The sequence below is a fragment of the Oculina patagonica genome, chromosome 14, assembly GCF_052425735.1.
Source record: "Oculina patagonica isolate OP01 chromosome 14, crgOcupat, whole genome shotgun sequence".
Lineage (NCBI taxonomy): Eukaryota > Metazoa > Cnidaria > Anthozoa > Scleractinia > Oculinidae > Oculina > Oculina patagonica.
The window spans coordinates 18,991,033-19,135,211 of record NC_135771.1 but is presented as its reverse complement, the minus strand read 5'-3'; the positions used below and the strand labels follow the sequence as shown (position 1 = coordinate 19,135,211).

Here is a 144,179-nt window from a genome sequence, read left to right as displayed (position 1 = left end):
GGAACATGGCGGATTGCTTAAAGAGTTTCTTTCAGGGTCGCCAAGATAGTAAATTGCACAAGAGGTTGCAGCTCCTTTCATGCTCCATAAGTAGGATCGCAGCAGATATCCGAAGTGTCAAGGAGATTGATCTGCGCTACTTCTACAACGTTTCACTTAATCTGATCAAGTTTGCGACGTTTGATCCATCCAAACTCGTGAGGTTTGAAATCACTAACCCCACTAACTGTCCAATGACCTGTTATAGCGAGGCCTTAAAATACGACGGACCACATGATACCTTTTCTCAGCAGTTTGAGGTCAGAAAGGAGTCTGAAGATGATCTACAGCTAGAGGCAGTTGCACGTGTGCATCTTGATGGACAAATTCGTGAAGTCGGAGCGTTTCAATCGGTGATCATGCTTCCTCCCTCTAGTGAGGAACAATTTGACAGTTGTTCCATCGGTTCTCTTCCCGTTGCAATCAAAAGAGAACGTACAGACTCGGGAAACCTCCGTGTGGTTCTTTATTCGACAAGCAGAAGGAACATCTCAGAGGCATTAAGTGTGCTTCAAAGAGAACTGGGCGATGACACGGTGGATGGTGCACAGGCAGAGGTTACAGAATCTCGCCTAACGGTTCGTTGCTATGCAGAAGCAGGAAAAGTGGCAAGTCTACGGTTGCTGTACAAGTGGCAGTCAGAAGCAATTTCTGTGGAAAGCAAGGGTTTTGTGGCTATTGCTAATTCATCTGATGGAGGTGCTTCCACATCAGACCTGCAAATGACAGGTGAGTAAATGTCGCTATGTCAAGCACACTTTGCTGAGTAAATTTTAATTGAATAACTTTCACATTTTACGTCTATAACTAATTTTCTGCATAGATTATTATTATTAACCTCATTCAGACTGGGCTTTTTCTTAACTTTCCGGGGACCAAGGGAAAGAGCGGTGGGTGATTGGATTCCCGTCTTCAGCTTTAAGACCGTTTATCCTACAGTCATCAAATTACCACAGAATGATGTAGACAGTTTTTCTTACAACTTCAAATGTTATTGTGACGTAATAACAAATGGCGTCAGCTATCGCTTCATTTGTTTGATAGTATTGGCTGAAATAGTATATAAATCAGACCATCACAATTGAATGTATAACCACGAATCCTTAACAGCTTTGTGTCTATAATGTCAACAATGGCGTCATTTTGACGTTTTTCTCCAAAATGGTAATTTTAGAGTGTTTTAAAATGGGGCCGGAAAATATACAAGAGGTATAAGGTAGTGATCAACGATCCGACGAAGATTAGAAATGTTGGCAGATCGACTCGATCCGACATGGATCGTCACGACCCGTGTTATGACAAGACTCGCCAGAAGTAATTTTGTTACGGAAAAGAAATCAGTGATAACGTTATGGAGGAAGCTAGAAATTCGGGTTGTGAGCAAAACATATTAACTTCATGTCATATTTGGCCGTTTTCCTCTAAATTACCTCCCATCCAGGTTTAAACACACCATTGGAGGATGAACTATCTGCCCTTTCGATTGCAAACAGCCCAACCGCCGAAAATAGGAACTTTGGCATGGATCCTTCAGCACTGGTTGAGACACTGCAGACTCACAACCAGACACAATGTGGGCCAGTTGGTAAGACATTACAGAAGTTGTCTTTACTTAAAATTATCTCGCTAAAAAGAGTAATGAGTAAAGCCCTTACAACACAGTGCAGTGCAGTGCAATGTAGTGCAGAGCAGTGCAGTGTAGTAACGTGTACTCTAATGCAGTGCATACCAGAGATTGACTAGACAGATTCAGAGGGTCGTAGTTAAGTTGAGTGGCCGAAGGTCATGTTGCTACTGAAAATATGACGACGTAGGGTAGAAGAGACCATTATTCAGTACTGCACTTTAAGTACTTGTTCAGAAAATTTCAATTCGCATACTCCTTGGAAAGTTGAATATTAACACGATCTATGTAAAATGTAGACCGCAAACTTACCCAGCCCTAACCAACAAATTAAATTACCTTAACCGTATGAAATAACTCTAACTCTAATAAAAACCAGAGACTAGCCCTATCTGTTAGAATTAGCCATTAACTTAACCCTTAAACTAAAAACTAATTTTCTTAGTAAACAACAGGTTAAAACATTCCTCATTTTTATTCTTATTTTCCATGACCTTTTCACAGAGGTTCACTACCATATGCATCACACTTACATGAAGGGTCATGTTTGTGTGACTGGGGAAAAGACAAGTCTCAACATGGAGATGCCTAACACTGCTCAACGGTGAGTAATTGTTGCTAGATTAGGTCAAACACTACAATGGGACCAAACAATGTGTTAATATGACAAGGACAGCGAGGTTCATGCTCTAGACAGCAATCTTTGTTGTCCCCCGCCATCGGCCAACCCACCGGGTTGGTTTTTAGCATGCGTTGGTAAAAATGCCATAGAATGCTTATGCACATTGTAACGAAAACGTACGATTTGTGATTCAGTGAATTGTAATCGCAACACAATCAGGTTATAATAATATTAACTGGCTCGCAATCAAAAAACAGAATAATTCTTTGGGCGTAGTTGGCCAAAACTGGATCTTTTTCTGATCGCACCAGTAAGGTAAAGAAAGGTAGGGTAAGGAAACTTTATTTAACCAGGGTGGCCCATTCGGCAGCGAGGCTGGTATCCATTGGGGCCCTGGGACAAGTGAGTAAGACGCGTTTTCCTGGGCTTTGCTTCGGCCTGCCGTATAGTTGCTTCGTGTTCTTATTAATTTCTTGCGTTGCTTGCAAAAGACTGCTTAGCTCTATCTTGCTATAAAAAGTTAAATATATATATTTTTCATGGTTTAGATTGCAACAGGCAGAAATATGTGCTCCGTCTCAAAAGAGTATAACACAAGGACCAAGTTCGGGTGCATCAACAGCTTTTGGACAAGAAAAGCTGATGGATAAGCCATTTGACACAGAAGGAACAGAGGATAAAGATTAGAGATGAACAGTCAGCATACACTAGGCGGTTCATCGCTTCCAGGAAAAGTTAATATCCATAAACACCAACTAAACATGTTTCGCTAAACCAAGTGAAAAGTCATTACGTAAAATGAGGAAGCTTCCCGTATTTTGTCCCCTACGTTCCCCTGTTCAATCACCTTCAACTTTATTGAAATATAATCATTACAAATCGTTTTTACATAGAACTAAAGGACCACCCGCAAATACCTTATTCTTACTTATTTTCGCAATTTTCGCGATTTCAAAATAATCGCGCAATTTAGTATGCGCGAAATTTAAGCACGCGAAAATTAATACCACATTATAATTTATATCAAAACAGTAAAAATTTTAAATGTTTGGAACTGCAACTATTTTCGAAGCTATTTATCCTTGAAAATATATTTCCGTCTTGTGTTCGACTGGCGCCCTTCCCCTGATTACTGTTTTCTTCAGCTTGTAAATCGGCCAAAACCTCTTTAGTACAGTCACCAAAGTTTCCGTTTGCCGAGACCCCTTGTAGTTACATTGAACTAGACCTTTGTATATATGTCTCGTAGTTTCTTAGTCTTTGACGACTGAGCCATAAAACACTGACAAATTCGCGAAATTCGGTTCTCGAAATTTCGCGAAATAAAGTACGCGCAAAAATTAGTAAGGATGAGGTAGCAAGAACTAATCGACGGAAGCGAGTGGTATTAACTAATACACTAGTCGTAATAAAAGATTAGGGAATGCGTTCGAGATGCATGGAGATTTATCCTATTTGTTTTAATTGTCACGAAAAAGGGACATGATGTATTGTCACAGAAATTCTCAATATAGAATACTGGATGACTAAAAAATGCCTAATTCCAGCCATAGGAATGTGAAATGCAACTCTGCCATACAGTTGATGTGAAACTGCAAACATTAGACGGCAGACTGATCCTCGCGGCTTAAGCTACTAAAAGTAAAAAAAAATGGATTGACAACGAAGAGGATGAGTGAGAGAGGTAGGCGTTCTTTTAGCTCTTCGCGCAGTTTTTTGGAGGAAAGATTGTGTGACTCAGTGAAGCCAAAAGAACGTCTGTTGATGAGTGTGTGAAATTGACAGGATTTTATCTGTAAGTAGTATAAATTGAAATATTTTTTATTCAAGGAAGAGGTTTAATAAACTGCAAAAAAATTGTAGACTCTGTTGGTAGCAGTTCTTTATACAGTAGAACCCCGGTAACGCGATCTTGGATAACTTGAACACCCCGCTAACTCGAACCATCTGCCATTTCCCTTGGATTTCACCCCCCCCCCCCCACTTTTTTAAAAGTCATTTTTACTCCGTTAACTCGAACACCCCGCTAACTCGGACTAAATTTCGTTTCTCTTGATCAAAATTCGGGTCAAATTTACCCCGATAACTCGAATTCCAGTTCTTGCAACTCACCATGCCGGATGTCTCGTGCACATTGATGAGAGCAACCCCCGGGGGGGGGGGGGTACTCAAAAAAAATTTATACGGGGAGGCTCCGAGTTCTAGCCCCTTACCCTTTTATATACCATTTTGACAGAAATTGTACCCCTTTTAAAAACCTTTAACTGAAAAAAGGTACCCCTTTCATATACCATGGCATAGACTTAAATTAGGACGTTTTCTTGTCATTTTTATGTAGCGCTTAACAGATTAAAATAAATTGCGTCTGTTCAAAATATTTTAATTAACGGCCCTTTAAATAGCCAAATGACATATTTCCATACCCTTTCATATACTTAAACGTGTGAAATCCCTACCCTTTAATATACCTGAAGCCTGAAAAAGGTACCCCTTTCGGGCGGAGCCTCCCCGTATAGGCCATTATAGGGAGTACCTCCCCCGGGGAGAGCAACGGCCATAACACACACTTGACAGCCATTTTCCACTCTTACCATAAGAATGTATGATCGTGTTAGAGATTCTGACGAGATAAGTTTAATTTACACTGCACTGTATACTAGAGGACAGTAATCAGATAACTATTCACCGTTTAACCACACGTATTTTTTTTAAAAAATGAAAGACTGATTTACTCATCAGTGACCGATGTACAAGTACTCAGAAAGTTTGGGAGGAGTGAGACGGGTAGATTGACCTTTTTTTTGCTAAAAAGAACTCCGGGGCGGGTCCGGGGACTTGGGAGTGGAGTAAGGCCTTTCGAGCACGTGCACTAGCCACATTTTGAACAGCCGGGCCATGGACCGTGAAATCATTCTAAAACACCTCGCAAACTCGAGTAGTACAGCATGGAAGCAAGATAACGTGTTTTCGTTGCGTTTCTTTCCCGTATAATTCTTCATATTTTCCGTATTTCTAGCCGCCTGATATATTCGTTATACTCCAATTCCATGCGAGCTATAATAATTAAAACTTCCTGTTTTGACTACGAACAGTGCCACATTCAAATGCAAATGAGTTCTCGTGACTTTTTCCGCTCACGCTTCAGAGCTTGTACATTACTTACATTTAATTCCTAAGTGATAAAATCCACTGTTCTTGGCCTCGTTTGTACTGACTTTTTAACTTAAGGTAAGTGTAGAGCACAAAGTTAACCTTTCTATTATAAAGTTTGTCGATTTTTCAGTTTTTTCATTGAAGTGAATTAATAGTTTTAATTAACATAAGGAATTCCAGTCGAAACTTGCTACATCGGGGCTACATCGTATCTGTTTTTAAGTCTCATTGAAATCTGGATGTTGTTCGCTTGATTTACAATTGGGCATTCCGACTCATGCCCAAATTGTTTTACATCTATATACGTAAGGCTGGTGAGGCTTTTACATCAGTTAAGACTTTCATGATAGGACTAGACTGAACATTTGTTAATTGCAGGAACAACATTTGAGTCAGTAGCCAGAGGCATCACGGAGCTGAACTTCAGAAGTCTTACCATTCAGTGCGTTTGTTGCACAGCGATTTAATTCAAGGTAATTGATATCAAGTATGTAATATTATACCCTATCTAGAATACTCGATCATGATGCTTATTTGTTTCTGTACCAAACCAAGTAAACATATTCAACAGATTCAACCCAATTCAATAATTAAAGTTCCAGTTGGTTGCCTCTCTGTCAGGCGCTAGAATGCTTAATGCTTGCAGTATGTGCACCATGCAGCAGTTAATTTTGCTTCAGTTGTAAGAAAAAAACTTCTCAGATTGAGACACTGCAGTGCTAGATTGTAGAGTAACTTGCATTTCTTTGCAAACATTTATCTGCAAACATTTATCTGTCTGTGACCGGGCTAAGACCTAAGACGTTGGTGTGATATCTGAATGGACTTTTACCGACTTCATACAGTAAAATGTAGATGTAGATGTAAAAAACTGTGAATAGTAATAATTTTAATCTAGCTCACTGAATATAAAGAGTTACAAATTGTGAAGCACCCGCGCGAAAGAAGCCTGAATTACATGCATTAAGGCTATCCATGCAAATATTTTGTCGGTATTTTGGTACTGATAATGCAGTTATGAGCAGTCAGTATAAAACAGTTACACGGACTTCGGACTACGGACTACGCAGGGTCGGCCAGGGTTTTTAGGTATATGGTATACAGGGAGATTTGAAATTGGCTACTGACGTGACGGACTGGGTTTAAAACACGGACTGAGGTATAAAACGCGGGATCCCGGGCGCGGGATACGGACTAAGGACTTGGTATAAAATACGGACTAGGGTATAATATAAAATTCGGCCCAAGGATACAAACGGCTTAAAAACGCGAACTGAAGGTAAAATAACGAGAAGCAAGGCTGTTAGTATAACATGGGAGTTAACGTCGGCAAGAATTACCTACTTATCGCTGGCTCACATGCTATTTATTTTGAATTACCGAATTGTGAACCACCAGCGGTGAATGATCTTTATTTTGAAATCATTATTGTCTTTACATAGTAACGGTATCTACAGATAGTAAATTACTGCTATTATATAAAGTGACTCAATGACTCATTTCTAGCTGTTCTGTGGGAATTAGTTCATGTCTCAATTTCTGAGCTGAATTTTAATATACCTTTCCTCCATCGACATAAGTCAGTGAAATGGATTGGAGCGAATCGAATGCGAAAGCGTGAACATCATGGTTTGACATTGATATGTTTATTGTACCCAGACCACACGGTTAGACCAAGTTAACTTACCGTTAGGGTTTTCAGCTAATTCATTTCACATCTAATCAGTTTTCCCTTTCGGCACAATAGCATTCAACAAATAATCCTAGTGTTCAGCTACCCTGATTTACACTTAGTTTGTTGCGAAAACGTCAGAAAGGTAGCAACAACTCGCAAATTTAGGTAGTAAGATTTCGTTCCACCACTGCTCAACACTTAAGTCCTCCGTAGCTCGGTGGTTAGAACGTCCGACTAGTGTAGGTAAGGTCGTGTTTAAATTCCATCTGTGAGTAACGCTCGAAAGCAAATAATTTAACTACTACTTCTGCTGTAATAAATAATAACCACCACCAAGACAGGGACAATTTAAAATAGAAACATAAAAAAGAAGTCAATTGACCTATCAAATACGCTTTAATGTTTCATCTTTACCAGTGATGCACTTGACAGGAGCCAAGAATATTCATCATATTAATATACACCTATACATCTTCACGTTAATATAGAGCCCAAAAAATGACGTCTTTTGAGATGGAGCTTTACAAACAAGTTTATGCGACAGCCAAACACCTGGGTATAAAAGATGGTGAGGGAGACTCTTGCAGCGAACTCGGCAATGCTTATTATAGGCTTGGTGATATTAAACAAGCCATAGAGTACCACTCGCAACATCTGAACATTGCCAAAGAACTAGGAGACAGAGATGCAGAAGGAGAAGCCTATGGCAATCTTGGCATTGCTTTCCACAGTCTGGGTGATTTTAAAAAGGCCATAGAGTACCACACGCAACATCTTAACATTGCAAAAGAACTAGGAGACAGAGATGCAGAAGGCGTAGCCTATGGCAATCTTGGCAATGCTTTCCAGAGTCTGGGTGATGTTAAAAAGGCAATAGAGTACCATACGCACTATCTTAACATTGCCAAAGAACTGGGAGGCAGGGCTGCAGAAGGAGCCGCCTATTGTAATCTTGGCAATGATTACAGGAGTCTGGGTAGTTTTAAACAAGCTATAGACTACCATACGGAGCATCTAAGCATTGCCCAAAAACTGGGAGACAGGGCTGGAGAAGGGCATGCCTATGGCAATCTTGGCAATGCTTACTGGAGTCTGGGTGAATTTAAACAAGCCATTAAGTACCACACGGAGCATCTTAGCATTGCCAAAAAAATGGGGTGCAGAGCTGAACAAGGAAGTGCCTGTGGTAATCTGGGCAATGCTTACCAAAGCATGGGGGATTTTAAACAAGCCAGAGAGTACTACTCACAGCGTCTCAGCATTGCCAAAGAACTGGGGGACAGGGCTGAAGAAGGACGCGCCTGTGGTAATCTGGGCGTTGTTTCCCGTGCTCTGGGTGGTTTTAAACAAGCCATAGATTACCACACGCAAGATCTTAGCATCGCCAAAGAATTCAGGGACAGGGCTGGAGAAGGACGTGCTAATGGTAATCTTGGCAATGCTTTCCAGAGTCTAGGTGATTTTAAGCAAGCCATAGAGCACCACAAGCGACATCTTAGCATTGCTAAAGAACTGAGGGACAGGGCTGGACAGGGACGTGCCTATGGTAATCTTGGAAATGCTTTCCAGAGTCTGGGTGATTTTAAACAAGCCATTAGCTACCACACGCAAGATCTGAGCATTGCCAAAGAACTGGAAGACAGGAATGCAGAAGGAGCCGCCTATGGTAATCTTGGCAATGCTTACTGGAGTCTGGGTGATTTTAAACAGGCCATGGAGTACAACACGCAGTATCTTAGCATTGCAAAAAAACTGGGGGACAGGGCCGGAGAAGGGCATGCCTATGGCAATCTTGGCAATGCCTACCAGAGCATGGGGGATTTCAAACAAGCCAAAGAGCACTACTCACAACGTCTCAGCATTGCAAAAGAACTGGGAGACAGAGCCGGAGAAGGACGTGCCTATGGTAATCTGGGCGTTGTTTCGCGGGCTCTGGGTGGCTTTAAACAAGCCATGGAGTACCACACACAATGTCTTAGCATTTTCAAAGAACTTGGGGACAGGGCTGGAGAAGGAAATGCCTATGGTAATCTTGGCAGTACTTATTGGAGTCTGGGTGATTTGAAAAAAGCCATAGAGTACCAAACACAACATCTCAGCATTGCGAAAGACCTGGGTGACAGAGCTGGAGAGGGACGGGCCTGTGGCAATCTTGGCAATGATTACCGGAATCTAGGTGATTTTGAACAAGCCCTAGAGTACCACATGCAACATCTTAGCATTGCGAAAGAGCTGGGGGACAGGGCTGGCGAAGGACATGCTTATGGAAATCTTGGCGATGTTTACCAGATGCTGGATAAATGCAATCTTGCCATAGAGTACCACACGCAATATCTAAGCATTGCCAAAGAACTGGGAGATAAGGCTGGAGAAGCAGATGCTTATCGTAATCTAGGCAAAACTTACCGGTGGCTGGGTGATTTTAAACAAGCCATTTGGTACCATACGCAACATCTTCGTATTACTAAAGAACTAGGGAACAGAGCTGGAGAAGGAGATGCCTATGGCAATCTTGGCAATGCTTACCAGAGTCTGGATGATTTCAAACAAGCCATAAAGTACCACACGCAATATCTCAGCATTGCCAAAGAGCTGGGGGACGTGGTTGGAAAAGGACGTGCTTATCATTTCCTGGGTTGTGACTTTGAATTCTCAGGTGCCTTGCATGAGTCTCTTGAATGTTATCGAGCCAGTGTTAAACTGTTCAATGATATGAGAGCTCTTCTTCAATCTGAAGATGTGTGGAAAATAACCTTTCGTAAGACGTGTCAACAAGCCTACGATGCTCTATGGAGAACTTTGGTTAGGCTTGAAAAGAATGATGAGGCTTTGTGTGTTGCTGAGCAAGGACGAGCACAGGCGTTGCTGGATCTCATGAAATTACGATACGACTCTGAATTGCTAGCGTCTGAGCCATTTGATCCTAAAGTAACGATCTCTGGCATATTACATGTTACGTCCACAGTACAAACAGTTTTCATAGCACTTGAAAGTAACATAATTCATTCATGGGTACTCTGCAACGGAACAAATGTTCAGTTTAGACAAAAAGAAGTAGCAGATAAAGATGCCACTACCTTTTTGGAGTGCTTAATGAAAGATGTATTCAAAGAAAATAACATTGCTTCTCGAGTTACCTGTGAAAATCGTTCCTTGGATGAGGTAAGAAAGAAATTGCAGCCCAGTAAAGAATTTGAACAGGAAACCGTAAAGGCATCACACTGCGAAAATAATTCTTTGCGCATCCTTCATGATTGTATTATTGGCCCCATTGCAGACTTGCTTCAGGGTGACGAATTAGTCATTGTACCGGATGGTCCATTGTGCCTGGCTCCTTATGCTGCATTTCTAGATGGCGAATCGAAATATCTAAGTGAATCCGTCAAGATACGCATTGCTCCTTCACTGACAAGTTTAAAACTGATCGCAGATTCTCCTGAGGACTACCACAGAACGAGTGGAGCACTACTTGTGGGAGATCCATGTGTGGAGGAAGTTACCAACGAGCTTGGTGAGCCCATTCTGTCGCCGTTGCCAGATGCGAGAAAGGAAGTAAAGATGATAGGAGGAATGCTTGGTACCAAACCTCTCATTGGGAAGAAAGCAACGAAAGAAGAGGTGTTAAGACGAATCGGTTCAGTTTCCTTGATACACATCGCAGCACATGGTGATATGACATCTGGTGAAATTGCCTTGGCTCCAAATCCTGTAAGGAAATCCAAGATCCCTGAAGAAAGCGATTTTATGTTGAAGATGGCAGATGTGAGAGCTGCTCAGCTACGAGCAAGGCTTGTCGTGCTAAGTTGCTGTCACAGTGCGCAAGGCACGGTTACGCCTGAGGGTGTGGTCGGTATTGCAAGAGCTTTCCTGGGTGCTGGTGCTCGTTCTGTTCTTGTTGCACTCTGGGCAATTGATGACGAGGCCACTATGGAATTTATGAACAATTTCTACCAACATCTACGTTGTGGACATAAAGCCACTGTAGCTCTTAACAGGGCTATGAAATGTCTTCGCGAGTCGGAGAAGTTTGGTGCAGTAAAGTACTGGGCTCCATTTGTGCTCATTGGGGATGACGTCACAATATAATTTGGAGTGAATCAGTAAAGGTAATGTGGGTGGTTCTTTATTAGGTCAGCCGCGCCTTTTTTTTGTTGACATACGGGATTTTCGGTTATTTTTGACGCGGGGCGTGTCTAAACGAAAGTGATCACCATGCGCAATTTAACAGACTTCAATTAACACAACTTGTGGCGATATGAAGATTCCGCTTCAGTACACATTTTTCACAATTTCGATGCCACTAAAAATAGCGGAGGCTGACCGTGGTCCTTTAACTGCGTACAGATTGTTGTTGGTTGTAATAGCTACCTGTAAAGTTAACGTGTTTCGTGACGTGTGAGTTTTAAGCCCTTTGATATTTTCGACAGCGTTTTAGTTGAGTTTGTAACGTACAGAATATAAAAAAATACACAAGTTTAAGTTTACCTGTGTTCGACTACTGTATAGATTGTAATACTGCTCTTGTCCAATCAGAATCAAGGAATTTTGTTGAGTGCACTATAATAAAGGTAAATTTTAAGTTTCACAAGTATATACAATCTCATATGCTGTCTTGTGTTGCAGAAGCTGAGTCATCGCAGACAGAGAAAACTACTCGGCGAGTCGTTAAACAGACATTTACAGATTTTTTAACAGTGTGTATTTTCCCTGTCGCTTGTTTCTGTTTGTAATAAGTAAAAAAACAAAACAAAACAAAAACAAGCAGAATCTATAGTTGTTTACTATCATATCCAGGAGAGAACACTTATCCTAGGACGAAGTTGTAGGAAAAAACTTAAACTTTTTTAGACAAGTACCTATCATAGAAAACATAAATTAAAGTGTGCTCTGCAGACTAGAATTCTTTCAAGTTAACAGTTACAAAATACCGGAGTATCGGTACTTGTTGTAATTCTTTTCATTATCAATGAATGAATAAACGAACGAATGAATAATCAATCAATCAATCAATCAATTAATCAATCAATCAATCAGTCAGTCAGTCAGTCAGTCAGTCAACCAATCAATCATTTACTCATTTATTGTACATCACGACACTGCAAGTTATGCTTATCCAATATTGAGAGACATTCTGAGAGTCAATTTTATTTTTTTCTAAGTACTTACGTAAAAGGCGAGTTGACCACCATTTTGAATTAGACAAACATGACACGAAACACAGTCCATGTATGGAATAAGCCGAAATACAATGCTGCTTTTGCAACTGGTCTAAAATGAGGTAAAGATTTCGGTTGTGTTCAAAAGCGCCAAGACTAATAGTATACCATTCTCACTCATTAATTATGCCGCTCATTGTCCGGCGTGGAAAGATATGGGAAAAGATTGTGGCCGAGGCAATGAGCGACTGGGTGAGAAAGCACTATAGCTGTGCATTACGTCGCCGAAGGGGAGGTAGGAGGGTAGAAAATTCGCCCGGACTTCCCGGCTTGCGTATCTCTTTCGAAATGCCCCAAAACTAAGCCAAGGGCCCGGGGGCTACTCGAAAAAGTTTTGTACGGGGAGGCTCCGCCCCGAGCTCTAACCCCTTACCCTTTTATATACCATTTTGCCAGAAATTGTACCCCTTTTGTATACCTTTTACTGAAAAAAGGTACCCCTTTCGTATACCTGAAAGACATGGCATAGACTTAGAACACGACGTTTTGTTGTCATTTTAATTTAGCGCTTAATAAATTGAAATAATACAGCCATAAATCGCATCTGTTCGAGATTTTCTTAATTAACGGCCCTTTGAAAAACCTTAATGACAGATTTACATACCCTTTCGTATACCTAAACTTGTGAAATCCCTACCCTTTTATATACCAGACGCCTGAAAAAGGTACCCCTTTCGGGCGGAGCCTCCCCGTATAGGCCATTATAGGGAGTACCCCCCCCCCCCACCGGGGCCAAGGGATCTTTAAATACGGAGATTGTGCACCTGGTGATTAAGCATTACCTAACACAACTATCTATAAACAAATGGGGTTATGTAATCCACACACATCTGAATTCAGCGTCATAATTATGAATGAGAATAGGACTGTTAGGGTACGGACATTTATTCATTTTGGTCCAGTGAAAAGGTTAGCCGTATTACAAGGTGTGCCCCCATTTGTGTAATGCAAGAACGTTCTTTCTTGCAAGTTTTTCTAGCCGACAAACACAACCCCAAGCAACGTCCTTTACCGACGGTTGATGAACATCTCTATGTCTAAAATGACGCATGACGGTGTCATGTTGTTGCATGAGATAACTCAAAGAATGTCAGTTCATGTAAACAGAAAGCGCCCCATCTTCTTAAAGCACATTGGAACCCCGCCGCCAGTGAAAACCTTTCTGGCAAAAGTGTCATCCCATGTCAAGTTCTTTTAATACATGTTTTATAAGGTAATCTATTTTTTTTTTATTTTAGCACAACCCGTTGCACTATATCAGCAAAATTACACTTTTATTTCTTTACAATATTGTATTGCAGGGAATTATCTTCTGAGCTAAAAAATAATGTAATATTTCACGGTTGTGATAAATGAAATGTCCCACAATGCAAGTAATAATTAGTCGAGGCATGTTTTATCAAGTACAATTTGGAATAAACAAGTACTTCTGCTTGTACGTTTTTGTAACGACTACAAATAGTCCATTTTACAGTTGCCTGCCAAGTGACCTGGCCTTTGAATGGTAGTGAGGCTGAGGGTGACCTTGCATTGATACAAACCTCCCTGAATTATCATGTAAATGCAAACTAATTAGCATCAAAACAACATGATTTACAAAACAAAAGGAGTGAGGTCTGTATCAAAACAAGGTCACCTCCAGCCTCACTTCCATTCAAAGCCCAGGTCACTAAGCAGACAACTGTAAAATGGTCTATTTCTAGCATTTAAAAACACTGCTACCCTTTGAAAAGTTACTCTTGCTCATTTACTAAGCATGTACCGTATTTTGCGCGAGGCTTTTGTATGGAACGCCAACACTGTCTTATGTTAATTTGTTTCATTATATGAAGTGGTTGTAACATTATATGCACATGTACTGGAATCGAGAGAGCCGAAACGCCGAATTCGGAGAGGTTTTCGTTGGGGAGAGTCCGCTGTACGAAAAGAGTGCAGGCGAAATGCGCCTGCACTCACCTTGCCCAGCGGATGTTTACAACGAACGCCCCATAGCTTGTACTCCTGGTTTCAAGCAATCTCGAGCCCAGAGTGTCTCCCGGCTCCGCGGTCCGTCAGCGGTTGGTCAGCAGTAGGGTCGCCGGTAGACACTCTGGGAAACTGAAATGTATTTCTCTTTTTCTATTGGCCCTCGCAGAACAATAGAAATCAACACGGAAGTCTTAAAATTCTTCCCGGAAGTAAACCAAACCGGAAACCCTGGAAAAACATTTTTTTGTTTTCCATGGTCAAATGTTCAGAAGTATCAGCTTAATTTTGTAAAAATACCTAAGAAATCGTGATATGGTGCTACATATCATATCTTCTCTTTGAACGTAAAAGATACCATGAATAAAAAAAAATTGACTTCCTTATAGCGTCTATACTGAACGGTGATTTAAAACAACAAACCACGGCGTCACCAAGGACAAGGTCGATTGAAAACTCAATTTATAGCTGACTTCCAAATATCGCTAGAACTACTGTTTTCATTCAAATCTCCGTTCCAGTTGAAAAACTGAATATGGCAGACAGTGCACGATTCAAAATAATAACTAATGACGCAGAATTTGAACATTACGCGTTGTTGTTTTGCTGAAGAAAAAGAATTGAACACAAATTATAACACACGTGTGCACGTGCTAAGTCGCCAAAATGCTAATTACGCCTTTTGAATAGCGTTGAACTGTGTGCATGTGGCCTTTAACGTCTTTATTAATATCACCGCCATTCGACGAGGAAAAAATTGTTTGCTCGAAAACATGCAACCTATCCTGAAAAGATGCGCTTTCAGCGAGAAGCCTTTCCAATATACAAAAGTCACCAAACAAAAATATACGAAAGTCGCCAAACATTTTTTTTTTTTTATGAACAGAACAATAGCTTGTCCGTGCGTTGTGCATTATGTAAATTTCTTAGCCGTCTTCTGAAAAACAACAACGGACACACGCACGCAGTCTTCAGAGACGGAATCCTGGAAGGCTAGCAACACCTTTGATTTAAAACAAATATAGCAGAATGCTCAAGAAAGAGACTAAAGGAAATAAAAACACCAGACGCTATTTTGTTAACTCTCTCTTTAGTTAACTGCAGGACGTTATTGTTACTTTTGTTGCTTCAATAAACACGAGTTCAGTCGACACTGTTTTAGAAATAGTTCAACTTTCTCGATTTACTTCCGTTCTGGGAAATTTACTTCCGCTAAGAACAACGAGCATGCGCAAAAAAAACCCGGAAGACCAAGGTTCTTCCTGAAATCGACCTGAAATTGATCTGATCCATTCCAGTTTCCCAGAGTTCATCCCATACCGCTGACCGACTGGATGGACTCTGGGCTCGAGATTGGGTTTCAAGTCTCTCGTTAGATTCGCAGGAGACCGCTGGATACGGAAACGGAGGGCGCGCGCAGGCATGAGAAACAAAATGGCGGAGGAGGTCGGCGGAGGATCGTTGCGGAACGAGCGACGCTCGTTCCGAGCCATTCCTCGGTAAGTGTCGCGCGCGCGTTCACAGAAATAAATCCCGCGCGATTACAAAGGTGATTTTACTCAAGTGGTCTTTCTCGCTTGATTTCAAAGCGATTTTATTTAAGTAACTATAGATGCAAAGAAAAAACGAGCGACTTGGGGCAAGTCTATTTATCAAAGTGACTACACAAAGCCCGCCATTCACATGTTTCAACGCCATCACAGTTTCGTAATCTTCAACCAGTTTTATTTACTAGTTCCCAGTGCTTTCTCTTCATAAGTCACATTTCTCTCTACCCAGGGGGGCACCCAGAGGTATTTGGGAAGGACTTCCAGGGTTTCTCAAGAGATAGCCAGAGTATCAGGCTCTTCTTTTAAAGGGGACGTGAAATGAAATAAAAGGAATATTAGAATAAATAAATAAAAAATGTTTGAGACAGGCCTTCCTCCCTTCTCTTCCCATAGGTCTGATAAGGTTTATGTAAGGGAGTAGCCCCTCCCCCAGAGGAATCCCGTGATGCGATCTGGTGATTCTTCTGAACCACCATATTCCACGCATGGCTTGTAAATTATCACAGACGGTTTGCAAAACCTACTGTGCGTGTTTTTGGCTTCGTGTGTGCTGCTTTTTCTCCAAAGGTTAGTGAATATAACTCAGAGTTAACATTCTTTCTTCTATGGTTCAATCGAATGTTTTGCACCTCTACAAAGGCTAGACCTCCTGTCGAAACTTGCTTTTATTGTAGCTCCGGCTAAGCCCGTTCTCCCGGAGTCGTTTCGCCGTTTCGTTTCGGCTCATGGATTAAAGAACGAGGAATACACCAGTTTTGGTGGCGAGTTGGTTGGTGGCGAGATTCCCTGGTGGCGAGGTGACCGGATACCGTTTCGCACGGACTACGAGTCGATTTGCACGGACAAAAAGTCGATTCATTCGAACTAAGGGTCTATTCGCCCGGACTAAAATTTGGATCCCCCGTGTTCGTTTTTCTAACGCGAATTAACAAATAAGCTTAAACCCAAATCACAAATAAGTATTTGAGCCTCTTTTTGCTTGTTTGTTTGTTTGTCTTGTTTATTTTTTCGTTATATCTCTTTCTATTTTTTTGTCGTTCGCTTATTTCTAGCCTACCTATTATCATGTAGCATTGTACAAGTAACGTAGCCTTATTGCGTATGAGTAGTGTATACACTGTGTATAGCATCAGTGTGTAATCGTAGCTTTAGTCTGTTAAACCATAAGTTTCGTAAATATTGTAAGCATAGTTAATGTTTGTACAAAGTATTACATTGTAAGGAGTATAAACATTGTAATGCAAGTAACATAAGTACTGTATTGTAAGTATTTTGTTGTAAATAGTTTAGGTGTCGTGTTGTAAGTGGCGTAAGTATTGTATTGTACTGTAAGCAGAATAAGCTTTGTATAGTAAGTAATTAGTGAACGTCTGGCTTTGTAAGAACAGTTTTGTGTATGTGTTGCAATAATAATAATAATAAAAAAGTAATTGGCGTGTCACGCGTCTCCTTTCCTGATCTTTCCTCGAATATTCGATCATACTTTTCATACTTAGCGAGTCTCGTGTTCCAGTCGTACACTTGAGAACATGCGATGTTCCTGACTACTAGCATTGGGAAACCAAAAGGAATATTTTATTTATCATGCTTATGCTTATGCTTTCTCAAATACTTTGAGTAATTTGGGGGTATTTAATTTGAATTCGGAAATACAGGTCGCATTCAAATAGGATATTCCAGGCCTTTTTCGAGTTAGCCACATCACAGAGGGCGCATAGATCTGAGAGCGAAGAATGTTTGCGAAATGATCAATGCAAACTTCAATCGTGAAAATTTCAAAAGGATACAACTTCTGTAGGCACACGGTGGCTGTTCTAGAAAACCTGCATCCAGTTTTAATAAAATGGCACTTTAAACTGATCAAGCTACCGTTTCCTTTTACCGTGAATTACTTTTGTATTTTGATCGAACTAAGTGCCTTAAAACTGACCGTATGACAGTGTTAACAAAGAGCGAACCTATTTTTTGAATCCTTTTTCAAAGAAACGCATGGATCATGAATCCTAAAAATCCAGATTTAAATATGATCTGATGTATCCACTCAGAGTGTGGATTCTTCAGATAATTGATCCAAGATTAATCCATTTTTAGATCTAGGTGAAGAAACGCAAATCCTTTTTTGGATACAAGAATCTGGATTTGGATTTTCCCAAAGAAACGCACCCTAAGCTTATGTTGAGACACTGAACATATGTGAACAAGTATTAAAGTACAGATCTAATTATTAGTTACCGACAGTCTAACAAGTTTATACGTGTAACTGGGCGTTTAATGTTTGAGCACCTCTTTCAGTTCTTTGACTACAGAAAGGCACGGCGCCGCACAGTAAACATTGGTCGATCCAGACCTTCAGGTTCGTGGGGGGCCCGATCATCCAGACTCCAAGAATAAGAGAGGGACCGAAAATAATTTTTTCTCAGCCCTACAGGCCTTGGTTTGGCCTGAAAATAAGTTGGGGGCCCAGCCCCCCTGAGCCCTCCCCTAGATCTGCCACTGGTGTCACTGGTAAAAAGATCTTTAGAAAAGCAGTCACTTGTGAAACACACAAGTCGTGTTTGGGTGAGTCACGGAGCTTGTGCGTGTGCTAAATTCCTTCATCACGTCATCTCTTGCTTTAATAAACCAGAAGCCTGGCCGGATAAATTCCTGCTTATGCATGCAAATATTTATTTTGTTCCGAATGTTGAATATAATAAACGTGCAGTATGAAATCTTGATAGCCAATCAGAGTATACTAATGTAAGATACTCTTGTACATTTGACAGTTCCCACAGTACCATGACCTTGAAGACTCCAACTGCAATAGCCATATAGTTAGCATACTGGAAATTTCATCATTCTCAAGATTAATTTTTGTTGGCCAACTTAAACAAACATTTTATGTGCCACTAAAACAGCTGTATGCTAAGCTAAGGTAAGAGTTCAAGTAGTTTCAAAACTGATATGAACAGTGATCATACAATGCAACTGCCCAGAGGAAGTTAGGGGAGGAGGAAGAAGGGAAGGGGGAAGTAGGGATGGCGCAGTGGTGAGAGCACTTGCCTCCCACCGATGTGGCCTGGGTTCGATTCCAACCTGGTGCCGTACATGTATGTGGGTTGAGTTTGTTGTTGGTTCTCGCCTTGCTCCGAGGATTTATCTCCGGGTTCTCCGGTTTTCCTTCCTCCTGAAAAACCAACATTTCCAAATTCCAATTAGACCTGGATAGAGGACTGCATGAAAACCAGCTAGAGCTGATGTGGCTTCCTCACTAAATATATAGCAAATTATTTATTTATTTTACAAAGCACACATAAATGACCACCTTGGGAATTTGAAAAAGTGGCTGTAACTTTAAAAGAACTGCGGTGGTCTTTAATGAGAATGGGGTCTCCTTAGTGACCACGGGCTGAATCAATTCTCCAGCCATAAGTCATCTTGAGATCTTTATCAACCAACATTATTAGGCATTGTTATATATACATGTAGCTGGATTTTTTACCTAACAGCAACCTTCAGTAGACGTATAACCTAAACCCTTTAGCTTGGGCAAACAATTGTTGTTAGCAGTTAAAGTAAACTGTCTTACAATAAAATTTTTGTGTTTCAGTATCATGAGCCAGTTAATGGAACAGCCATCTGGTGCGGCAGTTAAAGTCAAGAGATCTCAAGATGATTTTTATTCCAAAACTGTCATATTGCTTAAGAAGAATGACTGTCAAAGGAGTAAAGACAAAGTATATATTCCAAACACTATTGAAATGGCAAGAATCAAAAAGCCGAATACTGGACAGTATAAAACAAAGGTCCAGTTTTCCAAAGAAATGTCAGAAGAGATGGTGAAGCAGAAACTCCAGGATACTTTTTCCAACTTTAACTTAAATGGAAGGTAAGAAAATTTCCATATGGGGAGAGGGAACATACAATGAACCAGCATTGACAGATCCTATAAATTTTCAGAACAGTAGCAATACTGTTAATTATTTTGTATGTTCTTCTATGTAGGTTTTCTTGTGCAGCTATAAGTCAGGACAGGGTCACCTTTCAGTTTTATGGAACTCCACGTATCTGGGATGGAAAGACAATTAAAGAAAGGTTAAAAGGCAATTCAGTCCTCTATATTGTTATGGAGGATGATCAGGTTTGTCTGAAATGTTCCCATCTAATGTGCTTATGCGACATGTTTTACGTTTTTCACACTGATTTTTTTTTTCATTCATGATTTCTTCTGGAAACCAGTACAGCAATTAATACTGGTAAATATTTTTTGATGTCTAAGCCTCTTTCTAGTCTTCTGCATTTGTAAACCGCATAAAACTAATTCTAAATGGTTTACAGATCTTTACAGAAAATTTATTTTATCACCAGTTCATGATCGCTTGTGTGAAACATTGTCTGACACCCCAACTCTGATGACAAATACCATGCAACGTTTGAAACCTAATTTGAACACATCTTTTTTTAGATGTTTCAATTTCTTGCCTTCTCTTTAAATCAGGCGGCTGTGATCAAAAACTAATTTTTGATTCGAACATTGATCGGCACTTCTTTTTTTGATAATTAGATGAATGCATTCTTGAAATTGACTAACAGATTCAAATTTCAAATAATCAATTCATTAATTTACTCTACGGGGGGTATGCTTCTTCAATGTAATTTCAGTATTTTGGTGATTCATTTCCTCTAACCCAAAACGAATGTTTCTCAAAAAAAATCTGCCATCATAAATATAAGGAATGAAACAATAAAGCCTTGAATATTAGTGATATTTGTCGCATAGTCTAGACATAAAAACTTTAAGGGTATTACCTTTCTGCAAATTTTTGTACCAATTCAGTGGTTTGTTTCGGAGATAAAGCCTTTAACTGTCACAAAAGGGATAATTTTACAGCATTTTTTAATTTTCAAATGTACAAAACTGGCAAACATACGAATTCATATGCAAAACACCAGCAGTGATTTAAAAATCTACAGATTTCACACATCTGGACACAAATGATCCCTTACTGCTTATTAATATGTGCTTTTTATATACTGGCTGGTTGGTTCTATTCCTGTAAAATATTTTTATTGTCTGGTGTATGTTGAGGATCTTACTGCAGTCCTCAGTTAAGTTTCAGGTGTTTTGCCCAGTTACTGGATTAACACAAATAGGATTAAGGCAGTGAAGTAAATCAGTAAATTTCTTTCGCTTTCATTTTAGGAAATCGCCGATCCCAGCATGGCCTCCATATTAAAATTCCAGGTGGGAGCAGAAAAGAGGACATTGACAGTTACCCTGTTAAATAGTGAATGGAGATCATCCACCAATTTTTTTTATTTCTTATTTTCTATTAGTACTGGTAAAGATTTTTAAAAACTTTGCAAATTTCTACTGACCGTGGACCCCCGAGGGGGGGGGGGTACTTCCATAAATTTCGGATAGGGGTGTGCTGCAAAGGTTCTTAAACCGTTACCCTATTTAAGGATAAAGAAAGCGAAAATTGATACCCTTTTTAAGGCCGAAAACCGAAAAATGACACCCTATTCAAGGAGAGGAGAAGCGTTCCGTGACGACCCAAGTAACGGCCAACCGCGCACGGCAAAACACAAATCTTTATAAAATCGCTTTACTAATACTTGAATGGTTAGTTCAGTTTTAAGATCCCTTTTTATTTTTCATTTAGCTGGGCGTTTATTTTAGCTGATAGAATTTAGGTACCCTATCTAAGAATCACATCAGGAACACAATGCCAAAAGGAGCAAAAATGATACCCTATTTAAAGACCAAGAGCCTCAAAAACCATACCCTATCCTGCGGCACATACCTATATAGCCCATATATGGGAGTGCCCCCCCGGGCCGTTGACGGACCGCTGTTCCCAGACACAAGCGCAAGCAAAGAAATTTAAACATTGTCACGTAGCAATTTCGCTCAATAGCCGCTGTAATGTAAAAGAAAATATGAGTGATAAAATTCAATGCTTTCTTTGGCTTCAAAAAGGCGAGTATTCATTAAGAGTTTAGCTTACTACAGGGTATTGAACTTGGTTGTTCTTCAAAAAGTTGATCATCTCATTCGGCAGAATTAACACGTACCGGGTAACCGTTATTTTCTCTATTCAGTCTATTTTGAGTGTGACTCCTTCATTCCTGACTGGTGACGAGATAGAATTCCAATCAAACTTCACCTTACAGGTAAGTCTCGTTTAATGGTTAAATTTTCTTTGCCAAAGGTGTACGGGCACTTTTGGACCTGGGGGGGGGGGGGGGAGGACCTTATTACGCGAAAAAAAAATGAAATGTATTGAAAGCCGAATAAAAAGGCATATATAATGAATAACAAAATCGTGCATTGAAATAGTTGTGTACAAACCTTGCTTGCTTGCTTAAAGAAATTTATACAGTTAAAAAAATGTTGTGTTGCCTATTTAAAGATGTCAATGCACTGTATCCTTTTTTTCAGAAATATTTTGTTTTTCCACTCTAGTTCAGCAAAAATTTAAGTATTTTGGGGGAGCCAATTTACATCATTTTTTCCCCACTTGAAAGTTATACAAAAGGGAATGAAACATTCAGGGGTAAATATATTTTCCTGTGAAAGGAATAGAATGACGTAAAGTATATGAAATAATTAATATATGTGAACTACGGATATGAGAAATAAAGTGAAAAAATGATCCTCGCAGTGAATTGCAATTAAAGAAATTCCAAAGCAAGAAACCAGCACTCAAGACAAACTTTGTTCAGTTTCCTTTAATTTAATGCTATTCTTAGTTATTTGCTGTCATGCAAACTTTTATTCGAGCTCAAATATAAATTCTATAGACGATTCAAGACATCTCAGTTTCGTGCAGTTCTCGCTTAAGAATAGAGACCTTTGTTTTTATTTACAAAGTACGAAAGACTAAGGCTAAAAATAGACGGTAAGCGTTTTGAGAGCTCAATTGATTTTCTGTTCAATGCATTATTCAGTGAGCTTTGCCCAGCATTTATGCTAAATATGTACAGATTGTACCCTGAAATTATTTTCATCATAACTCTTCTATTGCTTCTTATAGATATCCAAACGCCAAAAATTTTGTTAAGGAAAAATTGTGCTCTCTTTTTTTGTTCTCAAGATTTGTTTCTGCAACAAGTTCAGTTTTGTTTATTGTTGGGGCCGTCCCTGTTTTATCTCTCCCCACCCCCTAATGCTCAGCCATTTCTCCCGCCAGTAAGCAGGGTTACCGGCTTAATATGAGTTTAATCAAAGGATAATTAATCGAGGGTTAAATTTGCTTTCAGGAACACCCTGTTATTCCTGGATTAGTTCTCCTTGGAATAAAAAAAATATTTAATTGCAGAATAATCGCTAATCATGACTTATTACAATCAGCTTTTCAAGAGCCTGGCCCAGGTTAACAAGTCAGCTGAGATACCCTGGTAGTATTATCATTCATCTTCTGAGTGCATCACACATCTTTTTTCGTCTTCTTGCTGCTTATTAATATGTGCTTTATATACTGGCTGGTTGGTTCTATTGCTATAAAATATTTTTATTGTCTGGTGTATGTTGAGGATGTTACTGCAGTCCTCAGTTAAGTTTCAGGTGTTTTGCCCAGTTACTGGATAAACACAAATAGGATTATGGCAGTGAAGAACTTATGTGGCACAAAAACAGTAAATTTCTTTTGCTTTCATTTTAGGAAATCGCCGATCCCATCATGGAATCTATATTAGACTTGCCGGAATGCCCGGTGAGAGCAGAAAAGAGGACATTGGGAGTTACCCTGTTAAGTAGTGAATGGAGATCATCAACCAAAGGAGATGTGTCATCCATCAACAGGGAACTAGCAATACAGTTGGCTAAACACCCTAATGTACAAGTTAGTGTCTTTCTCCCTCAATGCAGTGAAGAGGATAAGAACAATGCTGCTAGTCACAAGGTTCAGCTCATTGAAGCAGAGAAAATGCCTGGTGTGGGTCCAGTTGATTGGCTGGTCAATGTACCAGAAAACCATGTCATGGACTGTATTATAGGACATGGAGTGCATCTTGGTCGACAAATACTAATCATAAAAAGACATCGTCATCATTGTACTAAGTGGATTCAGGTTGTTCACACTGCTCCTGAAGAACTTGGAATGTTTAAAGGCATTTTCAAATTTGAGCCAATGCAACAAATAGAGATAGAACTCTGTGAGTTGGCTGATCAAGTTGTGGCAGTTGGACCCAAGCTGGCAGATGCTTACAAGCGTTATCTTCGCTCTGTAAAAAAGCACCAAGATGTTCTAGACATCACCCCAAGCATTTTCACTGAATTCTTGGAGATAAAACAATCCACTGAGGAAAGAAAAACATTTTGTGTTTTAGTAATCGGGAGTGGCGACACTGGAGATTTTTATCCGAAAGGATATGATCTTGCTGCTCACGCAATTGCTGAGTTGGAAGACAAATCCTACCAATTCAGGTTTGTTTGTGCATCAACGGGAAAGGAAAGTAAAACAGCAAAAAAGTTACTTCAGCATGGTATTGCCCGTAATCAACTTATTGTTCCAAGCTTTAATGAAAGCAGGGAAGTACTAGCCAGATTATTCTGTGAGGTGGATCTGGCTATAATGCCATCAAGGACTGAGGGCTTTGGTTTGACAGCACTTGAAGCCTTATCTGCTGGTCTTCCTGTACTTGTGAATAGTAACTCAGGATTTGGAGAAGCTCTAAAGGAAGTGCCTTTTGGCTCAAACTGTGTAGTGGATTCTGAAGATCCTAGAGACTGGGCCAAAGCAATCAGTCTTGTCCGTCAGAAAAAAAGGGAAGTGCGGCTTGGAGAGTCACAGCTCCTTCGTGAAAAGTATTTGGAGAAGTACAGCTGGCAGGAACCTTGCAACATCCTTGTGGAAAAAATGCAGGATCTTGTGATTGGTAAACTTTTCTATTTATTAAAGGGACTGTGTCACGGATTTTAGTCAAATTTAGGCATGGAAAATGACCATCAAATAACCGCTTAAAACAGTGAAGGAACATTTAATTAACACAGCAAATACAAAAGAAGGTACGGATGGCCAAAGTGACGAAGATTGAAACGGATTGCGATATGGGTTTTTAAAATACGTACTGTTGGGCTGAACAGTTTTTAAAGTTAATCTCGTTTGCTTGTAACTTTAAATTATAATACCCAGAAAGAAAGAAATTGGTTGCAATGAAGCTATGGTTTCGTCATTTTAACCCAGAGAAGTATTTTTTTTTTCAAAAGTAAGTTTCATAGCGAGTTTTTGGCAAATCCTAATAAAATAAACTTTACTGTCTTTACTCAGCCGTGACACAGTCCTTTTAAGTAGCTTTCTTTTTTTCACAATTATTGCAATAATAATGAAAGCGAGTTCATTTTGTACATACAACTACATTTTACATGTACATAATTACCGCTTGCCAATCATTCAGTAAAATAGTCCTGTAACAGTTCGGTAAGAATGGATGGCTCAGTTTTCTAACACAAGTTTATAACATTAATTTGAGGGTCCTGAAGAGGGTGAGGGGGAGATATAAATCTCATTCCCCAGCCAAAATTATGCCCAAATCCCATTTCCTTGCTTATTGTGTTCTCAATTTTCCAAATTACAGTCCCAGTTCTATTGTTTATTTGTTTGTGATCCCCAGCCCTAGTGACCCCAATCCCATTTTCCCAGTGAAAATTTGCTCAAATCCCAGTTCCCATCTTACCCCTTCAGGTCCCTCGTATTTGTATATCACTGTAATACATACTAGTTATGCAACGCTTTCGAGTGGTATACTATGGAATATCCCACGAGTCACTTGTATTTTCTCGATATACACACGAGCCTTTAGGCGAGTGTGTATACGAAGAAAATACAAGTGACAAGTGGGATATTCCATAGTATACCACGAGAAAGTGTTGTGTAACTATTTTATACCATGCCATAGAAAATACGCTCACTAAATTTCATCGAGAATAAGATCGCAGCGCACGATGGGAAGGTTGGGTTGAATACCGTCGAATATACAACGGCTTTCCTGTATTCTGATTGGCTGTATTTTCTATGGCATGGTATAAAATGTTGTATTTACACACTCGAGTTAGTTTTGTAAGGCAGAAGAAGGGTAGCTGAAAAAGCTGTTTAGGTTTTAACATTCATTGGAATCCCGATTTTTCGAACCTGCAATGGAAACGGAATTGGTTTAAAAAATCGGGTAGTTCAGAAAAATTGCAGGTAAACACCATACATTGTATGGTTCAAGTTCACCATGAGGTTAAAAAAATTGAGGGTTCAAGAAATCACGATTCCACTGTTGTCATAAAAAGGACAGTTTTGATTGTTTTTCTTATGAAGTAGCTAATGTCAAAAGCTGTCCTTAACAAGATTCGGTAATGTACACCAAAATTACTTGCAAGTTGTAGAGTAATTAATTGTCATTTTCTTCTGGTAGGTGTATCAGAAAGCAGACTACTTCAAGAACGACTTATAGAAGCATCGACTGATCATGATCGTCATGAAGGTAAATTTGTCAATAAACAGTACTTGACAGTTACAGTTGAGTAAAGTTTAACGTGCAAGATCATCCGGTTTTTTTTTCAGCTCTTGTTTCACACCAGATGATATTTCAAAACCGAATACTCTCGCACGCTAAGTGGAGTGATGACGTTAGAAAAGCTTTTTCTAAAGGGGAAGGATTTGATAAATTGTTTAAACACATGTGTAGACGTATCAAACATAATGATCTTGTCACATGGCTGAGCCCATACTATCCCCCTTTATGTTGTCGCTACATAATGCCCAATACTTGGAATGTCATAATTAAAGATCATAAATGCATATTATTTTAAATATTCAACATTGTCTTACCAGCGACTTTCATTCGCATGACTTCAAGAAAATAAGGGAAATACCTTGACAGTTTTTGAGAAATTTCTCTCACCTTTTTGTCACATTTGAGCATGACGTTTGTTTGGTTCAAATAGCGTTTGTTTGCTTTAATGTTACTCCTATCAAGTATTTTTTTTAACGCGCGTTTTGATAGTTGGAAGCGTCATAAAAAGGACAGTTTTGATTGTTTTTCTTATGAAGTGGCTAATGTCAAAAGCTGTCCTTAACAAGATTTGGTAATGTACACCAAAATTACTTGCAAGTTGTAGAGTAATTAATTGTCATTTTCTTCTGGTAGGTGTATCAGAAAGCAGACTACTTCAAGAACGACTTATAGAAGCATCGACTGATCATGATCGTCATGAAGGTAAATTTGTCAATAAACAGTACTTGACAGTTACAGTTGAGTAAAGTTTAACATGCAAGATCATCCGTTTTTTTTCAGCTCTTGTTTCACACCAGATGATATTTCAAAACCGAATACTCTCGCACGCTAAGTGGAGTGATGACGTTAGAAAAGCTTTTTCTAAAGGGGAAGGATTTGATAAATTGTTTAAATACATGTGTAGACATAGCAAACATAATGATCTTGTCACATGGCTGAGCCCATACTATCCCCCTTTATGTTGTCGCTACATAATGCCCAATACTTGGAATGTCATAATTAAAGATCATAAATGCATGTTATTTTAAATATTCAACATTGTCTTACCAGCGACTTTCATTCGCATGACTTCAAGAAAATAAGGGAAATACCTTGGCAATTTTTGAGAAATTTCTCTCACCTTTGTCACATTTGAGCATGACGTTTATTTGGTTCAAATAGCGTTTGTTTGCTTTAATGTTACTCCTATCAAGTATTTTTTTTAACGCGCGTTTTGATAGTTGGAAGCGTCATAAAAAGGACAGTTTTGATTGTTTTTCTTATGAAGTGGCTAATGTCAAAAGCTGTCCTTAACAAGATTCGGTAATGTACACCAAAATTACTTGCAAGTTGTAGAGTAATTAATTGTCATTTTCTTCTGGTAGGTGTATCAGAAAGCAGACTACTTCAAGAACGACTTATAGAAGCATCGACTGATCATGATCGTCATGAAGGTAAATTTGTCAATAAACAGTACTTGACAGTTACAGTTGAGTAAAGTTTAACATGCAAGATCATCCGTTTTTTTTCAGCTCTTGTTTCACACCAGATGATATTTCAAAACCGAATACTCTCGCACGCTAAGTGGAGTGATGACGTTAGAAAAGCTTTTTCTAAAGGGGAAGGATTTGATAAATTGTTTAAATACATGTGTAGACGTAGCAAACATAATGATCTTGTCACATGGCTGAGCCCATACTATCCCCCTTTATGTTGTCGCTACATAATGCCCAATACTTGGAATGTCATAATTAAAGATCATAAATGCATGTTATTTTAAATATTCAACATTGTCTTACCAGTGACTTTCATTCGCATGACTTCAAGAAAATAAGGGAAATACCTTGGCAATTTTTGAGAAATTTCTCTCACCTTTGTCACATTTGAGCATGACGTTTATTTGGTTCAAATAGCGTTTGTTTGCTTTAATGTTACTCCTATCAAGTATTTTTTTTAACGCGCGTTTTGATAGTTGGAAGCGTCATAAAAAGGACAGTTTTGATTGTTTTTCTTATGAAGTGGCTAATGTCAAAAGCTGTCCTTAACAAGATTCGGTAATGTACACCAAAATTACTTGCAAGTTGTAGAGTAATTAATTGTCATTTTCTTCTGGTAGGTGTATCAGAAAGCAGACTACTTCAAGAACGACTTATAGAAGCATCGACTGATCATGATCGTCATGAAGGTAAATTTGTCAATAAACAGTACTTGACAGTTACAGTTGAGTAAAGTTTAACATGCAAGATCATCCGTTTTTTTTCAGCTCTTGTTTCACACCAGATGATATTTCAAAACCGAATACTCTCGCACGCTAAGTGGAGTGATGACGTTAGAAAAGCTTTTTCTAAAGGGGAAGGATTTGATAAATTGTTTAAATACATGTGTAGACATAGCAAACATAATGATCTTGTCACATGGCTGAGCCCATACTATCCCCCTTTATGTTGTCGCTACATAATGCCCAATACTTGGAATGTCATAATTAAAGATCATAAATGCATGTTATTTTAAATATTCAACATTGTCTTACCAGCGACTTTCATTCGCATGACTTCAAGAAAATAAGGGAAATACCTTGGCAATTTTTGAGAAATTTCTCTCACCTTTGTCACATTTGAGCATGACGTTTATTTGGTTCAAATAGCGTTTGTTTGCTTTAATGTTACTCCTATCAAGTATTTTTTTTAACGCGCGTTTTGATAGTTGGAAGCGTTTGGCTTTGCTTTTAGATTTCTTTTTTAGCCCTGCCCCACTTGGTATCCTGTTTGCATGCTAGCTGAGCACGTTAATAAAATCATGCAAAAAACTGCAAAAGTACATGACCGTATAGTTGGACTTGTTGATAGGATCCAAATGCACCAAACCAGTGAAACGTTTGAAACGCTTTTTTAAAAACGTTTCAAATGTTTTTTGGAAAGTTTTAAGCCCCTAATCACCATAAACCAAATGCACGATAGGCATGATGCAGAGATATGTGAACGGAAATTTCCAAGTGATGTCTACCACCTCTGGCCTACGAATCTAAACATGTAACGCTGAATTTGTGATTGCCATTCTTTAATTTTCAAGAAGGGCAAAGTGAAAACCAAATAATAAAGAAGGACAAGTAATGTGCATTTCAGAAAGATAAGAACTATCGGGATATCATATAGTTATCCACATTCCACTAATGTAATTTTTCCAGTGCGTCACCTCCTAATTCCGTGGCCCATGGGAACGATATAAATGGCGATATCGTTTACAACCCGTTTATAATTTTCCCACGGTTGGTGTTTCATTCTGAACACAGAAAAGTAGCTCTTCAAGACAAGCGCTGTCTCGTAATTGTTGACACAGGCCCATTGTCATGTAGAGATGTGATCATGTCTGTCTACTGAATTCGATAGAACTCATCAAATATATAATTTCACTTTGTATCACTCTTTGCTAACTTTCCAGGAGTATATTGCTTATTTGCTTCGTGGTTTTCAGAGCGACTTCTTGTTAACTTGATCTCTGTTTGCGTAACATTTATTCCTGTAGCTAGTTCCCAGTCCCATTCGGTTCTATTGATCGGTCAATCAAACGCAACAGAAAATAGTACAGATCTCGCCAACCGCAACATTAAGCGATTGTTATCGCTTAAAAATAAGGAATGCACGTTATCTGTGAATACATAGCTTACAACAAAAGCCTCAGTGAAAGTTGTTTTTTTTATAGTAGCACAATGAATGTGTTATGTTTCTTTTTAGAACTGCGGGAAGGTGGAATAGAAAGCACAGTAACAACATTATGGGGAAACAAGGGTAGCTTCACACCTGGGTTTGGAATCGTGGATTATTACGGCGGAATGGTGATTGCAGAGGATGTTCACCTTACTTGCCCTTCTTGTGCCATAGGTCAATCGGAAGATCCTGTTGCTATCAAAATAACTTTGGAGAAGCCTTCCACACATTGTGATATGATAGTCAAAACTGGACTCCAAAATGATGTTAAGTTCATCGCACCCATCATCAACTTGCAACCAAACCATCAAGTGTTCGAAAAACCTGTTACACTGACAACCAGGTTAACGATTGACAAAGATTCTTCCTGCAACGATGTTCTAGTTTTGCATGGCTTTCAAACTAAAGATGGAAAGATAGTTTGGGAAGATGTCACTCATAAGTCAAAAATTGATGTAGAAAATGGAACACTTGATGTTGAAATCGACCGATTTTCTAGAATAGCAGTACTGCTGAAATCAGCGTTTATATTAGCCAAAGACATATTAACTAGACTGAACCTTTCAGGATTCAATTATACGTTGTCAGTGCTTTTTAAAGACAACCACCCACATACACCCTTCGGTGAACTTGCCTTAATATTCATGAGCCATGACGTCTACCATGAGAAGTGTTACAGGGAACATCCTTCTTCTGTTTTGATGCAGCTCAAAGGCAACGGTTTTACAGAAATGTGTTCCATAGATAGACCTGAGAGCAATCGCATCTACAACGGTGAAAAACTGAAAGTTTCTCTCCTCCTTGGGCCGGACTACAAGCTAACTGACAGACAGCTAGAAAGCACTGATTGCATTGTTGAATCTGCAATTTGGTGGAGCACTGGGCACATCATTTTAATGTCCCTGGAAGGTAGTGAGGGTGCCAGAATCCTGTGCGGAAAGATACGTGTTGAAGGCCAGCATGAAAATATCCTGGAAAACACCTTCTGCGAATTGGGTGAGAAAAATAATTTGTTTTAGTATTAAGAGTATAAATCTTGCAGAAAGAGATATACTACTACTTCTATAACTACCACTTCCACTAGCACCACCACTACCAGCATCACCACCACTGCCACTACCACTTCCACTGCCACTTCCAATGCCATTACCACTACCACTACTACCACCACTACCACTACCACTACCATTACCACCGCCACCACCACTACCACTACCACTGCCACCACCACTACCACCGCCACCACCACTACCACTGGCACTACCACTACCACTGCCATTACCACTGCCACCACCACTACCACTGCCACTGCCACTAGGACTACCACTGCCACCACCACCATCACTGCCACTGCTACCACCACTACCACTGCCATTACCACTGCCACTGCCACTGCCATTACCACTGCCACCACCACTACCACTGCCACCACCACTACCACTGCCACCACCACTACCACTGCCATTACCACTGCCACCACCACTACCAATACCACCACCACTACCACTGCCATTACCACTGCCACCACCACTACCAATACCACCACCACTACCACTGCCATTACCACTGCCACCACCACTACCAATACCACCACCACTACCACTGCCATTACCACTGCCACCACCACTACCACTACCACTGCCACTGCCACTGCCACTACCACTACCACTACCACTACCACTACCACTACCACTACCACTACCACTACCACTACCACTACCACTACCACTGCCACTAGGACTACCACTGCCACCACCACCACCACTGCCACTGCTACCACCACTACCACTGCCATTACCACTGCCATCACCACTACCACTGCCACTTCCACTGCTATTACCACTACCACTACCACTGCCATTACCACTGCCACCACCACTACCACTGGTACTACATGTACCACTACCACTGCCACTACCAATGCTACTACTGCTACTTCAGCCAATACAACTGCTACTGCTACTGCCATTGCCCCTACAACTACCACAGGGAATTCTAACCAATCAAACTTTCAAATCTCATTTATAAATTAAAGTATTTCTTTTCGAGGTTCTCGTAACACTCAGATATCAAGTTTAATTTCTGGATCTTAACCACCTGCTGAACTCATTTGGTTACTTGTACTGCAGATCGTTGTCGCTTTGTTAAGCAACTGCTAAAAGTAGAGGGTATGATTTTAAACACTTTGCCGGTTGCCCAAAAGCTTGAAGTGCCACAAGAGGCATTAACTGAAGTCATTAAATCATGGCAAAAAGATGAAGAACAACTGAAAATAATTCTCGAACACTGGTCAAACAGAGAGGATGACCGCGACATGGATGATCCCGCCGTGTTGAGAAACACTCTTCAGGAGCTAAGTCCAGAAGGTTAGTCTCTTATCCGGTTTTATCCTATCGCTAGACTATGACCTGATACTTAATCGAAGAGGCCATAGGCTGAGTGGGTTAAAATCAGACGATATTCCACATGATTAAAGAGGGAAACCATTTTATTATTCAATGAGTTGTCAACGAAACGCATGTGGTTATGCAGCGCTTTGCAAGACATTTGAAGAGTCTTGGCAAACGTCATTTATCACAGGATATCTGTTATGTATAACAAGATAACAAGTGCTTCCTGACCATATGTGGGCATCGTGACAACTTGTGGAATATTGTCTTATCTTTCAACAAAATCTTTGGGTACCCACTGCCATACGGATTTTCATTGACCACCCCTCATTTACAACATGTACATGTTTAACAAGATATGCGATATTAATCACTTCAATGAGAGCTGTTCATTACATTAGCTTATTTATACCAAGGTGAAAAGGATTTTGTGTTCAAGGCTGTAACTTTTTGTCAATTACGATAACTTATGAATTACACTTAGTAATACCCCGTTTCAAATGATGCACTGTATATCGATTTTCTCCTGCCAACTGCTCAGTTTTCTGCCAGATATCTGGTTTTTTGATTGACAGAGATTGTATTTCCATCTATAAATATGAATAAAATAATACTGTCGCCATGAACTGTTTATATACATTCACCATATTTTATGTTTTTTAGACTATGAAGTAGATGAAAGGGCGAAAATGCACATCAACCACTTGAGAGAACTAGCGTTGGAAATCCGTGGCTTGAATCATGAGGATCCTCATTTGATGGAATACTTCACCGATCAAATAAGAACTCTTTGCGATTTCATTTTGAAAGATTGTTGCATTGAGATGAATGCAGAAGTCTCTATAGGAAGCTACCCACGTTTTCTTTCCTTTCATCAACGAGTCACCGAAGATGTTGCCATGAAATTGGAAAAAATTTGCTCATCTTCAACGAGATCCATCAGTGAAGATTTTTTCTACATTCTTCCATTCCTCATTCAAGCCATCAAAGAAATCTTCCGTAAGGAAAAGCCTTCAGCTGTGCAAAATGGATTAAAAGGGCTGCCTAAAGAAATGGTTAGCCTACATGAGTGTAATGTTCGAGAGGCTTTTCAAAATAAAGACATCTTCAAGCTTATGTACGAAGTGTGCAGCGTTCTTAAGCATTTGTGTCTCAGCAATTGTAGCAAGCAATCAACCGAAGAGATTGATGTCTGGAGTGAAAGTCTGGGGATTTGGATCATGGCGGATTGCTTAAAGAGTTTCTTCCAGGGCCACCAAGATAGTAAATTGCACAAGAGGTTGCAACTTCTTTCACGATCCATAGGTAGAATCGCAGCAGATATCCGCAGTGTAAAGGAGATTGAACTGCGCTACTTCTACAATGTTTCACTTAATCTGATCAAGTTTGCAACATTTGATCCATCCAAACTCGTGAGGTTTGAAATAACTAACCCCAGTAACTGTCCAGTGACCTACTACAGCGAGCCTTTAAAGTACGACAGACCGCATGATACCTTTTCTCAGCAGTTCGAAATTAGAAAGGAGTCTGACGACGAGCTACGGCTAGAAGCAGTTGCATGTGTGTACCTCGATGGGGAAATTACAGAATCTCACCTAACGGTGCGTTGCTATGCAAAAGCAGGAAAAGCGGTGAGTCTACGGTTGCTGTACAAGTGGAAGTCGGAAGCAATTTCTGTGGAAAGCAAGAGTTTTGTAGCTATTGCTGATTCATCTGGTGGAGGCACTTGCAGATCAGACCTGCTAATGACAGGTAAGTAAAATGTCACTATGTCAAACACATTGCTGAGTAAACTTCTAACAACAAAATAGCAACAGCATTTTGAAGTGTGAATTTTAATGGATAACATAATCATTTGACGTTTCTAAGTAATTTTCTGCGTAGATTGTTCAATCCCTTTCCAGACTGTGTTTTTTACCTTTTGGGACCAGAGAGGAAGGGTGGTAGGCCTCCCCGTCTTCCTACCGTTTATCCTGTGGTCACCAAATTAACACAGAATGTTTTTGTCCACAGTAATCCTAAAATATATAAATTTTATTATGACGTATAACAAATGACATCATTTATCACAGCGACATGTCTAATAAGAATCTTGTTTCCCATTGAAATTTACTTGTAATTACCTAACAATGGCGTCGTTGTGATGTCTTTAATATTGAAATAGCTGCCATAATGGATTTGCCAATTCGAATTTCTTTAACTTTATTTATTTAATGAAATATTAAAATCAAAGTTAGTGGAAGAAGAATATTCCAAGATAGAGAAATATAACAGACACCAATGACTTGGTCACACATTAAGTTCGCCATTTTGGATTTTAGCAATTTGAAATGTTGCTTTATTATGACTTTTTAACTTAAAATCTTATTTGGATCAACATTGCCGTGGCTAGTTTCGAAGCGTTTTTTATTCCGTTCCCCCCCCCGGATATAAGCCCTCCCATTTATAAGCCCACCTAAAACCCCTTACGAAGTTGTATAAGCCCAGGACTTATCTTGACCGGAATTTTACAGTATAATGATAAACTGTTGCTAAATTAGGCGTACATACTAATAAAATCATGAAACAGAAGTAATGTCGATTAACAACCCCAAAAATCATAGCTGTCAAAAACCGGTTGTAAGGATACATCTAAATTGATGGTCACGTGGCACCAGCATCAAAGTGTTGGAAGTAAAATTCTAGTCAAATGCCGAATTTGGTGGTATTAATTTTGATCGTTTTTAAGTTACATATCTTTAAAGTTGGAGTGGTCCTTAAATGCACCGCCCCCCCAAACCCCCCCCCCCCCCCGTGACCCCGGTCTAACCAGGGTTAAGTGCTTATACATCGAAATCTGTTGTAGCAATATCAGCATTGTAATTTTTTGCTCCAGCATTCTTTATCTTGTATCAAGACCTGGCCTGCCAAATCCTCATCAGCCTACAGGTACTCACTAAAATGACAACAGTGAGGCTTATTCTTAAGGCCCGCTGTCCTCGTGTTGTGATACTGAGTAAAACTCTTTACACTGACAAGGTCTCTCCTCACTAGAGTGTTTCAAAATGGGACCAGAAAATATACGAGAGAAAGGCAGCCCCTGCTGGGAGGGTTGTCTAATATTCTCAAATGAGTCAAGTGGGTAACGACGAAGATTATAAATGTTGGCAGGTTGTTCACGACACGTCCTGTGACAAGACTCACCGGGACTCATTTCACTAGAGGAAAAATCGAGTTATAACGTTATGAAGGAAGTTAGAAATGCAGGTTTCTGGACATGGCGGGTTGTGAGCAAAACTTATTAACTTCATGTAATATTTTGCCGTTTCCTCTTACATTACCTCCCATACAGTTTCAAACACACCATTGGAGGCTGAACTAGCTGCCCTTTCCGTTGTAAACAGCCCAGCCGCTGAAAAAAGGAACTTTGGCATGAATCCTTCAGCACTGGTGCAGAGACACAACCAGAAACAATGTGTGCCCGTTGGTAAGGAATTGAAATGTTGTCTTTATCGAAAATTATCTTGCTAAAAAAGAGTAATGAGTAAAGCCCTTACAACACAATACGATTATGGTGCGGCGCGAGGCGCTGTTTCTAAACGAACCCCGTAACTATGGTCTAATAAACAGCCTTGCAAATCAAAATGTATGCCACTAAAGAATTAAAACCACACAGTAAATAATGCCTTCGCGAACCAACTAATTTAACGCTCTTTTGGTTGCGTAGCACTTAGAGATTAACAAGACAGATTGTGGTCGTAGTAAAATTAGTCATCGACCTAACTGTTAAGCTTAAAGCTAATTTTCTCAATAATAGCAGCTTTCAATATTCCTCCTTTTTAGTGCAGAATGCACTATTGTGATGGTTTGGTGGGTTGGCGTTTGCTAAACCCCTAAACCACTAAACCACTAAACCACTAAACCACTAAGCCACTAAACCGCTAACGCGGTGTAAACTTTTAATCACCAATTAATTAATTAATATCAATTAATTAATTATTTCTGTAAAGGGGGGAGGGGATGGAGAGCACCTGACCGTGTGCCCTTGGTAAATCGGGGGAGTCCATTACGATACTTACAATTGAAGAACTCAAGGTATATATTTGTTTCAGAAAGCACTATGCTCTCCTTGTGGTACAATTCTTTCTGGAAAAAATACTTTGTGCTAAACGCATGCGCAGATCAGTCTTCATCACGAACATTGCGTTTTTCTTCTGCAGAAGGATTCGTGTAGACTCCGTGGCCCCAAGTTAAAACCACAAATTAATTGAATTAGACAGTAAGGCGTCATAGCAGATCATGTGAAATATTTCTTGATATGGCAATGCTGTTTTCTTAGAAAAGGTGATCTAGCATCTCATAATTAATTGATAACCTGATAACATCTGTGTTATAATCAATGTCGCCTTCTTTGCAGAAAATAAATCACGTTACCATAAACATCATGTTACATCCGTTTTTGACAAAAACAAAAGTATGTTACATGTTTTTGACAAAAACAAAAGTATCTCGTTTGCTGTTTCAATAACAAACTGAAATTCAAGCTATCGAAAATTAAAATAACAGTGACGTGTTTAGAAATTTTGTATTAAAGCCTAACGTGGTGTGCTTTTCAATGCGGTTGAATTCCTGTAGAATCCGTGGCGTTAATTTAATTAGACTTAAAAGGCATCACAGCGATCTGCGAGAAAAAAACAACAATATCATGTTACATCCGTCACTTCCTTTCCTTTTATTTGTTCTCCATCGGTTGAACTAACCTCCGTTTTATTTTGTAAAACCTCTGCCGCTTTAGTGTTTGAACATGCTTTCGTGACGGTTCCGACATTTCTTGAAAGAAATCTTCACACTACGTGCTTCTCGGCTTCATGCTTGAGTGAGCGTGTGACGTGTTCACAGCGCTTTCGTAAATCGTAATTAGGTATGCAAAAACTTGCACCGGGATTTTCGGCGTGAACACCTGATAACCAGGAAACAAATATCCTAGCTGTACTGCGTTTTAAAAACCCTTTCGAAAAAGATGTTTTTTGATTAGATTTGTTCTTTAGTTTTGAGAATCGTCTTTCGTGCAGTTTAAACCGTAACTTAATTAAATTAAACAAATGTCATCGATGTCGCCGTAAAACAAACAAAAAACAAGAGTTTCATGTTACGGCATTTTCAAGGAAAACAAAAGTATTTTGTTACAAACGAACGAAAGTGTCGTGTTACGTTTGCAAAGATTAACGTAAGGAACACCTAGGAAAGAATACAAGTAGCCTGTGAACAGTTTTTCCGAAAGTAAAGTAAAGCAAATAAACACGAACATATATAAAACATCATACTTTCAATTGTTCCATATTGCATTCTGCACTTACCAAATCATCGAGATTTTTTTCTTATTACATGATTATGATTGTTATAAGTTTCGTTTTAGTTCAAGTTTATGCTTTTTCAATACTGCATGTATTTATAGTCATGCAAATAAAGCTTGTTGTTGTTGTTGGTGTTGTTGAAGCATCTTTAAAAAATAAACTCTCTACCTCGAAGTGAATTTCGTTCCAACTCTGCAATTTCGATTCCATTCCTCCATTCTTAGCTTGTCAGGGTCAAGTAAACAAGCAATTTTTTAGAATTAATCAGGGAAAGATTTGGCACGAAAATAAACATCAAATAAACACTTTGAAATGTTATTTTCGATTTTTTTCTGTGTTCCGTTCTGACAGAGAAACCCTAAATGAAGTTCCTTTTCAGGAAACGCCGTGAAACGCCGTTTGATTCACTAACTGTTATTCGTACTGATGCCAGACTAACCGAACGCCTGGAACAGGCTGTTCTCATGAAGATTTCAAAAAATCTCTTAACTAGGAAGACTGAAGACAGCCTATATATCTGCCAAATCAGTATATGATAGAGAAGGGGGAGGTTATGTGTGGGGCGGGGGGTGGGCAGGAGAAACTACTGGCTTTGCTAAACGTCACAAATTGTGGTAATTGTGTTCTGCGAGCAAACTCCGATTAACGTCGTTAAAAGCAACCTTGCGAGCAGGCGTTTTTCCCGCCGCGGGAAGAAAGAACTCCTGATCACAGGTTACGTTAAAACGCTGTCACCGGGCCCTGGGATCGAGAATGGCTGTCTACCCGGGTGCTGACCAGAAGGATCGCGGCCTCTGGGGACGAGAATGTATCGTTGCATAAAATCGATGCGTACGCAGAAGGCACGCCTCTTCGTTAAACTTATCAGCGGTTCTGCACAGTAACGAAAGTGGACTTCGTGTAGGAGATAGCAGAGTACAAGTCAGTAAAACTAGTGACCCGATTAAACCAAGCCTTAAGGTGGATTTCCACTGTCGCGTTTTTGCTGACGCACGATAACGTACGTAATGCATTATTTTTTCTGATCCACCCTTTTTGACATGTTGAAGTGGCCCATTGTTAGTGTTAGTGGCCCACCCCCAATTTTTCATAGCTCACCCCCTCTGTACTTTATGACAGGTCCCTTAGGTAAAACATTATTGGGATACGGGATATTTTGGGGAAAAATTTACTGGATGCGGGATACTTAGGCAAACAATTAATGGGATGCGGGATAGTCAGACTCCTCTCTAACGGGGCCTCTTTGCTAACGCGACCCATGACTGGTCAATTTTTAACAGTGATGGAGAGTTCTAAGCCCTGTGAATGTAACGAGTATAGGTTATATATGAAATGAACACTCCTTTGGTTGAAACTGACTAGTTTATTCCCACGAAACATTTTAGGAGCGTAGAGCAAGATCATGGAAGTACCAGAAATGGAGGGAGCCCCCTCTCCCCCCCCCCCCCTCATCCGAATTCCCTCACTTTCGTGTTGCTGTTCTCCTTTGGCCGCCCACTACTCCCTCCCCCACCACTGCAAAAAACCGTCAAAACGCCAGAATAATATCGGCTCGAAACTAAAACACTACTGAACAAAGTTAACCGTTAGTTAATCTTGATATTTTTTTATCAATGCAAACAAGAGAGTGAATCCGTCGTTTGCGCGAGCCTTCACCAAAATTATAATCTGAATCTTACGCACATGAGAATCTTTGTCCCACGCTATGTTTGTAGATACGCATTATTTTTATCTTGTAGCTTTTTATAAATATTCGACAAAACACTTGTTCCCAACATGATGTCACGTGTGTTTTCTCAAAATGCCCTCAAAAGCGTGAATCACAGATTGCGTTATTCATTTTCCTTAGAAATTGAAAGACAAGAATAGTTTTTAGGCTGATTTTAGCTTACATTTTCGGCAACTGAGCATATTAGAAAGAAATTATAAAGGCTCACAGGTTCAACATTCATTAACCCTGCATTCATTTTATATTTTTTAAGAAAATAAATGATTGAATATGGGAATGTTTTATTGCATCCTACTCGGTACGCTCGCAGGTCTTTGTTTTCCTAGTTGAAACTGAAATGGTCTTTACGAGTTTAAGTTTAAGGATATCCTTGCAAATTTTGTGCCAGCAATCGCTTTTTCTCCTCCTAGCACTGTGGAATTGTACGATACTCTTTGCTAGCGATTTTATCAATCAAGATGTCTTCCCTCTGAAATTGTTTCATGTTTGGTCGTATTCCCAAAAATAATACTCGTGACAATCACAAGTTTCGCTTTCAACTCCTTTCTCGTCACAAACCTAAATAAACGACCGTCCGCCAATTTTTCCTTCAGAGAAACAGTTCTTTGGTGATTTAACATTTTAAATTAGTCGAGCAAAAAATACGTTTTCAATACTCGGCGCTTTAGTCTCTAAACCAGCAACTAACACTCGGGGATGGAAGGTAAATAATGAATAATGAATAACGGTCTAAAACAGAAAATGAATAAGGAATATTTAAGGTTCAATGCTTGGAATAATGAATAAGTCATTTCCAGTAAAAGAATAATGAATAGTGGATATTCACCGTACTCAAACATTATCTTCTTATCTTCAGGCCAAAGAGAGGGTGGGACACTCAAAACAATTACCTTTAAGTGTTGTATGATGGGCATTTAACATAGTGCAAAACTTCTACCAGAATGCCTAAAATAGCGTGTTTGGGGTTCAAAAAATGAAAATTTTCTCGGGAGAGCATGCCCCCAGACCCCCTACTTTGTTATGTACCGAGCAGCATCAAGTCCATCCCACTAACTTTCTGGTTGCCAAAAATTAAAGCTGACTCACAGTAATCGACACAGTAACAATTACGTCCCACCAATACACTATGTACAGTATTTTTGTTATCATTTTAAACTGCAATTTTGTCTGATATTCGAAATTTAGCGTGATACGTTGTCATTTTTTTTTTTTTTGGGGGGGGGGGTCATAAAAAATTAAGATTACGAAGGGGGGCAGGGTAAAAATATCTGATGACGAAGGAGGGAAAATGCATTTTTCAGGCACTGTCGATCAATTCCACCCCCATCCCAAAATGAACGGTCACTTAATTTAGGCAATAGGGAATAATGAATAACAAGAAAATTCTGAAAATGAATAATGAATAAGTCGTGAAAAATGTGAAGGAATAAAGAATAAGTCAGTTCCAATAATTCCTCTTCCACCCCCGATAACACGAAATAATCTTATATCGAATGAAAGTGATGTATCACATACGTGATTGCTTTTTAGTGCAGAATGCACTATTGTGATGGTTTGGTGGGTTGGCGTTTGCTAAACCCCTAAACCACTAAACCACTAAACCACTAAACCACTAAGCCACTAAACCGCTAACGCGGTGTAAACTTTTAATCACCAATTAATTAATTAATATCAATTAATTAATTATTTCTGTAAAGGGGGGAGGGGATGGAGAGCACCTGACCGTGTGCCCTTGGTAAATCGGGGAGTCCATTACGATACTTACAATTGAAGAACTCAAGGTATATATTTGTTTCAGAAAGCACTATGCTCTCCTTGTGGTACAATTCTTTCTGGAAAAAATACTTTGTGCTAAACGCATGCGCAGATCAGTCTTCATCACGAACATTGCGTTTTTCTTCTGCAGAAGGATTCGTGTAGACTCCGTGGCCCCAAGTTAAAACCACAAATTAATTGAATTAGACAGTAAGGCGTCATAGCAGATCATGTGAAATATTTCTTGATATGGCAATGCTGTTTTCTTAGAAAAGGTGATCTAGCATCTCATAATTAATTGATAACCTGATAACATCTGTGTTATAATCAATGTCGCCTTCTTTGCAGAAAATAAATCACGTTACCATAAACATCATGTTACATCCGTTTTTGACAAAAACAAAAGTATGTTACATGTTTTTGACAAAAACAAAAGTATCTCGTTTGCTGTTTCAATAACAAACTGAAATTCAAGCTATCGAAAATTAAAATAACAGTGACGTGTTTAGAAATTTTGTATTAAAGCCTAACGTGGTGTGCTTTTCAATGCGGTTGAATTCCTGTAGAATCCGTGGCGTTAATTTAATTAGACTTAAAAGGCATCACAGCGATCTGCGAGAAAAAAACAACAATATCATGTTACATCCGTCACTTCCTTTCCTTTTATTTGTTCTCCATCGGTTGAACTAACCTCCGTTTTATTTTGTAAAACCTCTGCCGCTTTAGTGTTTGAACATGCTTTCGTGACGGTTCCGACATTTCTTGAAAGAAATCTTCACACTACGTGCTTCTCGGCTTCATGCTTGAGTGAGCGTGTGACGTGTTCACAGCGCTTTCGTAAATCGTAATTAGGTATGCAAAAACTTGCACCGGGATTTTCGGCGTGAACACCTGATAACCAGGAAACAAATATCCTAGCTGTACTGCGTTTTAAAAACCCTTTCGAAAAAGATGTTTTTTGATTAGATTTGTTCTTTAGTTTTGAGAATCGTCTTTCGTGCAGTTTAAACCGTAACTTAATTAAATTAAACAAATGTCATCGATGTCGCCGTAAAACAAACAAAAAACAAGAGTTTCATGTTACGGCATTTTCAAGGAAAACAAAAGTATTTTGTTACAAACGAACGAAAGTGTCGTGTTACGTTTGCAAAGATTAACGTAAGGAACACCTAGGAAAGAATACAAGTAGCCTGTGAACAGTTTTTCCGAAAGTAAAGTAAAGCAAATAAACACGAACATATATAAAACATCATACTTTCAATTGTTCCATATTGCATTCTGCACTTACCAAATCATCGAGATTTTTATTCTCATTTTTAGTGCAGAATGCACTTTTGTGATGGTTTGCTAGTGCTGTCGTCCGCAAAGCTGCTAACTTGCTAACTCACTAAGGCGCAATGCTGTAAACTTTAACAGTCAATTAATTTATTAATTAATTAATTAAGATCAATTTGTTAATAAGGTTTTGTGAGGGGGGTAGGGAGCACCTTGTAGTACTTTTGTTTCTAGAAAAAAAAATACACGAACATCGCTTGTTTGTGGTAACCCAGTAAACCCCCGATTTATTTAAACTAGTAGCAATCAGAGATCAGGGGAGTGCGTTCGACCTATAGGTAAAATAGACCCAAGGTAGGCAGGCATTGTCAAAAAATGAAATGGTCGGCCTACTAGTAGTATGCCTTATACCAAAGTTAGTTTCTATGCTTATACCTCACTAAACGCGAGGAGGATAAGTGTGAGAAAGATTGTGTGACGAGCCAAAAGAACATAGAATGAATGAAATATTATGTACACAAAAATAATTATTTATTTCACTTGACTTGTTATCGTTTGGCTCTAAACGAGATTTAACTTCCACAAACTTCTGGAAATAGTTTCACTTCGATTTACACAGTAATCCACTTCACGCCTGTAGCATTCAATATACAACGATTTCCCCGTCAAAACATCTAGTGTTTCTAGAAATTACGATATTTCACAAATTCAAAGAAGTGATAAAACAATTTTGGTACGTATTATACCCACTCTCGATGCATGTAATTCTAACAATTTGTATTTTTGTGCAACATATAATTGCAGGAAAACACGCTGGTTTACCTACGAACGGACTCCGTACGAAACTACGCGTTAGCTTACTCGATTTCCACTCTTTTTATGACGTTCAGTGGCTAAGGACAACTCTGCTACCTTGGATGATAACCCTTTAATATTCTCCATGGCATTTTCGGCAAAATTACAATTTTGGCCACGCGTTTTTAGCCCTATTTTCAAGCAAAATAATGTTTCTGAGCTTAGTTTGGGACGACATCTTGTTTTGCATGAAATCGAGGCCATCTGTGGCTACCAGTTTCCCAGCCGAGATTTGCCCCTGCAAAAATTAAGCGGGGGAGGCTAAATGTGTGTCCTTACATCTGCGCGCGCAATGCGGCTCGATTCATTCCGCATAACAGTACACAGGCATACCATCTCAAAGACACAGGACACAAAAACAAAAAATTAAGCTTGCGCTCTCCTTCGTCAAACGCAATTAGACCATGAGACTTTAACACCACTTTCGTAATTAAATATGCAAGTCTACTCCTAACGTCAGTGCTTTTCCCTGTGGTAGAATTCTTTTGGACTCCATAGCGCCAAATTAAAACCACACAGCGCTTCATGTAATATAATTGGCTTTATTCTTAAAAGTAAAACAACTAGAGTACCATCTGTGTCACCCTGAAAAGAAAAAAGTATCATTTTACAGAATTTGCACGAAAAACAAAAGTATCTTGTTACAAACAAACATATCATGTGACGGTTGTAAAGAAAAGCGTATAAATGAAAGAAAAATAAAGCAAATAAACATGAAACATAAATCATCGTACTTTCAATAGATCGGCTCCATTGCATTCTACACTGTTCTTTGAGATTCTGAGTTTCTAATCTTTTCGCAGAGGTTCACTACCCCATGCGTCACACTCACAGGAAGGGCCACGTTTGTGTAACTGCGGAAAACACTAGTCTCAACATGGAGGTTCCTTACACTGCTCAACGGTAAGTACTTGTTGCTAGATAAAGGCGAACACTACAATGGGACCAAACAATGGGTTAACTTGACATGGACAGGAGGGTCACGCTCTAGACAGAAATGTTTGTCGTCTCCGGCCGTCAGCCAACCCACTGGGCAAGAAGGGGTTAGGCTGATCAGTCATGGTGAAAGATGATTAACATTTTGGGCTAACCATGCTCAGAATTTTGTTTTGTTTATCGTTGTTTTACATTCATGAATTGAATACAGTAGAACGCCGGTAACTCAAACTCTGAAGGGAAACGAAACACAGTTCGAGTTAGTGGGGTTTCGAGTTATCGGGGTCGATTGAATATTCAATTTTCCATGTAAATAATTAATAGTTTACCGGTTTTTAGTAAATTTTAACTTCAGTATACAGTACAGTGCAAATTAAATTTATCTCGTCAGAAACTCTTACACGATCATGCATTCTTATGACTATACAGTACACTGTACAGTCAACTCTCGTTAAAGCGGACACGCTCGGGGCGTCGTTTAGTGTCCGTTATAGCGAGAGTCCGTAATAGCGGGAGTCATTTCCAGTCAATCCTTATTCGCCGGGGATCTGGATTTTGTCCGTAATAGCGAGTGTCCGCAATAGCGGGGTGTCCGCAAGGCGAGAGTTGACTGTACTATGAATGTATGTATGTCTCATAAGATCGGGAAATGACTTTCAAATGCGTAATCTGTTGGCGTTGCACTATTAAAATCAAACTACTGAAGTGTTACTTTTAGTGTCTGAATCGGATTACACGAAAAGAAGAGCCAATGAGATGTTTCAACGAGCATCCCTGGAGAGTGGACCAGAATTCGAATTATCGTTATCCGGGTAAACTTTTGATGAAGGGAAACGAAGTTTCGTTCTTGTAAGCGGGGAATTCGAGTTAACCGAGTAAAAATGTCTGAAAAGTGGGTTCAAATTCAAGGGAAATGGGACTTAGTTCGAGTTAGCGGGGGAGTTCGAGTTATTCGAGTTCGAGTTACAGGGGCTCTACTGTATTGCTTTGTAGTTGTTTACTTAACTAAAAGCCAGACACAAAAATTTGTCCACTGTGTGTTCAGGAAGAATTACCACGCTAAGTGGTTTATGCAAAGTAAATTACCAGATTTGTTTAGAAGTTTCTTTATAACCTACAACAAGATTACATTACCGTGTGCTGGTAAAATGACATAACATGCTTTGAAAACGTATAATTTGTGTTTCGGTGAATTGTTATAGCAACATATCCACTTATGTCCAGGATTGAATGCAAGTATTGTTTAATGAGTACTTCATGTTTAACTGTGTTATTTGACATTTCCATATTACTTCATATTTGACAGATTTTGGTGTGTTTTGGTAAACTTTTATTAATGAGGACACTTTGTGATGCCTGTCATGAGGAACGTGCATCTCATTAGCGTTCAATCCTGGACATATCTGTTTTTGTTCGTGTTTGTGAATTTTTTGACTCGCTGCTTTGGTTTTTGATTTAACTGCATTAATGAATATTAAAAACCAGTCTATAAACCATCGGTTACAAATTTGTCCTCGAAACAACTTCCTTTCTTGTTTTTTTTTTTCTGACCATTACTTGTAATGATTTTCCCTTCAATGACTTAAACTATTGGCTGAGTTCTCCCCCGTAGGAATTGTTTGATAAGTTCTTTATAAGTAGATGACAGCTTTGTTCCTTATCCGTACAGTTTCTGATCAGTTTGATGTCCAGTCAACGACCGGTCCGTAAGCCGTCGTAGCAGACCATATCAGTTAGATGTCATCAGCCTACGTCATGTTACGTTGCTACACCCGTACCAAAAAATGCCCAAACTGGTAGTCTGCAAACAGTTTTTATCTTGTCCACAAAATCAAGCAGTTATGACTCGCATAGTTAGTAAAGAGGATCTAGGAAAAGCTGCTTGCAAAGTCTGCTCAGCTCTATCTTGACGTAAAAGCTCTTCCCACGCAAGCGACTACTATTTTAAGCTAAGGTTATTTTGTTTTTTCATAATTTAGGTTGCCACAGGCAGAAACAAGTGTTCCCTTCCAAAATATTATAGCAGAAGGACCAAGTTCGAGTGCATTAACAGCTTCTGAACAAGACGAGCTGATGGACAAGTCATTTGACACAGAAAGAACAGAGGTAAAACACTCGGTAGTGATGTGTTTCAAAAACCTACTTAACAACGTGAGACCTGGACAATTCCAAAGTGAAACACGATATTTAAACCATAACAAAAAGTGGGTTTTGGTTGTAGTATCATTCCCCTTCAGTAGTGAAGGCAATTGGATTGTCTTTCACCAGTCTGCAAACAAAAAATTGCCTCCCAACTTTGCAATAACTAAAACTCGCAGTTGTTTCATTTTCCTAACATAATGCACCTTTTAATGTAAGGGGAGGAGGGTACATTAACAATGTCATTTTTGTTATTGATAGTATTAAATTTACTTTATTTTCAGTCCTTGGAGGACGTCAGTGGCCACAAACAGCCATGTAAGTTTTGTGAAATTTCCCTTGCTATTTGGCTATTTTTTCATCGAAACGAGAAAAAGTGTACGAGTGTGTAGATATTAGAACCCGTCTCTTTGGCCAAGAGCACAAGACAGTGATTCGGTAATTCGAATTAGTTAACCTTGTACTATTTAACGTAAATAACATCATTTTAAAGTCCTGCATGTCATTTTGATGTAACTCTTCTTTTTTTATGCAAGTCTTGGCCTTGCATGGGCAGTTTGTTGATGAGAAAGTATAGGTGCGTCAGAGTTTTTTATTCAGAGAAATTAACCTTCCGCTAAAACCAGTTTTGCAAATATTTAATATTAATTTTAGGGGAGCAGGGATGCTGCAGTGGTGAGAGCGCTAGCCTCCCACCAATGTGACCCGGTTTCGATTCCGGCCCGTTGCCATATGTGGGTTGAGTTTGTTGTTGGTTCTCGTCCTTGCTCCGAGGGTTTTTCTCCGGGTTCTCCGATTTTCCTCCCTCCACAAAAATCAACACTTCTAAATTCCAATTCGATCGGGAATCCGAGGGCCACAGGTTTCTCAAACGCAAAACTGTTACGTGCTACCCTCGTAAAATAAAGACGATTTATTGTGTTCAAATATCGGAGTGGATGTGGTTGTTTTTATTCTTCAGTTGGTTCCCAGAGAGAAGTGCACGACTATGATTTGCCACCAGTTTCACCCGCAAAAGTGGCACGTATAGGTAACATTCCATTTCAGTTGATAATTAACAATTATTTACCGATAGCGTAGTGTACACTGGTGAATATTTACCGAGACGAGGTCGAGTTAAGAACGACTTTCAGCAGATTTCAAATATCCCCCGGCAGAAATCGAAAAATCGATTTCCCTCATTTTTTGCCCACAAATAGCCTTTAGCTAGCCTTGAAATTTGATGTAGTTTTTTTCATCTCAAAGCCCTTTAAATCCGTGAAAAACAAGAAAATGGAATTTCGCCCACAAGATCGCCAAAAATGGCCGAGTACAAAGCTAAAAGTTGGCAACCTAAGTTTTAACTTAGTTCGCGTGCAAAGAAGAACCTGAATTTTTGGATACATTTTCTTGAAAAGCAAGGTATTCAGCTTCTAAAAATAGGTAAGCACTTGAGTTGAGCGTCATTCGAGAATTAATTACAAATTTTGTAAAAATACCTTTATTTACTTATAAGAAAATCTCTAATTTATTGATAAAGTTCAGAATTTTTTTCGCCATGTGCCATAATTCTAAATTTCTTCAAACTTCGGCTGTGGAACTCTTTTATGTTATTGTAAATTATGTATGAAAATCAGCCTGGGTTCTCTTTCGAGAGTTTTTTGAGACGCCTCTGAAATAGTCGAATTTTAACGAAATTACATCAGCAAATGTTAGCAGCGGACTATTGCCGTGTTTTGAGGCCAAGCGGTCTTGTCAAAAATAACGGCGATTTAAGCCGACAGTTGTGTTACAAGTTCGGCATAGTACTCATAAGGGATTAAGCCAATATCTTGTTTCCTAAATACAAGTGGAATAAACTCGATTTTAGCGCCAAAGTAACCTTTCAGTAATATTTAATTCGAACAAGCTGAATTAGTTTCTTTAGTGTGAGACATATCTTGACGAGTTGTCGATTTCATGTTGCAAGACGAAAATAGAAACTAATTTGACTCGTGGGCCCACTGCAATTAATACAATCAAAATAACACAACACCGAAAGAAAGAATTTCCACATCAAAGATTAAGTAAAAACTAAGGTATAAAATTTATAGTTTTGTGTGACATAGCGAAAATTTAAGAACACTGTAAGAAATAATCAAATTACAAACTGAACTGTTCGACATTGTGTAGTGAACTGCATTCATATTTAGGAACGAAGCAAAATTAAACTAACTACATCTTCGCGTGGTTTTTTTGTTCAGTAGACCGCGATTTTTTTTTTATGTTAAATGGAAAGAGTTAACCGGCAGAAAGAATTAAAGTTAGGGTATAAACATAGTTTTGGAATAAAGCAGTGGATACACCGTCGACATGAAGCGATAAAACTGCACGGTAAGGTCACGCTAATTCCAAGATAACGCTCTTTTTTACATCAGAAAGTCTAATTTTCGGTCGAAAGAAAGGAACAAAAATGTTATTAAAATGCCCTTTTTTTAAATTTTAAAAACGTCAGATTGCGACAGAACGCCGTTTGAAACAAGCCAAGCCCATACCTTCCCCCACTGAGGTGGGCGCATACCCCTACTCAATCTTCCCAAATTATTTCAACAACTGTGTGTCCATAAACGATTGGTAAATACTAGGCAGTTTAGACGGTCCTGCTTCATGGTGCCTTTGGAGTATTTTTTTAGACGACAGAAAGCAGAAAATGTATGCTCTGAAGTCGCCGATGCCACAGCTTATTTCAAATACGATCGTACAGGTCGCGGACCTTTCCTAGTAGCGTTTTGGGAAGAGAAGTTTGGTTGAAAGATCCACACCATAATATCCCGCCAAGCATGATCCTGATAAAACGTTTTGTGTCTTACAAAACCGCTTTTATGCTGCGCTGACGATACTTTTTTTTTTGGGGGGGGGGGGGTATGGGGGGGGGGGGGGCTTGAATCTAGTTCTTTTAACTTGTGAGGGCCGCAATGCCCAGCCCATAGGAAGAGACACGCTTCCTGTCGGTCGTGGTTTAGGTACTTCTGTTGGAATTTTTTGGGACGATACCAGATTGCACTTCAAGTCTCTCTGAATAACCAATAATGGCTCTGTCAAGAAGACTCTCGTTTTCAATAGCGCGGTGATGTTTGCCGCAATCAAGGTGCCGCTGAAGTGAGGAGAAACGCTGATAACGTTTAATACATCCTTCTTCAGGACAGGAAAAGAGACTTACATTTAATTCATCCGAAGAAGATTCGTCAGAGCTTGGTGAATCGCTGGGGGCAGGCGTGTCAGCCTGTTTCGAAGGGATCTTTGGTTTCTTAGATTGAATTGTTGTAAAGTTCGCTTTTTGTCCTTTAGTGTCGCTGTCAACTGCTGAAAGCACTGCAACTTCCGTATTTGGTTGGACGTCGAGTTTTTTCCAGTGAATCAATTTCCCAGGACCAATTTTGTAGGCCCTCCATACAATCAGCCCTTCGTCAGTTTACTCTATGTTTGAAACAGCGTTGACACCTTCCAACATGATAGCTGAGAACGTCTCGGGCTCAGAGGGTCCTGAAACGGTAACGTTAACCGATGGTAATCCACCCGCCCAAGTACTCGTAAAAGATAATTGTGGCCTCTTGAACACTGCAAGCACTGTCGATTTAAGGTGCGTAAATTTATCATGAAACATACATTAGAGCAGATATCCCAAGAGTGTGACCACTTTTAATGAGTTAACATTCTTTCGTGCAGTTATTATCCAATCAGAAGCCGAGGACAGCTTTCCGTTGAAGTCTGATTGGATTAAATCTGTACGGAAGAAAGAGAATGATATTTAAAGGTAAACAACACAAATGCAAAGATTGATTGCAAATCTAGGGGCAGCTCAAAATAATTTTGAACAAGGGAACAAAAAGAAAATAAAGCTGGGAACTTCAAACGGGAACAACAGTTGTGTTTCTGATATTTTAGGCTACAGAGATCACCAAAACACAACAAAATATTTTCAGGGAAAAGTGGAATCCCCGGACGCCCTCATAAGTATGGTGCCACGCCTTTTTTATCTCAAAATATTATTATCCTGTAAGTAAACAATTATTTCCGGGGAGGGCTTACATACGATGGGGGGAGGAGAGGGGAGGTTATTTTTAAATGGACGTTTGCAATACATTTGCGTTTCTATTGGGACGTGATACCGTACGTTCTCTTTTTGGGGTATACAATACCAGATGGAAAAGTTCTTTAATATAACAATTAAAAACCCAAAACAGTTCGTTTAGTCGTTTAGTGGGGAAAGGGGGGGGGGGGGGGGTTGTTATAACTAACAAAATAACCTCCATAGCAGCAGCCTATATCCGAAAAGTTGTACTTTCTTGGCTTAAATCGAGAGCGCTTATTATCTGAAAGATTCTTGCGTCAGATTTTTAGGGGACTTATTTCTTGGAAGGAGGGGCTTTCCTGGGCGAGGGGGGGGGGGGGGGGTTCGGATTTTACACTAGTAGTATCTTGTCTAGAATTGTTTTACACTGTTTACCACGCTCAGTACAAAAAAGGTTAAAAAAAACAAGGGCTCAGTATTAGCGACTCACTGTGATTAAATTATTCATGGGGACGAGCACTTCTGTTTCGTCACTAAGCTTTTCAGCTGGTGCCTTTCCGCTTTCTGTTGAAGATTCTGCTTCACAATCCAGTTTTGAAAGTAAAATACGACAGTTACGACAAACACCTAAAACAAATAAAAATTCAAATCAATATTAACTTTGAATGGGAAATTGTCATCAGTGGTAGTTTTTCCCCGTGTGATGAGAAGAACTATTTTTGACAACAAAGTCACGTGACCAGGCTGGTATATCCCTCAGAATATGAGATTTTTGTTTACGAAAATGATCTTTAGTTTGTAAAGGAAATTTCTACTTGTTTGTTAGCTATGTACGTTCATTGTAATCTGTACAAACCTGATCCGACGGCAAAAAATACATCTGCCCACCGATGTATCAACTTTGTTCCCCGTTTTCCAAGGCCTCCCTCTGCTTTAGGCAACCTTCTATCTTCGCTCAGTGGCCCGATAATTTCTCAGGAACCTGGAATCGCTGAGATCCTCGGCGCCATCCAGTTCCCAAGGACGATAGGTGGCAGGGACAAATAGTGAACTGAATTGTGAACTGACCAATGGATAGGTAAAAACTGCTGCTCTGGCAAGAATCAAATCAACCTCTGTTTCGACATCTGAGATCCCCCATATAGACTTATGTCCCGCTATTTCTCGAGTACAGTATAAAAACTAGACTTGCACCAAGTCGCCCTCTATTGGCGAGCGAAGCGAGCCGGGAAGCATCGCGTAGCGACGCGCAGTGAGTCGCGAAGCGACGACCGCGAGTGACGAAGTCGCGAGAGGGCGTCCTTCGTACGTGACATACCTAAACCGCGCATAGAAGGACTTTGAGAAAGTCTATATAACAACGGAATAACTTCTGTCTTCTTCGCCTTATCTCTCCGCTCGTAGGTGCAGGAATCTCCGACAATCGTGCTTAAAGAACACTTCGCTTCCATACAGAAATAATGATAAAAAACCTGTTTCCTTCAAACTCGCGTTCTAAGCCTTACCCACGCTAGTATCAAGGTTTTCTAATTTGTAAACGTCAATCAAGATCATTATCAACGACCAAATGTAAAAAGTACGCCAAAGTACCCTGAGTGATGTGTTTACGTACCGTGTTTTAAAGGTAAACATTTTATAAGCATTTTATCTGCCAAATACATTAAACAATCTTGCCATCCTTTTTAACAGTGTTCGTTCGCGAAGCGGTTTTACACATACTGTTTACATTACGGCGACAAGAAATCTAACAAAATTACGAAATGCCGACCACTAAATTAATTACCGACGTACGGGTAAAAGAAATATTTCTTCTATTAATGCCATTGTTTAATCCAAAAATGATCTCTTTTGCCATGATATTTTAATTTCAATAACTAATTTATATCTTAAGAACGGAGATATGTTTATAAAGGAATTTCAAAAGTTATATTTGATATTTCAACAAGCCCGCTGAAATGAACAACCAGCAACCATTGTTTACATTTGCTGATAATTTCGTTAAAATTCGGCTAATTCAGCGGCGCCTCAAAAAACTCTCGAAAGAGAACCCAGGCTGATTTTCATACATGATTTACAATAACATAAAAGGGTTCCACAGCCGAAGTTTGAAGAAATTTGGAATTATGGCACATGGCGAAAAAAAATTCTAAACTTTATCAATAAATTAGGGATTTTCCCATAAGTAAATAAAGGTATTTTTACAAAATTTGTAATTAATTCTCGAATGAGGCTCAACTCAAGTTCTTACCTATTTTTAGAAGCTGAATACCTTGCCTTTCAAGAAAATGTATCCAAAAATTCAGGTTCTTCTTTGCTCTCGAACTAAGTTAAAACTTAGGTTGCCAACTTTTAGCTTTGTATTCGGCCATTTTTGGCGATCTTGTGGGCGAAATTCCTTTTTCTTGTTTTTCACGGATTTAAAGGGCTTCGAGATGAAAAAAACTACATCAAATTTCAAGGCTAGCTAAAGGCTTTTTGTGGGCAAAAAATGAGGGAAATCGATTTTTCGATTTCTGCCGCGAAATCAATTTTTTGATTGAAATTTGCTGAAAGTCGTTCTTAAATATTTACCAATGTCCACTGAACCTGAGGCGAATAATTGTTTTAGTTTAACTTTCAGAGGTGAATATCAGGAACTAAAAAATAAGGAACTAAACATGGAAACAACAAACACATGGCCTGTAAACCAATCAAAACTCACGAATCGCGAATAGAGCGTTATAAGCCGAGCTTCTCGACCAATCAAAATGTCCGATTCTCATATTCACTTCTGATAACAGGGTTCAAAATAGCAGCCGGCTGTCGGCGGTAGCCGGCATTCTGACGACACTTGCCGGCTACTTTTCACCGAAGAAATAGAAAATATCATGCCTTGATCGGCCAACTGAAATAAAAGTTGCAGTAATGTTGAAGTAAACATTCCATATCATAAAATAAAGCAGCTACAGGGCTAGAAAGAGCGACTCAATAGTTGTTAATGCGACCAAAATTTCATCTTTGTCGACGAAAACTTCTGGTTCAGTTACGGTTTAGTCGCCAATGTGGCGACTTCGTTTCTGTGTTAAGATGAATAACGGGCCGCCCCACCTTCTCAGGTATTGTGTCCCACCATAAAATTATATTGAAGATCTTATTTGCTTCTCAAACATTCAAAATAAGAAAAGAAGTCACATTGCTCCAATCCATTCTTTTGCTTTGCCGTAAAATATTATATCACTTCGGAAAACTTACAAATGGCCGACTGTGTTTAAAATCGCCCCAGAATGCATCTGGGTACGTCATGTATGCGGATGGATTGTGTCCCTTGAAAATGCATAGCTCTCTAACAGCCGGGGAAAAATGAGCCTTGACGAAAAAAGCCGACAAATTCAAGCTAAAAACGAAATTTTATTTTGAACCCTGGATAATTATACTAATACCTAATAATGCCACTATCTTGCCGGTTTTCAGTGTTCATGCTTGGGATCATACTCGCGACCCGCCAATCCGCAAGAACGAGCCGTTGGGAGCGAAGCGAGCCGCCTTTTTAGCACGCTTTGCTCGCCGCATGCTCGTATGATCTCAAACATGAATGACTACTGTTTGAGACAGTTTTTGAAAAAGCATAACAAATCTAATACTGATATGTTTTACGGTGTAGGTTCTTTGTTGCCATGAATTACTTCAAATTATCCATCTGGCATCGAGAAATCTCATAAACATGTTTTCTTTCTTTTTTAGGAACAATTTTAAAAGAGGATACTGTGATAAATGAAGACCTCGAGAGGCTGTCACAATCCGTTGGTAATGTTTGGGTGAGACTTGGGCGTCGGCTGGATATTGATCAGGCAACGCTTGAAGCAATTCAGATTGATCCAAGGTGGCCGTATTTAGCTGAAAAGGCTTTTCAAATGTTATTGTGCTGGAGAAACAAAAACGGTTCAGATGCGACATACCGGGTTTTATACGTCGCCTTGTGCCATGAATTTGTAAGTCGTAGAGATTTGGCGGAAAAGATTTGCTTTCAAAATGTTTCATGATATTTATATTTTTTATCAAAAGATTCGCGAAGTTGTTGAAAGCAAGAAAAGTCTTAATGCTTGTATATATGTACATATGCTTGTACATATAAGAAAAATAGATTTTATATCATTTTTTCTGTAATTGTATTTACACTTTTTACCCTTCTAAACTTATTTTATCTCGTATTTCTTGTATTTTTATTCGTTATATTATCTCATAGTTTAGCCATAGTTTCAATATTCGTATTTTAGTGTATTTTTTGTATTTTATTGTAAATAATTTTAGAGGCCCACTGGTTTGTTAGTATTTTTATGCTATTTTAGTGCTACCCTCATTAAATTAAGACTTTACTTACTTACTTTACTATATTTAAATTCCCTTTTGACAGAAAGTTGTTTTTACATGCATCGGGCATGTTTTTATGACACTAGAAGAGACAGTTCGCCTGCAGATATACATGTACAGAAGTAACTTTATTTGTGTCAAATAATTGAATACATGTGGTACAGATGTATCATTTAACTAAATGATCATTTGTTACGAAGAAATCGAAAACAGAGAATTAAAAAGAGAAGTCATTTACGTTTTAGTAAAACGGTTAGTTCTTTTTGTACAGAGAAATGAAGTCGATTTTGACAATAAATTTAGCAATAAATATATATATTAAAAAACGCAACTCAGTTATGCCTATCTGTCATACCCTATCACAAAAGGTGTTCAAAATCCGCCATTTTGAATATCGACCAAAGGAAAAACGTCGGGATCCGCAGCCGTGATTTTGACTGTTTTCGTCAGGAAAAATTTCACAAGGGGGTCTTCAATAATTTTCAGATAATTTGTCACAAATTAACGTGAGTAAAAGTAACTGACAACTTGAGTGATAAATGATTGCTATCCAACTTAGGAGTGAGTAGAATAGACCTCTTTAGCAAAGTGTGTAAATTGCCCATTGTATATCATGTGATGTTCTCCAGAGAATTGCTCCTTTGTCTATCTGGAAATAATTCATTCATTTCCACGTGAATCTGTTTGAGTTTGAAAGAAATAATTCTCAAGGGTGACATCACGTTGTCTGAAATGGGACAACAAACAAACGAAGCTAAAGAGGTCTATTGGCACAATTAACGATCAATGTTCGGGAGTTTCTGTAAAAGAATGGTACACAATGACAATGTGGGAGCAGGGGATTGGTGGGGGATAGAATGTGGCGAGTGTCTACTAAATCAAACAAGTAGACACAGCCTGTTCTATATTGGAAATCCGCTAATCTGATTGGTATTTCCGTCGAAAGATTGTGTACGACAATGACGTCGTTGGTTAACCGGTCGTCTTGATGAAAAAATGCATATCTCATGTACTTCTAACGTATATCTCGGGTTTACTATGGTACGAATATTCATATTTTTTATCTCATTTAGAGGAAGGAAAATTCAGAATACAGGAATGCCAAAAACGTACCGGCCTCAGGATTGTTGAAAGAAAAGTGTTCAGTACCATTATTAAAATAGGAGTGATCGAATCTCTGAATTGTTAAATAAGAGTGAAGCACGATTTAGTGTCTACTGTATTTGAAATTTTATTCGTCTTGACACCCCCCCCCCCCCCCCCCCCCCGTACCCCCGTCCCGCTCTGAATTTGAGTTCGGCCGCTCAGAAACAAAAATTATTTAAAAAACAGCAATTATATAAAATGATTTAAACTGCCTGTTTTGACCACGAAGTCCCGCATTCAAAATGCAAATGCGATGTCGTGACTGGGCTCATGTTATCTCAGTACGTTAGGACCATCATGTCCGTTCACGGTTTGCTGAATCTACTGTTCGTGGCTTCGTGTAAGCTGCCTTTTCTCTGAAGGTTAGTGAATATAAGCTAAAATTTAACATTATTTTCACTATTTTTCAGTTCTTAGTTGAATCGAATCGAATATAGTATGTTGTCCTATTTTCCTACGATCCTAATAATTCTTAAATTCAAAAGAAAAAAAACTTAAACTTCTCAGATCGAGAGACTGGTGTGCTCGAATTCTTTTCGTGACCAGAGACTTTGGAGAAATATTGAATACTAACAAAATTTCAATCTCATTTTTAGCTTTTGGGTTATGAAGCACCCGACCGCTAAATATTTAATCTCGTGACTCAATGACTCCGGCTTTATTAACTTTTATAGGCAATGTCTCAATTTTCGAGCTGAATTCTAACATGGCGTTTACAGCGTCATAATTTTCATGAAATTGGCGAATTGGGTTTGTTCCAACTGTTTTCGTCCCATGTGTTGTTAAAAAATCAAAAATCGTAAAATTTTAAGATGGCAAAATCCGATTTGCTTAGAATTTCTGCGGGAAAAAAACAGGGAAATTAATCCTATCGTTGTTGTTTGACAAGAATTTGTAATTCCTGTTTTGATCATAAAAATCCAGCAGAGATTGCGTGCCAGTGCTCACAAGTGGATGCTAATGAAGGTCAATGAATGCTAGTCTATAGCTAGTATAATACGGTTTTTTTTGCTAAATCCACCGCTGTTTCGTGCCATCGATCGTCTGTACTACCTTCTTCAGTTTCAAAAGGCAAGTGTAGAGTAGTTCATGATTCTTGCACTATAAAGGTTGTAATTTTTAGTCTATGGCGTGAATAGTTTATAAAGACTTCTTTCGAAGATTGCTTAGGCATTCTACTGTTTCCATCTCATTGGAATTTTAATATTATTCGCTTGGTTGTCAATTTGTCATTACTGTTACCTAAGCTAATGAAGCTTGCAGTATATCAAGGCTTTATGATCTAACTGAACATTTGACAACGGCTGGGGCAACATTGGAGTCACACGTGACTGCCATCACGATCACCAATCAACATTATCTTGAAGCACTTAACAGTAGGTACAATGATCTTATTCCAACTGGTAGTTATATGAAATAACATGCACGCTTTGTTCAGATATACCATTAATAAAGTATTGTCAAACTCCACTCAGTAAAAGAGTCGTAAAATTAGACTCGAGCCGGAGTTCATAAGCGAATAGTCAACGAGACGGGGCCTTCGGCCTCATGGAGATAAGAGTTTCGCTGTCAATGAGAGTCAGTGAGACATGACTCTTATTGAACTGAGAAGATTCAGAGCTATTTGACGTCAGCGTTTTCGAAAAGCTCCGTTGTCGTCGTCCACACTACACCACCAAGCCGGCGTTTTCGTGTGTTCACTGAAGTCGACATGAAGTCGTTTGGGGGCAGGAAAATATTAACGCCGAGAAGAAATTCTGAAAACTTCATTTGACTCAGTTCAACAATTCAAGGAGTTTCTTGTTATAAAAGTAAAGACGAAACGACAGATATTCAAGACATTCTAGCCACCGAGATGCAGGAGTTTTTGCTTTCGATTTGCTTCAGTTTTTGTCTATGTCAAAAAAAAATTGCACCGCGGCTTAGCTTTAAGATATGAATTTTATTTTCTCGTGTAAAACACAATATTTTACTCGTTCAGTCGTTGCATTTATTCCTGAAATGTTGTTTTTACAACTCGAAAAAAAATAAATACATAACTTGCAAAACATTTCGGACTATATTTATTTCGGACATTGAAAATTAAGTGTCCGAAATTTTAAGCATCTGACTTTTTACAGTACAGAATAAGAGACTTAAGCACCTACTTTCTTGGGAGACGCAAATTTGATTGCTGTTTGTGTAAAGCGGCTGCCAAACTTCGGTAACAAAGGCGAGCGATAGATTCGTAAAGTTCACTGAAGTCGACATGAAATCGTTTGGGGGCAGGAAAATATTAACGCGAACTTCATTTGACTCAGTTCAACAATTTAAAGAGGAGTTTGTGCTTTCGATTTGCTTCAGTTTTTGTCTATGCCCTTATTCCTGGAACACTTTTTTCACCTACTGCGTCTGTTTAAAACCAACAACCCATTACTACTTCAAGTGATAAAATTACCACAGCCTCTTCTTCTTAAAGGGACACTGTTACGGGGATTTGTGGGAGATCCATGTGTAGAAGAAGTTACCAACGAGCTAGGTGAGCCAATTTTGTCGCCGTTGCCAGATGCGAGAAAGGAAGTAAAGATGATAAGTGAAATGCTTAGTACCAAACCTCTCATTGGAGAAAAAGCTACTAAAGAAGAGGTGTATCCGCGCTCCGCGCTGAGCTTGAGTTCGGTCTCAGAAACAAAAATTGATCCAGAGAATTCATTAGAAACAAGTATTATGTAAAATGATTTAAATTTCCTGTTTACTACGAAGTTTCGTCCCCGCACTTTAAATGCAAATGCAATCTCGTGACTCAGCTCATGTTATCTCAGTACGATACAAGCATCACGCCCGTTCACGGTTTGCTAAATCTACTGTTCGTGGCTTCGTGTAGACTTCCTATTCTCTGAAGGTTAGTAAATATAAGCTAAAATTTAGCATTATTTCCACTATTTTTTTTTTAATCGAATCGAATATAGTATGTTGTCCTATTTTCCTACTATCCTAATAGTTCTTAAACTTAACAAAAGAAAAAACTTTAACTTCTCAGATCGAGAGACTTTGGTGTGTGATCGAAAAAATTTGGAAACTGTGAATACTATTTACAAACTTACAATCTCATTTATAGCTCCCCGAGTTGTGAAGCACTCGACCACTAAATGTTTAATCTCCGAATAATCTGTATTTTCTACAGATATCCAGTTAGATTTCGTGACTCAAAGACGCTTTATTAACTTTTATAATTGTTCTGAAAGAATCAGGCAATGTCTCAATTTTTGAGCTGAACTTTAACATGAAGTTTTCAGCGACACAATTTTCATGAAATTGGAGAATTGGTTTCGTTCCAACAGTTTTCGTCCCATGTTTTGTCAAAGATCAAAATCCTAAAATTTAAAAATGGCAAAATCCGTTTTGCTTAGAATTTCTGGAAAAAATAACAGCGAAATTATATAATTAATTCTGTCGTTGTAGTTTGACAAGAATTTGAACTTCCTGTTTTGATCATAAAAATCCAGCAGAGATTGCGTGCCAGTGCTCACAAGTGAATGCTAATGAAGGTCAATGAATGCTAGTCTATAGCTAGTACATTAAGTTTGTTTTGCTAAATCTACCGCTGCTCCGTGCCATCAATCGTCTATACTACCTTCTTCAGTGTCAAAAGGCAAGTGTAGAGTAGTTCACGATCCTTCCACTGTAAAGGTTGTATTTTTGTCAACTCCTGCAGTAAAAGGGTCGTCAAAATTAGACTACACGCCGGTGTTTTCTATTTTAACAATAGAGTGTTTCTGTCGAGGAACTATCGGCTGATAGTTGCCCCGCGGAAATTTGATGTTCTTAAAACAAGTATTAGCTTCTAGGGCAAATATGCTAGTTTTAAGAACATCAAATTTCCAAGGGGCAACTATCAGACCGATAGTTCCGAGACAGAAACACTCTATTGTCTTTATTGTTCACCACTAAATTTTCTTCCGCGCGCACATACAAAAACAAGCATCGTGAATTATTTTTACTTTAGAGGATAAAAAAACTCAATTGAAAGCCGAAAACAAACGAAACAAAACCAGACGAGAAACTCACTAAATGCAGTGAATTTGGTTGGGTTTTTTTGTCTGCAGGCAGCTTGTTTACAAAAAACAGTCACCGGCGGGCACTATCGATCCGGGCATTTTTCACGGGAGGGCACTATGGACTGATAGTGCCCTCCGGCGGACGGGCACTATCGCGTCACGTGTTCAATTTAAACCAATCAGAATCGGAGAAAATTTAGTGGTGAACTATAAGAGCGAATAGTCAACGAGGCGTAGCCTTCGGCCTCATGGAGATAAATTAAAGTTTCAAAAGTTTTTATGAGTCAATGCGTCAGGAGTCTATAAGTCAAATTTTCAATTAGTTATTTAAAATTTAGAAATAGTGCTGGCTTTTATACTAAGAAATAAACGTTAACCGCAAGCAAACAATTTTGGAACTACATACAAGCAAACTGAAGTGGAACTAACCGCAAGCAAATTGGAGTGGACCTAACCGTAAGCAAACCGAAGTGGACCTAATCGAAGGAGAGGCACTAACCGAAACCAAAGTTGAGTTCTTCTATAACTAATTTGTATACAGGCTAACCGTGGTTTAAATAACAGATAACTTCCTTTGTGTAAAAGTCATGTTGACTCATTGACTCATGACTCATAGACTTCGACCTCATCAACTATCACCATAGCCTGTTTAGTACTAAACCCCCGGTATATGGTCGTATATGGGTTTAGTTCGTCTGCAACGCAGGCTACTATCACCTCAAATCACCTCACAGAAATCTCTGTTAATTATTATTGAATAGACGCGAGTGCCGAGTGTTTTACTGAAAAATTGACCACTCGCGTAAAATTCATACGAAGCTACAAACGGGACCAGATTACTTTTGAGGATCGATGATGTCATTTCCCGCCTCTGTTTCCGCTAACAACGGCGAGCGATAGATTCGTGAAGTTCACTGAAGTCGACATAAAAATGTTTTGGGGGCAGGAAAATATTAACGCAAAGAAGAAATTCTGAAAACGTCATTTCAAGGAGTTTCTTGTAATAAAAGTGAGGACAAAACGAGAGATATTCAAGACATTCTAGCCACCGATATGCAAGAGTTTGTGCTTTCGATTCGCTTCAGTTTATGTTTATTTCATAAAAAGAAAATTACACGGCGGCTTGAAGATATGCGCTGCACTCATTCCTGAAATGTTGTTTTTACTACTCGGAAAAAAAAAACACCTTCACGCCGCCGTGTATCCTCGAGATATTTTCATTCGCCATTATACTGAAAGACCTCGTACAAACATGCAGCGATACCTTACACTAAAATGCCTAATAAAATGTATTTATTTGTGTGGACATCAAGTAATGGACGATAAAGACAGTAGACAAAGACAAAACTCTGTAGGAAGTCATTTTATACATATCAGTACTTTTTGTAACTCGTACAGTATCAGTACTTTTTGTGACTCGTACCTGAAATCGATTGGAATCAAACCGAGTACACCTTTGAGGTAGGGCTCGTTAAAGTTATCATAGTCTGTCAGTACACGTGTTGTTCTGTTTGACAAAAAGAAAGCATTTTCGGTGTTTCTATTGAAATCTTGCAAAACGACTAAAAGTCATAAGTGACCCTTTCAAAAGCTTTCTTCGGGTACTCCGTCAAAACTTCTACGAGTACATTTTGTATCGTCCGATTGAAGCGAGTTGAAAGTGTTCTCTCTGTATTTTTAAGAAAGTGCCACGGGGAAATGAACGAAAATCATTCGCTTATTACGATTACCAAAATGTTGATTTCCTTGCTTGCGCTAGTTCCGTTTCTATAGAGTTACCGTAAAAGAGAGTACGCTTTCTTACAGCGTAATTGCTGACAATAGCTTGTAGGGCAAGAAAGAAGATGGTAATTTGTGTATGTCTATGTTGGCCACCAATTCCACAAGTTAAATATCTTCCTCCATGAAAATCTAACCAGAGCTGGTACAATGCCAGTGCAACCGGCCTATGTTGTTTATTTGAAAAACAAAAAAATATATTATGTCTTTACAAAAATACCTTTCAAAATACGTGCATATCAGTGGTGCGGACCAGAAAAAGCTTAATGGAACGATATAGCAATATTCACCCCCAACAAAACCTATGTTGAATGTTAAGAAAGAAAGCACAAACTTTCGAACAAACTTGAACAATCTTCAATGACCTTTTCAATGACCAATGCGTAATTCGTCTGCCAAGACGTACTTGCCAGATAGTTCATCTGGACGGATGATCCGTCTGTTTGCCCGTATTTATACACAGACAAATTATCAGACGAACTAAAAAACGCTCGCCTAATTAAAATGCAAGTTCGCCCAGACGGATCATCCGTCTCTAGTATAAATCGAGCCAATTACAACTGAAAATCGACTTTGCACTGAGATTGGAATAATATAAAACAGTAACAATTTTCATTAAATAACTCAATTGACCTGAGAAAATATGCTTTTATATTTCCTCGTTATCAGGTGTTTACTTGACGGTGGCAATCATGTCCTTATTAATATACAACTATAAAAATGAATAAAATAGCGATGATGTTCAACAAACAAATCCATGGCATTGCCAAACTACTGGGTATAAAAACTGAAGAAAGGAACTGTTTGCAGCTATGGGCAATGTTAATGACAGCTTTGTTAATTTTAAACGAGGACAACAAGCCCTAGAGTACCATGCGTACGACCTTGGCATGGCCAAAGTACGGGGGGACAGGGCTGGAGAAGGACGTGCCTGCTGCAATGTTGGCAATGCTTACCAGATTCTTGGTGATTTTAAAAGAGCCATAGAGTACCATGCGGAAGGTCTAAGCATAGCCAAAGAACTGGGGGACAGGGCTGGGGAAGGACGTGCCTGTTGTAATCTCGGCAATGCTTACCGGAGTCTTGGTGATTTTGTAAAAGGCATAAAGTACCACACGCAACATCGTAGCATCGCGAAAGAACTTGAGGATAGAGATGGAGAAGGACGTGCCTGCTGCCATCTTGGCAATGCTTACCAAGACCTGGGTGACTTTCACAAAGCCATAGAGTACCAAACACAAGTTCTTAGCATCGCGAAAGAGTTAAAGGACAGGGCTTGGGAAGGAGGTGCCTATGGCAATCTTGGCAATGCTTACCAGAGTCTGGGTGATTTCAAACAAGCCATAGAGTACCACACGCAAGATCTTAGCATTGCCAAAGAACTAAGGGACAAGGCTGGAGAAGAACGTGCCTATTGCAATCTTGGCAATGCTTGCTGTTCACTAGGTGATGTTAAACAAGCCATAGAGTACCACAAGCAACATCTTAGAATTGCCAAGGAACTAAGGGACGAGGCTGGAAAAGGACTTGCCTATGGCAATCTTGGCAATGCTTGCTGTTCACTAGGTGATGTTAAACAAGCCATAGAGTACCACAAGCAACATCTTAGAATTGCCAAGGAACTAAGGGACGAGGCTGGAAAAGGACTTGCCTATGGCAATCTTGGCAATGCTTGCTGTTCACTAGGTGATGTTAAACAAGCCATAGAGTACCACAAGCAACATCTTAGAATTGCCAATCTATGGCAATCTTGGCAAATCTTACCGGCGTCTGGGCGATTTTAAACAAGCCATAGAGTACCATACAAAACATCTAAGCATTGCCAAAGAACAAGGGGACAACGCTGGAGAAGGACGTGCCTATGCTGATCTAGGCAATGATTACCAGAGTCTGGGTGATTTTCAACAAGCCAAAGAGTACCAAACGCAAAGTCTTAGCATTGCCAAATCACTGGGGGACAGAGCTGGCGAAGGACTTGTCTATGGCTTTCTCGGTAATGTTTACCAGTGCCTGGGTGATTTTCAAGAAGCCATAGGGTAACAAACGCTATGTCTTAGCATTGCTAAAGAACTGGATGATAAGAATGGAGAAGGAACTGCCAACGGTAGCCTTGGCAATGCTTACTACAGTCTGGGTGATTATAATCAAGCCATAGAGTACTACGCGCAACATCTTAACATTGCCCAGGAACTCGGAAACAAGGCTGGAGAAGGTTGTGCCTATGGCAATCTTGGCAATGCTTACCGGAGTCTGGGTGACTTAAAACAGGCCAAAGAGTGCCACCAGCAAAGTCTTAGTATTAGTAAAAAATTGGGGGACTTGGTTTTAGAAGGACAGGTTAATTATTTCCTTGGCTGTGATTTTGAATTCTCAGATGCTTTGCATGAGGCTCTTGATTATTATCGGGCCAGTGTTAAGCTGTTCGAAGATGTGAGAGCTCTTCTTCGATATGAAGATACGTGGAAAATAAGCTTTCGTAATACATATCGCCAAGCTTACACTGCTCTATGGAGAGCTTTAGTTAGGCTTGAAAATATCAGCGAGGCTTTGTGTGTTGCTGAGGAAGGACGGGCACAGGCGTTGACTGATTCAATGAAACTACAATATCGCTTGGCATTGCTAGTTTCTGGATCACTTCAACCTAGACTAACGATCTCTGACATATTACGTGTTACGTCCACACAAGCAGTTTTCCTAGCACTTGAAAGTAACATAATTCATTCATGGGTACTCCGCAACGGAACGGATGTTCAGTTTAGACAAAAAGAAGTAGAAGATGAAGCTGCCACTACCTTTTTGGAGTGTTTAATGAAAGATGTTTTCAAAGAAAATAACATTGCTGCTCGAGTTACCTGTGAAAATCGTTCCTTGGATGAGCTAAGAAAGAAATTACCGTCCAGTCAAGAATTTGAGCAGGAAACCGTAAAGGCACTGCACTGCGAAAACAATTCTTTGCACACCCTCCATGATTGTATTATTAGCCCCATTGCAGACCTGCTTCAAGGTGACGAATTAATCATTGTCCCGGATGGTCCATTATGCCTGGCTCCTTATGCTGCATTTCTAGATGGCGAATCGAAATATCTAAGTGAATCCGTCAAGATACGCATTGCTCCTTCACTGACAAGTTTAAAACTGATCGCAGATTCTCCTGAGAACTACCACAGAACGAGTGGAGCACTACTTGTGGGAGATCCATGTGTGGAGGAAGTTACCAACGAGCTGGGTGAGCCAATTTTGTCGCCGTTGCCAGATGCGAGAAAGGAAGTCAAGATGATAGGTGAAATGCTGGGTATCAAACCTCTCATTGGAGAAAAAGCTACTAAAGAAGAGGTGCTGAGACAGATCGGTTCAGTTGCCTTGGTACATATCGCAGCACACGGCGAAATGAAATCTGGCGAAATTGCCTTGGCTCCAAATCCTACATGAAAATCTAAAATCCCCAAGGAAAGCGATTTCATGATGAAAATTTCAGATGTGCAAGAGGTCCAGCTACGAGCACGGCTTGTTGTGCTAAGTTGCTGTCACAGTGCACAAGGCACGGTTACGCCTGAGGGTGTGGTCGGTATTGCAAGGGCTTTTCTGGGTGCTGGTGCTCGTTCTGTTCTGGTTGCACTCTGGGCAATTGACGACGAGGCCACTATGGAATTTATGAAGAATTTCTACCAACATCTAAGTCGTGGGTGTAGCGCCAGTGTAGCTCTAAACCGGGCTATGAAATGTCTTCGAGAGTCAGAGAAGTTTGGTGCAGTAAAGTACTGGGCGCCGTTTGTACTCATTGGTGATGACGTCACGATCGAATTTGGAGCTAATCAATAAGGGCATAGTGAGTAGTTCTTTTTCGTAAACTTGTAACAGCGTGAAGATTGCAACTAGTTCTAATAGCTACCTTTAAATTTGTTCCGTTTAGTGTTAAGTGTTCGGCCCTTTAACTACCTTCAAATTTGTTCCGTATAGTGCAAAGTGTTCGGCCCTTTAGCTCAGTTCATTACACTCATTTTCACTCCTCGGTTGTCTTCGGACTTCTTCGGGTTAACATCGGCCATTAAAGTAAGTTTTCGGAAAAATTTCGGAAACCCTCTGAGGACCTCGTTCTTCGGAAATGTCCGGGAAGACTTCCTGTCATCTTTCGAAAGAAGAGTTATATATATTCCGTTTTGTAGTGCTGCTCTTGTCCAATCAGAATCGAGTAATTTAGTTGAGTGCACTTTAAATGAAGGTTAATTGAGATGGAACTCTTGATCGTAAGTATTTACACATATTTGCCGTTTTGTGTTGCAGAAGCCGAGTCATCGCAGAAAGAGAAAACTACTCAACAAGCTTAAACTTTAGTGAGAGAACAGTTATCCTGGGAAAAGAACTTACCCCGGGGAACTTACATTCGGAAAAGAACTTACATTTCTGAGACAAGTATCATAGAAAAACACTAAGAGTGCTCTAGGAAAGTGGCTTTTTATAAGTACGTGTAGAAGAATTCTTTCAAGTTAACAGTTACAATATCCTAGGGTATTTTATTTCTTTTATTATCAACATATCATTCAAGCGACCGATCGCGACCGATAGTCAGTCAATCATTTACTCATTTGTTGTTCAAAATTAACAGACACAGCAAGAGTTAATTTCAATTTTTTGTAAGTATTCAAGTAATTGGCGAGTTGACCGCCATTTTAAATTAGGATACTCACCGTGGCACAAAATACAGTCCATGTATGGAAAAAGCCGAAATACAGTGCGGAGTATTAAACGTTTATAGCATGAGGCATCTTGTGAAAAATTTTGCTGAAGAAATTTGAAATCTGTAGGTTCACTGGAAAACCAGTAATCACGTTTTTAAACTTCTTTATATTTGCATGTAAATTGACGTGTGGAAAGTCAAACCATTTATAAGTAAAACTTTATTCCCTTTCTCCATTTTCTTTGTTGTTTGTCTGGTCATTCAGATGATTTAAAGTGATGTTAACACCCATTTTCGTTTCACTTTTCTCCTCTATATGGGGTTAGCCCTGGTGGGATATTTCCCTATTCAAGCTAATATAGGCATGTGCCACTCCCAAATGGTATGGTTGTTGAGATGATGTAAAGAGGGTCCCGAAGGGGTAAAATGGGAGCTGGAATTTGCCTATTTTGACTGGGATTTGCGTTTATTTTCACTGACAGATTTCTGAGAATGCGCATGCAGGTCAATAATTCTGGTCTCGCTCAACGACGCCTGTGCCTGGGTTCACCGAAGGGAGAGTTCACGGAGTGACTACATTTAGGACAATCAAAACAACAAATAGTATATTACGGTTAAGCCCGGTTTTCCATACGCTGGGAATTTTACTACTGGGAATGGGATTTGGACAAAAAATAGGCTGGGAAATGGGATTTGGGCAAAATTTGGGCTGGGAAATGGGATTTTGTACCCCCCTCCCCCTTCAGGACCCTCTGTAAAGGACATTTCGTTAACGGATACATGATGTTTGTGTACTTAGGGCATGTGACTTTTAACGCTGTGTGGATGTTTTGCGACCACGTGGAGAAATTGTTTACTAGATTTAAGGTCGTAATTCGTCTTAGAAAGTCAAGTTCTAAGAAATGGTTTAACACGAAACCATTTTTTCTGTTTTATGTTCAAAAGGGCAAAGATAAATAGGTCTGGTCTGTATGTTGGAGTACAAACATTCATATATTTTGGTCTGAAAAGGTTAGCGATTCAAGCCCTTTACATGTTTTTATCTAATCTATGTTTTATTTTATTTTAGCACAATCCGTTGCAGTATATCAGCTAAATTACACTTAATTTCTAGATAGTAGCCACAAATCCAAGCAAGAGAGATTAAAGTTTTCTTTATTTACAAATTACTTTAAAGCCATTTCATAAATACTCTGGAAATAAAACGCATTTAAACTAACAATTTACACGTTCACACTAAAAAAAGCTCCTAAAAAGGAATGACAGTGAATGGGGGACTGGCCACTAGCGATAAATACTTCTAAAACTATTTCGCGGAACGCGATGTATGTACAAATACATTTCTCAATTTTATATAAATTTAGAGGGGCTCTCACTCAACACTGCCCCGTACAATTCAAAACAAAAAATGCACACGCTTGAAAAACAATTGAAGTAGAATAATTTTCACACTGTAGTTTCCCTGACAATTTTTTCCTTTGGGGGGCTGTCTGGGGCTATCTCGTCCAGATCCCTCTCGTCTTCCGAGGAATATTCAGGTGCTGTTTCAAAGGAAGAGTTTGAATCTTGGCGAGTGAGACTTGAGGAGCCTTCAAGAGATATACTTATAGAATCACTGTCTGCTGACAGAGTGTTGTTATTTACGCCGTTTTTGGACCGTTTGGCGAGTTTTTTCTCCATTTTAGACGCTTCTTTAGCTTGTTTGCGCCTGTGTTTGATTTCCTGGAGTGCGGAATGAATTCTGAAGTGAAGTCTGCTTTGCAGCATGTGATTTTCGTAATCTTTCCTGTTGTGGCAAATCAAACAAGAAAAACGCATGTTACAGCCGTTAATGTGTTTGCTGACCTCTCTAGATGATTTATAAAACTTGAATTGCGTTCACACTAGCATTAAAACATGTAATACTGCGTTCACACTACCTCCAAAATATGTTTAGAGTCAACAAGTTTAAACGAAGCACGTTTTCCATAAACATTTTTGTTATTGCATTGTTCACATTAGGTGTCCGTTTGCAAAACGTGTTTTATGCCTGGTTCTATGATTAACGTGGTTTTACGGCATTCGAACTTAACCTTATAAATTACAACTACAAATTGCTTTTGCATTCATTCTGTACGAGTTTAAAGTTCACTTGTACTAGGAAGTCCTACAGTCCCTCGTTCCCCCTTTGTGCTCGGCTGCAGTGTTAAACTTGTTTTATCTGGCTTAAACAAGGTTAAATCGAGGTTGTTTCAATCATGTTCAGAATGGACATCTTTTGATCACGATTTACAGAATGCACCGCCTGATGTGAACACTTTTCATAGTAAAACATGTCCCATTCCTGATGAGATTAAACCTATTTAAGCGTAGTGTGAACGCATTAGTCTAATCAAACAATGCAAAAACGCTCTAATACTGGGCTAAAATTCAAAGCGCAAACGTTTGGACAAAATTCCTAAAGAGCCATTACATAGTTATACGAGTGTGATAATATTTTCTTTTACCTTGCTTTATTGAGGAATTCTTTAGCTTGATCCAGGTCTCCCTCTTCCAAGTGAAGGAAGCCCACTTCTGCGCATGCGTAAGGGGCCAAGTAGAAATCCTGAACCAGGTCCTTAGACCTGAAAAACAGAAAGTGGGAAACTTGAAAACAACGACTACCTAGATATAAAGAAACTTCGACGCTAGTTCTTTTTATTTAGCCTTCTGGCCAGAAGCCATTTTGATCGTCACGCAACCGTCGCTCCCAGAAATCTGACAAAAACTCAGCGCCCCTTAAAATAAACACCAGATAGCGAGCCGCGTCTTTCTTCAATTCAGTTCTCTTAAAGCGGAGGCGAAAATTACGGAAAAATTCAAGCATCCTGAAGTTATGGGAAAGATTTCCTGTAGATTTAATAAAGCCCTACCTGTTAACAGCATTTAGCAGACTTTCCATTGCTTGTTTTGGTTTATTAACACAGCGGTAACACATTCCTTGAAGCAGGTGTCCCAAACACCAGTCATCCACGTAATTTTCATTTTCATCTACAAAAAACAACAAAGAAAATTGTATTAAAAGTTTAAACTAGAGTTGAACCTCGAAGTTAGATTGGTTCTGCGCACGCCTATTTTGTGGCGTAATTTTGCGCACGATCACGTGGGTGTCCAATTACAGCTATCCAATTACAACTCTTTGTAATTGGATAACCGTAATTGGACACCTACGCCATTCGCGTGTCAATCACGTGCACTAGAGCGGTTTTCACTTGAGTGTCGAAAGTTAATTGCGTTTGCTTTGATTTTGCATTGGGTTAAAAATCTCGCGCCACTTTTTCAGCCAATCAAAACTAAAACCAAAACCAATCGTGACTCGCGCACGTTTTCCAGCGCTTCTTGCCAGCTACATGTATTTGCTTCGAATTTTGATTGGTTCACTGGAGTGTCTGTGTCCTTTGTGATTGGCCAGAGTAATTACTTTGGTTTTGGTTTTACGACACTCAATTGACAACTGCTCTAAGATGGGTTCTTTCTTGCTGTTTTCCTACTCTTTGAAATCCAATTAAACATATCTTTGAATTTTTTTACACAAAAGAGATGCTCAGACCTTTGTTATTGATACAATTTTATGAATGGGACCTCGTGAGAGAGTAATCGTACTCGTTATCTCAAATTACTCGCCCAATTACTCCCTGAATGGGTTTACCTTTGGTTTCCTCTAATTCAACCAACGATGACTGCACAAGTTTCAGCATTGGTTCCACTAAGTCTGGTCTGCGACGGAGAACCTTGAAGCCATTCCAGAGTAATATAAGCTCCTGGGGGCAAGAAAGTAAAACACATTCAAATCTAGTTATATGGCCTAGCTCTCACGAAGTCTCTGAGAGCTAGTCAGTGGCAGAGCGTCTGAACGGTGTGCGGAAAGGTCATAGGTTCGACTCTAGGTGGCTTGTCTTACCAGGGTTGCAGAAGCCTTTTTCCACACTGACTGATCGATTAATATTTTCTCAATTAAAATTAAGCCTGCGAACCCAGAAGGATATCTGCCTGGTTGTTCTTTCACACCGAAAAGTGTTTTGTTTAAGGCTGACATAACATTAGTTTGTTTAAGTTAACTCTGGCGTATTTCTAAGTTAACCGTGTTTACTATAGTACTATACACACCGCATGCAAGATGGGAATACTGATTCTCCTTACCCACTGTCATACATTTCTTGTAATGTTAGTTCTGAAAATTCGGTTATACATCAAGACGACTTGTCATTCTTTGCTTTTTGCTTTACTCTCATCACATGTCTGCTTAACAATACATTAAGTATAGAGAAATTGTAATCTGATCATTATTTTAGGCACTTACCATTCCAGGGAGAAAAAGACGATTGTTTTGTGCCAGATACTTGTTGGCTTTGTGGATGGAGAATTTTTCGAAAGGAATGGATTTTCCAGCAATACGCTGCTTGTACTCAGGAAGGCGTCTGTTATCGAAACAAAAAGAGAACGAAAGACAAAATTAAGTAAAAGATCTCTGGTTATTTTTGTGTTTGAAGATCCAACGATATGTTGGCTTTGCTTTTCTTTTGCTTTGATAAATAGTTCATAAAACTCGTGCAATGTGAGATCACCAATCCGAAGTGGGCATGCTTTTTTAACCAATCAGGACCAAGCACCCTTTTTTTACACCCAATCAGGAGCGAAATCAAAATCATTTTCCCGCGCTTGGCGCCGGTTGCATGTATTTGCTTGGAATTCTGATTGATTCATTACTTTCTTTATGTTTATTGTGATTGGTCAGATGTGATGTCGTTGGTTTGACGACAGCCATCAGTAAAACCACTCTAAAACAAGAACTGATGAGGAGCTAAACGCAAACACGAAGCAAAGAGGGGGCTTTAAAAACGAAATTCAGAATGTCCAGAATGGTTACGTGCGCGATAGAACAGAAAGTGAATGGTAACCAACACAGGATGGTTCCCCACAGTGAATTATGCGAGATAAAGCCAAGTTGTAGCATTTGCGGGATGTGACAATTAAACCCTAAGAAAAAATCTAAAAAGTTTTTTTTTATTTTTCAATCCAAGAATGTTGCTCTTTCTTTATGTTACCTAAACAGATACTCCTCTGTGTCTTTTTCTCCTCTATCGTCTTCTTTGGCTATTTCTTGGTTTGTTATTCTCGCCATGACTCTGAAGGACGCCTTGAGACACATATATGACGTCTGTGAAGACAAAGGAAACGTGTTAGGTCTGGGGATTAGATTCTATTGATCCAAAATTTGGTTGAAGTCCATGAGCAGAATCCTTCTTTTGCTTTCACTGCTTTCGAACAAAAACGTACTGTAGCATTTTGATCACTTACTCTTGACCAGCGGCTTTCTCTCAAAAGAACACCTGCGTAGTGGTACGCTCTGGCCCAGTCCCCCTTGTACCTGATGAAACACAAAGATACGAATAAGTACATTAGTCTGAGCACAGGCGGCCCAGACGTTGTATTCGATCAACGTGACATATTGATATTGGCGATTGCGTTACGTTTTCAGTCGTTTAAGACGATGTAGGAGAATGCTTCGAAAACCCTCCACTAACCAATTTTATTTTGTGCTGCTGCAAATTCAATTCTTTAGGAAACAACACGAATGAATCACATTTTCAAGGAAGTTTTTCAACAATTTTGTATCTGATTGCAGATCATCACGCGAAACGTGACAAGAACTGAGTGATCTTTTTTTAAGCGAGTAACGCAAGCATTTGTGAGCTAAAGATTGCAGTGTGACAACAAACTTACGTATAACACCACATCAGCTCCCAATAACAAATATGATGGAACTGTTTCCATTCAGACTGAACAGCAATTGAATCGTTGTAGCTCTTGTTAGCCTGTAAACAAAAATACAACAATTCGTTTATCAGAACTCTCAAAATTAATATTGTTATACTATGTAAAACAGGAAAATAGTATTAGAGAGAACAATCAATTTTCCCAATAAAAAAGTTTTATTTAATTCTCGAAGATTGGATCTTATCCATATCAACTTACGAGAAATGAGAGTAGTCGCCCTGTTTTCCAAAGATCCTATGCAAGAGCGGAGGAAGAGGGACATTCTTTTTCTCTTTCCCACGCCCAAACATTTAATAAACGCAAAATTCCTTTAGATTATTAGCCCTCCGAAAATACGTTCGCCAAAAAAGCCTTCGAAATGACTTTTGATTATCAGGAGGCTGGAGAAATTGGGGTTTCACTGCCCATGTTGATTTAAACACTCTTTCTTGATTAAAACACTCTTACTGTAGGAACAGCCTTGCTCCCTTCCTGAATTTACCCATAAAAAAATCCCACACAAAAATATGAAAACATATTCTCAAGAAGATTCCCTGTTTCCATTTAAAATTAATTCGATTTAACTTTATGACTTGCTTGGAATAATACGCACCTCATCCAGTTTTCCTTGAACTTGTTTTATACGACCAGCGTAATACAAGAATATTGCTCCCTGTTGAAAAGAAGAATATGCGATATATTAGCCTCAAAGTAAATAGAAGCCTCTGGCCATGTATACCAAGAGCGCGCACAATTCTTCTTTGAGGGACGTTTTAGACACGACCTGAAAAATTCCATACTGATGACGTAGTTCAACAGAGATCCGTGCAGTGTGTCTGACTGGTTTCTCTTCTTGGTCACGATTTTCCATACCCGAGTAACGACCAATCAGAGAGACTACACGGATGTACGTCATAAGTATGAAGCAGGACTGAATCAGTTGGGGAGTGTCGCCAGTTGAAGGCGACATCACTTCTCCGCTAAGTGACCGAGCCCGCGGTTTTCAATCAATCAATCAATCAAACTTTATTTATAGAGGGTTACACGTAATAGTTTTACAACTAATAAATTTGTGGCCCTCTCTAATGTACTAAAAAATTAAGAATCTACTATAAACAACGTCCCGTCTACTACGTCACGGTCCCGGCTGTGAGCAACATGACGAGTTTGTACGCGCAATGGCTTTCGGAGTACTCGTGAGCGCTCGCGCTAGTTTTTGATTGGATGAAATAATTCGGAAATTCTTCGAGTGCTTCAACAAAGATTTGCCAAAAACCGGCACTTATTTACCCGACCGGAATGTCCAGGGGAATGGAGAGTTGAGAATTTTTGTCACCTTTGAGAACAGAAGAAGGGAGGCTCGCCTAAGATCAGAGTAATTTTTATTCTCTTTAAGTAACCGACAAGAGCGCCGAAAAGTTAGTTGATCGCAAGTTAAACAGTTGGTTCAGTAAATGGACGTTTGTAATTATAATTCCTTCAATTACGTTTACCTTAGGAAACGCCTTTAAATGTGGTTGAAGAATTTCCTCCGCGTACATAACATCTCCTTCGCCATTTCCTGAAATAGAAATCCCAAAGAAGTTGCTTTTGATAGAAATATTATCAGCGGGAATTGATGAATGCAGTAAAAAAAAGAAGGATAGTACAACTGTTCTTGATAGACTTGATAGACACAATATTCTTCCCTCCATCATTTAAATGCTCAGTCCCCCACCACTGAGCTCAAACAATTTGTCGAATTTTCTATAGTTTTCTCGGTTCAGTTGAAAGCGCAACGGTTTGTCTAGACAAACTTGAATGTTTCGCGCGTGAAAAAACGCGAAAAAATGTTGGCCGTTCACGGTAGTTCGAAAATGGCAGTAGTCCACAATTCGCTGGCACCTATTTACATGGTTGAAGGCACTGTGAGAGAACGTGTTCAAATAATTATACCTTATTATAGGAAATTAACGCGTCATGAAATTAACGCGAATTTTAAACATTCGCGTTAATTTAAGTCGCGTTAATTTTTGTTAACGTTAATTTCCGCACCGTTATTTAAGTGAAGCGTTAATTTCCATTATTTTGGCCCCAATTTTTTGTTAAAGTCCAGACGTTCTTGATTCCAAGGAAAAAGCATTATTTTATCTGCCACTATCATTGATACTGTGAAGAACGCTCAAAGTGGAAAAATGACCATGATCATTGTTTTCGTTTAAGATTATACGCCTACAAGTATTGAATTAAACCTGTTATTGTTGTGTACGTCGCGTTAATTGCCTTCATTTTGAAATGTTACCCCCTCTTTCGCGTTAATTTCCTTTATTAGGAAGTAATTTTTCCTTCAACTCGCGTTAATTTAAGCCGCGTTAATTTTAAATACCTTAATTAACACAAGCGTTAATTTCCTATAATAAGGTAACGTGTCTTACCCAAGAACACAACACAGTAACACGAACTTACCAAGATAATACGTGATGACACTGTGATATGCCAACAGCACCATAGCACACATGGGTGACCTCAAATTCTGGTCCTTGCAGCCCTGGTCTAAATGATCCAAGCCTGTAAACTAGTAACATACATTGCAGAAAAAACAAGTGAATCTTTGCTGACCTCAATGTTGACATTGCATGTTAAAGTCACTCATGTTTCATGCACTTTGAAGTGCTTTCAAATCTTAAAAGAGCTTGTGATTCAACTTAGTAATCAGCAAAAATGTTAGCCTTTTGCATGTTATATTGAAAGACATAATGGCTTTCAAAAACTGCAGAATTGCTGACAAACAAACCCATGTGACACAAAAACTAATTCCGTTGACAATTATTACAATTGTAAACATAGATTCCGCTTCTCCTTGATTAAAAACATCACCGAGTACCACTGGCCCACGATGCGTGCAAATATCTACAGCTACATAGCTCATTGCACACATTGCATGCCTATATTTCTAATCGGCTGCTCCTATTGGGTGCTTTTACATGACAATTACCTTGTCTCCTGAAAAGCCAACCCACTCTAACAACTTGATTATTTTGGCTGGAAGCAAGGACAACATCTGAAAGATAAACAAATTCAAGGTACAGTCAACTCTCGTTATAGCGGACACGCTCGGGGCGTCGTTTAGTGTCCGTTATAACGAGAGTCCGTAATAGCAGGAGTATTTTCCAGTCAAACCTCTTTCGCCGGCGATCTGGATTTTGTCCGTAAAAGCGAGTGTCCGCAAGGCGAGAGTTGACTGTATTGTGATTTTAAATAAATTGACCTTCCTTGATGGCTTTTAATGAAAATATTGGTAATGCTCTGTCGTCCCTTACAATGTATATACCCCACTCCCCAGTCTTCCCTCACATACTTGCGACATACAATAGAAGGCTTGGTGCAGAGATAGTTTGTACTGCAACTTAAATAAGGCTTGAGTCACAGATAGTAACGGCCTATGCACTTCAACAGATTAAACCAATTTTGAATAGCAGATGTACAGTCGTAGTTTATCCCAGACTCACCAAATTAAATCCTCCAATTCCTAAATGAACACCTCCTTCAAAGTCCTTTCTTTGAGGTGATTGTTGCAAGGAAGACGGTTGGTGTGCTACCATGTCTAAACAAGTCCTGGGTTAAGACATAACACAGGATTACACTTTGGAATAAAAAAGGGTTGTAATAAATAGTTCAATACACAATTTATTCAACATTATTAAGTTAAAGTGCAAAGAGAGAACTGTATATTAAAGTTTGCATCAGACCTGAAAGAGTCCCATATATGACATCAAAACTTCAGTACCAGTCTATAGCATAAAGTGACTATAAGTATTCATACTCCTCCATATCCCGGCCTGTCCAATCGATGAAAATCGATCATCGGAAACCAATCGATATATTCAATATAATCGATAAAAATCAATCGATTAATATCGATTGGTTCCATTAATCGATGAAAATCGATACTCACAATTCACGTCCTCTTAATTGTATCGATTTTTATCGATTTTATCGATTATAATAAATAAATGAACCATTTATCAATTCTTGCAACATTTGTAAGGCGATACGTTACGCATCCTTTTACTCAAATCCAAGTTCTGCGAGTCGAACAAAGCACGAAATGAACATACTAATAATAGAGGCTATCGTGAAGGGCTACCACAAGTGCCCATTATGATGGAATTTAAATCGCCGTTTCATGACTAAACAAAAAAAAAAGAGCTAGCAACGTCCAAGAGTGTTGTAATTTTGATAGAGTTCCCGGTAGAGTTGAATACCAGTTAAAACTGCTGCGAACCTTTGATAGTTAAGCCCGGAGTGAAGTCAGTCTATACGTGGAAAAAGGGGAAGTGGCCGGGTCTCTTCTTAATTGAAGAAGTTGGTAATTTCAGAAAACTTTGTTTAACAAATCCGTGTTTGTTCACATCAGAGATTATGGAGGGCTATTTAGAGGGTATTGTCCACAAATCACGGGTTTCAAATGATTAAACATTTCGAAGAGAGTTTTGAACACACTTTCAATCAAGTGTTTCGTAATTTTTACACATTTAGATGAAAATCAGCAATTCCACAACAGATCACTTTGTGTGAAGAGGAAAAAATACAATAGGTTTGGCTCAATTGCCAATGCCTAGCGCAAACGTATCTGAAGTCATTATTAAACGATTGCAACTGACAATCGATATAATCGATAAAAATCGATGGCAATTGATGAAAATCGATGAAAATTGATACTCACAACTCTTTGGTTCATTGATTTTCATCGATTTCCGATATCAATCGATTAATTGCTATCGATTATTATCGATTACAATCGATTTTATCGATGATCAAATTTCATCGATTGGGCACGCCGGGTCCATATTTGTCCATAGCAATTAATTGACAGTATTCTTTTATGTAACTATAGGTGAAGAGAGGCACTGTGGGAGTAAAGTGTCTTGCCCGAAAACATCATGAAATAACCCCATGATAGGGCTTGAACACAAATGGTTCCACCTACATGTAGAACCCAATGTGCTTACACTGTTACCCCCGCTGCTTTGTGCTACAGAAATTCTAGCTCCCCTTCAATCACTACATGTAGGTAAAAAAAAATTGTTAAGTCTGTCCAAGCCAAGTGGCTTATATAATACAGCTTGAGCTTATCCCGGTTTCTGTAGCATTAAGTGGCTAGGAGTATTGCTACACCCCCCTGGATGGGATGCTAGTCCATCACAGGGTTACCCCCCAGCAGTAAATTTGCTAAAATTTGCTTACTTGTAAGTCTGATAGGAACTTCTGATTTTGAGGGCTCCTCGAATGAAACTGACCAGATTTTCATCCTGTAAGATAATTCAAACAAGTTTAAGTGTGCACAGGCAGCCCATACCAAAAGCTGGCTGCCACAGTGACCTTATCTAGTGGATTAAAAAAAAAATTGTGTGATGCCAAAAAATAATTGACAATCCAAGGATTAGTTACATGGCATTGGGAACAAGACTTTACTGCTCTTTTCTGAAAGGATAATATGGTCAAACTTAAAACAGTACGTAGTTACTCAGTACTATAAAGTTGCCATGGCAATATGGTGCAATTAACAATCAAGTGTTGCTTAGCAACTTTGGAGATTAAAACAGCAGGCTCTGTCAATTTTTAAAGGTGTGCTGAGGGGTGTTCCCAGGTTTTTTGAAGAGGGTTCATCACGCCAAAATCAGTCACTCAAGAAAGGTCACTTTCAGATCAAATGTGGGACAAACAAATTGCTTGAAGAATTTTGTTTTTGCGGTAAGTTGCTTGAATTTCGACCTAAACGCCGTAAATTTCTTACAGAAACTAAAGAAATTCATTAAGTGTATCGAAGCGAAGTTCTCCAGACTACCTCATGAAGATGAAAAAGGAGAATTTAAACAAATTTAACTTTATTTAACCAAGCTTGTTCAAAAACAAGATTATGCCATCGAGCGCGCTAGCGCGCGCTGTGAATTTAATCCAAATATGGTACTTAGTGATTTTCGTGATTTTCCAAATATGGTACTTAGTGTAAACGAATGTGCAAACGCTTTGTACAAATATGCGAATCATAGGGAGTTACATGTTTCAACCCTTATGAGTTTCTGGTAGTATTGATGACAATTACCTGGATAAAAGTAAGCAAAGCCCTCATAAACAAACACTCAGCATAGCACAGCTCCGCATGTCGCTCAACTAAAACAACAAACAAAATCAGAAAAATCTCGATGATTTGTTAAGTGCAGAATGCAATATGGAACAATTGAAAGTATGATGTTTTATATATGTTCGTGTTTATTTGCTTTATTTTACTTTCGGAAAAACTGTTCACAGGCTACTTGTATTCTTTCCCAGGTTTTCCTTACGCTAATCTTTGCAAACGTATCACAACACTTTTGTTCGTTTGTAACAAAATACTTTTGTCTTCCTTGAAAATGCGATAATATGAAACTTTTGTTTTTTGTTTGTTTTACGGCGGCATCGATGACATTTGTTTAATTTAATGAAGTTACGGTTTAGACTGCACGAAAGACGATTCTCAAAAACTAAAGAAACAAATCTAATCAAAAAACATATTTTTCGACAGGTTTTTTAAAATGCAGTACAGCTAGGATATTTGTTTCCTGGTTATCAGGTGTTCACGCCGAAAATCCCGGTGCAAGTTTTTGCATACCTAATTACGAAAGCGATGTGAAAGTCTCAAAATATAATTTAATTAATTTGCGGTTTTTACTTGGCGCAAAGAAGTCTGCAGGAAGCCTACCGCAAACACGCAATACAAGCGATGTTCATGATAGTTCCAGAAAACAACGTAGACTAATCTGCGCATGCGTTTGATGTAAATTACGTTGAGTAGTACCACAAGGAGAGCAAAGGGTTTTCTGAAACAAATATATACGTTTGAGATCTTCATATGAAAGTAACGTAGATGTGCTCCAGGTTTTACCTAGGGGTACGGTCAGGTACTCCCCACCCCCACCCCCTTCACAAGAAATAATTAATTAATTGATATTAATTAATTAATTGACTATTAAAGTTTACACCATAGCGCTTTAGGAGTTTAGGGCATTAGGGGTTTAGCGGACGACAGCCCCAACAAACCATCACAATAGTGCATTCTGCACTAAAAACATTAGAAATATAAAGAAAAATTTAATACAATAAAGAATCTGGCAAATTTATTGAATACCTTCTGTTAAATTATCATAAGAGGGATTCCAAATCCAGCTTGTAAATGACTCAGTCCATGTATGTTTCCTTCTATACCTAGAAATAATAAAATTATTGGTTTGGTTAAGTCTGCACAGCAACTTGCTCTAGCATTTTTTTACTTTGTCAGTTTACTTTGTTGCGCAGGAGGTGTGTTAGCCTAGTGGTTGGTGCGCTGGACTCTAGATCGAACAGTCCGGGTTCGAGCCCTGGCCGTGCAACTGCATTGTGTTCTTGGGCAAGACACTTTACTCTCATAGTGCCTCTCTTCACCCAGGTGTATAAATGGGTACCGGTGAATTTAATGCTGGGGGGTAACCCGGCAAATTATGGACCGGCATCCCATCCAGGGGGGAGTAGAAATACTCCTAGTCGCTTCATGCTACGGAAACCAGGATAAGCTCTGGCCTGATGGGCCACTAGGCTTGTTTAAGACTTAACCTTTTACTTTGTTGCACTTTCAAGATACTCTTGTCTGATACAGCACTACTGGGGAGATAAATGAGGCTTCACTGGCCAGCGTTAATAATATTTATGTCCTTTCACTAGCAGCCGACAGCTTGACTAGCTTTTAGTCCTGCCAATACTCATCTTCTTGTTGGCGTGTTACTGCTGTGCTGTGCAGTGCCAAGAGCCACATCGATCAGCCCAAGCAAGTTTTCATGTGGGTCCTCTATCCAGGTAGCATTGGAAATATTTGAAAATGTTGGCTTTTTGGAAGAGAGAAAAGCAGGAGGACTCCCAGGGGAAAACCCTTGGAGCAAGGCAAGAACCAACAACAAACTCAACCCAAATATGGCAACAGCCAAAATCAAACCTGAATGACATTGGTGGGAGGTGAGATTCCCCAACATAACACTCATGTTAGAAGTGGTGGACTGAAATCAAGAATAACAATAATTTACACTAAAGTACCGGTATGCAGTTACCTTTCACAAACTTCCAAAGCAATTTTGTTGCTATTGCTTGCTTGCTGAATGGATTGCTGAAGGAAATAATAAGTGTAAAAAATTATTTTAATTATTACAAGTAAATAAGATGTTAATAAATTTTAAACACAATGTCTAAGATAATAATAATGATATTTTTAAAGATGTGTTGTTGTAATTATAGTTTTTTAATTGCATAATTATGTTATTTATTGTGATTTTTGGCCGACGCAGACAATCTAGTGAACAAATCAAAACTCAAGGCATATACACTGTACATATAGCCGTTAGAAGCACAGGCAAATGTGCCAGTCATGACTGGTTTTGGTTTCGCTTCTGATTGGTCAAGAAAGTGGTGCTAGTTTTTAAAACCAATCAAGAAGTGTAGTAATGCAACACCAATGAAACTATTTTTCCTGTAAAATTCCTCTTAGACAGTGATTATTGTTATCATCTGATATAAGTAATAGCCTTGAGATACATACTGGTTCAAAGGTCATCATAGCTTGAAGATACATGATGGTACTGTAGCCAAGAGCATGGTACATGCTTTCATTGACCCTAAAAAAACAAACAAACAAAGTGCTGGATTACTGCAGTAAATTTCAAAATATGTTAAAGAATTTTAATTTGTGAAAATTGATTTTAGAATACTAGCTAGCTCATAGACTTCAGCGCTGTGCTCTAGCAGGGTCTGGGTGCCAGAGGCGACTTACTTTTGCCTGAAGGTGACTTGAATGACTTTGCTATCATAAAAGCTTTTAAGAGCTGGGCACCGAAGATTCCTTACATAAGAGCCTCCGGGCACCCTGCAATTATCCCAAGAGCACAGCTTTGGACTTCCTAAACTTATCTAAAGATGCCCCAGAAAACAGTTGAAGGAAAGCACATGTACATGTATGAACATGACTGTATGTGCATGCAAAGCTACCTTGAGACCAAAAGTTTTTTTTTTTGACATACACTGATAGCCAGTTTGTTCGGCAATACGTACTGTACTTCCCATCATTTGGAAAGTTGGCTTGGAAAGGGGAGGGACTCCCATGTTAACGGCCCAGGGGGGTACTCCGGGATCCAAGTGACGGGGATGTGCGAAGGATTTTTTTTTTGGGGTCGAAATTTTCGATTCCGGGATTTTTTTGGGTAGGAGAATTTGGCAGGTATTTTTTTTCTGGGTGACTTGATTTAAATAGGGGATTTTTTTGGTTTGTATTAAAATCAAACTAAAGTGCCTTGGCGCGGCCTTGGCAATTTAGGGGTAATTTGACTAGGGATTTTTTTGGGCGTTTTTTTTGGTCCAGGGATTTCCTTTTTGGGTAATGTCGGGAGACTTAGGGATTTTTTTCCTGGGTCCTGAGTTTTGCCTCCATTCGATCATCCCCGTCACTTTGATCCCGGAGTACCCCCCTGGGGCTCCTTAACGGGGTGAACCGGGAATACTCCCCAAAAGGCAACCAATCTAGCAAGCTTTATATTTTACCCTCATAAAAGTTGCTATAAAACAGACTAACATGCAAAAAAGAGCCATGGTGATTTTTGATGACAATAAAGACATCATCAAAATTTAACTTTTGATGTCTAGTCAATCTAAACAACCACCAGCCTCATTCCCAGGGTCTCGCTCTTGGGGGCGGTGAGAGAGAGACCCTGGGAACGAGGTTGAACAACCACCCCATATGTACCAGGTTTCTGATGGCATTTAAATTATGTAATTTTAGTGCGCAACTCTAAAAGATGCCTTGATGGGTAAAAACTTTGAAGTTCCATCCTGAAAACCCTAAGTGAGGCAAAATTCTGCAACTGACAGCTCTAAAACTAAAAGAAAACACGAGCATCGCTATCCCCCCATAATTCACATAGGAGTCCACCTTTCCTATGCAGTCAGCAGACCTGTGATATCAAGACTGTCATGAATGAATGAATGAATGACTTTATTAACGTGTCTAAAGTGTTTAGCTGAGGGGAAAAGTCCCCTCTACTAATTGTGGACACCTGACTAAGAAAAAACTTTAAAAAACTTTAACCTATCATTTTCTTACCAAGGTTCAAGTTTTGCTTGCGCTTGAAAGAACTTGTTTGACAGACAGAGGTTGACAGCAATGTTTGTCATTCTTATGGCATCAGCTAGAACCTTCTCATCCACAGCACCGCTGCAAATGAAGCGAGAGCAATCAGTAGAGAAGTCATACCACTATATACTGGTTATATCCAACTAGTTAAATCATTTTAAGGCATTTGTGTCAAGTCCTTTCTAATTGCTCAGTTTTTTGCCCTGTTTAGTGAAAAATTAAGCAGTACACTCCCTCAATTTTTTTGATGGATTTTGAATGCATACAATGAGGCCTTCCAAGGGTTTTTTGCAACAGGCGACATAAATGTAGTGACAATATTCTTGTTCCAGAGCACCGACAGCCAACAGAAACTAGCACCGGAAGGGTGTATATTTGTGACAGCGACAACATTTTCCTCACCAAAAAGGTGACAGGTGGGTTGGAAACGAGTGACAAAGCAACATCAGAAGGCCCCTTGGTAGGCCTCTTCAATTGGGGTGGTGAATTTATGGTCATTCAAAAAGTGCAAGCCTTCCAAAATTTTAGCCGTGGTCTGGTCGTCTCGAATTTTCTGGGATGCCTTCTTGGAGTCTTGATTTCTTTTGCAAGGCTATAAAGAAAGTCTTGATCAGGCTGAGTAGAGGCTCGCAGAGAGGATATCACTCTTGTCGTCTGGCAAAGTCTCAACTTTACCATTTGACACCCCTTACAAAGTCAGGTATAAAATTAAACTAGAAATTAAGGGTTTAAACATTTTAAGCATAAGAATAAGCATTAATCGTATTCTGTATAAAGCATATTGTTATCTAAATGGTATAAATCTGTCAAGTTTTGATTGACACATGATGGCAATCTGCTCTGACTTTAGTGGCTTCCAATCTGCGAGCATTCCTACAACAACAAAACTATCTATATTGGAGGAGATGTTAGCCATTGCAGGCGACCCTAATTACTTAACGACCACGAAAATACAGACATAACAGAGTAAAGGATCTCTGGCCTCAGCGCGAATAATTCAAGGCGAAGTCAAACTTTTTTACTGTTTATACGCCAGGGTTTATAACGACTACACTGATAGTATTGTAAACTACCTTAACCAAAACGATTTTAAGCTAAAATCCATGTCGATCGATGTTAAAAACCACAAAATTAGATTAAACGACAATGTAGATTTCGCATTCAAAGTTAAGCAAGCGTATCTGATGTCAATTATAGCGGCTTTCCTTACTTTTAAGGGACTCGCGCTATATAGGGAAAACAACTGCTTAATTGTCGCGCAAAATCGCGATTTCTGTAAAGAACGAATAAATTTGTATGTACAGAGGTCGCTATGATAACACTTGATTTCGTTGTTTAATAGTGCGAGTTATGCCTTCTTTCACTCGTTCTAAATTTGTTAATTTTAAAAAAATGCCTTCTTTGACTCGTTCTAAATTTGAAAATTAAAAGTAAATTCACTTACCATAAATTGTACGTGACTACATTCTTAATAAAATCGCCATTTGCTTACGCCATTTTGCGCGAGCATTTAGACAGTTGTTTTCCCTATATAGCGCGAGTCCCTTAAAAGTAAGGAAAGCCATTATAGCAAACCTTACCTGGGCTCGCGGTGAGAATTAGCCGTACTAGCGGCCATTTTTAGTGTTGATTTACTACCTCCATTCCTCAAAGAGAATTGCCAAGTATTGGGAGCAGAATAAATGGTAAAACAGTCTGAAAAAAACTAGCTGAAACGCACCTGCGCCTAAAAGTTAGAGTTTGTTTACTGCTCCGGTTTTCCGGGTCGTACCCAGTATTTCTCGAAAGTACTATCCTTACCCCTCCCCACTGGGGTCTGTAATGTCAGAAGGCGTGGCCAGCCGTCATGTCACTCATGTCACAACAGAGAGCCGCGGACAAAGAAACAACACAGAGAAAAGTTTTTGTGGTCGAAACGAAAAAATCTTGGCGTTTCCTTATAACTAACACATTGAAATGCAAAGCAGGAAACGTGTTTATTTACGCTCTCGAACTTTGGCTGTACAGTGGAGTATTTTGTCTTGAGTGGAAGGCTAGAATTAACCTGTGGATATCGCCAAAGGAACCTGAGGGAAAAAGATGGCTTCGGAGGGGAATAAAATCATGGTGTTTCGTCCAACTTTATCCGAGTTTTCCAACTTCCCTGCATATATCCGTAAGATGGAAGAAATGGGCGCTCATCGAGCCGGTGTAGCGAAGGTAATCTTCGTAGAACAATTGTAAAAATTGTCTTTATTTTTAGCTAGCAATCTGTTTACACTCCGGCTAACTGCACGTGGTGAAAATTTTTGAGCGGTGTAGATCTTGTAAATATATATAGGCATGTGCTCTTGTTTGAATTATTTTAGGTTATACCTCCAAAGGAATGGGTTCCTCGGAAAAGTTATGAAGACATAGATATCACAATTCCTGCTCCAATACTTCAAGTTGTTACCGGAACGCAAGGTGAGTGAAAATTTTAAATTTTAAAAGTACAAACATTAAAAACATAATGCTGAACAGTTCAAGATAGTCAAGCATTTGCCGGGTAATTAATTAAGGCTTATTGCTAAATATCAATGCACTACAAAGAACTAAATTTCCTAAAAAGACCCTAAAATGTTTTCGTGACATTAAAGCTTATCGAAAGTGTAAAATTAATCTGTAAGCTTATTTTGTTTGGTAAGTTGACACGCAAGTATGAAAATGTCTGAAGGCAGTTTGTAAGTCGTGTTGAATTATAAACACGCTTGGATATCCAGAAGTTAGCCAGAGAAGTATATAATCTGAATGAAAATTCTAAATTCTAAGTGAAATATTTCACTTTAAAGTCACTACAAAGTTAGTTTCATTTTGTTTTGATGTTGTTCCTTAGATCACTGAAGCATTTCAAAAACCAAAACAAAAGAAATTCATTCGCCTTTTACAAGTCTATGTTTGATGTTTACATACTTTATATGTTAGAAACTAAAGATTAACTGTTGTTTTATTGTTCACGGTGTAAAGATCTCAGTTTAACTTCATGCAATTCATGTGTTTTTAACACCATACTTTTAAATACATTCGCTTTTTTAAGTAAATGCAAAACACGTTTCCACTTATTGATTATTTCATCTCGTGGGCGCATTTCCGTTCATCTGGCATTAATCATTATGAGCTACTTTAAAATCATTAGCAAGAGGAAATGATAAAACCGTTGAAACATTACTTGCAATTCCAATGAAAAACGCCATTCCTATAAATACTAGCAAAATGAAACAGCAAGAATTTCCTTTTGATGACATAAACCAAGTTGTCCAGTGAAAATATATCTGATGAATGAATGTGTATATTTGCAATTTCCTGTAAGTTTTGAAATGTGGAAATAAAGGTTAGACACACCCTTTCCTCTTATTAAGTATAATTTCCATTTCTGAAGTTGCTGTTAATTGTTATTGAGTGAATTACTGATAATATCTGTGCCAAGTTAAGATCTTTTCAACTCCCCCGGGTTTTTTTCAACCTTTAGTCTGGAAGCGTGTCGGCAGTTTCGTTAACCTTGACCCTAAAATGCTGCGTAATGATTTGAACTGTGATGAAAAAATAACTTCAATTTTCGACAAAACATGTCACGTCAAAGCTAACTTCTGCAATTTATGGGAGTGAGGCACCTAAACTGCTCTAAAACATTTAGTGTTTCCCCCAACCATAGCTCAACATTGTTTTAAAGGCTTAAAATACACAGTACTTCTGCTGCACCATCAAACATTTTTTTAACTTAAAGAGCAGTCAATGCATTGGTGCATTTTTGCCAACGTATTTGGCAACATTTTTTTCATCAACATGACTCAAAATTTACTAAATAAAATGTCCACATTTGGACCCATAGATATAAAACAATGAAGAGAGAGAGGGGGGGAGGAAAAGGTATCAGATTTTCAAACAAATAATTTGCAGTAATGAATGCAGGGCCGTAACTAGCAAGAGGCAAGACGAGGCAATTGCCTCATCTAGATTTTAATCCGAAATTATGAAAAACAAAATATGTTAAGTTGAGAAAATAACTCCGATCCCCAGTTGAACAAGATTGATTTTTCTGAAGGAATACCATGTGAAAAATGTTAAAAAAAGGGTTTCAGGGCTTCTAGATTTTAAAATTTTCTGGGGACATGACCCCAGACCTCCCTAGCAAGTTCTTGCCTTGTCTATGGCTAAAGTCTGACTACAGCCCTGGAATGTGAATGTCTCAACAGTTTTGTCGAAAATTGTCCTTGTAAGCTAGTATTTTATGTCTTTCAACTCTTTCTCTTGAAAGTGCTTCATGTACGTCTGGTTAGAGGTTAGAGCGTCAATTTAATTACTATCTCGGAGGGTTCAGATTTAGTTGTGGCTGTGAAGGGGATTATAAATTCATTTAAGTTAAGACTCCTGGCTCTAAAATGTCTGCTCCCATGCCGTCCCTTCTGTACGGGCCCAAATATTCCATCGAACACAAAACTCTACAGATGACTCGAGGTACATTCAACGTCTTTATTCTTTGAAACTCTTATAGCCGACTGATCCGAACTAACATCAAATACAACTGACAAACAACGCGCGAAAACGAAAAATACATGCACAAATTACATAACAACAAACAAAAGAACAGAATATAAATCAGAAATGTTCAAGTGCTTTCTAAAGTCTCTTGGGACGCCTAATCGGCCTTCCATAACGCGATCGGGCTTGAACATCCTCCCCCACCAATGACGGACGGTCATTCACATCTCTTTGAACATCAACTGGGGGTCGTACGTCGTTCTGAACATCATCATTGTTCTCTTCTCTTCCAATAGGAGTAGTCACTGAAGAATTCCTTTCACTGGAGACACTGTCTCTGTGCGCCTCTAACAAATGCAGTCTTTGCACAGGTCTGTTGATGATCCCTTTTTCCGTCAAGACTTTGACAGTGCGAACTTTCCCATCTTTCCCGGGAAAGGTTTCGGCAACTTTTCCGAGTCTCCATTTCCCTCTGGAAACGTTATCTTCTGAGACCAAAACAACATCTCTTTCCTTGAGAGGGATTTCTTCCTTTGTCCACTTTTGTCGGACTGTGAGGCTTGGCAGATATTCTTTTAACCAACAAGACCAAAAGTGATTTTGAAGTTGCTGTTGGTACCGGTAACGCTCTGATAGGGACACTTCTGCTTTCTTGGGTAGGTTGTCAGGTGGACTTTGTAAATCTCTTCCAATGGCTAACAAAGCCGGAGTAACAACTCTTCCATCCCTTCTGTCATCACCGATGTACGTCAAAGGTCGAGAGTTGATTAAAGCTTCTATATCTGTCAGGACAGTCATCATCTCTGTGTAATTGAGAAAAGCTTGACGAAGCACGGCTAAGGTTGTCTCTGGACCAGCGTGACTTGCCTTGACATGAACGTGAAGGATTAACTTCTCTTTAACTGGATCATTATGTGGTATAATGATTTGATGCTTAGTTTCTTCTGGAATCTGTGCAAATTGTAGACGTCCACCAACCACAAGCAACTTCTTGGATTCATCAAATTGTGGATCTAGCTTAACAATGCAGCTCTTCTAAGACACTTTCCCTTTACTACACAGTTCCTCAATTTCTGGGAGAAAGACAACTCTTTGTCTGTTTCGTAGCCACGTGAATTCTGACTCCTTTATTTCATCAACGGACAGCTTCCCTTTCTTTGGATTACCACGTAAACGTGACCACTTCAGGATCCATGCAGTTATTTGTACTAAGCGCTGCCAGGTTTCATATCTTGATGCAAGTGAAGGAGTGCTTTCTTGTACTGTTGTCAGACAAACAATGTCACTTCTGTTAATTGTTTCTTTCCTTGATTCAATTAAACACTCGTCTGGAACTGCTGTATTAATTAATTCACACTCAGGCCATTGACTGCCAGGTTGTTGTAACCAGTGTGGGCCATTCCACCAAAGCTTGCTGTCTTTCAGTTTAGATGCAGAAATTCCTCTTGTGACCAGGTCTGCAGGATTCTGATTTCCTGGGCAAAATCTCCACTGGCTTGGTGCGACTCTTTGCTGAATCTCTTGAACTCTGTTTGCAACGAAGACCTTCCAGCTATAGAACTTGGCTTCTTGATCCACGCAAGTGCAATCTTACTATCCGACCAAGCATACACTGCGTCTATCGTGATTCGGAGTGCTTGTATGACGTAACTTAGTAATTTTGCAGTGATGAACGCCGCAAGAAGCTCAAGTCTTGGCAGAGTGACCCGTTTCACCGGTGCTACCCTGGACTTGGCCATAACTAGGTTGGATACTCTGTTGCCATCTCCGTCCTCAGCACAAACGTAGACCGCTGCTCCATAAGCCCTTTCGCTGGCGTCGCCAAATCCATGGAGTTCAACTTTGTCAACTGAAGACAAATTCCGTAGCAACCACCTTGGAATTTTGATTTGATCAACGTTCGACAATTCATGCTTCCAGATCTCCCAAGACTCAGCGATGTCTGGGTCTAGTGACTGATCCCAGTCTAGACCTCGAGTCCAAAGTTCTTGAAACAACAACTTCGGTATCATCAAAAATGGGGTCAGCAAACCCATTGGATCGAAGACTCTCGAGTACAAGCTAATCAAGCTTCTCTTTGTCTGAGGATCTTCTTCTGTCAAGATGCTGGAACCATTTGTAAACATTAACACGTCATCTTGTGTATTCCATGAAGTTCCCAGCGCTTTTAATGAATATGACATCTTCTCGGGCTCAGTGGTCGGCACAAGTGTTGGCGCTCTTTCATGAAGTGGTGTGGTTTCCATAACCTTCTGGGAATTTGAAGCCCATTTCGTTAATTGAAATCCCCCTTTCGATAGGAGATCACAAAGTTCATCCTTCAATTGTAGTGCACTGTCATCGTCCGGGGCACTAGAAAGCACCTCGTCCACGTACATATTCTCATTCACTTCCTTAGCTGCCACTGGGTACTCTTTTTTTTTGGTCCTGGGACAGGACCACTCAGAAGCCAGCCCAGTCTGGGTTTTGTTGCAATTGGAGTTCCTGGTCGTCCTCTTTTAATGCTTCCTTGTACTAATTTGTAATACTGGTCAGCACCAACCAGGAGGTCCACAGTAGCAGCTTTCCTTGGGAAATTGTCAGCGAGCTTCAGATTTCGCAGATGATTACATCTTGTTACATCAACGTCTACAGCTGCAAGAGGACCGCATACATTGTTTATAGTCCAGGCATCAATAGAAATCATTTGACCATCATTCAAATCGAGGGGTGTCAGCTTAAACGTCACTCGATTCATTCGTTTGTGTTGCTCTTGACCTCCCAGGACTTTAATCTTCATGTTTGTTGGAGATCCATGTCTTCTCATGTTCAGGTTGTCAGCAACAGCTGTTCTTAAAAAGGTCTCTTGCGAACCACTGTCCAGTAAAATGCGCACAGAACATTCCTTTCCTTCATAAATCATTCTTGCACAAGCAGTTGGCAGTAAATTCTGCTTGCACGTGGAAACAAATCCAGACAAAGTTTGAGTCTCCTCTTTTCATTAGCATCTCCCATCTCTCATCAGTTGTCTTGGTAAGGGCTACTGGGCATTTCCATGACTCGTGATTTTTTCCACAGAACCCACATTTCATTCTCTTACTCTCAGATGCACCCATCAGTTACTGTACTGACATATTCTCTTCGTCTTTGCCTCTTCTGCCTCTGTCATACCTCCGCTTGTGTTTTGGCAGTGAACCTTTCATGTCATCGAGAGCTTCTTTACTAAGGACGTGACCCTCCAAAAACTGAAAGAATTTCTTTATGTTAATCTCTTTGTCTTCCTCCTCAGTTTCGTACTTGGTGAGCTCCAACTCCCATTTCTCCTTAAGCTCACGTGGCAACTTAGTATCGAAGATTGGCAGCAACACCATAGACAGACTAGGGTTATCATCAGGCTTAAGACCAAGTGACTCCAAACTTCTCATCCTGTTTCGTAACGATTAGTAAGTACAGATCTCGTAACGATTTTCCATCAGCATTCTCAGGGACATCCAGAACCAAAATAGACTTGACGAGTTCGTTTGCAAGTAAATGTTTCCGACCAAAACGATCAAAACGCATCATGGAACGCTGGCCATTCCAACACATTCCCTGAAAACTTTGGCAGTTGTAACAGTGGTAACTTGACTCCCGTAACGTGCTCAGTAAAATCACTCGGTGCAGTAAATTGTGAATTGACTCCATTTTTCGCAATAAAATCTTCTGCCCTCCCGGAGATCCGTAATATTTGCGAATGAAAGTCATCCCACTCACTGAGAACTTCTTCCGTCAATTTCTCGTCTTCAACACTCGCTAAAACTTCCTCCACTGAGTGTATACAGTCCGATTCGTACTCATTCAACTTCTTCAATTGACGCTCAATTCTCGCAGGTGCGGTTTCTGCATCCATTAATTTCTCCAACGCGTTGCACACACATTTCGCATTTTTCTCCAGGAAGTGTAATCTTCGTTTAACCGCAGTAATTTTCGAGCCATGAACAAGTCGATCCTGATCCGTTTCTATTCTTGTGTCGTCAGATGACTTATCGAAGAACCGCATCATCTTCTCAGAAGAATCCTTGATAGCTTCCGTTAACGACTCCCGAAACTTTATAAGCGATTCTTCCACATATGCACCCATTTTGTTAACAGAAAATTCAACTTGATCAATCCTCTGATCTGACTTACGAAGTTGTTCGGTGATAAATGAAATTGACTCGTCTAACTTCACTTCAACATCAGTCATGATTTCCGCAACGGGAGCTTCTTTCTCGCTCTCGTGTGTTGATCTTTTCCTTGGCGTCGGCACAGGCTTAGGAGTTCCGTTTTCCAATGTTAATTTCTCTTTGTAGTAGTCGAGCAATCGTTCTTTTAGACTTGCTTTAGTTCCATCTTGCGACAGCCCGAACGTGAAGCAAAATGTCTTCAAATCCTCGATGGTCAACTTGTTGACTAATTCTTTCGCCTCATTTAAGTTCTTGGGAATTAGTAACGCTTCTTCTGTATTTTCCATGCTCGATTCGGCCGTAACTTTACTAACATCAACCTTGCTCTGCTACCAAAATGTACGGGCCCAAATATTCCATCGAACACAAAACTCTACAGATGACTCGAGGTACATTCAACGTCTTTATTCTTTGAAACTCTTATAGCCGACCGATCCGAACTAACATCAAATACAACTGACAAACAACGCGCGAAAACGAAAAATACATGCACAAATTACATAACAACAAACAAAAGAACAGAATATAAATCAGAAATGTTCGAGTGCTTTCTAAAGTCTCTTGGGACGCCTAATCGGCCTTCCATAACGCGATCAGGCTTGAACACCTTCCTCACATCTCCCACTTCCTATCAAAGGCTAATTTTTTGAGGTTTTGATGGGCTGTGCTATACTGGACACCTTTATTTGCCAATAAGCACTCTTTGTTGCTGTCAGTTACCTGTTTCTTAGGGAAATGGTCCAAACTATTGTACTCAGACAGGACCCACCACTGTGCAAAAAGACAGTCACTGTGGTCTCTTCATGTACCCCCTTCCCACCTTAAAAAATGGTGTCTTGTTTGTATAGCCCTCACTCTATCAGGAGTAGAAATTGAGAAAAAGATTCAAACATCCTTGTGCCATTTCTCCAGCAATGCAAGCTTCATGCACATTTTGAAGACGATACATTTTGTCCATTTTGGCTGATCAGGCAGGTGGCATATTGCATAGCCCCCCTACCCCTACACAAGCTGGGTCCTTGTCAAGCACACTTGTTATGACCACTTCCCTTAAGACCAAGGTCAAGCTGGGGGGGGGGGGAGTTAACACCTGGATGGAGAGAGGTTATGTCAGAGTAAAAGTGTCTTGCCCAAGAACACAACACAATCCAGAGTTGAGTGCATTAACCGTTCAGGGTCCAACAAGTCATAATTTAAAGGGTCAAACTTCCACTGCTTTCCCAAATCATTAGAAGTTTACTATTTTGTTAGGTCAGGTTCAGCTGACCTTGTTGGTTTTTTTTTTTTGATGGGAGACCCCTTTCTTATCTGGGGGGGGACAGGGGGGTCTGAACCTCCCGTCTCCCGTACCTTTTACTCCCGCTTCCCGTACCTTTTACTCCCGCCTCCCGCCCCTTTTCGTAGCGCTTCTCTCCTTTTTGTTCCATGTCCATTGCGAAATGTAATGAAATGTTACGAAATTTCACTCGTTTTCTCCCGGTTCCAGCCACCTTAAGAATCCCGCTTCCCGTCCCCTCTCCTCCCGCTTCCCGCCCCTTTTCTCCCGGTCTCCCGCCCCCCTGTCCCCCTCCACTTATCTGAAATACTGCCAATAGGCCTGCTTGCCTTCTTTTGAGTGTGTGATGAATAGCTATATTTATAATTGTGTGGTTCCAGAAAATGTCCATATTCCCCCACATAACGGATTGGAAATTCCTGGGGTTTGGGAGGGGGGGGGGGATATCAAAGGCCAAAAACTTCAAGAAAATGTATGAAGCTTTAATAATTGGAATTTCCAGAGGAGTGGGGGTCTTAGGGAAACATCCTTTCCATTGGGGAGGTATGGAAAATTTCTGAATCTACATATTTACAGAAAACATTTGTTGTTAAAACTTACTTAAATTAAGACAACTTCCTTGTTTCGTAGGACTTTACCAGTTGTTTAATGTGCAGAAGAAGGCAATGTCCTTTAGTGAATTCAAGAAACTTGCCAACAGTGAGAGGTAGTCAAATTTTTATTTATAACTTGTATATCTTATACATGAAATTTTTTCATGTAGTATACATATATTTCAAATTTTGTAATTCAAACAAATTTGAATACAAAAATTCTGTGCACCGCTGTACCTCTGGTTTTTTCAAACCTTTAATCGTCTAGAGCTCTGAGGCCTAATAAGTATGAGTCAGTCCCTGAGAGTTAGTGAGAGTTTGGCTCTCATCAACTAACATTGAAATGCATCCAAACAAGGATGAGAGTACATGACAGTGACAAAACTCAGGCAGTGTACAAGCAAAAATTCTAGATGTTGAGTCACAGAGAATTTTGAGTAGCTTTAAATTTGCTGAGATGTACAAGAGTTGATGCAAGTCAGTGTGAGCACACTGTAGGGGTTTGCGGCCGATGAAAGCAAGAGTTTGAACTCTCAACCACTTTCTGGTTTGACCTGGGCATAAAGATTGCATCCAACTTCAATATTAAATCTCTCTAGTCAACCATGCCTCCATTTACTGTTAATAAAGAGTTTTTCTACGTCTACTATTTTTGTATGGGATTTTTGGTATAAAATTTCACATGGAGCATGTCTAACCCGAAAAGATTGCCGGGAAACTACTTAATAAGATAATTAAAGGACCCTAGTCAGCCACGCCTTTGTTTTTGTTTACATACAAGAGTTTTGGTATTATGTTTTGCGCGGAGTGTGTCTAAGTGAAAGAGATCAAAGGTAATTTAACACACATCCAGTAACACAATTACAGCAATGCAATAAGATTTTGCTTTGCCAAACAGTTTTCATAATTTCGTTGGTATTGAAAATGGCGGAGGCTGACTAAGGTCCTTTAAACGGCTACACTGTAACACAACTTGGGGCGATGTAGTTAAGATTTCGCTTTACCATACAATTTTCATAATTTTGATGGCATCAAAATTGGCAGATTTCGTGGATTTCAAAGTGTTGCTGACTAGGGTCCTTAAAACTATCTTGTTTGCAGGCATAAACCTCCTACAGGAGATCCTGATGAGATTGAAAGAAAGTACTGGAAAAATGTCACATTTAACAACCCAATTTATGCAGCTGATATCCCAGGCACTATTTACGACAAGGATGTCAATGAATGGAACATTGGACGGCTAGGAACAATTCTTGACTTGATAGAGGACAAGTATGGAGTTCATATTGAGGGAGTAAACACGCCATATCTTTACTTTGGTATGTGGAAAGCCACGTTTGCCTGGCACACTGAAGACATGGACCTGTACAGTATTAACTATTTACATTTTGGAGCTCCTAAAACATGGTGAGCAATTTTTTTCAGTGTTGTTGGCGAGTCTGGAAATCAATATTTATTAAAGGTGTTTTCTTTTCTCCATAATGTACAGTCATGTACAAAAACAGCGGGGTTTTTTGTTGATTTTGATTGCATTGCTGCTGTGTTAATAGGTTTGCTGTAAGATGGTGTTCCACTAACTTCCACTTAGCTACATGTACATATTAATAGGCCATTTCCGAGTTACCCTTTGCCTCTGTTTGGAAATGAGTCTACGTGCAAAACCATTCATATGAAAATGAGTTTCACCACAGGTCCATTTTCATGCAAATCAAACTCATTTTCATTTGAATGATTTCGCACGTAGACTCGTTTTGAAACAAAGGCAAAGGGTAACTCGGAAATGGCCTATTAAACTTGTCTTCATTAAATGTAGGTATGCTATTCCTCCTGAGCACGGCCAGCGTTTGGAAAGACTTGCTTCTGGTAGGTCAATCAAGTTCTAATTATAATGATTTATTGACCTGATGAAGTTTGCACCTTAGATAAGTCCTTGCATTGCTTAGCCATCTTAATAGCGGAGCTCCTAGTGGCCCAAAGGGCCGCAGAGCAGAGCCCCATACCCATAGAAAATTAACAGACCCATGCTTTTGGTTTTTCATGGCCATCATGGCTAGCGGCATAGCTCGTGGGCGTATGCGATGACGACAACGACGAAGTTGCCCCAACATGGCGGCCATACTCCAGAAATCGGTTTAAGGTTATGGTTAACGCCAGCTTACATCTTTGATATTGGACATCATGTCATGGTCAATCGACAGCTGTCAAAACAAGGTATCCGCTGACCAGTATCACTTGACCATATCACGGGCTCACATATAGAACTCAGCGAGGTCGAATGTTTTTTTGAAGTTTGCCGCTGACCAAATAATTGTATATATTGGATCGCAGGCTCAAGTGCTTTATTTTTTTGTTATTGGTCAGTAAATTGGGAGCTCCGCTTTTAGGCTTAGCTAAATCTATTTAATATTAGAAGCAAGGTGTTGTCGTTCCATTACTAAGTTGCTTTGTACACCTTTCATATTCAAAAGCATCGACATGTCATTATTACTCGATCCAAACATTCCTTTGCATGTCCACTGATTTCCCCTGTGGGGAACCCTAATTGTTTGGGTCAAGTGACGTGTAAATTTTTTTACAAGCTTTAAAACATCTCCCAAGAACATAGTATAGTGGAACCCCGATATAATGATCCTCGATACAACGATATCCCCGGTATTAGATGAATATGCTATGTCCCGGCAAAAGTTACAGTTAAATGTATGGGACAGAACCTCGATATAACGATATTCGATATAACAATATTCCCGATATAACGATGAGAATTTAGCATAACGAGCGTAAAATCTTCCCCGATATAACGATATTACAGTATCAGCACACACTACAAAGAGGCGATAAGTAAAGACGATTACAGTCACAACTGTTAAGTTTAGTTTTGTTTTCCTTTTACGATTCATATATACCACAGACATTGTCCTGTAACCTTGAAAACGTGTAATGCTTTGCAAATTGCTACATGCTTGAAACGCTACATTTGTGAAACATGTCAGTCATTTGATAGTCATTACAAGTTGAATAAAATAATATGCAGTTAAAAAGTACATTTTAATTTTACCCTGATATAACGATATTTTTGGCTATCTTATGGCCATATCGTTATATCGAGAGTCTCGATATAACAATATAATTTTACTGCTCATTTGGCATATCGTTATATCGGGGTTCCACTGTACATGACAGTAAAATATTATTGATGGCATCAGGTCCTGATCTTAATGTCGTTATAATAGAATAATTTATTTATAAATGTAAATGTTGTATGTTTTTAAACAGGGTTCTTTCCTGGAAGTTTCCAAAGCTGCTCTCAATTTCTTAGACATAAAATGACCATCATCTCCCCTCAAGTACTGCGAAAGTTTTCAATCCCTTATGATAAGGTATGGTTATATTGAAAAGTTTGCCCTTGTTGTGTCTCTATGATACCTGTAAGTTGTTAAAAAAAGTGTACGAAGTATCACTGTTGAATTTTATAAGGCAAGGTTAAGCCTACATTCAAGCCTAGTGACCATCAGGCTGGTGCTTTATGATCTCTTTCTGGTTTAAGAAAGAGATAAGCGCTTGTGGCGTACGTTTTGATTTGTAAACTTTCAAATACTTTGATCACACGCACGTGCTGATTTCCGTTAGATGGCATTTCACATTTTCCACTGAGGAAGGGGCAGTAGCCCCGAAACGTATGGAAACATTATACTACCATCAGGCGCATTTTTCATTTTAATTATCGTTTTCAATAGCCCAATTTCGATATATTAAAATTCAGCCTAAAACAATAGACCTCGGGACGAGGCTCCGGGGACTAAACTATAGAGTTTGTGGGGTTTATTCCCCGGAGCCTCGTAGTGATGTCTATTGTTTTAGGCCGAATTTTAAAATATCGAAATTGGGCTATTCATTAGTTATATGCGCTACAAAGTCACACGAAATTTCTTAGAGATTTCTATATGTTACTCTTTGTGGTTTCAGTTGCATAAAGTGACTTGTTGAAGTTAAGGGTTTGATGCATTTCCCATTAATATATAGTGAGTGGGAGGAGTAGAAATTCTCCTAGTTGTATTAGATAGGATGCTAGGCCATTGCGGGTTAAGTCCCCTGGTAACGGTTTCCAGCAAATTCCAGCTCTTAAAAATATGAAAATTTAAAGTGGCTCTGAAACCGCTTCGTAGAATTTTTTTTAACTTTGCAAAAAGTTGTAACTTAACATGCTGATCAATGTTCAACAATAAAAAATGGGGATCACTGAGCTCGTTTTTGAGTTATAAGCACTTAAAGACAAAATAAAGGGTTTTTTTTCAACAGGTTATACTGTTGCTATAGTAACCAGTGATGTCATGAAAATAATCACAACATATTCACCAATCATTGGGCATTAATTTAATACCATTATTGTGGCATCAACGGATAAAGATTTATAGTACTGACCCATCAAAGTATAAGAGCTGGAAAGTCCTGGAAACCGTTACCAGCCACCTTAAGTCCCCTGGCATTTACAGTTTGCCGGTACCCATTGTTACACCATGGTGGAGAGAAGCACTGTGAGAGTGAGTGTCTTGCCCAAGAACACAACGCAGTGACCCTGGCCAGGGTTTGAATTGAGACTGCTCAGTGGTGCATACAGTGCAGGAAAGAAACATTTATCAAGTCTCGAGTAACATGGTTTCTGGTTTGTTACTCAGAAAGCTACACCCTTTTACAGATAGGAGCAAGTTGCATGTTGTACAGTCAGGTGTTCTGAATAAATATTATTTTACGTGGAACAAATGCACAATTCACGTTACTAGATAATTTCCAAAATAATAATTATAATGGTGCACCAAGAAGTTTTCCTTTTGGCCCATGAAACAAATGTTTCACATAAAATCAATATAATCTGTAGAAAAAAATCCCAACTGACAGGAGGTTGACCATTTCACTATTTACATTGTACATGTACATGAACATGTCACAGTCCAAGAAGTTGAATAGGGGACTACTGAGGGCAAATCCAGCTAGTTTTAGTTACAACAGTTGCTGTAAACCAGTCCAGTAAAAATAATAATAATAATAAAACAAAACGAAATAAATGTTTAATGCAATGTAAGACATTTAAAAACCATTTTATTGCATACTGATGAACATGTCTACATTCAGTAACTTGAATCTAGGGTATGAAAGATAACCTGAATAAGTTCATTGTGTCCGAGAATATTCAGACTTGCACTTGGTTGGTAAACGGTTATATTTCTATGCGCATTAGTTCTTAACTGAAACTTCAAACAACATGTTCCTTTGCAGATCACACAAGAAGCTGGTGAATTCATGATAACTTTTCCTTATGGCTACCACTGTGGTTTTAACAACGGTTTTAACTGTGCTGAGTCGACAAATTTTGCTTCAGAAAGGTGGATTGACTTTGGAAAGAGAGCACAAGTGGTGAGTCAAAGTCCTATCTAGCTTTGATTTTGACTTTTTTCCATCCTTGTACAGGCCCAATTGCACAGCTTCGTTTCATACAGTGAATTAATTTGCTAGTATTACATCGAGTTTTTTTCTTCTTCAAGTTTTCATAGCTCTTAGAACTTCTTTCTGCACTTCAAAGCTGCACAAAAGATTCAAGACCTAATTACATGTAGCATACAATTAAAGTCCCTCAGAACAACAAATAAATAATTTTATTCTCATTAAATTGCTAATGAACCATTCTTTGTAGCATCATTGTGTAACATGGTGTCTTACTGCTACTGATTTGATATTTTTCAGTGTATGTGTAAAAAAGACACTGTCAAGATCTGTATGGATGTATTTGTCAAGACATTTCAGGTGAGCAGATTGAAACAGTTACACTTTTGAAGGTTAACTCGCCTAAACGGCTTAAAGCCCACTCTGAGGATACAGAGTAGTCAAAATAATGCAAGACAACCAAAAGTAAGCTATTTTTATTTTCCACATGTAATATTTAGAGCAATTTTCGAAGCATTGTCATACATTGTCTCATGGCTGAAAATGTAACCCAATCGCGAACATCTGGGCCGCCTGTGCTGAAATCTTCAAAGATAATGTTTTTCATGGGTAAAGTTGCCTACCACTTATTTAAGAACAGTTTAGACCAAACATCTCTGAAATCCCTGTGACACAGTCCCTTTAAAGATTGACAAGGATTACTCTAATTGGATTATTCTAATTGATAACAATGGTGATTTTCAGCCTGACCAATGGGAAGAGTATCAAAAATCCAAACACAAAGATAGCAGTGACAGTGATGAGGAGACAGACGAGGACGAAGAAGAGAATGAGAGGAAGAAAGGTGACAAGGAAAAAACGAAAAGGAAACAGAAAGCCAAGTCTCAGGGAATTGATATCGATGAGGATATCCCTCTCTCCAAGTTGAAGGATACATTAGCAAGGTAAAAAAACTAAGAATAAACGTTGTTTAAAATGCCGAGTTAAGTTCATAATAAACCAAACGTTTTGGGCTTAGCCCTTCATCAGTGGTAAAGTAAAGCCCAAAACGTTTGGTATATCATGTTCTTAACTTAGCACTTTAAATAACGTTTTTCTCAATTTTTATAATAACAAGTGTCACACAGTAAATGGAGATTTATTCTTTAAAAAAAAAAAAAAAAAAAACAAAGGTAATAAACTACCCTGGGATCATCCTCTCCATCCAGGGAACAGATTGGGGGGGGGGGAGGCCCTGCCCCCCCCCCCCCCATAGCGTAGAACATGCTTGCAGATAAGGTGCTAATAACACTAAACAGTTTCTGTGTATTCGAGTAAAACAGACCAAACCTTTCACATTGCTTGAGGTAATTAAAGTTGTACGTTTAGGCTGGTTTAGGACAATGCTTGAATTAGATGCAAATTTCTTGCAAACTTCTATCGATCAATTAAGTTCGTGATAGCATCAACGTAAGTACAGTATGTACATTGGGTAAAAACTGTTATAAATACTCTAATGGTTGAACTTCATTACAAATAACTTGAAGAAATCTTCAAGTTCTTTTTAATATATACTTTGTCACATGAAGACAGAATTTGACTACTAAAACGTGTTTAGGTTTCGACCACACAATGCCGTTTCACAACTGCTAAACCCTAGAGTAACAAGATAGCTGCCACAAACGAAAAAAGATATCTACAGTATCTCTGAAACCCCCCTTTTTGGGGGGGGGGGACGGCTGTACACAGGCTACTCTGAAACTGTGTGGATTTCGGTAGTTTTATTGTTATATTGTATTGCAGGAAATCTTTAGAGCCGCGGAAGTCAGCAGCTAAGCGACAGCCAGTGGTTACAAAATCCTTCACAGTTCCCAGCAGTGCTGGCAGACGGAAAAAAATGGAAGAAACCAAAAAAGGAAAAGGTTAGACATCTTTAGGCATCTCCTTTTGCTAATTAATTTATTATTGTCTTACACAGACCTTCCGTTAGCATTCCTTGCAAAAAATATTGCGTGACATTCAAAGAACCTCCGCTTGGGTTCGTCGTATCCGAAGAGTACCCGATTGTTATTGTCCAATCAGAAAATCGTACTTGCACTCAAGAGCATTCCCAAAGTTGATTCGTCAGCGTGATGTAAGAAGGTTACGTCGTGTTGTTAAGAGACCCCTGTCATAAGCTGATTGGCTCAGAAACGATCTAACTCACACTTTTTTTCCATGAGTGTACAACAGAGGGAACGTAATGATAGTGTAAGGCAGTGTTCACACTAAGTGCCCAAAAAAATAGCGTCTTGTTCTCACACAGAAAACCAAAGTACCCAAGTGCCATTAAGTGCCTGAGGCCACTGGCACCGTCCCCGAATTATGGCGTGGGTACTTGAAAAAATAGTACGTTCACTTTAGTGCCCAGCAAGACTGATCGTACTTGGGCACCGTGGCCAGGCACCAAGTGTGAACACAGCCCAAGAAAAAAATGCCACACAAAGGTCAAATATACATGTACCACAAAGAATTTGACACTCGATCAAAAGGCTTGAAACTTCTGATGAAGCCTTTGACGGCCCTGGTAGTGTATCAAAACTACAGAAGCTTTGATCTTAATTTGTGTCCTGTATGATTCTTACGACCTCCTAGGCAGACGCTCTTTGGGCTCGTCACACAATTGCACGTCACGCAATTGTCGGATGTTTGCGTGACGAGGCAAACGAGAATTTGCGTAGGAGACTGTGAAAGAGTTCTCAACTTTAATTCCATGCCAACGTGGTCTGTGCCGCCTTTCCCATCTTTGCCAAGCAAGAACAAGAAAAATTCACAAAGTGTCGTTTCGTTTTTGCTTTGTCCTCAGTTGACACAGTGCTTGTCTACTAACAGGTTGATTCTGTTATCTTACAGGAGGCAAGCGTGGCCGAGTGGTTAAGGGCGCTGTTGTTGTAATCCGGAGGTCCCCAGTTCAAGACCTGTCCTTGCCACTAGCTGGATTTGTTTCTCGGTCGTCCCGTGTTCAAATTCTCGGTCACGCTTTGTATATAGCCAACTGGTCTGCCTCCTGCCAGTTGGGATTTTTAACCTTGTTATGTTCATTTAAAATATTTGTTTCCTCTGTTTCAGTGGCATGCTTGTAAACTAGCTATCTCGTAGAGATATGAAGCTAAGTGCATGACCACTATAAACAACATTTATTTATTTTATTTTTATTTATTTTATTTTTACAGGTCGTAAACATCTTGAGGGCAAAAACAGTACATCAAATAAAATCCTCTTGAGCGTTCTCGACGGGCTGTGGCAGCATCAGCTACCAAATTTTGAACTAGAACAGGCTTTCAATATTGTCTCATCACAACTTGAGCCTAGCTGTTCTGTATGTAGCTTCTTCTCTAAATCAGAGGTAAGGAAACTAAAGGGAAGGGGGAGGCACACGCGTGTGTTAAGTACCAGTTACGACTTTTAGTCTAGTACAAGGCAGAAAACTGAGTAGCCTCAGTATGCAGACGTCTTTCTTTGCGTGCTAAATTCTTCTTCCCGCTTTAGAAAAGAAATTCCATACTGATGACGTAGCTCTGCAGACATCCGTGTAGTGTCTCTGATTGGTTGTTGCTCAGTTTTAAATTTCTCGTACAAGCAACAACCAATGTATAGATCTCTGTAGAGATACATCATCAGTGTGGAATTTTCGGGTGAATGCGCTTGCAAAGAGAGATGCGTGTTTCTTACAACGTGCTCTAGCCAATAAAGCAAAACAGTTTTTTCAACCAATCAGAGTTAGAACCAAAACCAATCCTGACATTATTAACTGCGCGTTTTCCCGCGTTTTGTATCAGTTGCATGCTTTCCCGCGCTTATATAGCATCGGCTACATGTTTTCCCGCGCTTGGCATAGGTTACACGTTTTCCGCGCTAGCATCGGTTACACGTTTTCCAGCGCTTGGCATCGGTTACACGTTTTCTCGCGCTTATATAGCATCGGCTACATTTTTTCCCGCGCTTAGCTTCGGTTACACGTTTTCCTGCGCTTGGCATCGGTTACACGTTTTCCCGCGCTTAGCTTCGGTTACACGTTTTCCTGCGCTTGGCATCGGTTACACGTTTTCCCGCGCTTGGCATCGGTTACACGTTTTCCTGCGCTTGGCATCGGTTACACATTTTCCTGCGCTTGGCATTGGTTACACGTTTTCCCGCGCTTATATACCATGGGCTACATGTTTTCCTGCGCTTGGCATCGGTTACACGTTTTCCCGCGCTTATATACCATGGGCTACATGTTTTCCCGCGCTTGGCATCGGTTACACGTTTTTTCCGCGCTTAGCTTCGGTTACACGTTTTCCTGTGCTTGGCATCGGTTACACGTTTTCCCGCGCCTATATACCATGGGCTACATGTTTTCCTGCGCTTGGCATCGGTTACACGTTTTCCCGCGCTTGGCATTGGTTACACGTTTTCCCGCGCTTATATACCATGGGCTACATGTTTTCCTGCGCTTGGCATCGGTTACACGTTTTCCCGCGCTTGGCATTGGTTACACGTTTTCCCGCGCTTATATACCATGGGCTACATGTTTTCCTGCGCTTGGCATCGGTTACACGTTTTCCCGCGCTTATATACCATGGGCTACATGTTTTCTTGCGCTTGGCATCGGTTACACGTTTTCCCGCGCTTAGCTTCGGTTACACGTTTTCCTGCGCTTGGCATCGGTTACACGTTTTCCCGCGCCTATATACCATGGGCTACATGTTTTCCTGCGCTTGGCATCGGTTACACGTTTTCCCGCGCTTGGCATTGGTTACACGTTTTCCCGCGCTTGGCTACGGTTACACGTTTTCCTGCGCTTGGCATCGGTTAAACGTTTTCCTGCGCTTGGCATCGGTTACACGTTTTCCCGCGCCTATATACCATGGGCTACATGTTTTCCTGCGCTTGGCATTGGTTACACGTTTTCCCGCGCTTGGCTTCGGTTACACGTTTTCCTGCGCTTGGCATCGGTTACACGTTTTCCTGCGCTTGGCATCGGGTACACGTTTTCCCGCGCTTGGCATCGGTTACACGTTTTCCCGTGCTTGGCATCGGTTACACGTTTTCTCGCGCTTGGCATCGATTACACGCTTTTCCACGCTTGGCATCGGTTACACGCTTTTCCACGCTTGGCATCGGTTACACGTTTTCCCGCGCTTGGCATCGGTTACACGTTTTCCCGTGCTTGGCATCGGTTACACGTTTTCTCGCGCTTGGCATCGATTACACGTTTTCCCGCGCTTGGCATCGATTACACGCTTTTCCACGCTTGGCATCGGTTACACGTTTTCACGCGCTTGGCATTGGTTACACGTTTTCAAGCGCTAGCATCGGTCACACGTTTTCCCGCGCTTGGCATCGGCTACACGTTTTCACGCGCTAGCATCGGTCACACGTTTTCCCGCGCTTAGCATCGGTTACAGTTTTCAAGCGCTAGCATCGGTCAACGTTTTCCCACGCTTAGCATCGGCTACACGTTTTCACGCGCTAGCATCGTCAACGTTCCCGCGCTTAGCATCGCTCACTTTCACGCGCTAGCATCGGTCAACTTTTCCCGCGCTTGCATCGGCTACACGTTTCAAGCGCTAGCATCGGTCAACGTTTTCCCGCGCTTAGCATCGGTTACACGTTTTCCTGCGCTTAGCTTCGGTTACACGTTTTCCTGCGCTTGCATCGGTTACATTTTCAGCGCTAGCATCGGTTACACGTTTTCCCGCGCTTAGCTTCGGTTACACGTTTTCCTGCGCTTAGCATCGGCTACACGTTTTCACGCGCTTGGCATCGGCTACACGTTTTCACGCGCTTGGCATCGGCTACACGTTTTCACGCGCTAGCATCGGTTACACGTTTTCAAGCGCTTTTAAAGCATCGGTTGCATGTTTTCTTGCGCTTGGCATCAGATAATTTGTTTATAGCACGATTGGTGACTTGTTGTGCTTGTCCCGAGAGGCTACATTGGCTTGAGTTTTACGATGAGTCTACGATAGTAAACGGTTACCAACAGCCTCCAAAAAACTTTGGTAACTATTAAATTTTTGATTTTAATTTTTGTATGTCTTCAGGATGATCTGTTAGTACACCTTCGTGGAAATCTTCGCCGACCACTGTCCAGTCTAACCGCAGACTCATCTGATGTAACTAACAAGGTGTCTGTACCCAGAGTACCAGAGATCTGTTTCATGTCGGACGACTCCAGTCCCGAGAGTATGAGCTCATGGCTAGATAACAAATTTACTGCGGACACTGCAAGTCCTCTCCTGCGATGTGAATCATGCAAACTGCTTGTCCATGCAAGTGAGTTGTTGCCGATTTTTGCATACAGCTAATTCGAGAAAGGTTGTCGGAAAAAAGCACAAAAATGCACGCGACAAGACCGAAAGGCGGTATGGGTAGCAGTGAGCTACTACACGTGCTAAATACTAATAAGATGGCGACATGACAAACAGGAATTTGCACGTTTTCTTTCTCTTCAGACATGTGGAAACAAGGTACTCTTAAGGCCTGGCTAAACTAGGAAACATTGTTGCCGAAACATTGTTCCTTGTCATGTTTCCTAGGTGGCTAAATTAGCGGGAGCAAGGAAAATGTTTTGCTGCCAGGGAGCTAAACTAGGCAACAATGTTTCGGGAACAAACTGTCACGCATGCGCATGAACTAGTCAACATTGTTTCCAGGGTGGCTAAACTGGGCAACATATGTTTTGGGAGCAAAATTTGTGTCCGGAAAGCAAAAATGTTTTTGACTTGAGGTAGAAACATTTTTTGTTTCCGTGAAGCAAAATTTGTTTCCGAAACATATGTTTCCAGGGTGGCTAAATTGGGAAACATTTGCATCCGCATCAATGTTTCCGCAACAATGTTTCCTAGTTTAGCCAGGCCTTTAGCCATGCTGAATTTTAGAAGATTTTCAAAACTCAAAAACATGCGACAGAAAAAAAAAGCTACAGTTAAAGGCCACCCGAGAGGAGAAACAAAATCTTTACGTGCAAAGATACAAAATTGTGCATTTCCTGTAGGCCAATATAAAAAATTCAAGTGAATACCCAGTCCACCTTTTGGTCTTGTCATGTGCACTTTTGTGCTTTTGCCGACAACATTTCTCGAATTTGTCAAAAAGTGTACTCGTCATAGTCATAGTATTCGTAAATATGTAATTATTTGTTTTTTCGATTAAAAGTTTCCTGATAGTATGTAACAGTTTCAGTTGTTCTATGCAGCTGGAGCTTTTTTAAGGTTGTTCTGTATAGTTCTGCCGGGATAAGACTGAAACTGATTACAATTATAATAATAATAATAATAATAATAATAATAATAATAATAATAATAATAATAATAATAATAATAATAATAGCTTTTATTTATTTTTCAGCATAATAGCTGATGTGGTCGTGTCTTATGAAAATAACAATAAATTAAGAAATCAATAAACTACGCTAAATCATTTAAGTCCCTAGATGATACAACAGATTATCATGCCTTGATTTCTGTTGATGAACGTACGTCGCGTTAAGGCCAATGTCATCGAGAACGTGGTCTGGAATTCTAAAAAAATACTCTTTGTTTTGCTGTGTTTATGACAGTGGAGGCATGACTGGCCCCGATTTCAACCTTGACCGGTGTCCATTGTGTTATTAGGCAAGAAAATTTACTCACAAAGTGCCTGACTCCACCCGAGTGTATAAAAATGGGTCGAAGCGAACTGATACGAGGACCTGACCAGATGTCGTTGGGGTGGATGGGGGCTAACCTTTCCTATTCCAGGTCGCTCTATCCTACGGAAACCGGGATAAGCTCTAGTAGAATAAGTTCCAAAAAAATTATCTGTTTTTTACATTTTATCCTTGAATGGATATTTTATGCCTGGGATTCGTAATAAAGAAGATAAGATAGGCTTATGTAGTGATACATAGTCAGGAAAGCGTAACCAGCCTATGAAGTCTCGTGAAGCTAAATTCTACGTCTCGTTTCAGGTTGCTATGGAGTAAGCAGTGCCCCGAGCGATGGCCATTGGAAATGTCAACGATGTCAACAAGAGGATCAAAAGGCAGTTGAAAGTAGTGTAAGTAGAACTGTAACAATAGAAGTTAACCCCTGCCTCGTGAATATGGAGGATGGGTGCCTGGGATACCCGGGAGGGCCTCCACTGAGGTCAGCCGGCCCTCCCCAGATAGAATAAAGCTGCCAAGGCTGGCAATCCCAACAAAACAGCCATGAGCCCCCACACACAGACACCCGTCGGCCGTCACACTGATCAAATCAGTGGAAAAATGAATAACTAATAACAAGAAGCAGGGAAGGGAGGGAGGGAGGGGAAAAACTCGCAACACATCCCTGAAAACCCTCCATGGAACGAAGACCTGACACCACGCTGTAATGTCCGAGAACACAAAGCACTGAGCCTGACAAGAGCTAGTAACCGCTGACCACCAGGACAGCTGACTACCCACTCGTTGTGGTTAACTTGGCCGGTTAAATTGCTTATTTAACTTGGTTGAATCGCATTTAACCTCGTGTAACAAATGCACTGGGAAAGCTGGCAAGTGAAGGAACCCTTTGAAAGGATTTACCACCAAAGAAACAGAATATAGAACTCTTTTCTTCATTTCAGTCATGGTGTTTTAGTTCGTCCTACTCCTTTAGGATTAACATGCAGTGTGGATTTCCTACATCTCTGATGCTAGATTGTGTTATTTTGTTTTGCAGTATTGTTCATTATGCAGATTAGGGGGAGGTGCCTTGAAGAAGAGTACAAATAACAGGTACTGCAGGCACTCCTAAGTATGTCTTGCTCCAAAGTTGTTTTTATTACTATCCTTATTGTTGTTACTGGTGATTTAATATTGTGCTTCTGTGTCTTCTTTCTTTTTGCAGATGGGTTCATATAGGTTGTGCTGTGGCCATGCCTGAAGTTTTCTTTGTAGACGTAAATCTTAGAGAAGGAATTAACACAGATCAAATCACTTCAGCGAGGAAAAAACTTGTAAGTAGTACAACTTGGTCTTTAATTAGTCTTTCCTCTGAAGAATCATGGATTGCCTCTTTAATAGTGTTACGCTTTGTGCTGTTAAATAAATAAATAAATAAATAAAAAGTATTTTTATAGCGCCAAAATCCACTAATGCTCATGGCGCTTTACAATAAAAAAATATTAATAAAATGATGTTAAAAAGTAAAAACTCTAGTGCTGTTCATTGTAACGTTCTTTTCTTTTTATGTCACGTTCTGTAATCTTTGTTGTGTTACGCTCTGTTCTGTCGCATTTGTCACGCTCCGTTCTGCTGATTGCATCGCAGTTTGTTCTGTTGATTGTATCATGTTTTTCTTTCGTTCTTTGTGATATAACTCGTTCTATTTTGCTTGTTGTGTCACGTTATTATTGGTGTTTTCTTGTAAAACGCTCTTTATCGTTGCATGTGTCACAATCTGTTGTATTAAGTAAGTCACGCATTGGTCTTTTGCCTGTGTCACGCTGTTGTGTTAATTCTCTCACGTTTCCTTCTGGTGATTGTGTTACCCTGCGTTCTGTTGATTGTGTCACGCTCTGTTTGTTTGTATACAGAAATGTTTCTACTGTCGATCAACGTTCAGCGGTAAGGATAATAACGGCGCATGCGTACAGTGTTGTGCTGGAAAGTGCGCAGTCTCCTTCCACGTCACGTGCTTAGTCTTGGCCGGGTTTGCACTGGAACCGAGTGACTGGCCACAGCCAACAGAAACCTTCTGTGAAAGACACCAAAGAACAAGATTTAAAGTAAGTTTTTTTGTAGCCCTAAAACTTGTAATAGATAGTTTCAGATAAAGAAAATACAAAAGTATTGAAATCTGATTAAATAAGACAGGGCGTACAAGCTGTACGTTTTGGTTAATGTTTGTTCGTCGAGAAAAAAAATGGCTGGAAAGATTATCGACGGTAACACAAGGACCTGCGAAGATTCTTAGGTAGACCTGAAGACTAGCTTCCGAAGATTGCCAAACGGTAGTTTAGCCCCGTCTACACTATTGCGTTTTCCTTGGAAAACACATACTTTTTTAAGCGTTTACTTTTCTTCTGCTGTCCATACTATAAATTGGGCGTTTCCAGTCACCAAAAACGGAGCGATAAGAAAACGCGCAATTAAGTGGATACTTTCGACAGTAGCGTTTTCCTGTACACGCCAAAAACGTTGGTTTTCGAAAACGCTGACGCGACGATGATCACTGTATGGCTGTCTAAAATCCCCTCCGCGAAGTCTTTCCAGGCATTGCACATTTTCGAAAACGAGTGTAGCAAAAAGTTGGCGATTTTTGATACGAAGACTCCGGTTTTAGACGAAACGGAATATGGTAGAGAGGGCCTAATTCGTCCTTATGTGCGGGCACATAATGAGATGGCGAACCAATAAGCTAAAACGTTAACTATTATTCTCCATTCCTTTTATCAGGGAAAACAGCGCGACTTTTCCGTGATTCATTCTGGTGAATCCGTTGTTGCCAAGCACAAGAATGGAAGGTAATATTCTGTTGTAGTAAATAATAAAGATGGTAAATTTTCTGCTCGGTGTTTTCTTTGTCCCATGCTTGTGTTATTGTTGAACAATTCATCTTATTATTTATCACCGAGCTTAAAATTTACCATCTTTATTATTCACTACACACCTGGTGATTTCGACATTGCTGATCCTAGCAATATGCAGGACGCGTGTCACATATCAACCTAGTAAATGGCCCAGCTCACAACGAGTCTCTCTTAGCTCAGTTGGTTAGAGCGCCCAACCGGTATCTGGGAGGCCATGGGTTCGATTTCCGTTGGGGACTCAGAATTTGTTTTTGTCCCATGCTCGTGTCATTGTTAAAAAAATTCATTTTCATTATTTATGACCGAGCTTAAAATTTACCATCGTTATTATTTACTACACACTTGATGATTTCGACATTGCTGATCCTAGCGGTATGCAGGACGCCTGTCACATATCAACCTAGTAAATAGCCCAGCTCACCACAAGTTTCTCGTTCCCATCGAATTCGATTCCCATCGGGACTCCCGGACTCAGATTTTTTCTTCGTCCCATGCTCGTGTCATTGTTGAACAATTCATCCTCGTTATTTATCACCGAGCTTATAATTTACCATCTTAATTATTTGTTACACACTTGGTGATTTCGACATTGCTGATCATAGCAGTATGCAGAACATATCAACCTAGTAAATGGCCTAGCTCACCTCGAGTCTTTCGTAGCTCAGTTGGTTAGAGCGCCCAACTGGCATCTGGGAGGCCATGGGTTCGATTCCCGTCGGGACTCAGATTTTTTCTTTGTCCCATGCTCGTGTCATTGTTAAACAATTCATGTTCATTAAGATTCTGTTTTATGGCAACGTCAAGTTAGGGTTTTGCTTACAGTAGTTGTTCGAGGTTATTGTTCATAATCCGTCATAATCTTCCTCAGTCTCAACCATCCTTGTTCCTTTTTGGTTTATTTCCCGGGGGGGAGGGGGCACTCAAAAATGTTTTATACGGGGAGGCTCCGCCCCAAGCTCTTACCCCTTACCCTTTTATATACTATTTTTACAGAAAAAATACCTTCTACTGAAAAAAGGTACCCCTTTCATATACCTAAAAGACATGGCATAGCCTTAGAACAGGACGTTCTTGTCATTTTTATGTAGCGCTTAATAAATTAAAATAATACAGCCATAAAGTGCGTCTGTTCGAAATATTTCAATTAAAGGCATTTTTAAAAACCTAAATGACGGATTTTCATACCCTTTCACATATCTAAACTAGTAAAATCCCTACCCTTTTATATACCTTAAGCCTGAAAAAGGTACCCCTTTCGGGCGGGGCCTCCCCGTATAGGCCATTATATGGAGTACCCCCCCCCCCCCCGGGGTTTATTTTTACCTCGTTGGTGTTTTTCCACCTTAGTTAATGATTATTTTTAGGTTTCCGACAATTTGAACTTGAAGGGAAAGTAAGGTTAGAGCGGTTTTCACTTGAGTGTCGAAGTATTTGCGTTTGCTTTGGTTTTGCGTTCACTACGCTTGTGATTGGTTTAAAACGCCCACTTTCCCCTCGGCAATCGTGCTCGCTCGCGCCGTTTTCCCCGCTCGCCGGCTCAGTTCTTCGGTTTTGGGTTTACTGGATTGTCTGTGTCCTTTGTGATTGGCCAGAGTAATTCTTTGGTTTTGGTTTACGACACTTAAGAAAACTGCTCTATTGTTTACCAACATTCTGTGTTTGTGCCTGTTTCAGATATTACCGTGGTGTGGTGCTGGACACCACATCAGAGGAATATTACGTGGTTTCCTTTGATGACGGCTCGTACTGTGATAATTTGCCGCAAACGGACATTGTTGTAAGTTTATTTGTATGATCGTCACGTATTTGTGTCACGCACCTCGTGTATCGCAACTTTTGAACTGTGCAAAAACTTCTGCTGAGCATGGAGGCAGGACCATTATAGAGACGAGGTGTGGGCAGGACGTTATGTGTTAGGAAGGATGTGGAAGAATGGGCAAAGTGTGAAAAAATATGGAAGCTGGGTCTGGCACAAAGATTGACGTACCACTGTTAAATTAATTCAACTAAATTGGCATCGATCGGCAGCGCATCAGTGCCCTCTCCGCACCCCGCGTCCCCTCAAGAATACAATACTTCTGGTCATCTTCAATTTTCGGAGAGAAAAAAAAGAGGAACCAATTTGAAAGCAAAATAAAAAACAAATGTTACATTCAAACGTTCTTCCCACTTAATCAAAACTTTGTGTTTCAGTACGTTGACTAAAGAAGCCAAGGGTTTGAGAGGGTTAAATCGACCCTGCCTGGCGACTAAAATTGAGAAGAAGGATTGAAAGCGTGAGCTTAATTTAGCGACTAAACTTTTTCACTGGCGACCAAACTTGAGCAGTCGGTGGCCAAATGGCTATTAAGGAAAAAAATAAACTTGGAGGGTTGTAAATAAGTTCCATTAAACATTGAACTATGTCCAATTCTCTTGGGAAAAAAAATCGCCGAGATTTTAAAAAAAAAAAAAAAAAAAAAAAAAAAGAAAAAAAATCAGGGCTTCAACGGGACAACTCTCTCATACATTCTCTTGTTACAAAGCGAGTCCACTATGGATTGTTCCACAACAAAAATGTTGTTGTTGTAGTTGTAGTTATTTGTTATCGGAAGTTTAATCGTTTATAATGGTAATTTTTGTAGAGCCATGATAGCACAAGAGGCGATCTTCCTGTGGGAACCGTCGTTCAAGTCAAATGGGGTGAAGACGAGGAACTGTTTAAGGCCAGAGTCACCGGCCGAAGAATAAGCGTTACCTATCAGGTGTGTTAGATTTCACCTTTGCAATATGTTAGACAACAAATATATAAAAATATATAACTAAATAAATGAAGCCGGAAAAAAAAATGAAATAACCTATCAGAGACTGGCCATTTGGCCACTTGCAAGTCATCACCGCGACGTTGAACTCGGCGTTGACCGAGGACAAGTCATAGTGCAGGGTGGAGAACTTGGAATTAGAATTCTGCCGACAAGATTACAAGGCCAGTGCCCTAAAGCAGTTGGTCATACTAATGTAGGCCACTTTATTTCAATTCTTCTTTGAGGCGTTTCGAATGCATCGCGACTAAAGAGGTAGCCAGGGAGCAATAAAACTGCTCAGTTTTCACCTCCTACCCATTCTCGTCCCCATAGCCCTTCCGTTTCTCTCAACCGGCTTGGCACGAGAAAACGAAGGGCTCTGAGGACATAAGATTTTTGAATTAATTCGATTTTTTTTTATTAGCAGTTTCGCACAAAGAACTCCTAAACGGAAGTTGAAAACGTAACAACTCTCTCATACATTCTTTTAAAACGTCATGACTGCATACATGAAGACCGGAAGTCCTATAATCTAGGACTGGAAATCCTGTGTCCCCAGAGCTCTTCGTTTTCTCGTGCCAAGGCCTAGCCGGCTAAGAGAAACGAAAGGGCTATGGGGACGAGAATGCCTCGTTTTCAGATTTCATTCTGGCACTAAGCTCCCTCTGCTTTGGTGTTCTCGCATGATTGTGGACAGATTAAGTGCTCTAATAAAGCCAAAGCCGTAAATCGCGTTCGTCTCTCTTTGACTTGACTTGACTTGACATTGATCTTGACCTCACGGATACATCAGCCGGAAGAGGGAAAGTATCTGATACGGTACGCAATATTGCACTACACAGCTAATTTATCCATTAACACGTAGTCTAGGAAGTACAGTAAATTACTTTCGTAGTGTAAAATAATGTGTTTTTTTGGTCAGATTGAATTTGAGGACGACTCCTGGTTGAGTGTTCGCAGGGAAGATGTATACAAAGCTAATGACGAACTTCCTCTGAACGTACAACAACGACTGGTAAGTAAAGAACAATCATGGCGGCTGCCTTCTGCTAGTACCGTACAACTGAAAAAGTACCGAAATCGTTATTTTCACGTATAGCTACTCAGGGAGTCATACAGTTGTAATTGGTGGGAGGCCATTGCATTTCAAACAGTTGCTGATTTCAGGTAGTTAAAATTCTTTAAATGTAAGTGTTTTGACTAATTTGTCAAAGCTAGGATAAAGGGGGAATAAAAAAGAGAGAGGAAAAGAGAGTCTGTACGCTTCTCTTACGTTATCTTTCCCTTCCCTCTTCCCCCATCGTATCCTGGTGGCCAAGTTATTTCAAAACAACCATGTTTTATTGGTTAGAATATCGAAGGGGGAATTCTCCAGAGAGGATTGTTATTTTTGGTCATTAAATAAATCGAATAAATAAATCGACTTAGTTTAAATAAATCGACTTAGTTTAACGAGGGTTGCACGTAACAGTCTTGCAACTGACAAACCTGTGGCCCTCGGATTCCCAATCGAATTGGAATGTAGAAGTGTTGGTTTTTAAGGAGGGAGGAAAACCGGAGAACCCGGAGAAAAACCCTCGGAGCAAGGAAGAGAACCAACAACAAACTCAACCCACATATCACGCCAGGTCCGGGAACCGAACCCGGGTTACATTGGTGGGAAGCGAGCGCTCTCACCACTGCGCTATCCCCATAAGTTCTCATCACCACCTCCCCCTATCATATCACTAATTTCATACAAAAGAAGTAACTCTCGCAAATCTGTAGTACTCTTAGCTATGAGTATTTGTGTTGTTAATTCTTGCTTTTCCTGTGATTATTTCATTTGGCAGTCTTCAGCCACAGAGAGAGCCAATCTGTCCTACTGGGACGACATCCCTGACCAAAGTGCCAAGCGACCGAGGAGACAAAATCCACGTTTCCTATAAAACATGCGATCGTAATTAATAAATTGACTCTTTTGCAGCCTTTTTTGGTTCTTCACGCAATTGTGTGCGTCACACAATCTATTCTCTGAACATTGCGTGACGAGCCAAAATACCTCTGCATATGGAACGGCTAAGGTGAACTATTAGTTAATAAGTAAAAACAGAGCTAGGCCTTACTTAAGGTGTGGCAATGAACCCTATTGAAGCTATCTTTTGATCAGTTTATTCGGCATAATACCCTGAATGGGCAGGCCCATTCAGTAATAAAGTTAAAATGTGATTGGGAATTAGGTTTTCGGGAAAGAAATTACAAGAAAGCGAGGCCTTGAACATATTTTAGTTAGTTGTAGGGAGGTGGAGAAAAAGCGAAAATGGTTTGTGTAAAGCTAAACCAAATTATTCATAGTGCCACCAAAAACACAATATTAACCAAAAAGAACTCGAATCAAAGCATGTAGGCGGTCCCAAAAATCATGTGACCAGTGCCAAGGGCGGGAAAACATGTGACTTGTGCCAAGCGCCGGAAAACATGTTACCAGTGCCAGGCGCGGGAAAACATGTAACAAACGCCAAGTGCGGGAAAATCTAACCAGTGCGCAAACGCAAACCATCTCATGGCTGGGTTTTCTTTTGCACCTGATTGGTTGGACCAAATCTTCGCTCTGATTGGTAAAAAACGAAAATCATTGGTCTCCCCCCCCCCTAACGTAGAGATGGGAGAGACTTGCTTTCTGTTTATTTCTCTTTAAATCGTGTACATTATTTTCCTTTGTGTGACTTTTCAGTTTCATTTCCTTAATTTTTCTTAGTTTCAAAAACATGATTCCTGATGAGAGTAGCTATAAGATATTCTGCGGGATCATGACCGGCCAGTAATTCGCGTTTTCCGCTCCAAAGCAAAGTTATATTTTGGAAATATTTTTTTGCGCGGGTATACAAATGGCTATAAAATACAGCTTATATTTAATGAATCAGACTTATATATAGCATATAACAAGACATAATTTGTTCAACAAGATTTTCATACGATCGATACTTCAGACAAAACACGAATTGCAGCGAATCCACCGGCTCTCACCAATGCAGTCGTTCAAACTCCATCAATTCACAGGTTCAGTGTCATAAACACCTTACAAAATACATGTTTGAACTTTTTTTTCATAAATGGTGGAAATCTAGTAAAATGTCATCGACTAAGGATTCAAAACTTTGACCACCCTGGGTTCGTGAGTAGGGCTGAAAACAGTTGCTCCAAAACAAAGAAAAACTACACAGGTTTTACACCGATGTAGACCCATAAAGTTAACAAATAGATTCCATTTTGCCGTGCGTCTGTTCAGTTGTAGATCACAGATGACGTCAAAATGTGGTAAGAACAAAAAAAGTGGCCTACGAGCCGCTAGGCGAGTGGGTCACTGTTGTTCTTACCATATTTTGACGTCTTCTGTGATCTATAACTGAACAGACCCACGGTAAAATTGAATCTATTTGTTTTATATAATAAAACTCTGATTTGGACTATGAACTCTGATCACGCGCGCGAGTCACACCACTGCGTGACGTCATCTATGCGTCTGTACTCTAAAAGATCATAAGTAAGAACCAATCAAAGTGCGCGTAGAATTCAGGTTATTATATAATTAATAATACATCTGTATAGTAAACAAACGCAACAAGGTAACATTTGTACAGCTGTCGACCAAAGAATCTTTCATAAATTTTCTCTAAATGTAAATATGATTAAGTGAAATCCCGATTCTCAAACCCTCGAATTTTCGAACCTCCCAAAACTCGGACCAAATGTCGTTTCCCTTGGATTTGCTTCGTCCAGTCGAACACTGGAATTTTTTTACCCCAATTAATTTTCGAACCAATTTTCATTTTCCCTTTAGGTTCGAGAAATCGGGATTTCACTGTATTTAATATAATGATGTGACGAGATTGAGAAATTCAATGTACATCAAACTGCACACGAAACGCTCGTGTGAATTCGCTTGTAGAATGCTAGCTTTTTCTCATCTTTTCAGTGCAGAGACTTCAACCGTGGGATACCAACGCTATTTTGACCATCACCAAGAGACATATTTGGGTCACCATATAGTTTGTTTGGGCATAAGCGTCGCTGTAAACCAGTTTTCTCGCGTCAATCCTATTTTTTTTTTTTAACCCCGTTATATGAAGCAGTCTTAATTCTGTATTCTTACTGTGATTGGTCAGTAGTGTTGGGTACCCTCGGCTAAACGTTCTTCCTTACGGTTTGCTCTAATAGCAACAATCTTATTTGCAGCTGGACTGTCACGTCACGCAACGCTTTCCCCGGCATCAGTTACGTGACAACCCTAGTCACAGCTGCAAAGAAGACCAGCTTGTAATTTTTACATGACAGCTATTTATGATCGCTTATTTAATGCCTTTTAAGATATTTAATTCATAATTACAACCTTTTGCAAAAACTTAGCCTTGTAGTTTTATAGGGGCTTTTCGCTTTGCCTATCCCTTTGTTGCTAGACTACCTTTTAGCTTATATTGTAATTTCCAGCTAAGATAATTACCTCAGCTGTTTAGGGACTTACGGTTATTAAAGAAACAGCATCCGGGAATTTGTACAAGTCGACTAAGAAGTGACGTCATCTCAAAGCACCTTTTTGTATACCACAGGTTGCCCAAGATCACATTTAGGTAGTTTAACCATGGGGAACCCAAGCTAACGCTATTAAAGCGGCAAATATATAATAAGATCGGAAAACATATACAAACTATTTTATATCAGAATAAACGGTGACGTCACTTTTTCGTTGACTTTTAGGAATACGACTTTAGGTATGTTGTACATTTTGCTAAAAAAGTGATTGAAGATTGAATTAAAACTTATGGACTTCGCTTGAGGTAACTGTGTATACTCGCTTTCTTTTTTATTTGTTTGTTTGTTGTTGCTGATTTTTTTCGCCCTCTTGGTACAAGTTCTGACTTTGGCAGCATCGCCCAAAACCCAAACTAACGCAAATGAAGAGAAAAGACCGAACGCAAAACGGAACGTTCCTTTCTGTGATTACGTTTTCTTCAACCATTTGCGTGTCATTCCGCTCTTTCGTTTGTTTTCTCATTTTTAATGCGATTTTGTACCATTCAGCGTTTTTTTCTCCTCCTTCTTAGGATCCGTTTTCTGATCCATTTTCTTTTCCCAGTGGGGAACAATTCCGAGTTTTACTTTTCTGTCAAAATTTGCGGTACATTATGTCTTCCTATTACCTATACCGTTCGTTTTGTTTTCTCTTTTCTGCTCCGTTTTGCGTTCCCCACAATGAAACTTCGAGGGAACCTAAACGCACACACGTCGAGGAACTCTCCGTAGACGCCCCCGTAGGAACGCACCGCGTGATGCATTCGGACAAGCGTTAACAAACTCGCGAGGGACAAAAACGTAACGCTGCCATATTCCACCAGGAATAGCACATGCCATAGGGAACAAATAAAATGCACAAGGAATATATTCCTTTAGCATTCCTTGTGCAAAATAACCAGGTGCAATGGAGGCAAATGCTGGTAATCTTTTCAAATGACATGACGCTCTTTATAATAATATTCCCCCGCATTAGCCTCCATTGCAAGTTATTTCCAGTTATGTTTATAACGTCTGCCCGTTGCGCAAGTACTTCATTTGCATTTGAAAAGATTACCAGCATTAGCTCCCCTCCATTGCAAGCTAGTTCCAACCCATTATCGAGAATACGAAAATGGTCTATTTGGAGTCCCCTTAATCTCGTTCTTTGACTTGGATACTTGCACACAATGAGTACGTGGTCACACCCCTTTTGTCAGGCGCACAGTGATCCGGCAAATCACCCTTTCTGCAATATTTTTTTGCATGAATTTTAAAACAATGAAGTACAGACCCCCAAACTGGCCATTTTTGAGGAGGTCTCTATATTATTTCCGAGGTGTGGCTTTGACACTTGCACGCAATAGACACGTGGTCCCGTCACTTCTCACCTGCACACAATTGTTCCGTAAAGCCCCCTTTTACGGAGATATCCAGGCATACCATAGTGGCGACTGGCCAGTTTTTGAAAGTGGACCCTATTGTTTTGTTGAGAAGCAAATGTTAGCCGATCTTAAATAGGTGAAACGTTGGCACTTGCGCACAAAACGGGGTGTGTAGATCTGCCTGACTCGTCCCCAGTCGTCTTTTGAGTCCGTCGTGACTCTAGGAGGGAATCATGGGAACGAAGAAATTTTCGCTGAGACGACTGGGGACGAGTCAGTAGACCGGCTAATATTTGCATCTACTTAATAAGAACAATAGGGTCCAATTCATCATAAAACAGGGAATTATTCAGTTTCAAATTGTCTTTTTCGAGTGTCATTCTGGTGTTTTAGTGAACGTTTTAAAAGACGGTAATTTTTAGCGGAGCTCTACAGCGCGCGCCAGCGCGCGGAGCGGAGCACCATGGGTAATGCGGGTACGAGAGAATTTTTGTAAACCCAGGAGGCCGAAAAAATTTGGTGCGTACGCCCGTCGACCGCGCGCGCGTACAGACTCTCGGGGAGGGGGAGGGGAGTCCCAAGGCAACCCAAGCAGAGGGGGGAGGGGGAGACAATCTTCTGCCTCCTTCGCCAGAAATGAGTGAGGTAATCGACTAAGATCTTTGATATTGGACATCCATTTTATGGTCAATTGACAGCTGTCAAAACAACGTATCCGCTGACCAGTATCACATGACCATATCGCGGGCTCAGGTTTAGAACTAGTCAAGGTCGCGTGTTTTTTTTAAGTTGACCGCTGACCAAGTGATTGCATTGCTATTGGTCCGCGGGCGCAAGTTCTTTTCCATGGTCAGTCCATTTAGATTTACATGAAGGACAAAGTGAACAACCCGGTCAGTTTGAAAGCTGAACGAAGCACAAGGAGAAACCGAGCAGGAAAAAGAAATGTCTCCGTAAATATTTCTCGGTCTACCCCGTCTAAAGGCTTTACACATCATGGAAGTTATGGCAAACGATAAGGGCTTACGGGGAGATCCGAAAAAAAGCACAGGTGGAGAGCGAGCGAGTTTCTACCGTTTCGGCGGCTGACCAGCTCTAGTAATTGAGCTAAACGCAATTAACTGAAGTGAAGGAAAAAGAAGTGTCAATAGCTACACGGATGGAAAAGGCTGAAATAGACCTTCGCAGATAATTCAAAGGTCGGTGGTGCTGGAGTAAGTTATAATTTATAGCTTACACATGTACTACGCGGTTGGATAATAATACGAAAAACTGCGGCCGCTTCGCCTCCGATTAATTCATGAGCTGGTTGAAAGCTTTGTCCTGCTGAATTGCTGTGAATTGACAAGCATTCTCCGACTTCAAATATGAGGTAACAAACTTTGACTTTACTAATACACTAAGTCCATTTTTTTTGTGAAAATCTGTAATTATATGCTTAAACATGTACTACGCGGTTGGATAATAATACAAAAACTGCGGCCGCTTCGCCTCCGATAATCATGAGCTGTTAATGACTTAATTTTTTATTTAAACTCCCAGCTAAACTTAGTTTTATTTTTTTAATCATCTATTTATTCTTATTTACTCCTTTTCAATGGTCGACGACGCTAAGAAGACGGCTCTTGCGTTACACTTTACACACCTTAGAAAAAAAAAAACAAAATCTACTTTTCCTTTACTTAGCTGTGTATGCAAACTTACATTGACTATCACTATGACAGTGTTGATGTGTATCTTTGCAATGGAATTTTTTTCTATACAAGTAAGTTAACAAGAAATCTCAAAAAAAAGCTAAATATCCATTGTAGGAAGGAAGGGTCACTACACTGAGTGTATAAACGAAAGAGGCTAATATTATTATATTTGATGAGATCCATTAAATAAGACAAATTTTTTATAAATTCTTTTTATAAACAGGGCCATTAATTAGAGCTAGTGTGGTGGTTTTTAATAGATTATTATGTCAATCCTTCTTTTAGGTATTGTTATATTCTGCCATTAGGCAATGATGAAGAATACTACTGGCTACAGTCAATTTTGTTGAACTTGGTATAGAATGCTCTGTGCAAAGTGGACAACAGCAAAGTAAATCAGGTATCTAGTTTATATTAGTTATAATTAAATATTTATATTTTTTTTTTTACCCAGCTGTTTATCATTGGCTGTTTCACTAGTTCTGTCTCGGATTTAGTGGATCGGATCGTATTCGGTAGCCTACTACCGCCGTTAACTATACTCGGTTACCTTAACTCCTGTTGCCTATCTCTCATCCACTTTTTTTAAATATAATATTATAATCTATAAATATAATTTTAAATAATAAATAATTATAAATATTATAAATATATATATTTCTAAATCCTGCTGTGTGGGCCACCTCCCTCACAAACTTCACAAATTCTTGGTTATGGCAGAATCATGCATCTCATCCTATTTAACAGTAAAGCATCAAAGCCTCAAAAAAATGAGCAGGAAAAAATACTTCAAAAAGACATTTTTCAATTCTTATCCGGAAAATTATCTCCATGTAGGTCATGGAAGTTCTAAAGGGCTAGCGGGAGGGAGAGGGGGAGGGGGTTGATTAAAGGCCAAACCTTTTAATTACCGGTAAGAGGGGGTGTTAGGGTTTGCAGTGATGCTTTGAGTTTATTAAAATATTTAGTTGACTTTGCAGTTATCAGTAAAAAAATAGTCTGTGCTGATCCATCTATGTTAAATATCTAATGGATCCTTTTGCATCCAGTGGTTTGGCTTCAGTTAAACAGTCAAGTTAAGTGTTTTGTTTTAAATATTGATTTTGAAATTAATAATTTTAATTTAATCTGTGGCATTTGACTTTTTTCAGGGTTAAATAGTTGCAGAGTTGCGTGCCAAACACAAAAAAGAAAGGACAAGGACATAAAAGAAAACAGGAAAATTAAATCAGCTGTGTTTGGGTGTCGTCTGATGCTATTTTTAAGAGACTAGTAAATTACATGTAAATTAAAATCAAGAAAAGCTGCAAATAAGCAAAATTTAATTTTAAATGTTAACCTATTTACAGTGTACTTCAGAAAAGACTTCTTGATTGACCTTCACTTTCACATCTTGTTAGATGTAACAAGGGAATTATGAAGTGATCTTTTCAAAAATATCAGCGAAAACAGAAAGAGAAAGGTGGTAGTTAAAATTATTTTATTTTTGACTGGTATTGAAGATTTGGCAGTAATACTGAATATTTTTGAGCCTCAATACACAGATATTATTTTAATTTTATTTTACTGGGGGAGGCAGTGGAGAAAAAATAATATTTAATTGGATATTATCTGAAACTGGTGGTACTGAATTAAAGGTGAGTAGTTATTATATATTAAATTTCTTTTATTTTTTTGTTATTTTAAAAGTATTTTAAAATAAGTGAAATATTAAAGAGATAAAATTTGAGTATCATAAGGTACCTTAGCAACAATTTGACTCACTTTTATTTTAATCTAAGGAACACTCTAAAGGGACAATAAACAAAAATTTTTAAAAAGTAGTCAAATATGATGTTATATTTTTTCTTGCATAGTTTTATACACAAGCAGACATATTCTATTTTTTTTTCTGGGTAATAAATAAAAATGAGTTTGAGACTCACAAAAATATTTAGCTTCCCAAATTTTTGCTTTTTTTCTGTAAGTGAAGTGAAACCCCTTAAGAGGAAGGGGAGTCAAAAACATGTAAAAGTGAACAAGGTGCTATCTTCTTTTTTTTTGGGGGGGGGGGGGGTTGGGGATGGGGTGACCCTGTTCGGTGGAATGACAGAATGTCACTTCTTTGTTTCCGGAGTTAGGTTCACCCCTGTTTGCTCGCAGTTAGCTTTATTCATCTGGTTTGCTTGCTGTTAGCTTTCACTCTAGTTTGCTTGTGGTTAGCTTTCACTCTGGTTTGCTTGGAGTTAGCTTGGTTTGGGCAACATGCTGTAAACCATTAGCTATAACCTCTGCCATTTCCATTCAAAATTAAAATATCGGCAAATAGTGAAAATGAAAATGAATAAATGAGTGAATGAAAAAAATTAAAATCAACCTTATTATAAATGTAGATGTTTGTTATTTTCTTTATACTCTAAATGTAAAGTGATTTTTTCTTTCTTTTAAAGCTGGTAAAGCAACAACAAAAATGCCTTATTTGCCATGTGATATGCCTATCTACCCCGACATGCAGCCCTAGTCCTCCCTCCTTTTTTTCTACATGAAGGTAACATAATTGCCCGTTTTGCAACATAATTTCCCATCCAGACTTCTTTATGATAATGCTTCGGTGGAATTATAACATTTTGATTGATTTTGTTTGTTCTCTTATTTGGTGTTGCTGTACTGGTACCCGGAGGGGGGATGGTACTCCCATATAAGAGCTATACGGGTATGTGCCGCTAATGGTATGCTTTTTGTCTCTCTGACTCTGAAACAGGGTATACAATCACCCTTTTGACTCTAGAACAGGGTTGATTGTTTTCCCATCCTGAAAACACTATCAAGTTATAGCTTGAACTCCGTCCTTTCATCGTTTATCTCGACAGAGTCTGGCTGGTCGGTAGTGTTTTTAATCTTCTTCTTCTTTGTTTCTGAGGGTACCTACTTTGCAGTGTTTGTCTGGAAAGGGTCGCATTGAACCTTTTGTCTCTGAAGGTCATTTGCACCCCCCATAGTATTTTAGGGAGTACCCCCCCCCCCCCACCCCGGACACGGTAAAAAAGAAAAAGGAAAAATATTAATTATTATTTATTAAAAAAATAAAGAATATAATCTTGCCTTAAATTTTAATGGCCAGAATTAGAGTTATGTGAAAATAATTAACTGGGGAGCTCCGCTTTTAGGCTTGCCTAAATTTATATATTATTGAAATAGTGTTCGTATAATTGACTTTAATACTGGTTTGGCAACGATAACGGTTAACTATCAGATATCTGAAATGATCTTTCTCTACGCAGTAAAAAAACGATTATTGGGAATAACTACTTTACAGAAATCAAAGGAAATTTGGTATTCCTACTCTGATGTTAAGTTGTCAAAAGCAACCGCAAATGTTAGGCAGGGGCGGATCTAGGGGGAGGGTGCAAGGGGTGCGCACCCCTTACCCCGAGATGACCTGTGGCTTTCTAATCAAGTCAAATCAACTTTATTTAGGCAGGGCGGCCCAAACAGCACTTGACGGCACTTGGCTGGTGTTCTGCATAAAAAAAGTTACGCCATTCCTTAGTGGTGCACCCCCTCCTACGAAAAATCTTGGATCCACCCCTGTTCAGCCGACAGCCGGAGTAAAAAACGCGATCTGGTTTATTTGCTTTTACACCGTAACGCTTCGCGCACGTCATACTGATTAAAGTCCCCGGCATCTCCAAATGCTCTCCAACTGTTTTACAGGGAAAGGGATTTGCTGGCCAATAAACAACACAAACTGCTGTCCTCACACCACCCGAGATGATTTGTATCGAAGTTGCATCCATGCGTGCATGTGTGGTCTTAGCGCAGTTGCCATTTACCCCGCATGCGCACTTGCAAGGAAAGTTAGAGTTACTTCCTCCCCAATACGTCATCTTGTCTCCATCACGTGACACCCACAAGCCGTACATGAGGGTAGCAAAGGGTTTATGCGTGACACGTGAAAAGGGCAAAAATTAAACCGTGACGCGTGACAATAACGCAAAAATAAGACCGTGACGCATGAAAATAGCTAGAAAAACACATGATCGTGAATTCTGCTGTTTAAAGTATACGTGACACGTAAATTTGGTTAAAATTGTGCGTGAAATGGGATCGTAAATCCCCCTTTGCTACCCTCGTACACGTTGCTCCACCGCGGAACTCCACAGCGATCAAACGCCTTCAGGTAGCTTTTCTTTCTAGTTCGGGGAATTTCGTTCAAATTGAAGTGTTCGTATGAGCAAGGGTAGATAAAAATGTTGCTGAGTGTAAATGTATTAAACTTTGAACTGTGAAAATTAAAACCTATTTTTTGCATATTTCTGTCGTTTGACCGCGGTAAAGGTTTCCCACCTGAAAAAAATTCTACCCCAGTGTAGCGAATGTGACGTTTTTATGACGGCCTTTCGGGTGACATCCCGGCCTGTCAAGTGCGTTCTGTTCTCACTGTCGTGACTGATGACTGTCACGCCAACGATGTTCTTGTCAGTCACGTAACAGTTAACCGAGTGAAACGTGTCGCGCCTCCAAGACCATCAGGATCAATGACGTCAGAACTACTTTTCTACAAAGTAAGGAAAATATTGAAACGTGATATTATTAAAAAATATATCAACTAAAGTTAGTTATGAAGATTTAGCGTAGTTCTTCCTGGGTAGAGATTTTGACATCCACAATAGTCCCCTTGGTGAAAAATTTTACTCAGCCCCAATCTTGTAGTAGAGAGTAGAGAGGGCCTGGCCAAGGGTGGGAATTTGACTTGAAAACCTGGAAATTCCCGCACAACCCATTCTGGGGAAAATCTGTGATTGGTGCATCATGCACAGATTTAAAAGGCTGGATCAACGAAGCAAATCAGTACTTCAGAAGAAAACCGTCTGTTTTTCTTTACTAGCCACCCTTCCTCCGCGTACGTGGACCCCCCCCCCCCCCCCCATACCAGAAAGATATGGCCGCGAGAAGCCTGGCACCGAAGCTCCCAGCAAACAATATGGCGGTCATTTTGAAAAAACCTCCATGCTCCACGACCATGAACATTTATTGACGGTGGAATACAGTTTTCCTGTCTAACATGGTTCCTTGGGGAGCTTTTAACGTGTGGCACGTTTAGCTCGTAAAGAACGTCAAGCAGGGCGTTCTGGTTTGTACAGCTTACAGTAACATGGAGTTTGCAACAAGTTTGAAGCTCACTTTGCAAACCTTCAAGCTCAGTTTTATGGTGAGTATAGCATTAACATACTTCACAGAATTTAAAGGTACCAAAGGAATGATTCTTGGTAACGTAATTTGTGCTTTTGCACGAAAACTGAACTAAATGTGGCTTAAAAATGATACTGAGTGAATGTCTGTAAGCTTCTGCCTTTGTGCTTGTATAAAAATGGGACAAAACTGACATGAAATTTTGCGAAACTCTTAAGGAGGCTCATAACGGTTTCCAGCACATGCCAGCTCTTATACTTTGATGTGTCAGTACTAAAAATGTTTTTCAGTTACTGCTGCAACTGTATAAATATCAAACAAATGTCCAAGCATTGCTGAACAAGAATCTGTACAAACCATACCTGGGGTTCAGAGCCCCCTTAAATTTTTGAAAATTTAAGGTGGCTCTGAACCCCATGTACAGTTTTTTTTTAAAAACTTTTTTTAAATCAGGTTATGTTATTGCTATGGTAGCTTGTAATGTGAAGAAAACAATTATAACTGTTGTTCACGGTGATTGGGCATCTGTCTGTTGCATCAACTCCCAGGGGGTACTTGCGATTTCAAATGACGGGGATGATCGAATGGGGACAAAAATCAAGACCCAAAAAATCCCTAGGGCTTCCACCAAAACCCATAAAATCCCTTAACCAAAAATTAACCGTTACCCCCAAGAAATCAACAGCAAACACATTTGTTTGTACTTTATTTGCAGAACTATGCAGCCAATGCACTTCCACAAATTGTTTAAATCATTTTAATACCCCCCCCCCCCCCGAAATCCCTACTTAAATAAAAAATAATAATTGCCAAATTTTTCTACCCAACAAAATCCTGGAATCAAAACTTTCAAACCCCAAAAAATCCTTCTATCATCCCTGTTACCGGTACTTGAAATCCTGAGTACCCCCCTGGGCATCAATTAACATACATGTACTTTCAGTGAAAAGAGGCAGTATTACCAGTGGTCTCCTAAGTAATTGTGTACAAACTATGACATTATTATTACATTCACTGATCCACAACATGACCTTTTAACGACAAACAGGCATAAATTCACTCTCTAAGATGTGAACAAACCATAATCAAAAGTTTTTTAGTGATTTTCCTCCAAGTAACACTGCCAAACTTGAAAAAGCTGAGCTGACGTTTTCAAGTTTTAGACCACATCTTCCCTACCTATTCATAGCCACACCAACCCTGACCTAGGCTAGCAAATAACATTTTTTTTGTGGGGGTGGGGGTGGGGGGTAAAGAAATCTATATAGAAAGATTGTGCCCCAGAAATAAATTTATTATTGTTTAAATTTCAACATTGAGTCGATCGATCAAGCAAGAATGAAGACAATGCTGTTTACTTTATAATTCTGAATAAAATAGGTTCACTAAAATGGCTTACAGTGCGACGCGCCTTACCATTGGCCACCCAACAAACTTTTTTACAAGTGCCATCTTTTAATATTTTACGTTTTCACTGCGTTTTGTTGATAAATACGATGTAATAAGTATCTATTGGATCATATTCAACTTTGCAAGGAGGCGTGTTTGTCAAACAAATAATAATATTGCGAGAGAACACTTGTAAAAAAGTTTGTTGGGTGGCCACGGTAAACCTGAAACCATTTTAAACTACAATGCATGTATTATTAAAGAAAACTGGTTGAAATGTAGACCTTACCCTAATACTGTGTCATCTATCTTAGTTTAGGAACCTATGTTCCTGTCCAGAGGAGGACATTAAAAAGAGAACAAACCAAGACAAACAAAACCACATGGAGGGTTAAAACCAGACTTCAGATGACATGGTGAGTTTAATTTTGTATGTTGTTATTAACAGTGTGATAATAAATTACAGACTGAGATATAGTATGTGATAGGAAATACATGTGTTTAAGGCATGCAGTTTCACCCATTTGGCTTTGTGGAAATCTTGTTACTCGAAAACAAAAACTCACAACCATAAAGCTACCGTAAATGATCCAATAAACACCCACTCTTAAATAAATGCCTCATATCTAATCAAAGCCTCCCCTGAAGTGTAAATTTTTTATTTGACGCCCCTCTCTAATAAACGCTCCGTGACTAATAGAAGCCCCCCTCCAAGAATCATCTCAAAAACCAAGGAAATGCTCCATAGTGTAAAATCATGCAATAAAGTTAGTTTTCTGCTTGACTCGGACATTGAAGAGGCCAACAACGCCAGCATGGTTGCAATACTGTAACAAATTTACAGTCATGCAAATAAAGCTTGTTGTTGTTGTTGTTGACCCCAATGACAATAAAAACGTCAATATCGAACTATGAATTACATCTTTAGGCTTTGCATTAGCGCAGATTAGATTAGTCTCCTACTCACCAACTCTGATTAGTATCTTACTCCACTAGAAAACTACCCATCCTGTTTGTTTTGTTGACGTTGTTACTGTTAAATTGAAATAAACGCCTCATATCTATTTAACGCCTCCCGTAGGACCCCAAAAATTTAATAGACGCCCGAGCATTTATTAGATCATTTACGGTAAGTGGGTGAAACTGTTCGCTTCACATTGTGTGGGAGCAGAAAAATAGAGAGAAAGCAAAACGTGAAATATAACTTACAGTATTAAATGTAGTGTATCAACTGCAAGGATTAACATTTGTACCCACCCACCCACTTTCCTGGGCTGTCAAACCAGTCTTGATTTATACAGCTGGGTAGAGTGAGGGTTGCATGGCAGCTCTTAGAAGGTCTCACATGAATAAGGGAAGACTCAAGCGATGCGGCCCATACTGCTAGAACTTATCCCGGTTGCTGCAGCAATAATAGCATTAATATTTCTACTCCCCCCTAAATGGGATGCTAGTCCATCGCAAGGTACCCCCAGCATTATTTCGCTGGTATCCATTTATACACTTGGGTGGAAAGAGGCAGTATGAGAGAAAAGTGTCTTGCCCAAGGACACAACACTGTTACCCCGGGTGGGGCTTGAACCCAGACTGCTCAATCCGAAGTCCAGCGCACTAACCATTGGTCCACCATGCCTCCCTCTCACATGAATGGCTCGCCATATTTCAACAGAACAAATGGAACAATATCACTAGCCCCTAAAACTGCTACATTAGAGACCTATCAGTGGAATTACAACAAGCGCATGAGAGCATCTAGAGGGGGGCGTAAAGGGGTACGATAACCACAAAACTGCACAGAAAAACTTACAAAAACTGCAATACCACTTCAGTAAGTCTAGGAAACCGTTTACGTTACTTCAGGTTACACTAAAAAATTCTACAAACCCACACCAAAAATAACGCAATACTGCAAACCTTTATCCCCCCTCCATCTACACTTCTATTTCCATACCCAACCTACATGCAACAAGAACTGCAAGCAGTTTATAATCGTGCGGGTAATGTTTGACCACCTGACCTCTTTCAGTGCTTTGGCTTAAAGGCACGGCGCCGCACAGTAAAATCTTTAGAAAAGCAGTCACTTGAGAAACACACAAGTCGTGTTTGCATTAGTCACGTGGTGAATGTGACATGAATTTCCTTTTGGTAATTCCCCTGGCGCGATGACGTGTATCCCGTGCTTTGACACATTCTTGCTGAGCTTGCAACTTACGTTTCGATTCTCAAAATACCGTAAACTCAAAACAAAAATTGGGATATCCAGAAAATAAGTCGTCGTTTTGCAATATTTAATACGTTCCGGGTAAATTGTACGAATTGTACTCGCTCCGAGCCAAACGCTTGAGTAACACAACAATAAATACATGTATTTCACACAAACAGAGCGCAGAGTATTCAAACAGAAAATAGGTGAATGGTTATTTATAGCTACAAGCGAGAGATCGCGTGACATGGGTCTGACGTAGTGGTAGTTTTAAATAGCTTGGACATGTCCAAGCGGTCTTTGTTTTCGCTATGTGATTATATTCAGCCCTCTCTTCTTATAAAATATGGAATGAAACAAAATTATACATTTCAGAGAGCAGAGTGTTCATGTTAAACGCGAGTGATCGGCTGATCTCTATTAAATATTAAATCTTGCGTGACCATGACCAAAGGATCGGCTGGGCCGCGAGGTTCTGGAACGATTTACCGACAAAACAAAAAAATCTGACACAGATTATGAATCGGGCCCAGGCCCCGCCCGATTAATAAATATGGTTTAACTATTGCACATACTAAGACTGTATTTTATCTTCAAGGACCTGCATTCCTGACAAGAAGAGGACTATTCATTAATTTACACAAGAAGGACAACAGACCAACACGCACCGGAAATGGTGAGTTTTTTATTCTTACTGTTGACTTAGTTACACGTACATGGAGATGTAGTAATGATACAAATTAAAAGAAAAATATAAACAAGATGCATAATGAAGCTTAAAATGACACTGTGGGTTTATCTGGAACTGCACTTTGGACGTGAACATGTTTGGGTATGAATGGCTAACTGTTTAATTGCTTTGTATCATGAGTGAAGACCTAGGAAAGTAGTCACATGAGTCACAACATTTGAGACTTACATCATCCACTGCTATCGGCTATGGGTTAGTCAGTCTGTCAGTTGGTACATTTATCCGAGGGGAGGGGGGACTCCTAAATATAAGCTACTGGTATATAGGTATGTGCTGCTGTGAAGGGTATTGTTTTCAGGCATCTTTGACTGGGAAAGGGTATAGGAATCTGAGAATTTTGGTCAAGGTAAGGGTATCATTTGACAGAAAACTGATCAGCATTGCTAGTATGAGGACTCAAGTCCAGAATAGAAATAGAAACTCGGAAGAGAAAGAGGCTTTCCTTAATGTAAATAATATCATTGCAGCAACATCGTTGACGAATAGATTTCAAAAAGTTGTTACGTAAATTAACATAATACATGCAAAAGTATTTCTGTATATTTGCCTTGCATGCCTTATTATGTTAATTTACATTATAACAACTTTTCGTAATCGCAGAATTTGTAGTCTTTTTTAATCGGGCGGGGCCTGGGCCCGATTCATAATCTGTGTCAGATTTTGTCGTTTTTTTTTGTCGATAAATCGTTCCAGAACCTCGCCGCCCAGCCGATCCCTTGGTCACGGTCACACAAGTTTTCATTACTTGCGAATGATTACGTTCAAATCGTACAAGTTTTAATGTTCACTCCCTGGAAGCTGTGTTACAAAATCATTCACGTCTAATTTTACGAGTACTCTATGCTCTGTTAAACGCGAAATATATATATATTTTTGTGTTCGGCATTTAAGTCTTGACTTGGAGCGAGTACTGGAGATTCGCATTGCAAAATATTGCTTTCTTTGCCATTTCCAAACTATTATTGTGAACGCAACACTAATTAATAAATTCCACGGCTCAGACACGCACAATTTTTACGGCTTCAAAACTTTCGAAAATCAAATACTTTTCGAAACATTTCTTGGTCTTATCTTAAAAAAAAAATCAATCTGAAACATCTTTTTAGAGATTCTTACGTTTGTCTCAGAGCGAGTACAAAATATTCAAATTGCGAAAGCTATGTTCATAGTAAACACTACGTCATTCACGTAGTTTTGTCCTCGCTGGAAACTGCAAGCGTCACTGCTTTCTGCAGTGCACTTTTTTCAGCCAGACTCCACTTTAAAGAAATTTCATTGAGGAAGAACTATTTTATTGAAGCGTTTGGCTCAGAGCGAAAACAAAACGCCGTATTATGTACCCGGAATGTACTGAATACCGCAAAATAACGCAGTTTGACATGTACAAGTGGTAAAGCTAAATAAAGAACCATTACGTCATGACAGATTCAAAACCCCAGTGTGCTGTGATGCAATAGCATTGTTGATGTCTTTGTTCGCTGTGCTAGTCGAGCTTTTATGAGGAGTTGCTTTGAGCCTTTAATCTACAGCAGGGTTTATTTTATTGAACATTCGGAACAAAATAAATATTTGCATGCGAAGGCAGGCATTTTTCCGGCTAGGCTTGTGGTTTTAAAAAGCAAAAGATGATGTGGTAAAGGAAATTCATGTCAAGTTCACTCCGTGACTAAAGCAAACATGACTTGTGTGTTTCTCAAGTGACTGCTTTTCTAAAGATTTTACTGTGCGGCGAAATTGGTCAGGTGGTCAAACATTACCCCCACGATTATAAACTGCTTGCAGTTCTTGTTAATCTTACCTTGACAATGGCGTCATCAAGACCCCGAAACGTTGGCTACTTTCGCTTATTTTTAGTCTAGTATAGGGTTACAAAATCAGCTGAACATGGTCTGGTATAGGGTAAGGGTTTCAGACTCCCAGCGGCACACCCCCATCTAATAATATATCTAGAGTTCCCTCCTGATTCATCCCTAAATTTGTACAACTCTCCATGCATCCTTCTTTCAATCTTGGAGTTTTAAATTAATTTGTTTTCAAACCCAGCATTTAAGGTTGGGCCTAGGTACATATTCTTACCATACTTGTTATTTATTGGTTTTGCAGGCTTGTTGGCAGAGACAGAACAAAAGACTGTGAACCCAGCAAGGACAGAGGATCAAGGACAGAGGACCCAGGACAGAGGACCCAGGACAGAGGATCAAGGACAGAGGACCCAGCAAAGAGGACCCAGGACAGAGGACCCAGGACAGAGGACCCAGGACAGAGGACCCAGGACAGAGGACCCAGCAAAGAGGACCCAGCAAAGAGGACCCAGGACAGAGGACCCAGCAAAGAGGACCCAGGACAGAGGACCCAGGACAGAGGACCCAGGACAGAGGACCCAGGACAGAGGACCCAGGACAGAGGATCAAGGACAGAGGACCCAGCAAAGAGGATCCAGGACAGAGGACCTAGCACAGAGGACCCAGGACAGAGGAACCAGGACAGAGGACCCAGCAAAGAGGACCCAGGACAGAGGACCCAGCACAGAGGACCAAGGACAGAGGACCAAGGGCAGACGACCCAAGAGAGTGGACCCAAGACAGAGGAACCAGGACAGAGGACCCAGCACAGAGGACCAAGGACAGAGGACCAAGGGCAGACGACCCAAGAGAGTGGACCCAAGACAGAGGAACCAGGACAGAGGACCCAGCACAGAGGACCAAGGACAGAGGACCCAGCACAGAGGACAGATGGCACAGATGACAGAGGATGGAAAGCAAGCCTTGGATGATCAAGAACTTGCACTTAAGCTGAACTGTAAATACTGTACATGTTATATGTTAAGGTAATATTACACCATATAACTGTTGATTGACAAGTGTTTACCATGAATTGAACCATAAGAATAATTATTTGGCATTTCCTTGCTACAAAAATTCAACAAAATTACCATAAAATTATTCATTGATGCTCCTGTATATCAAATTGGACCAAAAAAATTCTTTGATTACTCATGGTAAACATTTGCTTTACAATGTAGCACTATTACTGACTGTTTATTACCTAGCTACATGTGCACAAAATCATACAGATTCTCTGGTCTTCTTCGTGGTTGTTATTATTTTGGGTTATTAAGCAAATTGGAAAAAGTAGCCTTGTTGCACAATTCAGCCAACCAACTGACTGACCAATCACCAACCAACCAACAAACCAATCAGCCAACAACTAACCAACCATACCCACCCACCTTCTTACCTACCAACTGCACACCAACCAACCCCACTAACACACCAAACAGCTACCAATCAACTGACTGACCAACCAACCAACCGACCAACCAACCGATTGCAACTGACCAACCAACCAACCGACTGACTGACCAACCAACAAACCAACCAACAAGCCAACCTACTGACCAACCAACTGACCAATAAACCAACTGACCAACCCATCAACTGACCAATCAACAAACCAACCAACCCACTAAACAAACAAACAGCCAACCTACCAACACAACCAACCAACAAACCAACCAATCAACCAACACAATCAACACGACCAACCAACCAACCAACCAACCAGAATGGGCTAAAGGGCAATAAAAATTCTCATTTAAATTTTTATTGCTTTGATGCACATGTAGCTAGTTATATAAACAGAGTATGGCACTGGCCAGTGGGGGTGTGTGGGCCATTCATTTGCAAATAAGTGGCTTGCTTACAAATTTCTTCTGATCAGTAGCTTTTGTCACATATTTTCAACGAATTGTCTATAATTTTGAATCCAAAATTATCTCTTTGATTTAAATTATATTATACTTTTATTAGTATTTTTGTAAAATTAACAAATCCCAGTCATTGAGGTTATTTTGCCAATAGCAATCCCCACTAAATTCACAATGACACTGTCTTAGAACATTTTCGCCCTCAAAAGACAAAGACTTTTTTGTTAAAAATTCATCAAATTTTAACGATAAAAAGATTCAAATTCACATTAAAAAGACTCGAATTCCTTAAAAATAACCATTAAGTTGCTCAGCTAAAATTTCCCCCAATTAGAAAAAATACAAATTAATTTCATACTTTATAGGTAATTGTTTTTTTTTTTTCATGTACACATTACTAAAAATAGGACTCAAATTTTAATACTATTGTTTTATATCAAACACTGTTTTTAATTTTTTCAATATTTCAAATCCAAAACTTAAATTTAATCTAACTGAAGCCACTTATTTGCCTCTGAAAACTCAGTTCAACTTGGCTTGCTTGGCAAACTGCATTTTTGTCCCCAGAGTCCACAATGCTTTTGGTCTGTACCAGGGATCAAGACCTCTGGTCGGCTCCAACTGACTGGAAGTCCACGATTCATGGACTCATTTTCAAATCTGACAAATCTGATTGGCTGAAAATACAGATTTAGTACTCTTCGCATGCTCACAAATCGGGACTGACCAGAGGACTCGATCCCTGTTGCAGACCAAAAGAATTATGGAATGGAACGAGAATAGGCAAACTGTTTCATGCTTTCATAGGAAAAACTCGTTGCTATAATAGGAAAGATAAGATTAATCTAACGTACATTGTAGTTTCAATTTCCATTATGCTCTATTACCCTTTGTTTTATCTTTTCTTGCTTAAAATTAACTTTTTCGGCCAATTCACCTTTCACTGATTACAACTTCCTCGGGTGGGGCTTTATTGAAATATTTTTTTTACATTTTAAAAATTTTTAGGGCTATTTTTCGTGTTACATCAATAGTATGATGGTACTTGAGACTACAATGTTGTTTCTTTTCACTTTTAACAAAGGAGGCTTTCTAAAACTGCTTTTTCAGCAAGTAAACTAGTCAAATTAAATTCAATTATCTAATTAACAAATTATTAACTCAATATCAATCTCCAGGATTTCACAAATTCAATTTATTTACTCTCATGCAAACTTAACATATCTTAGATGATCAATTAGCAATGACAAATTCTAAACTTAGCTTTTTTGACTGTATTTTTCGCCTCCTTTGTTTAAAGGTGTCACAACAAGCTCATTAGCACAGAAGTAAACATTTCCTAATTCATTCAGTTTTTTCACATGAAAAGCACTTTTTGAGTATAAACAGAACAATACGAGGGTATAGAATAGTCACTTTGAATCTAGCGGGCTTTGCCAAAATTACCTTACATAAGAGCCTTACAGTAACTTAGTAAGAAACTAAAGAGATTTCTTTTCTTTTTTTGTTCGGGCCTTTATATGAGTAGTATTTTAAAGAAGGGTTTTATGTTTCCCCAAAAGTATCTTAAAGTATAGTAGGTTTAAGTACTACTATTGTATCATTATATTACAATGATAGATCTACTTTGATAAGTTAGTTAAGGGGCATAAGTGGTGTAGGCATTTTCACATTTTCTTACTGTGCTAATGAGCTTGTTTATTTTCGTTTTGTGGATTTTATATTTTCCACTCAACTAAGTGATATTTTAGATTATTTTCAGGAACTGAGATGGCCCACACACCCGCACACATTACAATTGGTCAGATTTTCATCTAGCCGATCAACGCCCCTGCAGGGTTGTGGAAACTCTTGCTCTGAGCTGGGTGTTTCTGATGTTCCTCTGCAATATTCCAACTGAGAAATCCTGGTGAGTTTATCTGATTCGTTCATTTTTGATGGAGGCACTTGGACACTTTGATGATTTGGTCGTTTGCTCTCAAGTGGAGGAGGCATCATGAGGGGAGGTGAGAGTTTGCTTTTCATGTCTTTTCGGCTTTACTTAACTACGTCAGAATACCACACCTTTATTGCAATTGGCTTTCAAAGATGTTTGTTTTCAATCAATGTATCTTGAAATCCCCTGTTGTTGAAGACGTAAAACAGTAGTGCTTTAGTGCAGGTCATGGGCGGTACATTTCCTGGATTTTGGAGTTAGTCTAGAACAAGGAATGTCGCTAATCTGGCTTGACTGGAATTTCACAAACGACACTAGATTGAGCTGATAGTCATCTGGGATTCTCCTGAACGAGCTGATACCTGTTTAGGAATTTTCTTTCTTTCTTTCAAAATTTTCGACCTAAATCGATCAAAAAATTTTCCGAGCGCAAAATAAAAAAAACCTATTATCTGAAATTACAAATTATTTCCTTCTCAGATTAACATAAAAATTAGTTAATCTGAAGTCTCCCGCGCATCTGTTATATGAATCGTCACGCAACGCTTTTCCAGGTGTTGCGTGACGATCCAGCGTGACAGCTGCGAAGGAGGCAACTTTAGTTTGTTCATCCGGACTTCCAAACTAAACTTCGAAAACGTTATTTTGTGACCAAATCTTATATATATTTATCCACTAGGCCAATTGTTAATCTTGTCTTCCAAAACTTTCAATTTAACCTCGATTGCTCATCTCGATTTCCAAAACAAGTCTCGAAAAGTTATGAGCCAACTATTTCAATTTTAAATTTCACAGGCTTATTTTCCGTAATGTATTCCAAAATTGAAAACTAAATTTATTTTTTATACTTGATGTTGTCTTCCGAAACATATTTAAGCGACAGAAAGTTTTTTTCTTCGTTTATTTCTTCTTTGATTCCGTTGTCATCCTCGGGAACCAAGGGGTAGTTAATCGGGGCGACACGATGTAAACCGAACGGCAAGATCGGCACGAAATATTCTTCGCGCCGATTTTGCCGCTCGGTTTACTTCGCTCCCCGATTAACTGCCCTCGGTTCCCGAGTATGCTTCGTTGTTCGATGCGCTCTCGGTTCCGAATAATGCTTCGTTGTTTAATGCTATTCAAAACCAAATTTACAAATTACATTAACACAAGTTTACTTCAAAATTCCACCGTGGTTGAATTCAAAGGTCATTCGGATCTCGAATATTTTATTTTTTACTTTCAAATTCTCTATCCGAAATTTTGGAAAAATACTTCTATTTCTACAGGCAATTATCATTGATAAAAATAACTGATTTCAAAACGAGCTTTGCGCGATTCTAGGTCGGTCAGACGGACAAAAATCGCCCGTCTGCTTTCGCGTTGTTTTCCTGAGCAATAAAGCTTAAATTCCAGTCTTAAACTAACAGCTTATCTTTTATTCGCTTGAAATTATATTTCTTAAGCCCGGTTTTATAAAGAAATGTTATTCGATTTTTTGAATCTCCTAGGCGAATTGTTTATATTGACATCCAAAAAAAAAATCGAACGTAGTAAACCTTTTTGTTCATTTATCTCGATCTCGAATACCTGCTTAATTTCGCCGTCATCCTCGGGAACCAAGCGGCATTTAATCGGAGCGACACGATGTAAACCGAACGGCAAGATCGGCACGAAATGTTCTTCGCGCTAATTTTCCCGCTCGGTTAACTTCGTCTTGCCCGACTAACTGCCCTCGGTTCCCGCGTATGCTTCGTCGTTCGATGCTATTCAAAACCAAATTTACATACGGCAATAACAAAATTCCATCGTGGTTTCAATTTTAATTCCATATGAATCTTGAATATTTAAATAGATTTACTCTAAAAATTATCTGCTCGAAATTTGCGCCCAAAACATTTACCTGCGATTTGTTTCGAGAAATTCTTCGATTCGCCTTTAACTACCGCAAATTTATAAGCGATAGAAAAGTCCTAAACTTGTATCAGCTTAAAGGGAGAGTTTCAAATGACTTGTGTTCTTTTGGTGAAGTTTGTGGGATGACAGTCGGCAGGAGGTTTGGTCGGGGAGTCAGATTAGTGGTTTTCTGCGTTCGATTCTTTCTTGGCGTCCATGGAAAGTGTACTGAACATGGTTTGTATTATTAGCGCTTCGGTTTTTCAGTTCTTCCGACAGAAATTTTGAGATACATTGGAGTAAAACAAACTTCTTAAAATTTTATTATTTTGGCATTAATTTTTTTCGCATATTTTATTACGGCTCCAAAAACTTATAAATATTCCAAATTCAAATGAGTGTGGTATTATGACGTAGTTAAGTGAAACCGAGGAGGCATGGGGAGCAAACTCTCACCTCCCCTCATCATGCCGTCTTCACTTGGGAGCAAACGGCAATATCATTAAAGTGTGTCAAGTGTCGACATCAAAGATGGCAGATCAGATAAACAGACCAGGATTTTAAAGTTGGAATATTAATGAGGAACAGAAGAAACACTTTAGCTCAGAGCAGAGTGAAAACAACCCGACAAGCAGGGGCAAGATCGGCTAGATTTTTATTTTTTTTAACACAATAAAACACAAATAAAGAGACAAAGAGACAGTTTTTGTGTTGTCGTTTTTACCAGCAATCCACCCTAACAAGCCAGGTAAACACTTGTGTTCATGACTAAGTCCTGCTATACAGTGTAATCTATCACGCAACCTGTCCTGCAATCTTCTCGAAAACGGCGTGACAAGTTTAATAAAACATTGAACCGTGTAACACGCCACGCAAAAGTCAAAACCCCTTCACGACAAGACGCTTCAGCGACTGCAGAAAGACGAAGTTAATTCAACTTTCTTCAACCGCTAAAGCGAACTGTCTCGTAAGAATTTTGTCTTCTGCCCGGCATGTTACACAGCGCAATGTTTCACGTAACACACTTGTCACGCCGCCTTCGAGAACATCGCGGAACTGGTTGCATGAAAGTTTACACTATATAACAGCACAACAAACCAAGTTCTGCTTTTAAAACCACCACTAAAATAAGCAATGCCTGCTGTAAATCTCTCACTTCACTTCAACCATGTTTCGCTGTCGTATTTACAAATTACAAGCTGTACTACGTTGCTCGAGATGGAAGTCGAATTTGAAATAACTTTGCACTGCCCGTATTCAAATTTTGAACTGTCACGCAACGCCGCGTCACGCTGAATTTACGTGTGAAAACGCATAGCATTAAACCACAAAATTAGGAGCGTTGAATTAAAACTGAGAAAATGTAAACAGCTTTGTTGACGACAAAATAGACTTACAATGCGCGCGTGAAAAAAAAACTTAAATTGCGCTTTATAATTCACTGTTTCTTCAAAAAATCTGTTTGACATTTAAACGCTTAAATATAGAATCCGAGAGAACAATTCCATTTTGAGCAAGTAAGCACCTTTTGTACCTTTGCCAATACATGTAAACTAATAAAACGAGGAATAAAACTCAAAGACGCATTAGAAACGGATTACAGAAAAGACTGGCACGAGATTAAACGAAATTTGTGTTTTGCTTGTAATTTTAAAGTTGCAATTGAAGAAATGTTCCAATTTTTGACTCATTTCCAGACAATCTGCAAATGTTGAGCGAGAGAATTAATTGTATACAAGACTAGAGAAGGCAATACCGTTAATAATGCGAATTTGTGTTTGAGAGATAGCAGACATTGCTTTTTTAGCGGTCGCAATTGCTTAATTTACAGTGACCCATGTTAGTCAAAATAGAATTTACAAAAACACAGCCAAATTTTGTGCAAGTTCTTTACAGTTGATAAATTATAAAAGCTTATTTTAATCACATTATACACTTATCCCTTCAGCAAAAGGTAGAAAAAGCACAAATAAGATACATTTCTCTAATACAACTTTTTTTCGAAATTTGTGTACATTTTTGATAGCTTTGGTATCTCTAAAACTTCTGCACAGTCGAATGAGCAATTTCATTTCTACATTCAACAGTAAATCGTTTTAATAATTCTACACGGACTGTTTAATGTAGCTTTTGGATATTTGACAATTTATAGCTTTGAAATGCCCCTTATGAATAACAAATTGGAATCGTTTTTTGCATCATCGATAATTCATTTTATAAATTAATATTGTCAAAATTATGAGAATTTAGCAGGAATAAAAGCTTTTTTTTTTCTAAAAATCTTGCAACTTAAAAACCGTACCACCCCAAATTATAAAGCCAATTTTAATTTCTGTACGAATTCATCAATAATTCATTTTTTTTTTTTTCAATAATTCATTTTAATAATTCCATGATTCAAAGTAATGGGAATTTAACAGAAATAAGAAATAATCCCTTTGATATTTTAGTAGCAAAGTAGAACCACCACTTTTTTCTTCAATTATCAATAATTCAATTTACTGTAATATTTCCACATGGAGCTACTGGAAAGTTGGAACTCAATTCTCATAAAGAAAATGACTTTTTTTGCAAAAAAAAAACTTCCCCAACAAGAGTAAGCTTAAAAATTATTTCCCAAATTTGCATTCTTTGAGCAAAACTTCAAAACTTGTGTTTTTGTAACTCAAGCTGAAGGTATAAGTGTTAAGGAATTTAGAAGCAATATTTGTACACATGGGCCACTGTATAGTAACTACAAGAACCACAGACATGCATATAGCCAAGCAGATGACAGGTTCAAACTAAATCAAAACCAATGAAAAAACAATCAATTTTGAAAGTGGATAGGACCTTTGAAAAAAGTGAATTAAGAAATGGAAATGAAAAACATTTACACTGTTAAATTAACAAACAAACAATACAAAACATTCTGCGATAAAAAATTTGAAGCAAGTCTCAGAATTGGTAAAACTAATTTTCAGTAAGTTAAGGTAAAACCATCAATTTTATTTTAGTTGTCAAGACAACCACTCAATCAATATTCAGGAAAAATATATTTGGTAAGCAGAACTTTGTAAATAGCCAGACGCTTAATTGACAAACACTTTGCTCAGTCATAAATTTGACAAATAATATTCTTGACTTTTAAACATTCAGTTTTTAAATAATTTATGCAAGGAAGTTTTCATTTTAATTCAAAACAACAAAAACAAAATTGCATTAAAATACATGTCTTTTTTTAATTTCAATTTTTTATCTTAATTTGAAAAAATATTTATATTCACTTTTCAAAATGACTGATGAAGAAGTTCCTCGAAAAAAATAGGAACGACTACAAACAAGATTTCAATAACTTTTAAAAGTGTTGCTTTAAACCAGAATTACTGTATTTCCTCAACTTAGCCATCATGTCTGCCCTCACAACAACCAACCCCCCCCCCCTGCATAATATTGGGTGGGGGGCGTGCCACTGGAACTCTTAAACCCCTTTCCTATACCAGACCATATTCAACTGATTTTGCAACCTTATACTAGACTACACACCGAAAATCCCTACCCTATCCCATCCCTAGCCATGACCATCTGCCAACCCATCTATTGTTATCTACAGATTGACAGGTAATATATATATAAAATGGTAAAAAAACCGTTGAACTTTCAGTCTGAATGACAGGAGAGTTAGTAACAGCACACACAAATCAGTTGGGGGGAGGTCTGTGTATATGTTTGAGTAGGGTTGTGCCGTTGGGTCTTTAAAACCCCTACCCTATACCAGACCATGTTCAGTTGATTTTGCAACCCTATACTAAGCTAGACACCAAAAATCCCTACCCTATCCCAGACTTGCTGTTCTTAGAACTGTTTCACTATCAGTGTTTTAGTGGAAAGCCATTTGTCAACAATGAGGAAAGTCTCCCTCTCTCTTCTGAGTTTCTATTCCTATTCTGGACTTAACTCGCCACATCACTGATCAGTTTCCCAGCAAGTGATACCCTATTCTAGACCAAACCTCTCTGATTTTTATACCCTATCCCACACACACACCTATATAGCAGATATATGGGAAGCCCCCCCCCCCCCACACACACACACACACACACACACACACACCCTGAGGCACAGAGAAATTTTGTTTAGGGGATGGTGAGGGGAGGGGCACTCCCTTAGTACCTTCCCTTTTCCTTCCTAAAACTCTGGCTTTGTTTTGTCCTTCTGTGTGCAGTGTTCTACAAGAAATTTCCTTTTTCTCTGTCTTTCCTCCTTCACCGACTTGACCCACCATTTTTTATCCTAGGTTCCAAGCTTCCAATTCCTCTACTTTCAGGTATAAACAAGTAAAGTAAAATATGAACCCCCTTTCCTCTTCCCCCAATCTATTAGCCATTTTTTTTTATTTTTTTTGGAAATGTTGCAGAATAATTTTTTTCGACATATACACAATTCTGAATTTTATCTAAATAGCTGGCAGGGGATTGGATTGACAGTGTATACCCACATTTGTATTGAAACTTAAACACAGAACCAGGCCTTCCCTCCTGAAACACCTGTTAATAAGACCCTCACAAGCATACCAAAGTCTATCTCTTCATTTTAGAAATTCCCCGCTCTGATCAGAATGGTGAGTAATTTTGTTGGTAAAGAAAGAAATCGGCTGAAAATGTAGGGAGGAGGGAGAAATTAGCTTAAAAAGTAGGAAAGTGGGGTGGAGGAAGATCTACCCTCCTGTCTCTCCCCTCTCCCCAAGTATGGTCATGTGAAACCTTCTGAAAAGTTTTCCTTTAGTATCAGTTTGACAAAAAAAAATTATAAAACAGTGAGTGCCCAATAAACGCCAACAGAGGAAATACAGTAACAAAATAATACTAAATAGCACAAAATACGAACAGATATAAAATCTGTATCCACTTTCAAAATGTTTGAAATTATTTCGACTATAAGCTGCCAATTATATTCCAAAAAAATAACATGTTTTTTGTAAGCATGTCTGTGGTCAAAAGCAGAACTTGGTTTACGTCATACAATGCAATGATCAAATCCAAATTTTCATAACCTGGGCAGAACTAGGAAATGTATTTGGCTTATCAGCATTTTTATTTTTTAATTTTTTAATTTATTTTAATAATAATTAATTTAATGCGCTTTTGAATATTTTTATAGAAAAAAAGCAATATTATATATTATTATTATTATTATGTCTCATAAAGCCTTAAAGAAACAATTCCCTGACTTTTCAATGAAACTGGCCCTAAAATAATTTTAACTGTCAAGTAGAAATGTACATAAGAGTAAAAAATGGCTTGTACCCAAGAGTATTAGAAATTTTACAAGAGTGATTGTCTTGGAAAGAGTGGTCTTGTGAAAATTAATTTGCTGTTGGTGATTGAAGTGAGTAGAGGTCATTTTCAGATTGAATTTTTGAGAGAAGTGCAAAGCAATGGAGAGTTTCTTTCCAGTAAAGGTTTATTCCGTCAAATTAGTGTCAGAAATATATAGCTGCTTGAAGTAAAAGTTTGTTTATCAGTTTGTTGTAGACATAAAGAAATTGTTTATTAAATGCTACAAGTCAATGACATTGGTTGTAGGCATGTTATAGTGTTCAAGCACATCTAGAGTATGGAAGGCTAGTTGTTGGATGTGTCGTCGTTTGTCAGTCAATGATGTTACCAAAGTAATGTTAGTGTAGTTCAGAGTTTTGTGAGTTGTGCTTATTGAGAAAATGGAAAGGAAGTATCACTTTCCTAATTTTTGTTATATATATATATATATCTCCAATTTTCCCTGATCTTAAAGAAAAATTGCTGACTGTTTCCTGGAGGTACAGTGTCCTGCAGGGATGTCCTTGAAGGAACCAGGTTAAGTTTTGATTTGATCAATGCATAAGAACACAAGTGTTTACCTGACTCCTGGATTGCAATAAAATCATCAACTGGAATAAATTATTCTAATGGCTGATAATCGTCTCCTTGTCCTGAAACAGCTTGTCTCCACCCGGTCTGTAAAGAAAAAAAGAAATGATAAAATGATAATTTGATAAAATGATAATCAGATAAAATGATAATTTTGTGCCCCAAGTGTGTATAAATTGTGCAGTGTACAGGATTTTATCCAAGGGGAATATTATACATTGTAGGACCATCCAGACTTCAAATACTAAACCCCCAAACCTATTATAGTATAAAATGAAAAGACATGATTTCTTGCTTGATTTTTGGGTTCTCTCATATAGAGAATGATCTTATTTCCCTAGGAAATAAATATTTCGTCACTTTAATTTTTTTTTCTTACAACTCGCTCGATGTGTCTTTCGTAATAGATCGGCTCAGTCTGACTATAAGATCAGCAAGACGTTTTCAAATTCAGTAAAGTTTAGCTTCCATTGGACATTTCCTCAAACTAATAACAAAGTAAGCAAAATTCCAAGAATCCTAGATGGAGATTTTTAAAATTCAAGATTCCAAGATCCTTTTAATTGGTGAATGAATACAAGATTTTTTCAAGATCTTGTTTTTAAAAGCGAGGGTTTTCGAGATTTGGCCGAAAGCAGGCGCTAGGTGACATTCTACCCCAAGTATATAATACGAATGACAAGAAATTTTCATACCTGAGACTGATCACTGGGCTCTTGCTTAGCAGATCAACAAATGACCAGAAAAAAGCTGTTACGGCTAAATTTAACTAACAGAAATTAATTGCCACAATTTAACTGATAACTTAAATTTCAGCAAACCCAGGATCATCTTTGTACAGTCCTACACAAAAACCACTACCCCCCCCCCCCCCCCCCCTCCCCTAAACAAACAACACTTCCCACACACTTTTCAAACAGGACAAAGAATGCTTAGTTACACTAGAAAACACTCAACTGGGGACAGAAACTCTTATAATCATAATCAACTACCTTAATAAATTCAATTTAGAACTGACTTCCCTGTTTAAAGCTTACCTGCACGCCTCCAAGCTGCTATAAAATCGCTCGTCAACACTTCTTGCACATGAACAGTGCAACACAGCTCTAGCTCTCCAGCTGTTGGTGAAAAAATCAGCGAAGATAAAAAAATGATACACAGTTATTAACAGTAAATAATTTTAACGTTTAAAGGATTACAACAGAACAAGGAACCACGCGAATTTACTTACCTAAGCTTAGATTAGCAAGCAGCTCTTCAACATGGCTGAACTCAGTGAACTAACTTGCAGAGTATTCTGGGAAGTTTCACGCGCGAGTGCCACGCGCGACTTCGCGATCCAGAAGACCGCGTTTGTGATTTGCTCCTCTTTCCCGTCAAGCATCCTGTTTGGGTACAACTTCAGTTTATAGTTTTGTACAGGGCAAGGCCTTAGACGTTTTAGACTTCTTGGATTAGGACGCTCAACTGTAGGCCCTGTCTCAGTCCCGAATCAGGGGCGGATCTAGGGTGAGGGGCAGTAGGTGCGCACCCCTCCCCCCTGGAATTCTCCAAAAACCTGTGGTTTATTGGTGCACCTCCTCCAAAGAAAATCCTGGATCCGTCCCTGTGCATTTTCAGCGCTAGTGTTATGGTTAGCAGGGACGTGTAAGAACCTACACAATATCGCAAAGATTAGGGCAAGAAGTTCCCAGTGTTCATTGTTTGGTCTTTGCCTAAGTACTGTCAAGACCCGTCAAGGTTAGGGTGGGAATTCTCCGAGACATTAGTTGATAAAGCTACTCTACAAACACTGAACTTTTCAGGACTGTTAAAATTTTACAATATAAACTGAAATGGCCATTGAAGATACACTCTGAAAAACAGGCCATTTCTAGCTTCTCCTCATATGCTTTAAATGAGACCAAATTTCGAAAAAAGCCACGGGCAAGCGCAGTATTCCTACGAGTAAATCGTTT

General features: G+C 39.3%; 7 protein-coding genes and 1 pseudogene across 10 annotated transcripts in view; 7 read left to right on the top strand and 1 right to left on the bottom strand.

Annotated features, from left to right (window-relative positions):
• The window catches only part of LOC144638728 (uncharacterized), a 61,797-nt gene extending 6,667 nt beyond the window's left edge, over positions 1 to 55,130 (top strand). The window contains exons 1-10 of one of the 3 annotated variants that reach the window (XM_078497961.1): positions 28,417 to 28,496; positions 30,043 to 31,011; positions 32,145 to 32,381; positions 33,069 to 34,157; positions 35,737 to 35,871; positions 44,156 to 44,255; positions 46,268 to 46,394; positions 46,712 to 46,745; positions 47,389 to 47,457; positions 54,178 to 55,130. In XM_078497961.1, coding sequence (XP_078354087.1) covers positions 30,141 to 31,011; positions 32,145 to 32,381; positions 33,069 to 34,157; positions 35,737 to 35,871; positions 44,156 to 44,255; positions 46,268 to 46,394; positions 46,712 to 46,745; positions 47,389 to 47,457; positions 54,178 to 54,476 — 2,961 coding nt within the window. In that variant the 5' untranslated portion in view covers positions 28,417 to 28,496; positions 30,043 to 30,140 and the 3' untranslated portion in view covers positions 54,477 to 55,130. Of the gene's footprint in view, positions 769 to 1,480; positions 1,625 to 2,167; positions 2,268 to 2,833; positions 3,581 to 28,416; positions 28,497 to 30,042; positions 31,012 to 32,144; positions 32,382 to 33,068; positions 34,158 to 35,736; positions 35,872 to 44,155; positions 44,256 to 46,267; positions 46,395 to 46,711; positions 46,746 to 47,388; positions 47,458 to 54,177 lie in introns of those variants that run through there. The other 2 variants (XM_078497959.1, XM_078497960.1) reach the window with 2 other exon arrangements.
• LOC144638727 (uncharacterized) lies at positions 5,804 to 12,044 on the top strand. The gene is made up of 3 exons (XM_078497958.1): positions 5,804 to 5,911; positions 7,531 to 11,219; positions 11,737 to 12,044. Exon 2 carries the CDS (start codon positions 7,612 to 7,614, stop codon positions 11,197 to 11,199), a length of 3,588 nt encoding a protein of 1,195 aa, XP_078354084.1. The 5' UTR covers positions 5,804 to 5,911; positions 7,531 to 7,611; the 3' UTR covers positions 11,200 to 11,219; positions 11,737 to 12,044.
• LOC144638767 (uncharacterized) lies at positions 16,331 to 21,216 on the top strand. Its single transcript, XM_078498026.1, has 5 exons — positions 16,331 to 16,411; positions 18,610 to 18,758; positions 19,434 to 19,712; positions 19,829 to 19,964; positions 21,027 to 21,216. Exons 3-5 carry the CDS (start codon positions 19,438 to 19,440, stop codon positions 21,177 to 21,179), a joined length of 564 nt encoding a protein of 187 aa, XP_078354152.1. The 5' UTR covers positions 16,331 to 16,411; positions 18,610 to 18,758; positions 19,434 to 19,437; the 3' UTR covers positions 21,180 to 21,216.
• On the top strand, positions 23,465 to 28,540 carry LOC144639016 (uncharacterized). The gene is made up of 5 exons (XM_078498281.1): positions 23,465 to 24,706; positions 26,231 to 26,299; positions 26,966 to 27,034; positions 27,697 to 27,765; positions 28,428 to 28,540. The coding sequence occupies exons 1-5, from the start codon at positions 23,509 to 23,511 to the stop codon at positions 28,538 to 28,540; spliced, it is 1,518 nt and encodes a 505-aa protein (XP_078354407.1). The 5' UTR covers positions 23,465 to 23,508.
• A 7,526-nt stretch (positions 55,131 to 62,656) lies between the features above and the next one.
• On the top strand, positions 62,657 to 67,168 carry LOC144638734 (tetratricopeptide repeat protein 28-like; annotated as a pseudogene). Its single transcript, XR_013567997.1, has 5 exons — positions 62,657 to 62,933; positions 63,054 to 63,489; positions 63,818 to 63,978; positions 64,099 to 65,592; positions 66,048 to 67,168. The product of XR_013567997.1 is annotated as a tetratricopeptide repeat protein 28-like (transcript).
• Positions 67,169 to 67,580: 412 nt separating this feature from the next.
• Positions 67,581 to 84,142, bottom strand: LOC144638737 (tetratricopeptide repeat protein 39B-like). The gene is made up of 20 exons (XM_078497984.1): positions 83,962 to 84,142; positions 82,352 to 82,462; positions 80,798 to 80,873; positions 80,313 to 80,368; positions 79,364 to 79,440; positions 78,302 to 78,369; positions 77,443 to 77,507; positions 75,705 to 75,810; positions 75,191 to 75,256; positions 74,662 to 74,770; positions 73,710 to 73,777; positions 72,830 to 72,889; positions 72,184 to 72,275; positions 71,758 to 71,827; positions 71,505 to 71,617; positions 70,760 to 70,877; positions 70,109 to 70,220; positions 69,333 to 69,450; positions 68,928 to 69,044; positions 67,581 to 68,227 (listed from the first exon to the last, which is right to left on the bottom strand). The coding sequence occupies exons 1-20, from the start codon at positions 83,997 to 83,999 to the stop codon at positions 67,888 to 67,890; spliced, it is 1,980 nt and encodes a 659-aa protein (XP_078354110.1). The 5' UTR covers positions 84,000 to 84,142; the 3' UTR covers positions 67,581 to 67,887.
• On the top strand, positions 84,129 to 116,195 carry LOC144638733 (lysine-specific demethylase 4A-like). Its single transcript, XM_078497976.1, has 21 exons — positions 84,129 to 84,580; positions 84,730 to 84,826; positions 92,969 to 93,044; positions 94,033 to 94,338; positions 94,745 to 94,794; positions 96,205 to 96,308; positions 98,203 to 98,340; positions 98,668 to 98,727; positions 99,112 to 99,311; positions 100,150 to 100,268; positions 101,559 to 101,731; positions 104,415 to 104,646; positions 106,322 to 106,410; positions 107,055 to 107,110; positions 107,223 to 107,331; positions 107,911 to 108,102; positions 108,773 to 108,840; positions 110,581 to 110,683; positions 111,531 to 111,650; positions 112,612 to 112,704; positions 113,522 to 116,195. The coding sequence occupies exons 1-21, from the start codon at positions 84,461 to 84,463 to the stop codon at positions 113,615 to 113,617; spliced, it is 2,601 nt and encodes an 866-aa protein (XP_078354102.1). The 5' UTR covers positions 84,129 to 84,460; the 3' UTR covers positions 113,618 to 116,195.
• Positions 116,196 to 127,487: 11,292 nt separating this feature from the next.
• Positions 127,488 to 135,052, top strand: LOC144637584 (uncharacterized). The gene is made up of 3 exons (XM_078496648.1): positions 127,488 to 127,623; positions 128,661 to 128,738; positions 130,917 to 135,052. Exons 1-3 carry the CDS (start codon positions 127,488 to 127,490, stop codon positions 131,642 to 131,644), a joined length of 942 nt encoding a protein of 313 aa, XP_078352774.1. The 3' UTR covers positions 131,645 to 135,052.
• Positions 135,053 to 144,179: the final 9,127 nt, after the last annotated feature.

Excerpts from the sequence above, each read along its gene's own strand:
- LOC144638733 (XM_078497976.1), top strand. The coding sequence starts at position 84,461 with ATGGCTTCGGAGGGGAATAAAATCATGGTGTTTCGTCCAACTTTATCC. Across the intron at positions 107,111-107,222 it reads AAGAAGAGTACAAATAACAG|ATGGGTTCATATAGGTTGTG; the intron begins GTACTGCAGGCA and ends TTCTTTTTGCAG. Across the intron at positions 107,332-107,910 it reads CTTCAGCGAGGAAAAAACTT|AAATGTTTCTACTGTCGATC; the intron begins GTAAGTAGTACA and ends GTTTGTATACAG.
- LOC144638767 (XM_078498026.1), top strand. The coding sequence starts at position 19,438 with ATGAGCCAGTTAATGGAACAGCCATCTGGTGCGGCAGTTAAAGTCAAG. Across the intron at positions 19,713-19,828 it reads AACTTTAACTTAAATGGAAG|GTTTTCTTGTGCAGCTATAA; the intron begins GTAAGAAAATTT and ends TCTTCTATGTAG. Across the intron at positions 19,965-21,026 it reads TTGTTATGGAGGATGATCAG|GAAATCGCCGATCCCAGCAT; the intron begins GTTTGTCTGAAA and ends CTTTCATTTTAG.
- LOC144638737 (XM_078497984.1), bottom strand. The coding sequence starts at position 83,999 with ATGGCCGCTAGTACGGCTAATTCTCACCGCGAGCCCAG. Across the intron at positions 72,890-73,709 it reads ATTTAAAGGCGTTTCCTAAG|GGAGCAATATTCTTGTATTA; the intron begins GTAAACGTAATT and ends TCTTTTCAACAG. Across the intron at positions 68,228-68,927 it reads GAATTCCTCAATAAAGCAAG|GAAAGATTACGAAAATCACA; the intron begins GTAAAAGAAAAT and ends TTGCCACAACAG.
- LOC144638727 (XM_078497958.1), top strand. The coding sequence starts at position 7,612 with ATGACGTCTTTTGAGATGGAGCTTTACAAACAAGTTTATGCGACAGCC.
- LOC144637584 (XM_078496648.1), top strand. The coding sequence starts at position 127,488 with ATGCCTCCCTCTCACATGAATGGCTCGCCATATTTCAACAGAACAAAT. Across the intron at positions 127,624-128,660 it reads GAGAGCATCTAGAGGGGGGC|GACCTGCATTCCTGACAAGA; the intron begins GTAAAGGGGTAC and ends TTTATCTTCAAG. Across the intron at positions 128,739-130,916 it reads ACCAACACGCACCGGAAATG|GCTTGTTGGCAGAGACAGAA; the intron begins GTGAGTTTTTTA and ends TTGGTTTTGCAG.
- LOC144639016 (XM_078498281.1), top strand. The coding sequence starts at position 23,509 with ATGGAATCTATATTAGACTTGCCGGAATGCCCGGTGAGAGCAGAAAAG. Across the intron at positions 24,707-26,230 it reads AATGCAGGATCTTGTGATTG|GTGTATCAGAAAGCAGACTA; the intron begins GTAAACTTTTCT and ends TTCTTCTGGTAG. Across the intron at positions 27,035-27,696 it reads TGATCATGATCGTCATGAAG|GTGTATCAGAAAGCAGACTA; the intron begins GTAAATTTGTCA and ends TTCTTCTGGTAG.